General features: G+C 38.6%; 1 protein-coding gene across 1 annotated transcript; it reads right to left on the reverse strand.

Annotated features, from left to right (window-relative positions):
• Nucleotides 1–5,489: 5,489 nt before the first annotated feature.
• On the reverse strand, nucleotides 5,490–90,152 carry Rspo3 (R-spondin 3). The gene is made up of 5 exons (XM_038339659.2): nucleotides 89,556–90,152; nucleotides 59,212–59,403; nucleotides 57,434–57,580; nucleotides 52,519–52,716; nucleotides 5,490–6,719 (listed from the first exon to the last, which is right to left on the reverse strand). Exons 1-5 carry the CDS (start codon nucleotides 89,650–89,652, stop codon nucleotides 6,526–6,528), a joined length of 828 nt encoding a protein of 275 aa, XP_038195587.1. The 5' UTR covers nucleotides 89,653–90,152; the 3' UTR covers nucleotides 5,490–6,525.
• Between the last annotated feature and the right edge of the window lie 54,027 nt (nucleotides 90,153–144,179).

Below are 144,179 nucleotides of genomic sequence, written 5' to 3' on the forward strand. Positions count from 1 at the left end.
GAAGCAAATTGTCAAGGCCTTCAAGAATGCTTGTGCGCAAATGTTCTGTTCAAACGATCACGAATCTGATGACATAAATGTGGACTATCTAGACATCCTAGACAAACATGCTCTAAAAAGATTTCTTCCTTTCTATAAATAACCCCATTTTAGATTCTATTAGCTGTTCTGTATACACAACTCGAAAGTGTTTTCTTAAGCCTTTTGTGTGTACACAACAGGCCATTCTCTCAGCATTCCACAGTCAGCAAGTGCAGCTGTTTGTTGCTTTTGTGCTGCAATTCGCTCTCCTCTCTCCTCAGTGTCAAACACCAGCGTTAAAAAGAAACTGGTAACCAAGAGCACAGAGTTCATAGCTGGAAACTGACTCACTTCCCTAAAGTGACCCTACTTGTCTATGTCTCCTCTAGGATCATATGGTACACTCATTGATGCTTTGGATAAGCCTGAAATACGTTCTGGTGGAGCCTTTGCAATCTTTCTTCTTTAGAGATTGTAAGGTACTGAGGTCAGATAGTGGGCAGCTTGGGGCAAAGCAGGTCTAGGAAGTACTGCATCTGGTAGTACTCACTGACTCACAAATGACTCCGGTTCAAGATGCAAGATTTAGTCGAGTTTATTTTATTATTTTTGGGTGTTGCAGTATTTGCAGTTGCTCTTCTCGTGACACTCTTAACGCAGCTCCAATGCCAGTAGCTTCAGAAAACAAACCAGAGGGATTGGCTGCATTCCCAAAGGGCCACTCACCTCTGGCATTAGCGCTTCCCCAACCTCCTTTTAAGGAAGAATCTGAATAATTTCCTCCAAGAATAAAACCCCCAGTGTGGCAACAGGGTGAGGGATGGAGAGAGAAAACAGTCAGTTCAACAGTGGAAGGTAAAGGCTTTCCAGATACAGGCCAGTTCTCCAGCTACACAAATCAAAGTTTATTCTGAGTCTTTGGTGTTTTTTTGGAGGTAGGGGGCACACAGCAATGAGGGTGGACCTGAGAGGAATGGGAGTCTACTGTGACCAGGGTGCATTGTGTGAAATCCCCAAATAATCGATAAAGTATAATGTTGAAAGAAAACAATACAAAACAAAACAAAAATGTTTACTCTCTTTTAATTTATTTTTTGATTGATTTAGTGTGTGTGTGTGTGTGTGTGTGTGTGTGTGTGTGTGCGCGCACATATGTGTGTTGGGGGTAGAAATGCCATCAAGCACACATAGAAGTCATAGAACAACTTTCAAGAGTCCGTCCTGTCCTTCCATTATGTGGGCTCAGGGGCACAAACTTGGGTTGTCAGGCTTGGGGCTAAACACCTTTATCTGCCAAGCCGTCTTGCTTTCTCTAATTCTGAATAATTTTCTTTGCCTCTAACTACAGATACTGAAGCTGTTTTACATACCAAATTATTTTTTGTCATGTAATTTGTCTGCTGAAATGCTTGCACTGTTGATTTCCTAGAAAACAGGTTGTTTGTACTACTTGAGGGTCTTTTATCCCTTTATCTTAAAGGTCTGGAATAAAAGTCATTGCTGGGATGGAGCTCCTCTTTCACTCCTTTCTGTCTTCCCTTTATTTCTCTCACCCACCCTCATTCCTTTTTTAGATACATGCGATGGACAAGAAAGGATGTGCAAGCATTAGAACACATGTTCTCAGTGTCTCTGAAAGACAGCGAGGTGGCCTTTAAGTTGCTATTCCAAGAGTGCAGATCCATTTCTGCATTTCTACATTATCTGCTGGGAACTAAGGGAAAGATGACAGTGCTGATCAGAACTGTAGGAACAAATAGAGGACAACTGAATTGCGATCTGCTCCAGAGGCATAAAGGGCTAAAAAGCTGGAGCCTTCCCAAGGATTCAGATGTGCCAGTCGCTTTTGGCTGGTCTTTGTCTTTCTCCAGTGGTGCATGATGTCCATCCCGCCTTCTTCGCTTTCTTGCCTCATGCTGCACTCATTTATGGCCCCACCACACGGGAAACCATATATGTTGGGTACCTTTTCAGGGGTGAGTCTTATCCTGGGCCATTCCCCTAATAGAACTTCTCAGTCTTCTTCATGAGGTAGATTCTTAGATCATGACATATGACCGTCAATCTTGGAACTAAAGATTAAATGATTTTAAAGCTGTAATGAAGGAAAATTGGAGTTGAGCAGAGATGAGAATGCCTTCTGGCCTTACTGGATACTGGTCATATGATTTTTGAATAGTTCTCTGTGCCTTGAGTCTCTTGTTTGTGAAACATGAACACATCTAACTTCTTTAGAGGGATTTGGCATGATTGTATAATACATCTTACTGAGAACATTATTGGCTACTGTAAAGGAGACCCAGCTGTTTCTTTCTCTTTTTCTAAAATTCAAAACAAAACAACAACAAAAACATTGGAATATAACAGTAGTCTGAGATGAGTTATCATTGATTAAAATGGGAAATTTTTCTGTGTGACTACTGAAGGCTCAAGGATTAATGAGAAGTTTTTTAATCACCCCCTTTGAAGTTCATGGCATATCCCAGGAGAAGGGTGGACAGAATATAAGAGCTGAAGAAAAGGGAGGAGTTGTAAAGCACCAACTTCTGGGAAGACTGGAACTCACCGCAGCTGTGATTATTTGCAGGAATCTGCATGAGCTTGGGTTCCTCAGCAGCTTGTCACTGCGGAAGGAGAGACCATGGAGTCCCACCTTTATCTTTAGGCTTACAACCTTTCAAGCGGCAGAATGGGACATTTTTCTTTAATGGTGTAGCTATTGGCAAGGGTTCCTGTGTACCTGTAAGCAAACCCTCACCCACGCTGCTGTAAGTAAGCTTAAAATTCAGTGGCCCACAAAACAAAACAAAGCAAACCAGAAGTGGACCTACTTATGAAGAGGAATGGTTTAGTGAAGTAGGAGGTGGACAACAGCAGGTAATGGAGGGCAAATATGATCAAAATACATTATGCATACAAGTGAGAATGTATGGGCATGCAGTGAAACCCATTATGATACACAGCTAATATATGCTAGGAAAATTAAAATAGGAACTCTCAATTGATCTGACCAACAACTTTAATCAGCCTTTTTGTGGAAGATGAATTCCACATATACTCCCATAGCATGTGAGAAGTTATACCCCATAAAGAGTTTGCCTGAGAACAAGTTCTTTCCCCATTAATTTGCCTAAAGATAGTTGCAATACTACTGAGAATGAATTTAGCCAGTCATTTTGCCACTGAAATACAATTTCAGGAGAGATGGAGTGTCTCTACTTATGCTTACGTATCAAATGTGCACATTTTTAAGAATAATCATTTCTTGCTTTAAAGATTGAAGGCAAATTGTAAATTTGTATTCATTCTTGAGTTACTACTGCTCAGTTGCCACCACTCTTGTATTTACATTTATTTCTTGAAATCATTACACATGTATACTTGCTGGAATTCCATGTATTAATCAAGCAATAGAATTGATTTTCCTTTTTGACTTGTAGACACTAGTTTTGTGTGTGTGTGTCTGTGTGAAATATTCTTGTCTACATAATAGTTGTTGTTCTATTGATTCATGAGTATTTTTATTCTTATTGTGTTCTTGCCAGAAAGAATAGAGACTGGGAAAGGCTGCGCAGCTGGTCCAGGCTTACACAAGTATAACCCAGTTGACTGCAGAATTCAGGCCTTAACATTGGCCACCTATATGCAGATAAGTCACACACTCTCCACTTTCTTTCCCCTTCATTTTGTGAGGCCCAGCCTCTGTTCTTGGCAGTAGCTGCTTTATACACTTTTTCTTTCCCCCATTATTCATTTTAATAACACTAGCATTAGCCAGGTATATTTCAGTAACACCAGAGCAGTAAAGTCTACTCCATATTTCCACTTCTGTGAAAGGCAGAGTAAGGATCCTTTCCAAAGGACATTCTCACTAGTGAGGACTCACTAGGTGCATCCCCATGATGTAGAAGAAACACTAAATGTTCCCTGGCCTGGATCTCCCTCTCTCGTTGCAATAAAACATGGAGACCCCAACTGTCATACCAATGGCAACAGACCTAGGATTATAACTGAAATCTTCGGGTGATAGGACAGTTATAAAGCCAAACTTTGGGGTTGTATAGATAGACTTTGTAAATCAGAGCAAGTGTATGAACTAGGTACTGACAGATTTATGATGTTCTACTTTTTGAATTCTATGTTTATATCAAGAATTTCCTGGATGTTTGTTACTATCAACATGGCCTTTTAAGGTGAGTGCAAGAGGTTTTCCATAATTCAGTGGCTCAAGGAGCACTGCTTATTTGACTATTATATGATTTCTTATATCAGAGAAGATTGAAATTTTAATACAAGTCACCATATAGCTTTACGTGTATTCTATCCAATCTATGATTAACATCAGTTGTAATTTGTTTTCTCTTGTACTTTTAAGTACATCAGATATATAAATGCTTTGTGGTATAGAAGATCATAAGGAAATACATGATGATAATTTTCCCCTGTTTGCTCTGTATTTGATGTATTGTATCCTTTTTCCTAGACCTTATGAAGTGTTGTTGGAAGAGTGAAGATACTGAGAGGGAGAAAGATATGTAAGATTACTGAGTGTGACTCACACTCAATTAGATAACGCTGAGGTTTGATACATCCAAAAGTCCTTAACCTGGGACATAGTTCCACTTAACATAATTCTGTAGCATGGGGTTTGATTCCCTTGGGTAACAATGAGTGTTATACGAAGATTGAATGAGATCTCCCCTAAATAAAGGGCATAGATCCAGTTGATTGCCATGCAAATGGGAAAAGAAACACCAGAATAAGAAACAGTGACGAACTATTTAAAACTTTTATATCTTAATAGAGGAAAAGAGAGGTGGAAAACCACTTAAATCAAGCATCCCACATGAGCAGTAGAGTTGGTGAAGAAAGGGTGTCCAGAGACAGACAGGCAGGAGGCAGAGGCATTGCAGGTTCTTCAGACGTGACCTTGAGAGAGCCGGAAGCACGGTGCACAGGAGCATCCGCACACCCTCCTGTTGCTGCAGAAGGCTAAAGTGGGTCATGAGAGTCTACGCTGCATACTCAGAGATCCCTCCTCCCGTTCAAGATTGGCTGGGTCCTCTGGGAAACATGGCTGAGGCCTTCTGCTAGGGTGACTCCAGTTCCCAAAAGAGATCCACAGACTGAGAAAATATGGAGAAGAAAAGCTAATTGTTAAAGATGCAGGAGGAATCAATACACAAGGTGCTCATCTCTAAGAAATGAAAGAGAAGGGGCAGTGAGATCATTTAGGTAGGGTCATGTGTCAATACATTTTTTATTAAAGTAAGAAAATTAATAAATATCTTCTAGCATATCATAAGTAAGTTTCCATTGGCTCAGGTAATGGTATATTGAAGGGGGGAGCACTGAAAATCTCATCTTCTAAATTATTTCAGACACAGGTCACCCATAGAGTGGATTTCACCTTCCTAATTCTTGCGTCTCTAACTAACTCTTACCCAATAAAACAAAGTGAACGAAGCTTTAAAAACTATTAACAAATATATTTATTGTGGTGGCTTTCTCCCCTACTAGATACACCTTGTTAGAAAGTAGTATCCCTTTAGTTCCAGATGGACCCTTAAGCAGGTAATAAAATCATTTTTCCTTCATTAAGAAAGAAAACACAACGCTTTCGCAAACATGTCACATTCTCCTCACTCTAGTTTTGTTCTCTATAAAGTCAGATTTTTCTTCTAATAAGTATGCTTTTGCTTTTGGAAGAAAGTTACAGGTACATGTTTACAGACTTATATAAACCGAGGTGTAGCAGGCGATCAACCACACAGTGCTGCCATAGATTGGAGACCTGTTCCAGGTGAGCACAACCCTTCACAGTACTGAAAAGCAAAGACGGTCTCCAGCGCTGTCATTTCTTCCACAGCTTGTCTCACTCCAATCCCACACAGTACATTTAATTCACTTATGTACGCTCAGTTCCTTGCAGAAGTACAGGATGAGGGCAATAGAAGTCATCTTTAAAATACTTGCTTCTTTGATGATAGACTCTAGGATTCCAAATACCAGGCCTTAGTTCTGAGCATGCACTAGATCTCCTGGACAAATCCACCCTGTGCTTGGAGCCATGTTTCTCTCCCCTGACCTTTGCTTGGAGGGACACTGCCTCTTTGAAGTTGCAGAATTATCTTTTGTTTCTTAAAGACAATACTTGAAGAATAATTTTTTTTTATAGGGAAAAGATGTTTCTTCTCTGGGTGTCCTCATTACATTGAGGATAGCTTATAGCTTATTGATAATTATGTACAAATTTTCTCATCTTTTAAAAATACACAGAAGCACAAAAGATAACCATCTAAAAGTATCCCTTCTTTTGAACGTTTGGCTCTTTGCTTTTAACTATGCTTGTATGAAGAATATAGCAACTATTCGGAATGTTGTTTAGACAGAGCGGTAACTGGTGTATTGTCCGTTTGTGGCCCTAATGGCTGGAACACCTGTCCTGGGTATCTGGTTGAGATAGCAGCATCATGAGTCTACACAAGAACCTCACAGGACCCTCTAGTGTACAGTGCTGACTGATACCGATTTCTGTTGTTTCTCTTGGGCTTTTCTTGTCTTCTGCTGCTGTCTCTCTTTGCTTTCCCGTTGCTCTGGGGTCTCTCTGCTGGTCTCCAAACCTTTGCTGTCAGAGCTTGTATCTTTCCTTTCCTCTTTACTGAGTTTTTTCCGTTTTCTCTCTCTTCCTTTTTTACCTGAAATAAAAGGACATTCATTCAATACATTTTATTCAATTATATTCTCTTTGGTTATTCTAACTTATTAAAAATAGAAGTTTTTTCTCAAGTTGCATATTATACTCAGAAATAACAAATATATACTCTTTAAACCTTTCTCTCACATCCTTTTGTCAAACCAATGGAATTTTTATGCCTAATAGAATAAAGGGATGTATTTTACATGATAGTCACTTATGTATACTAAAATGGGAAACACATACATTTTTAACCATCTGAAAACTCTATTAATTTGTACATTTATCTGGTTTATATTTATGGCACTCTTTTATATTCAAATTTACAAATAACAGTTACATATTTCCAAACTGTGGTGACATCTGCATGTTACCTAATAGAAGGGAATTAATTTGTATAACAAATATGGAAATAATATTCCATAATGTATAGCAATACCCAAGGTAATTATGCTTTTTATTTTAGTACAAACTGGAATTACTTTGCATCGCAGTTTGTGTGCATGGTGTTGAATACAATTTATCAATACTGTTATGGTGTAAATTACAGGGACAGGTTTTAATTGTTTTTAATCAATCAAGCAGATATTTCTCTGATGTATGCTGAATTCTGTGGAAGGTCTTGACCTTGAACTGGGCTTGTAGTATAGATTTAGATCAGACTAATATATGAGGTAGTTTCTCAAGGGAAATCAAGACACTGTAAAGGCTGATGTAGGTAGGCATTTTGTTCTACATGGAGCCACCAGCATGAACATTAAATTTTATTAAGTTGTATTAGATAACCAAGAAAATTTTTGGTGAGTATTTTACCAAGACACCAAATTGGACACTTCCCCCCCCTATTTTCTTAAGAATAGGGAACTAACTTTTGTCAGATAAATTTTTTTACATAAAATTTATAAATTTTAAGGAACACGTGTGTACCAGTAAGAATTTACTTATACCCAAATAAATTTATAATAAATGAAAACTTGGAGCCCAACCAGTCTTCAAAGTGAGACAAATCTTGAATGTTTATCCCATACCCAGATCCACACAAACTTAAAATCAGTCTGCCTACAATGCAGCAGTCTGCCTACAATGCGGCATTATGGATGTAAGAATTTTGGAAAAATTATTTGTGTGAGAGAACCAAAATATTTTCATGTCCGGAAACAGGCTGCAAATATTGAATTCCGTGGTTTGGCTCCTTTTTTCTCATGTTTTGGTTACAGAATCCAAGGGAGTGGTGTTATTAATACTTCATATGTATACTAGGTCACTCCAGTTTTTTGTATTAATAATTTTATGCCATGAATAGCTTTGTCATGAGACTATATTTACAAAACCTTCAATCACTTCATGAAAACTTGCCTTGTTGAGTTTAGCAAAATACATGTCCAATTTTTGAATGCTGGCAGAATCGTTAATAAAAATGAGAGTTCAGAGAAGGGTAAAGTAAGTATCAAATTATTTGAGGCACATAGAGTGGGACAAAACAGTCAACTATCATTTCGAAGTGGAACTACTGATTCACTGATTTGCCAATTTCAGTTTTCTTTTCACTTTGAGGTTTATTGTGGTATTTGGAAGACCTCTACAGATAGATCCCAGGTCTTTTTGTTAGTTTTCACGTCCGCACTACATATTTGCAGAGCTGATTTAACTGAGGTAAGTAAACAACAAGAGCAAAACTTGAATAGCAAATCTGCCTTCCTGACTAGGTGGCATAATTTAAACTCCACAAAGTGTCAAAGGTTGATAGGACTCTAGTTTGCATACTCTGAAGTTTCTCCTCAAAAGACTCTTGCAAGGATTGAATGACATACTATTTCTAGATTGAGTGGCACCTCAAGGGTGTTAGAGATCAATTATTAAATAGAAAAGTCAACAAAAAATTATTTCCATGTTCTACAGGAGTTAATGACTTCCAACAAAATGTTACTTTTATGAAAATTACCCAGAAGTTACGTGTTTGACATTCTCTTGATGATGATCCAACATATGACAGCTGTGATCCCAGCCACAATGTTTTAGAAACATAAGAAATATATTGTTTCTTCCTCGGTCATGGCTTGATTTATATGTTTCCCCCCCCATTTGTAACAACACATTCAACTTCCAAAACATTTCTGCTTATTAGCAAACTTATAGATTATTTCTTATGATAGCCAGAAGCATATTTGCAAAAGTCTTGAAGTTCAGTATTATGGCTTTATAATCCAAGAAATAGATATTTACTCTGGGTAGGGTGTGGAAAGGGAGGCTCTGCTACAGCCATAGGAAACTACCACATTGTACATGGTGGCTGCTTAATAGAAGGTTATTGCAAGAGAGAAAAATGGCATTATTTTTTTCCTTCACAGGCCATGTGTTAGTTGTTGGAAATATTCACAATTTTTCTGCATTAATAATATATTTTACTCTTGTCCAAGAAATAAAATACAAATGCCTAGAGTAGCTGCAGTCCATTAAAAATCACGTGCAATTTGGGATAATTTTGTAAGGTTTTCATTAAAGGGCCTTCTCTTTCTATTGTAGTGACTTGCTGAGTTTTCACTGATGTGGTTAATAGTTATTTTGTGACTCTTTTGCAATTTTGCAAACTAAGCATTCCAGTTAAAACAATCTGGTGTGTGTGTGTGTGTGTGTGTGTGTGTGTGTGTGTTGCCCTTTGCTGAATATACATGTGTATGATACTCATGTGAAGTGGTCTAATGATTGAAAGAACATTCATTTCTCCACTGCGTTTTAGGTATAAGGAGGAGGTTTGATAGAAACCAAAGAGATATTGGTATTACAAGTTGAGTACAATCTTAGCCTGCTAGGATTTGAATGTTCTCCCTTTAGAACTCATGGTAAAATTTAATTGCCAGGTAATCACAGTTTTAAAGGGCCCTTCAAAGGGTGACTGCATTGTGATAACTCTACCCTCATAAATAAATTAGTAATGCTATCATGACAATAGGTCATTTCAGGATTAGATTACTGATAACAAGAATGAGTTTGGTCCCGGTTCCTCTCTCTGCCTCACACAAACCTACCAACCTTTCTACCATTTACCATGTAGTCACAGAGTCCTCATAAGACACCGGAACAGCAATCTTAGACTTCTGACCTCCAGATCCATGTGATAGGTAAGCGTCTTTTGTTTATTACATAACCTGTGAGAGACTTTTAGGAAAACAGAAACTAGAGCAAGATGGTCCTTGTAGAGAGACACTTGCTGTGAAGTTTTAGAATACCATCCTTAGGGCCAGAACTCCCTGCTCAGCTAAGTCTAATGCAAGTAGTTGCATAATCTTTTGCAAGTTTCTGATAAGCCTTGGGATTAACTGATACTTCCGGTAAAAATAAACCTTTCTCTTTGCTAAACTTTTCAAGGCTAAATAAGACGCTTGCAGAGCACTTACCAGGGTACCTGACATGTTAGTCATGCATAAAACAACAGCTAATGTTGTGATTATAGAGCATGGACATGTTGCAAGTTTTCACACCACGCCAAAGATATGTCTTTGCCTGAGCTTAAGCATGAGATGGTTACATGGCTATACTGATGTGGAGGCAACCACAGACCTCGAAGGAAACTCACAGAAAGCCCAGGTCTCAGGTAATAGAGACTTAATGTGATTCTTTAGATGATGTTTAAGAAAGCCTAAAAGAATTTGTTTTAGACAAGAGTTTGTGACGCTGATGAAGGAGGAGGGCAAGGTAGGCAGTGAACAATATGCCAACACATGACAGTGTGCAAGGACACGGTGACCTAGGCCACTGAAAGTACACCTCCTTGGTTTGGTCAGAGTCTATATATAGAAAGTTACTGAGATGCACTGGATTCAATTGCCATGTTCAGAATTTGTCCCGAAGCATCAGTGGTACTGAAAACTCTTCTAAGGGCTACTGCCAGAATCCTAGAACACAGTGGAACTTTGAGGTTTGGGTGATAAGGTAAAAAAAAAAAAAAACCTGCATGTTTTAATATGTGACATTTCATTTTCCAGAAACTTGTGGAAACATAATGAAACTCATAAAGGGAGTGCAGATTTTATTTATACAGTCTTACAGTTTTGTGCTGTTAATTTAGTTTTTGACAGTTTCACACACATATACAAAACATATTTTAGACATATTCATCTCCTGATGCCCTCCCTTAAGAAACTAACTTTGCAAAAGAACAACTAAAATCTCCATGCAGAAAATAAAGCCACACATGATATAAGGACTTAATACAAATTATTACTACATATGTGAGTAGATAATAGATAGTATTGAGATTGTGAAACTATTCTTTACTGATGAAAATACATAGTCCTTCCCATAAGCTCTGTCTAGAACCTTCTATAGACAAGGTTCCAATCATAGATGACTTTTTAAAATGTAAGTTTCTACACACTGTGGCTGGAGACTATGACTCAATAGTTTGTTGAAGACAAACCACGTACTTGTATTAGCAACTTTAGTTTCACTTGATCTTTTCCTTTTCCTTTCTTTTATATTCTTTCATTTTTCTTTTTGTATTTTCTTTTATTCACAAAGATTTTACCTGAAATAGAATTACATCTCGTCCCCACTCCCTTTGCTCCCTCTAGCCCCTCACAGCTACCACACGTCAAATTCATTCCATGTCCTTCTGCCATTCTCAAATTGACAGCATCTTTTTCTTTATCAATGTTACATACATTATATATATGCATATAAAATTATGTGTGTGCACAAATACATATAAATACAACTTCCTGAGCCTATCTTGATAACTGATGACCTAAGAACTGTATTTGTAGAGAAATAGAGTACTCTATTTCCTTAAGTACATACAATCAAAATTTAGCTCAAATCACATGGTTACTAATGACTTACTTTACATAATGAGTGCAAATTTGGCTTTAACTTACTACTAATCCTAGTAATTTGTAAGGATAGCTTTAAAATTAGGTACGTTTAGAATAGGAACTGAGGTGGGAAATAAAGATTATTTGCAAATACTCTTTTAAAAACATGTAGAAGTACAACCATGACAAAAATAATAAACTAACTGAGGGCAGAAAATATCTCGAATTATTTTCCTTTTGTACATTCTATATTATACATTTTATATTAGACATTATATTTTCATGTGGAAACATAAACCTTAGGGAACATTCAATTCTTTTAAAACACAATGGGAAAATAATTGAGAGGTATTTTTTTCTAGAATCATGAGTGACAATTACTTAGATTATAAATGCCATCCATGTGGGTTTTTTTTTTGTTGTTGTTGTTGTTGTTTTTTCTTTTTTGTCCACTGAAATGTTTAAGGGGTTCATTTGTGAAGTTCTCAAAACTGACAGTAGGGGGAGCTAAGGAACTTTAAGTAGTTCCTTGTCTTAAAAACTAAACGAAAATATTTAACAAAAATCTAAGTGTACTCCCATTCTAGACTGAGAAATAAACACCAGCAATTCCATGATCCAACCAACTAGTGAACTATGCCTCCAAAGAGATCAAATTTACCATTAGGACTTTAGTTATAAAATGAGATTCAATCCGAAGCCCATGGTTTTATATATTAAACGGAATTCATCTGATTTGTGAACCTAAATTTAGGCATGCTTTTATGTACAAAGGATAAAAATTACAAGTTTTGTTAGTTTTACTTAATAAATCAGTGGAGAATAGTTCCACGGGAGGGGGCTGCTACAGAGCAAGTATTTTTATGCAGCAATTATGATCTGTTGTGTAGATACATACTGAAAAGGCCTTTGACCTGTGGGCTGTATAAACACAGGACAGTTTGACCCAGTGGTGAAGAACACAGCTGAAAGCCATCAAGGCCAAATGTCCTTCTCAGCTATATTATTACCCAGTAGAGCTGACTTGAGAAACATATTCAAACCTTTTGCCCCTTTTTTCTTGTTTTTTTTTTTTTTTCGAAAATAGACACACTTGTTGCCTCTGCTGTACTTTTAAGAAATAAAGTAAAAACAATCACAGAGGAGACATCTTTTATAGACAATCAGGCAGACATTTGATTTCTTCAACTTTAAATTTAAAGCTACCCAAGTTATGTGTTCGGTCGGTTCATAGACAAATCAGTCCTGTTGCTTTTCAACTTGACTTCTAGGGCCCTTTTGATTTATTCGCCAGAGAAAGTTAATTTGACACATTATTACGTACTCTACTGCGCACTGTTATTTACGGATATTCTCCTGAAGCCACTTTTGCAGTGACAGCTCAGGTCACTGGGTTCTGTTAAGACTTAGACTCTGTTTTGCTCACAACTGGAAAGGCAAATTTCAGGAGGTGCTGTCCGTCCACATCGTTTTCTTTTCAGAGTACAGAAAGAAGAAAGCGCTAAAGGTAAGACACTACATGCACATTTTAGAGGTGAAAAGCAGATACTCTCAAGCTTCCTAATGCCATCCCTGAGGTCCTTGTCCTCTGTGACTTGTCCCTTCTTGCTCCCTCACCCACTTGGCTGGCCTCACACTTCTCTTCCTGCTCATCCCTGTATACCCTGCCCCCGCAGCGCCATATCTTCTGATCCCATATACTTGTTCACCAAGAACGAGAACTCGATTTCTAGACTCCCTTGCCTTACCTCAGACTCATGTTTAATTCTCTGGCCACAGGACCTCTTCCGGGCGTCTTTCTAAGCTTTCCCTAGGCTTTGCTAGTTTACTTAAATTACTTCCATAGGTGCCCTCAGCTCCCAGAGAAGATTCCTGCTGCAATCAAGATGCAGAGGCTTGAAGCAGGTCTGGGGGTGCAAACCCGTAATGCCGCTTAACTCAGAAGGCTGAGGAAGGAGAATCTCAAGTTTAAGATCAGCCTGGGCAACTTAGGAGCTCCGGTGCTCTGCAAGAAAAATGCTCTTAACAGACTGAGTGTCTCTCCAAAATCTTTAAGAAAGTCTTTTAAAAGTTTTGCCCCTCTTTTCTCTTGCTTAGTCTCATTATTCACTGAAGAATCAGAATCTGAAATTTGAATTTCGGTTCATGTGATGACAAAGTTTTCTATGACCCTAAACACAGGACTGACTCAATTCCACTTCAAGAACTGCTGCTGGCTTGAATCCCAGCTTTCACTCCTTGCCTGCATATGCCCTAAAGCAACTCTTCCTGGCCCTGAGTATTACCAGGCAGCATGTCTTCTTGTTACAAATTCTCAGGATTAAACAAATTGAAAGTGAAAACTGGAGAAAGTACCCAAAGATGTCTTACAAGCAGAACTGTTTAGAATATTCAAAATGTACTCATTTTAAAAGCAAACTGAATCTTACTGTTCATACGGTGGTGGCGCACGCCTTTAATCCCAGCACTCGGGAGGCAGAGGCAGGCGGATCTCTGTGAGTTTGAGACCAGCCTGGTCCACAAGAGCTAGCTCCAGGACAGGCTCTAAAGTTGCAGAGAAACCCTGACTCGAAAAACCAAAAAAACAAAACAAAACAAAACAAACAAACAAAAAAAACCGAATAGGACATGGCACGTCATATTAGATATCTTAAATTTAATAGTATTTGTTTCTATGAGTTTTTTTTTTCCTTGAACCAACTACCATTTGGCTAAATATTGAGTTAAAGCTAGAAATTTCAGTATTTTAAGTGTAAGAACTATTAACTTTGAAATACCTTCCACCATATTAGATCAGATAATAAACTCTTGGACAGTGAATCCAACACATTAATTTACATGTTGAAATGTTCTTAACTGGCGCATGTTTACATAGCACATTTTGAATTGGATGTTGAGTTTTAAACAGTTTTATTGACTGGATGAGCATATAAATTAATTCTGATATCAAAATTGTGTTTAAATTCATTCTAATTTAGTTCATTAAATTTTATAAATTCATTTCTTCAGTCATAAAACTCATGGCTACCTTATAAAATGCACATTATAGTTCCCTCAAAATATTCTGCATAGAATATTTTGGTTGCTCTATGTACCAGTATATAAACTTTTATATACTGTTTATAAACTAAAATAAAGGTACTCCAAGGTATTTGGAGAGGCTTTTACTGCTTAAGAATGTGTTTTGATCAAGTATGCTTTTAATCCCTCCCTTTCGTTGCTCCTCCTATTTATTCTTTTTTTAAAAGCCTGTTTAGTCCACTTAGTGCTTCCAGTGATGAGCATGGGTGTAGGTCATCTGTTGGAGCATTGACAGCCTCTCAAGGGCCGAATTCCTGAAAAAAGAAAAAAAAAACAGAAAGCCTGGTTCTCCTGGTCCCAGAGGCCATCAATTGCTAATGGCTCCCCAGTTAAGGGGGGGGGGGGATTTTGTGACTTCTTCCTGCCTCTGTGGTGGGATTTCGCCCAACTTGTTCTTATGCACTCATGTCTTACACGTACGGTCACAATCACTGTGAGTCATGTGTGCCACTGTCCTCTTAGACCCAGGAAACACTGTGATATAGATGTCCATTTTAGGACTGAGTACTCTGTGGGATCTCTTATTCTCTGTGCCTTGACCAGTGGTATTAATTATCTCTGTGTCAATTGCCATCTGCCTCAAAAGGAAGCTTCTCTGACGAGGGCTGAGAGTATAGCAATAAGCCATCAGGAGTTGATTTAATGCTATCCTCGTTTAACAGAACAATAGTAATAAGTTCTCCCCTAGGACCCAGGACCCACCTAACCATAAGTTGTTGGCTTTTTTTGTGGTGTCAAACATCAGTTCCATCTTGTTAGAGAGGCTGTAAACTCAGTCAAAAACTTGTTGATTAAACTCAAAACATTCATGTTCATGCCACTCTTGCCCTCGTGGGCGATGACTGAAATTAATATTCAAAGACCAGAAAAATTGTACTTGGCAATGTTGCTATGTCTTACTAAAAAATTTCGATCTGGACCTAATCATCTCAAAACATTAACGAATAGCTCCTAAATGAATTGATGTGCTCATGTATTTTATATGTGTGTGTGTGTGTGTGTGTGTGTGTGTGTGTGTATGTGCATGCACACAATGCATGTGAACAGGTGAGAGAAGGACATCATGTGTTCTGTCATATGACTCTCCACCTTACTGCCCTTGCCAGGGTCTCCCATGAACCTAGAGTTAGACTGACAGCCAGCAAGTCCTAGAAATCCCTGTCTCTGCCCATAGTAGCTCTGGGACTAAAGGTGGGTATAAGGCCACACCCAACTTTTTATGGGAGTGGTAGGGATTTAAAATGAGGTTTTCATGATTACGCATCAAGTATTCTTAACAACTACGACTTCTCCCCAAACCATCATCTTTTTATTAATTTTTAAATATATTCATTCTATACAGTCTCCTTCCTCACTATCCACCCCACTCTGTGTCCTTGCTCATTTAGAATATAGCTGGAGAATATCTGTAAATCTATGTAATGTTTACATCAAATATACTTGCCCTCAGTAGAGGGGAAGGATAGGTGACAGGGCACCAGTGGGTAGAAAACCCCATGGAAACTCCAGTCTCTTATATAAAATGATGTAGAATTTACATGTAACTTATACAATCTTCTTGGATACTTCAAATCATCTCGACACTATTGATCATATCTAATACAATATCCTGACATGTAACTAAGCTGCTACGCTTACTTGATTAAACAATAATGACAAGAATAAAAGTCCACACATCCGATGCACTTTGATCAGAAGTTAGTTGAATTCTCAAAGGCACAAGTGTGGTTTGGAAAGATGATGTAATTTTTTTCAAATAACTTCAGCAAGTTTTCTTAGTAATTTAAACATTAAAAACAATGAAAAGACTCTTCTCTCATGCAGATTCTAAATTTGAAGCCCATAAGTCATATCAACTGTAAGTTTTCCTGTAAAAGTGTTGTAATCAGTATAATTATCACTCAGAACATCTATCAAGCCATCCCGTTAAGTTTGAAAAAATTCCTCCTATAGTTCCTGACTATACTTAGTCCCTTTAAAAAAAGTTTTCATACATTTCCTCATGAACTAGATGGCCTAATATTTTTGTGCCATCTTAAAATTATTAGGAAGGTTGATAATCGTGTCTGTAGGGTAAATTGCTCTGAAAGCTTCCATTTTCAAATGAAGCTTTCTTTGTGAATCTCCATTTTCTTGCTCCAAATCTTTCCGAGTTTAGTCATGTTTTCCCAACTCCAGCGGAGGGACTAAATGCGAGACAAATACCTGATGGGCAGACAGGTAAAGAGGTGGGGGGCACAGACAAGCCATAAAGATGGCATCCTTCTGACTTCTACACCAGGACAAAAGACTCCATATGTTTCCTACCTTTCTGTGGGCTGCTTTCTGGCTAATTAGGAAATCTGAGAAGAGATAGACCATGGACATTTGTGGTGAGCCAGTCAACCCACTCTTCACTTTCTAAGCTGACCAATCCCAACAAGAGGAGGGACACTCAGCCCATCAAACCCGCTTACTTCCCCAGCCCTCCAGGGGAAAAGGGGATTTCAGTAACTAAAGTTTCTCTCCATTTTGAAAAGAGCCTTCTTGCTGTATGTTTTCCCCACTGTGCACACTTCTTCACATTTGATAAAATTTGTTAAAAGTTATTGCCTGCTGTGTCTGAAAATTTCTTGCTTCTCAATTCTTTAATTGGTGGAGTAAATGAACCTGATTAAGACACCTAGTTTGCAACACATAAAAAGTGGTTATATTTTTTGCCTTACCTAATTCATTTGTAAGGAAATGGGAACCCATCATTTTGTCAATATTTTTTGCATGTGTATATGTAATATGTGTGTTTGCATGTTCACATGTGTGGGTACATTAATTTGTGTGTGTATACATGTGGGCTGCCTAAAGGCTTTCTCTATTTATTTCATTTAGTTGAGGCAGGGTCTCTAGCCCTGGGGTTACAGCCAACTGTTGTTCCTGTCTGGCCTATAGTGGAGCTCTGGGGATCTGAACTTTGGTCCTCATGCACACATGGCAAGTGTTTTATCCAGTGATCCATTCTCCCAATCCTGGGTCAGTATTTGCCTCTAAGTACTGATGCTTTGATATAAGGTAGTATAATCATAGTGTTTTTGTAGAGTTCTGAATAAAAACGCATTTGATTCCCCCCCCCCCCCCCCCCCCCCCCCCGCTTTTTCTTCAGCTATACACATGGGCACACAGCAGATTCTTCCATGTGGGAAAGAGATGTTCTCACATCTCTTCGTGGCAACTATGAAGCTGAACCTTTTGCAGTTACTGTTTGAAAAGGGATTCTCTAAGCCAAGAGCATTGTCTTCATCTTTGATGAAATATAGCTTTGTAATGAGCAGGAAAGGCCTTTGTTTCCAAAGGCTGAACAGAAAGCTACTTGGGAAATTTACTCCAGCTGAGTAAACTGAAGAACTGAAAGAATTCCAAAGAAGGAATATTCTCTCGGCATTATCATTAGGTTTTCATTTGGATAAATTTCTACTTGCTCCAAGAGTTTGTCTCCGAATTTTGTTCCTCTGAGACAGAGAAGAAAGTGTTGATAGCCATGTTTGACTCCGCTCCACTTCCTCCCCTATCCAAGCTGTCTGCCCCAGCAGATTGACAGGACTGGATGCCTCACCCTTGCTGACAGGCTTGCATGATTTATTATATGAGAAATCATGATATTATTCTCCCCTCTCGCATCCTCTTATGTACTTGATCGCTTTGCTATCTAATTCTACCCTAGCCTGTTTTGTCTTTGCTTTGAAGTTTTTACTATCCTATGGGGGTGAGGGGAGCAGCTCTATTATAGAGTCCTTTAACAGGGGAAAAAGAACAGCTCCTAAGTGTGCACTTAGTGACATTTTTGCTAAACGCACTTAATATTTCCAGCTATGTATTGACTATATAAAGATTATTTTAAAATTAACCTTGAGTTTTTTACTCTGATTCACTGTTTTCTTTACCCTTTGTCTTCGATACATGCCATTTCCAACTCTTTCTGTAACTAGTCTGAAGAACAAACAGGAGCCGAGGTGGTAATGCAGTAGTAGGGGGCATGTTTGACAAACACAATGTCCTGAGTTCATTTCCTAACACCATGAAAACATAAAAGCAAAAATGCCCATAGAAACTTCACACAGTATTCTAGTTTCATTCTTATTGCTGTGATAAAACACCTTATCAAAAAAGTAACTTAGACGAGAAGGGTTTATTTGGCTCATAACTCCAGGGGATCACAGGATAAGAAGACTGAGGTAGTTGGTCAGATCCTATCCACAGCCGCAAACAGAAATAGCAGCACACATGCTCACTTGCTTGTTCTCTGGTGTTCAGCTTGGTGTCTGGTTTCCTAGATAGTTCTGATACTCTACTCCCCACTCGCCCTGCCCCTATGCCATCTAGCTGAGGGACTAGAACTAAAAACAGTGGACTGTGTCTTACCACATTACTGTAAGTCTTAAGAAAATTCTCCACAGACATGCCATGGGCCAGCCCAAATGTAGACAATCCCTCATTGAGTCTCCTTCCCATTCTGGGTGTGTAGATGACAACAAAAACTAATCACCCCCAGCACTCGGGAGGCAGAGGCAGGCGGATCTCTGAGTTCGAGGCCAGCCTGGTCTACAAGAGATAGTTCCAGGACAGGCTCTAGAAGCTACAGGGAAACCCTGTCTCGAAAAACAAAAAACAAAAAACAACAACAAAAAACTAATCACCATGCTCAACATTTACTATATTATATTAACTTTCTGATTAGTTGGTTTTAATGTAATGTAATGTGTAAATAAGAAGCAAAGGACAGAGTTCACCTATACCAAAAAGTGTGAATTGTTGTACAAATTGTCTCTCCCATTCTGTGTAGCAGGGCAAGCTGCAGAATGCTGTTCACATGCAATGTCCTAACCAGCAAGACGATTTTTGATTCTCTTTCAATAGTGGTTGCATAGTGACTTAATTTCTTTAAAATATTTTAGCTGTTAGATGCTCAATGATTTAGACACATTAGTAAGATTTTACTGTACCTTAGTTACAGCTTTTCCGTATCCTTTGTCTATCACTGTGGTGCTGTGTGCTTGGGTGGAAGAGTAGGCACATGTGCATCAAATGTGCTTGGTTGTTTGTGTGTGTATATATATGCATATATTTATTTATAGGTCCTTTCCAACCGCAGAGGGAATAGCTCAATTTTTTTTGATGGATTTAAAAATATAAATGCCAAGACAGCTGGCTTTTCATTTTAATCTTTGATAATTCTAAATGGAAATGTTTCCTTTGAAAGGCTGTTTCAAAAATTCAAATCTTCAGGAGATTTCTCTTTTACTCTATCTTTTCTTTTTTCTTTCCTTTCTTTTCCCCAAATAGAGTTTCTAGCCTGGCCAGATTTCTGACTTCCTATATAACTATGACAGTGACTATCTGATCTTCCTGCCTCTACATCCAGAGCTGGGATTATCAGTATATGCTTCCATACTCAGGCTATGGAGTACATGCTAGGCAAGCACTCTATCAGCTAGACTGCATCCCAGATTTTAACTTTTTATTAACAACCGTATGATCTAGATACTGAATTAACATATAGCTTGCCTTGTTTTTTTCTTCATAAAACACAGTTGGAAAAAAAATATGGTTTTGTAATAAACACCCAATTAAAAGAAAATAAATCAAAGAATTGCTTTCATTTGGGGAGAAAACTTTTCTGTATGCTTTCTCTTGCAATATTGACCCTGTCAATACAAACATAATTTTTCTGCTATTACTTTGTTCCTAGTGTGTTTTCTTCAATTAGTTTATCTGCTATGTATAAGGAAATTCATAGTTAATTATGTCTGTAGTTTTTTGCAACTTTTCTAAGTGATATTGAATTTCATTTCTATTTTTATAATGTGAGAATAATATGAGAAGACTAATTGTGATGAACTTACTCTCTAGAAATTTTATTTTAATTTTGATTCATCAGTATTCTATCATAATATAAAATGGATAGTGCAGATTATATGGGGCAAGGTTGAGGTGGGGATAGTGTTGTAAGATTTCTAGGAGTGGATTTCTGACCTATTTGCATGATTTTCTACATAAAGAGAAGCATGCAAAATATGTATTCCTGTTTTCTTTATGAGCATTAATTCATTGCTCTAAAACCAGGTGGCAGTTATACTTTTCTTTCTGTCAAGAGTCATACAATAGCTACTCAATAAATTTAAATAAATTCAATGATGGTGCGGGAGAATTGTCTGTATTCTGTCAATCATGTTTTAAATAAATGCTGATTGGCCAGGCAGGAGGTAAAGGTGGGAAAACCAGACAGGAAGTAGAAATGATGTAATGAGAACAGGAGAATTCTGGGAAGGAGGAAGTTGATTCCTCCCACTCCTGTCCAGACCACCGAAGCAGCAGGATGTGATCTGCACCACTGAAAAAATGTACTGAGCCACATGGCTAACATAGATCAAAAATATGGGTTAATTAAGATGTGAGATTTAGCCAATGAGAGGTTAGAGCTAATGGGCCAATCAGCTTTATAACTTTAGTGACCAATGTGTGATTTTCTTTGGGGCTAAACAGTTGTGGGGTATTGGGCGGGACAGAAAACCCCAACAAACAAGCAGGCCTGGCCCCCTTCATGATACACAATGAAAAACATAATCTTGTTTTTCTTAATTTCATGACCATCATGCAATGAAGGAGACGTGAGAAGAACAGACATTGAGATACCTTAACTAATGAATTCTTTTGCTTTTGAAACTCTGTGTTCCCAGACAAATTGTCTCAATGATCCCTATTTATTACTAGGGTGTTCTCAGCCAGTTACCTTTTCTCTTTTAATACTGGATTCAGGCTGCTACGGCCCACTTAGAGTCATCATGGCCCCAGGAAAATCATTCCAGCTTGTCACACACACTCTAGTTGGTTCTTTGTGGGACCAAGCCAATGACTGAAAGACTATGAATAACCAAGGAATCCCAGGCAAGAAAAGACTCTAGGAAATCAAATTTCCAGAGAGGTGAGAAGGGATTATATTCTCTCTTATTCTAAAAATTTGAATTCTGAAGGATTCTTAGAGACTCAAGAGCTCTAATGAGTTTCCATGAAGTTGGGCATGTCGGCTATAGTTCATGTCCCACCTCCAAGCTTGACAACAAAAAAAAAAATTCTGAGATTGGTGAAAAAGAGAATGTGGAGCAACAGAAAAGAGGAAAGAAAGGGAGTTTTGACTGTGAACAGTTAAAAGACTCTAAAACAACTTTCTCTTTCTTAAATTATCTTTTACAGCCGGCATACATGACGCCTTGGTGGAGTTGGGAATGCAGTCTTATTTTAAAGTCATGAAATATGATCCTGGCTCATCTTGCCTCAATCTTGGGGCTTTTATCCCCTTTTGAAGTGGTACTACATAGTTTCAGAAGCCTGAGTTGCCCTTGAGTTTTGAATGACTGTGGCTTTTGTTGTAAGCCATTGATTTTTGCTTTCTCTGAGATGCCATCCAAATGAAGGACTGTTGGGTAGTGTGATGAAACTTCTACTTAAGAGTGTGTAACAAAGGAAGCAGGCAGCATGAATAGAGAAAGCCTGGAGCCAACAAGCGATCTTCTACTCCAAATGTATTTTACTGTACTTGTTGAGAATTTAGAATTAGCCTTCTCTATACACTTTCCAAGGTACATTTCAAAGGTTATTTTTCATGAAGTCCTAGGGGATCATTCTCTAGCACGTGAGGAAACATTCAACAGGAAGAGTTCCTATGAACTTTGAAGTCATGATGATCAGAGACTGAATTTCTGCCAAGCCATTTAGTCAGTGTCTATCTTTGAGGGATGATAAGTAAACTCTCAAGACTTCATTCACTAAAATATGTGCTTTACAAAAGAGTATGACATAAAATGTAAAAACTGTGAACTAGGTATCCAGAGATGTGCCCTTTGTGGTTGGCTATATCATTTATCAGCCATGTGACTATAAGTAAGGCACTTTTGTATTTTCTTTGTTGATTTTGTAAAATACAATTTATAAAGAACAAAAATCAATTACTATTTGAAATCAGTGTGAAGAACAAGTACTATGCAAATACTAGAATGTAGAAAAATACTAAATTAAAAATATCTCGACTAATACTTAATTATAATGATTCTAAGAAACCACAAATGAGCAGACATTTGTGTAGGTCAAGTCACTTTAGGGAGTTGATTAGTCTTGATCTGACTATAGTAAAAATCTCAGCAGCACTTAATTCATTCAAAGTTTTGGATCTAATTCTTAACCTTTTCAAGTCTACATGCCTTAGCAAAGTTATGAAAGTGTTTACCACCTGCACGTCTCTTAAATGTGTCACTCATTCGTCATCTACAGAGAAGTGTCTACTAACTCTAACGTCTTTTCTTAAATTAAAAAAATATCTAATTTACTATTATGATGTGTGTATTTGCAAATGTGCACACTTGCTATGGTATGTGTGTGTGTGGAGTCCGAGAACCACTCTCCTGGTCCAGTTCTCTCCTTTCACCATGAGCTCCTGGGATCCAGCCCAGATCATCAGGCTTATGCATCCAATGCTTTCAAGTATCGAGTCACGTCACCCACCTGCTAGAGTGCTTCTTTGTGAAAATGTGAAAACCTGTTTCAGGGTGTGTGTGAGTGTGTGTGTGTGCACGCGCATGTACACACGTGTGCACATGCAGGTGATTCCATGTACCTTCTACATTGCTGTTAGACTGTCTCCTTATAGCACAGATGGCCTGTCTCTTATTTTTGCTGGTACCTTGATTTTATATGTTGCCAGTGTTGTTCACCTTGTTTCCACAAGGTACAGAAGACCCTTCGTAGCCAACTGTAGCTTGTTTTCTCTCTTCATTTTTGCTTTTGTTGACTACCATCCTTTTCTCTAATTTGCCATTACTTCATCCATTTTTTTTTATCTCCCTATCACTTCGTTATCTGGATTTTGCACTATAATAAGTGCCCATAAGTGGGAAGTTCCTTTGCCTTTTCACAGAAGGAAAAAGTCTCCCTGACCTTCTGGCTTCTTGACAGCTTATCCCTTCAATCTCAGAGAACACTCATCTGCTCTGCTTTTGTTCCTTTATAACCAAATAGTTGGTTATAAAAGAAATAGAAAGTTTAAGGACATCTAAATCAGCCTAGTATATATTTGTACCTTTTTACTGCTATTTTTATTTCTAGTCTCTAGCACAGTCCCAGAAATAGAAGTTAATACATGCCTGACACACAGCAGTTACAAGTAGTCTGTGAAAATTAAATGAAAAAGTATCAGCAGATGAAATGGTCAACACCAGAATCATGGGCAGTAAAATGGATGGTGACATCACTAGCTGGATTAATAGTTGTTCTTAAATAACACAGTTTGATAATAATTCTATTCATAGACAGATTTCCTTGTAGTTCAGGTCATTTCATGGTCTTTCCTGCTTTATTTTCCTTTGCCATCTTCTTTGCACCACTTATGGTATAGGAGAGTTTGATACTGATCATAGCATAACGTTACCCAGTAGATAATATTAAGGCATGGATGTTTTGATCATTGCAACTGGGAAAATGAGTATACAAGAGTTACCTAGAGTTCCATCACACCCACCTTCCAGCTAGACTTTTGACGAGCATGAACAGCCTAATCACGTTTGAGTTAGTTAGGGATAGCAGATTTAGTTACATTTTTTCCAAACAATGTTTGTGGGAAGTATTAGCATTTTGGAAGGAAAAAGAGGTAGTAAAAAACAAACAAACAAGAACAGAAAACCTGGAGAGACTTAGCTGAATTTGTCAACAGTAATTATGGAGGAAATCACCATCATGGCTTTCCTTCATTAAAATGAGTATTGTCAGTTCACATCTGTTCTTGACTAGTAGGCCACTCATCCCAGCATCACTAAGAAAGTATTTTGCAAATTAGACTCCTCCACATTGAAAAGAGTCATGAACTGATTTTGTGAAACAACCCTATAATAAGCAGATAAATAACCCCCTAAAGAGAAGGACATAGGCACATCCTAATCCTGGGAGCCTATGAATATGTTCATTGAAATGCCAAAAGCATTTCAATTCAGATGAAATTAAGGTTGCTCACTGTCTGAGCTGGAGATGAGAATACCCAGGACTATTCTGACCTATCCACTTAATTATATAAGTCTTTGAAAGATAAGACCAGGCAAAGGAGGGGGCCAAGAGATACAACATGAAAAGATTCAACTCAAAATTTGTGCATGTGAAGATGGAGAGGGAGGCAAGGGCCCCAGGCCAAAAACTGAAAGTTACCTAAAAAGCTAAAAGAAACTAGGTTCTTCCAATATCTCCATAAAGGAATACCATCTTGTTTTTTACTTTAGCCTAATAAAACCCTTCTGATCTATGTTAACTATACCATGATAAATTTTTCTTGCTTAAGTCAATCATTCTTGATAATTTCTGGTTGCATTGTAAAATGAATACAATATCAGCCTTGTAATAGTTTTCTAGTATATATATATATATATATATATATATATATATATATATATATATATGTAAGAGTTTTAAAGACTACCACCCCAGTATTCAGTGCTGGAGGTTACATGCAATGAACACTTCTTGTTTATGAACAGCATATAGCTTGTCTGTACAATGTTGGAACAAGAGAGCTTCAATTTTCTCCTTGAAAACTTTGATACAACAAATGTAGCAAAAAATTAATTTATCCATGACCAAATGCAAAATAATAGAAGAAACTGAATATCAGAAAGAAATATTTTCCCAATTCTATTTCAAGTTCATACTTTTACTCTGAATCCAACTTTCACAAGTAGCAAAAATTTCTTTTTCCTAAAAGTTATCCTATTAAATATTTGTTAAATTATGAACAAGGCTTAACACACTTGGTGGTTCAGTACTGTAGGTTTTCCATGCGAGCGTATATGTTTTTGTGTCAATTTCCGCAGAAAAAGATTCCTATTAAGCAAAAATTCATCTGGACTGTATCATTTACAAGATCAAGACACATGAAAGAATCTGAAAGAGGGAGAATCCCTAAGGTTGAAATTTTGTGCTTTCTGCCATCACCTATGCCATGAGTTTACAGAGCTTTGGGGAGTTTTCCTCCATGTTTCTGTTGTTCTCAACATTTTCAGAGGCTTTTTTCTCAGTTAGTGAAGGGTTCTGAACTAACCAGAAATCAGTACAGGAGGTTGTGTTCCATCAGAACTACATGTTTAGTCTACCTCCATATAAACAATCGAGAAAAGTCACAAGTGAGAAGACATGTAACCAGAGATATGTGTATGCAGCGCAGAGGTTTCTATTTGTCAGAATTGCTTGTGGTTCTTGCCTTAATGGCTGAGCCAACTCTCCAGCCCAGGAATGCAAATGCTTGATGAAAATCTTTGTAGAGGAACCTAAAACTATTTTGTCTAAAAGTTGTTTTTATTAATATTTGCATATTAATATTCTTTGTTAATAAAGAAAGTTTATTTAGTGATTCAAAAATTATAGAATTTAGCTGGGCAGTGGTGGTGCACAACTTTAATCCCAGCATTCAGGGAGGCAGAGACTGGTAAATCTCTTATGAGTTCGAGGCCAACCTGGACTACAGAGTGAGTTACATGACAGTCAAAGTCACATGGAGAAACATTGTCTCGAAAAACAAAAACAAAAACAAAAACAAACAAACAAAAACCTCAAGGTAAATTTGATGTATGACATGTATAGCTCTGTATTTTCCCATAAAATACAACATCTAATAAACCATTAAGAATCTCTCCTAGAAGATGTAACAGTTAACATTCTTGTATTCTAATTTATGATATCATTCCTTTAAAGGACTTCCAGTCCAAGACCTGCAGCTAAGTGTATACTTTTTAACATCTAGGAGATACTGGATTCATTTCTTAATTTCTGAAATACATATGAACCAGAGCAAGACTCTACCTCACAGATTATGTATGGATAGCAATTGATAAAAACTGTTTTACTGTTCCTATCTTGAAAAACACCACAATCCCAATAACTATCACGAAACCTCAAGTCTACTATTTGGCTCTGACTGAATTCCTTCTCTGGAGAGCACTGACAATTGAATTTTTGAGGAAAAATAAATATATATGTTAAAAAAGTTTGGCTTCTTATGGGTTTTCTGTCCCCTTGTCTTTTATCTCTTTTACTCAGGTTTTACAAAGAGATAAAGTAAACAAATCCTGAAGATTGATCATTTTTAAACTTCAATTCTTTTCCCATTATTTTAATTTTTACACTTCTCTGACTATTCACTCCTATGGTTTGTGACCTATTGTATTCATTTATTGTGACTATTTGATACCATGCAGAGTAAGTTCTTGTGATCAGTCCTTATTAGTGGCGTGGAATACCTGGGGCCGATTTCAAATCTATTTCAGATTACATCTGTATCATGCTGTGTTTCTGATGGAGCTTAACCTACCGTGTTGTCTCACGGTGACCAATAGTTCTCACGTGACCAATAGGACTCTTCTCTATAGAATTGCCGTTCGCTAGCATTTGGTATGAACTGGTCCCTCAAAAGACTGGGACTTCACATTGGTGACACTGAAGCAGATTTTTAGTGTTATTGGCTCGTTCTCAAGAATTGGGCAACATGTTATAGTTTTTGATGATTTGTTGCTTACTTGTTATTCTTTGAAATTCCCAAGGAATGAGCAAAATACCCAAGTGGGAACACTGATGTCAGCAACAGACTCGGCAGTCACTTTCATGGGACATCAGCCTTGGCACATCACATGGAAACCCCAGAGGCAGGCTGTTTTTGGGTCAGAGTTCTTAGTGAGAAGTTGTGCTACCACTAAGAAAGAACCAACTATGGGAGAGTTCTTGGCTTAAAATGGTAAGGCTTATTACTCTTAGTATGGTGGGTAGAAGAACAGGTAGTGCTCATTAGGATAAAACTGACCGCTGCAGAGTATCTTTGGGGCCAAGCAGAGACAGACAACCTGCAGCCATCGGGAATGTCATGTCAACATTTCCCTCAATATTTATAGTGGGTGTCACCTGATATAAATGTAAAGGAACTTTGACCTCTAATAAAATTAAATAGATACAGAGACTCTAGAGCCTATTTTTTTCCTCTTAAATCATACCTTGAGCTTTAACGTGTTCACAATTATCCTAAATTCATCCTAAACTCCTTTCTGGTGACACCTAGAAGAAGAAGAAGCATGTTTTCTTTCTAGAAGCTAAAAATTCATTGAGCTCTTTTAAGTGCAATTCTTTTGTATTTGTTTGATCACATTAAAATGGTAATAAAAATAGCCAAGTTAAACATGTGGAATGTTCGGATCCCCAAATCCAATAAGTAATATTTTAGGTTTATTCAGAAAATAAAAGTAACTAGCTCTTTGATACTGGAGTCCAGCCCCTCTTGTTACAGGCTCACACTCTGGCTTCCCTTTCTGCTTAGTCATTGCCTGAACTCCCACTCTATGATTAATTGTGTGACCCCGGGAGATGAATGGTCCTTTACTTAATTTTAGCCAACACAATCTGGACAACCTCAGGTTGGTTTGGTGCGGCTCCCCGTGGGTGGTTTTCATTTGTTTTAAGAACATGAAAGTATCTCATAAATCTATATTTATTATACTGGTGAACACTATACAGTAATTAAACATGAAATGCAGAAGACAATGTTGAGGTAAAAGTGGGGTCACTCTTTTTTGTTAGTTTCAGGAATGCAAAAACACTCCGGAATTTGATTTCATCCGTGAGTATGGATATCCTTGACATAACAGAGTATTATCCTTTCAGAAAAGAGCTTTCTGGGTACTTAAAATAAACGAAAGCAAACCAGAAAGTTCTAAATGACAAATGTAGAACGTTTATTAGAAAATAGGACTAATCTTATGAGGAATTTGGCTAACATTTTTCTTATTCAATATGATGTGTTTCTGTTTAAACGTAGTAGAAATTTGTTAAAGATTACTATTACCAGCCTCATGTCTTCCCCACTGTGATTGCTGATGCCTTCTAACTATGAGCCTAAGATTGCCTTCCTTAAGCGGCTTTTACGAGAACTTTGTCATTGTCAAGAGAAAAGGAATAAACATGCTAAAACCCCATACTAATTAAACCCCAAGTCCCCAAAATAAATAACGACATTGTGCCTTGATCTTCTTTAAAGATCTATTTTCAGGTTATGAAACACACTGGACAGAGCCCTGGAGTCCAAGAGTCCAGAAGTCCAGGTGAAGAGAGGGGGGTGGGATTATATGAGCAAGGGGGATGGAGGTGTCAAGAAACCCCTTAGAGACAGCTGACTGCAGGAGCTTGTGGGAGCTTGTGGGAGCTCACAGACTTTAGCAACTGGGGATTATGCATGGGACCAATCTAAGCCCTCTGCATGTGGTGACAGTTGTTTAGCTTGGTCTGTTTGTGGGGCTTCTAGCAGTGGGACCAGGATCTGTCCCAGGTGAGCTAGTTGACTTTTTGGAACCTATTCCCTATGGTGGGATGCCTTGCTCAGCTTTGATATGGGAGCCGAGGAAGGGGGGGAGAAGCTCGGTCCTGCCTCAACTTGATTTATCAGGCTTTGTTGACTCCCCATGGGAGGTTTTACCTTTCTGAGGAGCAGATGAGGTAGAAAGGAGGTGGGGAGAGGTAAAAGGAGGAGAGGAGGAAGGGGAAACTGCTTGGCATGTAAAATGAATAAAAATTTTAAATAAAAAATAAGAAAATGAACAAGACAACGCAGATGGGCAAACCAAAGGTAAAGCAGACATAGTGTGTGAATTTTGTGTCCTGATACTTTGTTAAAAGTGTCTGTTATCTATAAAAGTTTTCTTAATGGTTCCAGTGAGGTCAATGGGAAATGCTGTCTTTTTCAAACTGGAAATGCCAATGAAATAAAATCTAGTGGAGAGGCAGTTTCTGCATGTGTTCATGACTCTGTTATTCTAAAAATAACCTAACCTGCATTTCTTTTGCTCTCTTCGCACCTTCAACCTTCTCATGATAGCATAGTTGCTATTCAAAGACTAACTGCTGCTATTCATAGACTAACTGATGTGCTCATAAAAACACACAGGCAGAATTCCATGAGGCCAGACTTAAATTTGCAAATACCTCATTGTGTTTCAAGTAGTTTATAAGACTTTATAGACAACTGGTAGAGTTTTGATGAAATCTTAATTCTGAAAGATCTGTATATACTTTATGGGCAATACATCCATTTTCAATTAAAAAATTTAAGATTATAATATAATTAATTACATCTGTTCTGGCTAGTTTTATGTCAACTTGATACAAGCTAGAGACATATTAAGGTAGAATTCTCAGTTGAGATCAGGCTGTAGGCAAACATAGAGTATATTGTTAGTTAGTGATTGATGGCGAAGGGTCCAGTACATTGTGGGTAGGGATACCCCTGGCTGGTGGTCCTGGGTTCTATTAGAAGGCAGGATGAATAAGCCATGGAGAGCCAGTACCCTGCCAAGGCCTCTGCATCCGGTCCTGTCTCCCAATTCCTTCCCTGTTTGAGCCCCTGTCCTGACTTCCTTCCATGATGAACTGTGACATGGAAGCATAAGCTGAATAAACTGTTTCCTCATAGCAACAGTATCTAAGTAACAGTATCTATAGTAACTAAGACAATGCCATTTTCCCCATTACCTTTTCCCCCTCTAACCTTTAAATGTACCCCCTTGCTACCTTTTAAATTCATGGCTTCATTTGTTGTTGTTACATAGTATACACAACCTCCTTAGTTTACAAAATTTTACTTGTGTGTATATGTTTCCAACAATGACCTTTGGATAATAAGTAACTAGTTGGTATGCTCTTCTCTGGGAAAGATCAAGGAAAGTTCTCTTTGCAACAGATGGAGACCATTACAGAAAACCACAACTGATAAAAGCCGAGTTGCATCCATGTGTTTTGACTAATTTGAAATTAAACCTATTTTATGAGCTCAAGTTCAGGTCTAAAGCATATTTAAAAGCTTCGTTAGTATTTTATGCCTTCACTGATGAAAGGAACAGTAATTAGGCATGCCATTTGAAATGGGATAGTTCTTGATAACTTGAGGTAAATTCTGGAAACAGGTACCATATAATACAAGTAGAGAAAGCAATATTTTTACAAGTAATTCACTTAATGCCCACCATTTGCACCTGCAAACAAACATCCTGTAAAGTGATCATGATAGAGCATTATCCTTGCTCCGTTCCTTGCCAGTTTTTCTTGTTTCCAGTGTTGAGACACAATATCCGAGGGGAAAATCTGCACCATCCGCACATGCCTTCAGCAGATGTCTACAGCAACAAGAGCAGCATGTGATTTTTTTCACATCATCATTTGCTTCAGAGAACAACCCCAAAAGCCACACTGCATCTGTTCACTCGCACATGCACATGGTGTTCTTTCTTGGAGCTCTACCCACTTGCAGCTTGTTCCACGCTAGAGGCCTCCTGGAATGGCTACTCTGCTCTGTGTGTCCAGCACATCCACTGTGCAGCCCATCTATACTTTACAAATTGAGCAGAAAATCCAATCTCTTGGAACATCTTCTTCGGCCAGTTTTCTTTTATGTCTTCAGTATCACTTAATAGTATTTGGATAGGGCATGACTATTCATAACCTTTGACAAAACTAAGTGAAGTTTCTTATTAAGATTCACAGTTAAACATAGCTCTGTGAAAAGTGCACAAGGCACGTAGTGCCTGAAGTTTGCTGACTCCACTGACAGTGGTTTTGTTTAGAAAGCCTGATACTGTGAACATAGCTATTTATAGCATTTCAATATGCTGTTAACAGTTTTCAAAACCCATGTGTTTTAAACACCACGTGATAATACAAAAGGGATGTCATTGGGCAGTTAAGTCTGAGTTTGCTCCTTGAACAGTGGAGTAATTATAAGCAAAAGAATAAAGCAAATTTGAAATGATTTCAATTGTATCAACAGCATTAACAAGGATATCAAGAAAATAATGAATGATGCTAACTCTTATGGGTAGCAGTGTAAATAGAGATGGGGAAACAAACAAAATACACCTTCATCCTGAACACGTGGCAAGTGTTGAAGCACAAAGGATGAAGTTTATTGTCTTAAAGGTTCTAACCCAACTGTTATGTGATAATTGTAGTATTGTAGTAGTTTGATGGTGTAGAAGTTCCTTCTGTTTGTGTGTTGCTTTCATTGGTTAATGAATAAAGAAACTGACTTGGCCTAGTTGATAGGGCAGAACTTAGGTAGGCGGGGAAGACAAAACTGAATGTTGGGAGGAAGAGAGTCCGAGTGGGAGAACCGCCATGCAGTCTGCAGAGTCAGACATGCTGAATCTTTCCTGGTAAGCCATTGACTGCCACACACGATACACAGATCAATAGAAATGGGTTAAACTGAGAGGTAAGAGTTAGCAAATAAGAAGTTAGAGCTAATGGGCCAAGCAGTGTTTTAATTAATACAATTTCTGTGTGGCTATTTCAGGGCTAAGCTAACTGGGCAGCCATGACGAACAAGCAGCCTCCCTGCAACAGTTTGATACATACTTATTTCTGTCTAAAATAGTTGAAATATCACTGGAACTGGGGTCAGGACTTTACTTTAGTACCACACCAGTTAACTATTTAATATTCAGTCAACTACTTGCCCAATATCTTAATTTCTTCATCTTTAAGATAGATTTGTTAATAAAAATAACTACATGACTAGGATACTACATAAGATGATTACATAAAACTGTCAAACACTCATGGAATAGTATTATTATTCAATCACAGTCTAATCGGGAGGAATATGTGTTAATGAATTAAATATAGGGAATGGAGCCAATTGAATAAGGACATAAACTAAACTAAGCACATTATTTTGTTATTTTCCTCTCTGAGTTGTTTTGTTGTTTGTTTGTTTGTTTGTTCATTTTTCAAGACAGGGTTTTTATGTGTAGGTTTGGAGCCTATCCTGGAACTTGCTTTATAGATCAGACTGGCCTTGAACTCACAGAAATCCACCTGCCTCTGCCTCCTGAGTGCTGGTATTAAAGGCATACACCACCATTGCCCAACATTGTCTGTTTTTTTGTAAGATATTTTTGAGTCTTCATGTAATTCCCCTGGAAAATTCTTACATTTTGCCAGAAGTAACTGGCGGATGTGATGGAGGAGTGTCTATGTGTTACTTTCATTATTAATAAAGAAAACTGCCTTGGCCCTTTAAGAGAACAGAAAATTAGGTAGGCGGAGTAGACAGAACAGAATGCTGGGAAGCAGGAGTTGGGGAGACGCTTCAGGCATTCGCCATAGTGAGTCTCCATGCTTCTCCTCTCCGAGATGGACGCAGGTTAAGATCTCTCCTGGTAAGCCACACCTCGTGGTGCTACCCAGATTACTAAATATGGGTTAAAGCAAGATATGAGAATTAGCCAATAAGAGGCTGAAACTATGGGCCAGGCAGTGTTTTAAAAGAATACAGTTTCCGTGTAATTATTTCGGGTGTAAAGCTAGCCGGAGGCTGGGTGGCAGGACGCAGCCCCGCCGCTTCACACTACACGGATGCATTTATGTTTTAGGTATCTCACTGTGCTCCCAGAATTATACAGCCATTTAACTTAATTACCATGACTTAACTCTTTAGTATCTAGAAGTGAGTAAGTGGAGAAACTTTGGTCAGCGGTCTTATTATTTAGTAGAACTCTACAGAACTCTATAAATTTAAACCAACTTAGCATTTGGATCCTCATTTTTATTTTTTATGATCTCAAAACCCATACATGTTAAAACAATTTGGTTTTTATTGTGTTTATATATTTGTGTAAATAAGTATCTGTGGTTTATAAGTCTACTTTCCTGAGAAAGACAGACTTATAAAACTGGCCTTTAAGACTAAAGAAGTAGGGTTTCATATCAATCCATTGTTTAATATGATAAAAATATATTGTATGTTTCTGAGAATTTGGATTACATATAAGGAGTTTGTTTCTTTTGATATTTTAGCACTTACTTTTAAATCCTTTGACATCAAACTATCTTTTTGAAAACTCAGTATTGCATACACACTATTCAGTTAGGCAATAAACATCTGTCATCTGCCATTTATTAATATTAATTATAACTGGTCAGTGGCTTGTGGAATCCAAGTTCAGCAGCTGAAAGTTTTCTAAATTTGACCTCCTTAGAGTTTATATAAAAGTGTTCAGAATAGTTCTCCTGAGGTCCCAGCCAGTATTAAGGCCAGTTTGCAATCTAATGTTTTACATTATGTATTTAGCAATCAACAAAGAAGGAACAAATGACAAAAAACCCCGAAGAAAACATTAGGCCAGGGATTAATAGCACAATATTCTCAGAATATGAAGCTGTATGCTAAAATATTACCTCAAGGTAATGTCATGCTTTCAATAAATCTGCTAGGCTCTGTCACAAATTTTATCCCAATGTGCCCTAGTTTTACTACTTTACCATCATGGCTTGGAAAGCCACTTTATGTATTTTTTTTCTCATTTTTTTATTAAAGATTTCCATCTCTTCCCTTCCCTCCCCTCGCTTCCACCCATACCCCCACTCCCTCCCTCTCCAGGTCAAAGAGCCATCAGGGTTCCCTTCACTATGTTAAGTCCAAGGTCCTCCCAACTCCCCCTAAGTCCAGGAAGGTGAGCAACCATACTGACAAGGCTCACAGTGAGCCCGTCCATGCTGAAGAGTCCAAGCCCATCGCCATTGTCCTTGGTTTCTCAGTCCTCCTCCACCGTCAGCCACATTCAGAGAGTCTGGTTTGGTCGCCTGTTCCATCAGTCCCATTCCAACTGGACTTGGTGGTCTCGCATTAGTTCTGTCCCACCGTCTCAGTGGGTGAATGCACCCCTCACGGTCCTGACTTCCTTGTTCATGTGAAGTGGAGGATGGGGGATGGGGGATTGGGAGAGAAAAGTGTGAAGTGGAGGATGGGGGAGAGCTTGGGGGAATAGGATAGTTGGGATATAGGAAGGGTGGATATGGGAACAAGGAATTATATATCTTAATTAAGGGAGCCATTCTAGGGTTGGCAGAGACTTGACTCTAGAGGGGTTCCCAGGTATCCAGGAAGATGCCCCCAGCTAGTTCCTTGGGCAGCTGAGGAGAGGGAGCCATAAATGTCCAGATCCTATTGCCATATCACCATATCATCATGAATATCTTGCATATCACCATAGAACCTTCACCTGGCATTGGATGGAGAAAATGACAGAGCCCCACTTTATATATTTTTTAATTGAGAAAAATTATACATTATTATCCTAGTCATCCAAGCATGCAGTTCCGTGGCAGTAAGATCATTCACATCTTGAAGTCATCACAAACATCAGTTCTAAGGATGCTTCAGAATTGAATTCTCTTTCTCACTCATGTCATTTTCCTGCTTCAACGTCCCTAGTGTCTGCCTAATTTCCATCTCTGTGATTTTGCTACTCACTCCTGGTACCTCATATAAACAAAGTCAATGGATATTTGTGTCATTGCGCCTGGCTGATTTCATTTAGCATAGCATCCATGATGTAGCATGCTTTAGAATTTCCTTTCTTTTTCAGACAATGATGTACCATCCTAAGCGTATGCTACATTTTGTTTCCAGTCTTCCAGCCATGCTCACAAATTGCTTACAACTTTTGGCTATTGTATGTAATACTTTAATGAACATGTCTTCTTGAGATTTGGCTTTCAATTTTTTTTTATTATACACTCAGAATTGGAATTTCTGGGTCATATGGTCATTTCAGTTTGGGTTTTTGTGGAACTGCCATACAGGCTCCATCATCTCGCATTCCTATGGGCACTGTATACAAGTTCCAATTTCTCTCTTTTTCTTATTAACCACATTTTCTACTGCCAATCTATTTTATGTACTGGGCTCTGCATAGAATTTCAACAGGGCAAAGTGTTTTGTTACTAAAAATCAGTTTGAAAAGCTACAGTTCTGAACACAAGACCCTAGTTCACTCCCTAGCATCTCCAAAACCACCACCACCACCACCACCAACAACAACAACAAAAAAACAGAATATTGCCTTCATAATGCAATCATCTCATAGTGAAATCATTTGCAAATAGTCAAGGAGACAATTACCAGTAGCACCCGAGTGGTTGATATACCTGGTGTCATTAAGACATAGACTGCCCATTGAGTCAACCTTTTTGTATTTCTTTTTTCCCATCTTTTTTGTTTTGCCTTTTCAACTATCTTTCCAACTCTCTTAACCTAATCTTTACCTAACACTTATTCCACTTCCCTCTAACCTGTGAATACTAGGCTAGAAGAACATATTTCCTTGAGGGGAGACTGGTTTAGCAGGGAAAGGTAGTTCAAGTAGTGGTGTAGAAACAGGAACGAAGGTACATGTATTAGAAGAACAAACTATACTTAGTAAACATGAACAATGACTTTGTGTCTATTAAAATCACTAGTTTTTTTAAAGGGCTGACAAGAGTCACAAGAGAGCTCAATGGTAAAGGCTCTTGCTGTCAAGAGTTATTTTTGACTTTAATTCTGACTTTTCATAAATTTCTACTACCATGTAAGAGGAGGATGCCTAGAATTAGAAAGGGCTAAGAAATATCTGAGGGACATATAACCAGCTATATATCCATTAGGTGTACATATGTAAATAAACATGTATACACATATATGTAGCCTCATTTACATGAATAAACATAACTATGCTAGTGTGCTTAATACTGTCTAGCTCACAATTGTTATTCAATAAATATTTGCTGATATTATTTATGTTGTCTGTTAGTTAATAAAGTACCATTGTAGAAATAAATGTAGCTATTTAAAATATATGCAAAACCACTGTACTGGAATAAATAAGAGGAATGCTTCCTATATACATGATTTAGTCATTATTTCTACTCTACAAAGAGTTCTCACACCTGCTATGTTTTACTCAATAGAAACAATAAGAAAATGTATAAATTTTAAAAATGCATCTATGAAACCATAAGTAGCTAAAATATTAGTAATCATATATATATATTATATTATATATAATATATATAATATTATATTATATATATATAAATAGTTATATATATATAATATAATATTATATATTATATATATAAAACGTAGTAGTTGTAAAATATACCATGATTATTAGCTGTATTAACAGTTGGCAAATGTTAATTGTAAAGCAATAGGACACCATATGTTAATCTTCCAGGTTGGCAAGAGATTAAAGGATTAGAAGAAACATTAAATTCTGGTTACTAACTACTAAAACATTTTTCAAAAATGGTTCTTCAGAACATAGCAATAATTTTATTTTCTGAATATTTCTTTTATTTATGATACTATAATATAAACAGACCATTTCCTTCTTCCCTTTCCTGCCTTCAAACCCTCCCATGCACCCATGCACCTATTCTTGCTCTCTTTCAACTCCATGGCCTTTGTACTTTAATTTTTGTTACATATATATTGATATTTACAAAAATCAATATCTTTGGCTTTATTCAGCCAATGTTTGATACATATTGCATGATTATTATAGTCAGACACAAGTATAAATTTTATACATGCTGCCAACTCTTTATTTAACACTCTAAGTATTACTGTTAGTATTGTCTAACAGATGAAGAAAAGAAGGTCTACAAAGTTGACATAATTTGCTTAAATGCCATAGAGCTAGTTAAATGTACATTTGAAATTTAAAACTGGTGTATCATCTTTTCAACCCCTGAGTGAAACTGACTCTATTACTAAAGTCAAAAGAATGATCTGGAAGAATGATAAAACAACATCATGTAACTTTTCTCAGGGGATGGAACTACACTGAAGGGGATGGATATTACTGCTTTTAAATTTATATAATCTTCAAAATTTTTGTACTTTTGCAACAGCACATGTATACTTATTGGCAATAAAGTGCTTTCACAAAAATTAAACAATGAAGCAAATAACACTGATGACAAACTTGTGGTTGAACTGAGACAGATCTGATTGCAAATGTCTCCTGCAAATATTTCTGTATTTTTTACTAAGATGGCAGTGGAGAAACAAAACATCATCTTTACAAGATTCTGACTATAAGAATAAACTGTGAATTTAAAGTTGAGGAAGACTTTTATGTGGATATTAACTGTTAAGTCAATGATAACCAAGTTACAATTCATAGAACCACAGCGATTAGGTATATAGTAAGAGGCTGGGGGTAAAGATAGCTCTCCCTCAGAAAGGGAAAAATATAGATAGGTATGAATGGATGGGACTAGAATGTAGATCAAATCAAGAGGGAAAGAGAAAGAGGGATGAGGGAAGAAATTTGGAGTGAGATAGTTAAAATTAAAGACATTTTGAATGGTAGTATGAAAACCTAATACAGTAGAAACTTCCTAAAATGTATACATATATAAATGCAGTCTAAATGAAATCACCAAGCCAGGCAGTGGTGTCACATGCCTTTAATCATATCCCTCAGGAGACAGACACACGCAGATCTCTGTGAGTTTGAGGCCAGCCTGGTTTACACAATAAGTTCCAGGACAGTCAGAACTACACAGAGAAATCCTGTTTTGAAAACCAACACCAATCCCCCCCCCAAAAGCCAGATAATGGGGGATACAGAACCCCAAATAGATATTTCTTGTCACCAAATGAAGCTTCCAGTACCCAGTACTGGGACTGAGTTCCATCTAATAGAGTTGTTGGCCAAAGATGCCCCAGGAGAACCCCCCAAAAACTCAGGCTGATGACAAAGCCCCATTGCTGAAAACAACAACTACGTAACTCATTGATCATGGAGAAGTCAAGTTGGCTCTTCTATAGAGCTTTCACCACTGCCAGTGGCTTTGGTACAGGAAGGTACTCCGCAGGCTACCAAAGAAGTGTAAACACCAACCCAGCCACAAACCATTTGATCTACAATGGTGTCCTCCCTGCAAGATTTGCTAGGACAATGTTGGCACAAAATTTGTGGAGTAACCAACAAATACCTGATTTGATGTCATGTATTCTCCATGACATTGAAACCATACCAGACACTGCTTGGATGACCTGAGACTAGATAGCCTAAGGACTTCGGGCAAAATCAGATACTCTTGTGCTACTAGGCAAATGTGAATCTACTATGGATTTTTTCATGAAATATTTTGACAAACTATACTGTAATTGCTAGGAAAACAAACTAAAGCAGAAGCCCTATAGCATGTGGTATAAATCAGGGAATTGTTAGGCTGTGTATTTAATACTTATAATGCATATTCATTATTCTGAGAGATAGTTCACTATTGTATTGTGTATTTCATAAATATTGTTATCTACTAAGCATGCTAATTACATTATAGAAAACTAGATTATTTATGTTTATTCAGGTAATGTTTTTGTTCATTTACATAGCAATAAAATGACGCCTAATTACATTCTACTATATTCATAAATCAATCCTTGCTTAGACATCATCAAAAAACCTTCTTCCTGCAGCAGATGAGAACAAATACAGAGACCCAAAGGCAGACAAAGTGAGAGAGAGAGAGCTTGAAACACTCAGTTCTAAATAGGATGCCAGGATCATGTCCCACCCCTCATGATGAGGCAATTCTATAGAAGAGGAGGATGAAAGAGAATAAGAGGGGATAGAGAACACCAAGGAAGCAAGGCCTAATAAATAAACAGCACTGACACACAAAGGGAGTCATGGAGTTAATACAGCATGCACAGGGACGTGGACAGGTCTGCCCCATTTGGGGTCCTAGGACTGAAAGGAGAAGTGGACACGTGGCCTCATCCCTAACTCAGAAGGAATCTCTAATTTACATCCACTTACACATGAAAATTTGGTTTTCTCTGAGGAAGTTTCACTGGGAAGCAAACTACTTTGAGGAAGCCAAGCAGTAGATGGTCAACAGAAAATGAACTCAGTGGCATCCTTGCAGGTTCTTGTCTAATGCAACGTCAGGACATTTTTTATTTTATTTTACCTTATGTTTTAATTTTATAATTTTATTTATTTATTTTCCTCTATTTTTACACTACAGGTCTTTTGCATATATAATATGAATTCCAGGTTAGTATATTTTTAGGGGGGATTCCTGAGTGTGCAAATGAGTGGGTCTATGTGTCTATATTTTTTTCTTGCCTTTTCCTGGGGTCTTTTCCTTCTCTTGGCTTATTTTGTCTGAGTCCAATTCATCTGGTTTTGTTATAGTGTTTTATTTTTATTATAGTATATTATAATAGATTATATAATATAACAGAAGTTTGTTTGCTTTCTGATGACAGAAAGGGAGTGGATTCCGATTGGAGGGAATATGGGTGAGGAACTGAGAGGATCAGAGGAAGGAAAACTCTAATCAGGATATGGTATGTTAGAAAAAAAATCTATTTTTAATAAGAAGAAAAAAAATAAAATCGAGGCAGCTGAATGTAGTCATGCACACTTTGCAACCCAACTTGTGGGAGAAAAGGAGGAACAGACTGACTTCAAGATCATGCTGACATTGAAATGGGTCACAAACGTGGTAAGGGCTTGTCAGTATATTTGTAGATATTAATTAATTAAGAAAGTATGCATTGCGAGGAAAATAAAATGAGAGAAGCATTTTTAAAGGCTACCACAGGTTGAAAGTGATTGAAAAAGGAGAAAAAAGATAAAGGGTAAATAAAATACTCCCCAGACTGCTGAGATGTCTCAGGCTACAGTGCTTCCAATGGCAAGCCGGACAACCTCAGACCCCTAGAGCTTAGTGGAAGTGAGAAGTGACTGTGGGCCTCTGGAAATCACATGTGTACTCCCGTGCACACACTACACTCACAATATACTCACTAAACAAACATTCTAAATATATGTAAACTCCCTTCTCTTACACATTGCAAAAGAACTTAAGGAACTAGGCAAATGGGAGTCTACTATGTCTTTATTCATGAAATATTTTGACAAACTAAATTGTAATTTCTAGGAAAAGAAACTAAAGCATAAGCCCTGTAGCATGTGATATAAATCAGAGAACTGTTAGGCTGTGTATTTGACACTTAAAATGTATATTCATTATTCTGAGAGATAGCTCACCATTGTATTGTTTATTTTATAAAAATCGTTATCTACTAAGCATACTAATTACATTATAAAAAAACTAGATTATTATTTATGTTCATTTGGGTAATACTTGTGTTCATGGGTTGTAAATAGTTAGACAAAGGTTCCTAATTTTAATTGTGTACATTTTCTTTATAATTGTTTCTCATTACATTTTACTTATTTATTTATTTATTTTACTTATTTATTTATTTATTTTACTTATTTATTTACTTATTTAGTGTGAATGTGTGTATGTGTGTGTGTGTGTGTGTGAATGTATGTGTATGTGTGTGTGTGTGTGTGTGTGGTGTGTGTCTGTAGAGGTCAAAGGAGAGACTATAGGGGTTGGCTCTTTCCCTCTACTGTGTGGATCCTTCAATCCAGCGCAGATTGTCAAGTTTGGTGGCAAAAGCTTTGACCCCATCGCTGGCCTATATCCACACTTCCTGTATGCTACCTTATTCTGAAATTAACAATATGTGTCAAGTGTGAGTTTAGGATTTTATTTTCTTGCCTGAATTTAGATACTAAGCCAAGGTGAAAAATAAATGTCCTTCCAAATATCGTATTGCATGTGACGTAAAAGTTAAGCGACAAATCCGTGTATGCGTCCATCCTGACCCATGAAGTGTTATCGCTCTCTGTTGAGCAACCCTTCTGTTTATCTGATTATTTGGAAAAAAATAAAACAGAAAAAAAACCCCAGGCTCCTCTCTCAGAAACAATAAATAAACAAAACAACTCTTCATAGGACATATTTTTCTGCTATATTGAGCTGGCCTCACAGAGGCTAGAGTTATGACCCAGTGGTGTATATGTCATATAAACACAAGAGTTCAGTAATTAGGTCTGAGTTAATCTTACAGTTCCAGTGGCATGGTGAATAATTAAGCAAAAGGTCATTAACCACACTGGTGTGTCTCACAGGAACCCGGAGCAGCTAGAAATGGAAACGAATATGCTTTGACTGGAGTTCGTAAATCAGTCCCAGAAACCATTCAAGGAGTAGTGGGATCAGTTAAAGTCAGTTTAATCCCATAAGGATGTTTTTAAAACCCTAAAACTGTAAGAATTGGTTAAATGAAAATGTTAACATTAAGCTGGACTTGCACATCTGGTCTGAATTGAAGAAAAAAAAAAAGACTTGCTTAAACTTCATCACTTAAATTGCTTTTTCACAAATAGTGGCTGGAAGGTATCTTGTGAAAGAGTATGTTTCCGTATTTGCATATGCATTATTGAACTGAGTCATTTAAATGCACATCTTTATTTGTCACTCAGTCCAGCATTTACAATGAACCACTTGTACCCAGTTTTAATTGGTCACCATCCTACAAGTAAGACCAATCAAAATATTGTAAGTGCCCATTGCAGTGATTGGTTCAAGGAGTGGACATGTGATTCAAGCTGACCAACTAGATTCCTGCATGCAATAGGACATGTGGGTAGGAAAAAAATGGTAACTGTCCTTTTAAATTGAGACTTCAACATACAGACTGGTGCTACTTGGAGCCAGATTTCTTCTCAATTCCTGAAAGACTCACAGCAGTGGATAGCACACTAATAAACAGGGAAAGGAAGGGAGAGATACGTTGAAAAGGTGAAAAGTGAGAAAAAAGATGTCTTAATGGCCTTGGGCATTTACAAAATCCTATGCTTAAAACCTATTATTTTCTTTTGCTTAAGATGATTTCAAATCTTTCATTTTCAACTCAAAGGTCCTGATGAATACTGGTAGATAATTGTCAATCCTGGCAACCAGTTCATATAGGTAATAAATAATTTTTAGATATGCTGTAATCAGAAAGAAAAATTATTGAAAAATATTTTCAATTTACATCAGAAGGAATAAGGATAATTTTGAAAAAAAAAGTGTTGAAGGGAATTGAATTGAAAAATGAAAGTACTTGAGGAAGCAAAATGTGTTTCATAGAATTTCCTTTCACATCCAATTGCCATGTTAACACAGAAGCTTACTGGTGCAGGACGCTGTGCTGGGAACTCCAAGCTTGGATTTGTTTAAGTAAAATAAACACCTTGCTCTGAGAGCTTGCTTTAAGACTCACACAGGACTAAATCCCTAAGCTTGAGTGAGACATTCTCATTTGTAATGCCCCAAGTATACAGTTTTTAAATCCAGAAACTCTGATATTTACATAACCTAGTTTCCACAGCTATGGTTTGGCATCAGACAAAGCATCTTAATTAGATAGTAAACAGACAATTTTTAATGTAACCAAGAGAGCATTTCTGTCCAATGATGCCCCAGAGATCAACTGCAACCCAGTTGAATCTGCCCCTTCACACCTCTTGGGAGACCTAAGAAGGTGTGCAGTCCATCATTCTGTCACACACACACACACACACACACACACACACACACACACACACACACACACACACACTTTGTCTCTAAAGCTTCTGAGAAGTTGCTGCAGTAAATAGAGAGAAAGAAAATGATCTCTGAGAAGAATAATCCTTTTGTGTCTACAAATGTGGGGTTGTGCCTCCTATGCCAAAGGGGCTTCAGCAACTTAAAAGAGTGGAGCCAGACAGGACCATGAAAGAAGGAAGTGTCTTCTTGGTTGAGAAATGTTTACTTTGTAATTAGCAAAGGACCAGCCCAGCCCTCATGCTACACTTTTGCAAACTACATTTGGGGGTCCAGAATTTGAATTTATGCTGATGCTCGTTCTTGGAGTCTTTCTCTCTAGGGAACCCTATTAATTGGCAGGAATCTCAGTTGGCTAGAGCAGGCTATGAATGAAGCCAAAGGTCTTAGGGTCATTTCTCCAAAGACCCTATTAACTCAAGCTCTGTCCTGCAGACACAAGCTGTACCTTTAACCCTACTCAGCCACTTGAAAACACACATTAGTTCATCACCATGGGCGTCACAGCAAAATGCATATATTTGCCTCGAGACTAAAGCAAAGCATAGGCAGGTCTATTTTAATTTTGCCAGCATAAACGAATGCCTTTGTAAATGGTTAGATAACTTTAATGAAAACTGCAGCTACTAATGTTCTTATGAAAATGACAACTCTCAATACAGGTTTTCACTCCAAAAGAGCTGAACAGGGTGGTCACAGCTGTATGGAACATTATGCGCCATATTAATGCCTACAATATGAAAATCATGGTAAAAGGGGAGAGTTTTTTTTTTTTTAATTTCTCACTGCTGCAATCACCACACTTTAGAACAAAGTGGTACTCAAGTAAATATTTACCTAGTATATGAGTATATCTTGACCTGGCTCTAAAAGTTATTTATATTATGATTTTATGTATGGGTGTTTTGCCTGCATGTGAGAGCATACCACATATGTGCCTGGTGTCTTCATAGGTCAGAAGACAGCATCAGATCTTTTTGGGACTGGAGGTATGGGTATTTGTGATTTGCCATGTGGGTTCTGGGAAACAAACCTGGATCCTCTGAAAGAGCAACCAGTGTTCTTAATGGCTGAGCCATCTCTCCAGACCTTTGTCCTGCATTTTAAGTGTTTCTTCTTAGTCTTCTTGTGTTGGTTAACTCTGACTGCCCATTTCACATAGTCTAGAATCACTGTGGAAATTAACCTCTGCGCATATCTACCAGAAAGTGTCTCAGTTATGCTGGCTAATGTAAGAAGAGCCACGCGAGTGTGGGTGGCACCATTGCATGAACTGGGGTCCTGGACTGAATACAAAGGAGAAAGGGAGTTAGCTGGATACTAGTATCCATCTCATTCTCTGCTTCTGAAGTAACCAGTTGCCTCAAGCTTCTTTTGCCAGGGCTTTTGGGGTGATGGACTAAGACCTCAAAAGAAACCCTTCTTCTGTAAAGTGTTTGTTGTTGTTGTTGATTTGTTTTATTTTGTTTTGTTTTGTTGGTGGCAGGTATTTTGTGGCATCAGTGGGAAGACTAAGTAATACACTTCACACTACGCATAAGGCACAGTAGGAATCATAAGCCGCACATCTATACTACGTATGAGAAAGGTAGAGACAGCATCACAGTAAGAAACTGGTAAAGACTAAGTGACCCCATTCATTGAACTGAGAACAAACAACAACAAAGATATCTGGGTGGCAGAAATACCCCTCCCCTCCTGCCAGTGCTTACAAGGCACCTTGCAAAGTAACGTCACAATTGCGCGAGGCAGCAGGTGCAACTTATTTCTCACCTTGTGAGTCAGGAATGTCCTTCTGACTAGCACAGGATAACAGATGGTTGTTGGAATAAAAGCGTGCCAGTTCTAAGTATATCCTCAAAAAAAAAAAAAAAACTTCTTCACTTTTCTCCCTTGGACCTGGTGGACCTTTCCTGACATTGAACATAGCCCAGTTTTTTCAGCGTTCAGCCACAAAGCCACATGAAGGAGCCTAGCTAAGACCAGAATTGGGGGATGGATGTCTGTTTAAACTGTCCAGATACTGATTTTTAGATGGTGGGTTCTTGTTTTAAGGTTGTTTGAGTTTACTTGTTACGTTGTGTAAATCTATTAAAACTGCTCTCAAAGATAGTATCTAAAGGAAGGTAAAACTAATCTTTGATTAAGGGCTGAAGAATGCTATTTGTAGTAAGTTGATACTCTCTTGTGTAACAAAACTGTGCTATTTTAAACACATTAAAGACAGAGTTAAAGAGATGTGCCAGTTGATTATGTTCCTGCCACCTGAGCATCAGGCATGAGTTCAGATCCCAGGAGCCTTGTAAAAGGCACAACAGCATGAGTTGTAACATCAGGCCTGGGTTGGGTGGGAGAGACAGAGCCCAGTAGCTCATTGCTAAGCCACTCTTGCCAATCACTGAGCTCCAGGTCGAATGAGAAGCCTTGCCTAAAGAAGCATGAGATCCATCAAGAACACCCAGCATCAACCTCTGGCCTCCCCTCCCGAACACACACACACACACACACACACACACACACACACACACACACACACGAGGAAGGGAGGGGAAGAAAGAGAGACTAATAGAGACAGAGAGAGATTAAAAGATAGAAGTTTTAGATATTTAAATTTGTCATTCCCCCAAAAAGTAACAAAAAGGCATTTGCAAGAAACATTTGGGTAGATTATAGTTAGAATAGCAATGGCAAAGTCTCTGCCAACACAGAAGTCAATACAAATATTTCTGTAACCTTAGAGAGGACAAGTCCATATGAATAATATTAACACAAGTATTAATGCCATAAAACTATCCACCAAGAACAAGATTAATAATATCCCCTCTTAGGGAGCTAACAAAATACAAGTGATATAAAGTTGGTTTTAATTATAAAGAGGCATTAACAACTACGAGTTGAGATAAGCAAAGTAATATAAACCAAAGAACATGAGCCAGGAAATAAAGATCATCCTATTTTCTGTAGAACCTTTCTTTTGGCATTAAGAAGCTTGAGAATGCTGCAAATAGTGGTTCACAATTTTGATTCCAGCACTTGGGGGGCAGAGCAGACCTCTGTGAGTCTGAGGCCATCCTAGCCTACATAGTGAGTTCCAAAACAGCAAGGGCTATTTAGAGAGCCCCTGTCTCAAAAATCAGGAAGAGGAAGAGGAAGAAGAAGAAAAGTTGTTTGTGAGCATGAGTAGAAGCGTAAAGTGTGTAAAAGGCAAGAAATCTAGTAACTGTCATGCACTCTTTTCTATTTTCATTCAGATGTTGGCTGTGTCCTTCCACTTCCTTATGGTATCACTTATACAAATAAAAGATCTTGGATTAGTTTCAGACCCATAAATGTGGGCAGCACAGAACTCCCAGAAAGATTTGGATATTAAAGGTCAAGTTAAAAGTTGTTTTCTGGCTTTCTTTAGAAAAGTGGAGTATAAATATTGTAACTAATTCTTACTTGATAACTGTTTTGTTATATGTAATTTTACTATGTTAAAGTGAAAGCCTTTTTGTTTAAACAGAAAAAGGGGAAATGATGGAGGTGGGACTTCTATCAATCTGTTGATTTCATTGGTTAATTAATAAAGAAAACTGCTTGGCCTAATATGTTAGAACATAGGTGGGTGGAATAGACAGAACAGGAAGAAGGAAGTGAGGTAGATGGCTCAGTCAGATGCCGTGCCTCTCCTCAGGGAGAGAGATGCGATGAAGCCAGCCACCAGGTCAGACGTGCTGAATCTTTCCTGGTAAGACACCATTCGTGGTGTTACAAAGATAATTAGATATGGGTTAGTCAAGATGTGAGTAAGGCACTCCTCGCGGTCCTGGCTTTTACCCATTGAGACGGTGGGACAGATCTAACGGGAGACCACCAAGTCCAGTTGGAATGGGACTGATGGAACAGGGGACCAAACCGGACTCTCTGAATGTGGCTGACGGTGGAGGAGGACTGAGAAACCAAGGACAATGGCAATGAACATGAACTCTACAGCATGGACGGGCTCACTGTGAGCCTTGTCAGTTTGGTTGCTTACCTTCCTGGACTTAGGGGGAGCTGGGAGGACCTTGGACTTAACATAGTGAAGGGAACCCTGATGGCTCTTTGTCTTTGGAGAGGGGTGGAGTGGGGGTATGGGTGGAAGGGAGGGGAGGGAAGGGGGAGAAGGAGGGGAGGAGATGGAAATCTTGAATAAAAAAAATGAGAAAAAAAAAGATGTGAGTAAGGGGCTGAAAATAATGGGCCAGGCAGTGTTTAAAAGAAAAAAAAAGTGGAGTAATTATTGTTAAAAACAATCTATGCTATATTTGTGCATAACTATAAGAGTATAAAATTCTTAACACATAAAGATTATTATTAAAATACAAGTGTTTATATATTATTTGAATATTACACCTTGAATATATATGAAAATATCATAATAAATTTCATGAATATGTATAAATACATCTCAATAAAAAGACTGCTGAATTTAATTCTGTCTAATATATAATATGGCAAAACAAGAGTTACCAATAGTTATTATAACTAAATTTGGTAAAAAGGAAGCTAAATACCCACTGAGCACTGGCAGGCACTAATGACATATAGTGAAATAATTGGGTTGTCCCTTTAAGAAAAAAGAAATGCCTTTATATTTAGGAATTACTTCTCTGTAAGTGATGTCTATATAACACTGGAATAATTTTTAAAAAATTAAATTCATGTGTGTGTGTTTACTGGTGTTTCTGTGTGGTTGTACATGTGCATGTGTATGTATGTGTGTGTTGCTATATGTTTGCAGGTGCTCTCCGAGGCCAAAGGATAGTGTTAGGTCCTTTGCAACTAGAGTTGTAGGAAGTTCTGAACAGTCTGGTGTGGGTGCTGACAACCAACTTTAATTGATACTCTTATCAGTGCAAGACATGTTATTAATCACTACTCTATCTCTCCAGATCCTCAAGTATTTTTATTAGAATTCAAATTTCTATATTTTTTGTAAAAATTGATTAGTTCCTTTACTCCCACAGGTTGAGTATATCCCTTTGAAGCAACTATTTTCTTCTTTCTACCATGTGTTGATATCCAGGGGCAAGAGGTCCTCCCCAGCATCTGAACAAGCAGTCCATTTGTATAGGACTGGCTACATACAAGAGAAGTAACAAAAAGGCTATGGACATACATTGCAGTGTTTTATCTACATAATATTAGCAAGTAATAGTGTGACATCAGAAATAAGATAACTCCTCTGTCTTCAGGCTCTTTGAAGAGGTCAGTCTACTCACAGCAATAGCCAAAGAACAAAAAGATCTCATCCTCAAATGAATGTCTCCTGTTAGCCAGCCTTCTGAGATATGAAAATGGGGAGCAGGTACAATCTTAGTTCCTAACAATAAGAAATGAATCTATTTGTCCATAATAACAAGGTATTATATTTACTTTCTGAAAAATCATTCTGGAAATCTTGGTTGTTTTGAAATATAATTTAATATAAATCTTTCCTATAAGTAACTCATCTATAAGACAACAGAATAGTTACAAATGTACAAATGTTTAAAAAGCTAGAAAGCTGAGTGTGGTAATTCATACCACACCTTTAATCCCAACACTCAAGAGGCAGAGACTGGAAGATCTCTGGGGGCATGGAGTCCAGTCTAGCATGGTGTACATATCAAGTTCCAGGCCAGTGAGACCCTGCATCTTAAACAAACAAACAAACAAACAAACAAACAAACAAACAAAAAAACAAAGCAAGCAAGCAACAAAACCCAAAACCAGTAGGGCAAAGAAGTTGACCACCCAAAACTTTACAACCTATCTCCATTTTTGTTAAATTTTATGAAAAGTGATCTTGCTATGATTGTCAAAGTAGAATTCATAATAAACATAATATTTGTTTATAATGTTAGTGATAGAGTAATACCCATTTAGAAGTTAATATGTAACATATCTTCTATTATGTAGTTTACATTAAATGGTTTTCTAAAAGTCTAAGAAGATACATAGGCCATCTACAGTTCATTCAGCTAAGATGATAGTATAGCAGTTCTATGCTAGTTTCTTCCATGGAGGGCCTCTGGATATTTTGTTCTCTCTATTTAGTCATTTCCTTTCTGTTTCTCAGATGGTGTGGGTGCTCATTCATCTTTAGAGAAGAAGATAGACCCTTGCTGTAGTTTGTCCATGTCTTTTCTCTTTTGTCTATCCCACGATCACATGACACCTCTGATTAGTGAAAATCCTTTTCAAAAATTAAACAAATTTTTTTCTTCATCATTTCTTAACTTCCCTAAACATAAATTGATGGAATGTACAAGTGAATAAGAAACACATCAACTCTCCTCCCAGTGCATGCATGTGCATGCGTGTGCGTGCATGAGTGCACATGCACACACATACACATGCACACACACTCACACACTGCTCTACATTTAATGTGGTCAAACATACATGCTGCTTCACTTCCCCTGAGAAGGTTACACTAAACATGTCAGAAAGCAAAAAGTTTTGGATGGAAAATCACTAAAAGCACACAATCTCTTTGTTTACTATTTCAATATATATTTTTAATACCCACATGCTACTAGTCTATATTATTTCTTTTATAACCTTTTAGAACAAATTTTATATGTCTTAACATTTCTAATATGTAAAGTTGATAAACATTCAAGACAGAAACACATTCTGATAGTAATAGCTTTGTAAGAGTACTTTATGAATAATTCAAAACTGATTTAAAAAGAAGAGTATGCCAGATAAAGGAAGATAATTCCAAATTGTAAACAAATAGTATACTTTGTTATAATTAGGAATTTGGAATACAAAAGCATACATTGACGTCTTGAGCCTCATTTCCCATAGTTATTAAAAGTGTAAGAAAAACAAGTCTTTTCAAAACACAATCCATTCTGTATCTTGAAACTATTTCCTTCTATTTACCTTTTTTGAGTGCTCCTTTGGAAACCATTACTGGATCTTATCATTCTTCCCTGGAGCATCTGCCTTTGGTAATTAGAACACAGCAGAAAAGAAACCCTGAAAACAAGTTCTGCACCTGTTCCAAATAAGAGTGACCTGCCTCTGTCCAGTGTTTCCCTCTCAGGCAGATAGCAGATGCAGGCTTCAAATCAAGATTTGTGGGTGCATTTTATAACAAAGACCTGGTCTTTTGCCTCACTCGTCTTTCAGGTCTTTCAGTGCTGAAGGTATACAATTAAAAACCCTCTTCCTTTTTCTCTGCATCTCTAATCTTAAATCAGAGCAATTAAGCAGTAGATAGATAGGCTAGAAGGATGATCTTGTTCTTATCATTTCACAGTACTTATCTTTTAAACTGCCTGGAGGTTTCTTAAGTTTAGCCTCTCCAGAGATAAAAAAGATCAGCTTTTCCAGAAACCTTAGGTCACCTGTCTTCTAGGTAACTTTGCCTGCTGGAATCCTTCCTTTCTAACTGCTTATGCCCCCTATCACTTATAATTTAAAATGTTTCATGGTATACCATCCATAAATCATAAATGTGGATGCAAGCTTAGTGAGGGCTTGGGTAAGACTCCCATGCCTTATATAGCTGATGGTGAGCTTGTAGATGTAGGTCACAGCTACTTGCTTTCTGGGTTTCTTTCTATAGATGTAAAATATTAGATAAGCAGACATTAAAAGAAGTTAAGGGATGTGCTAAGTAGGTGATGAATTGAGAGTGTGGCTTTATTCCTTCCTTGCATTTTCAACCCACTTAAAAAAATGCAACCAGCACATTGAAATACAAACGAAGAGAAAGAAAAAAGAGAAATGAGACTGGAAATGTCATGACAGGGGATCCACAAGTCCTGTTAGTCTGTGCATTTATCAAACTCGAAAAAGAATGAAACATTTTTGCTGTTCTAATTGTATACAGTTCTGTTTTTCAATGTAGTGTTTCTGTATCCCGAAGAACAAAGATCAGATCAAACTTGAAGTGATCTCTTAAGTTACAGGCTGCCACTCAAACATCTTTATGGCATAACTTCTCTTTTGTTGCTAGCTTCAAGGAGTGACACTTATGATATCAGTGTTTATGGCAGGTGCAAGAAAAAGTATATTAGAAGAATATATACTCAATAGAAAAGAAAAGATAACATAAACTTAATTTTTATGGGATAAGCTTTAGGTCATTTATATTTTTAAAGAAAATGTACAAAATACTGATTGCTACTGTAGATTTTATAGAAAAAATATGATTAAAGGGCACATGTAGCTCATTAAATTTCACGACCATTCAGTAAACAGAATTAACTGTGTGACAATGGATGAAGACCGACAGAATGCGCTCAAGCAGCTGACTTCCAAAGCCAGGTTTAAAAATCCAGGATGTTTTTAATTAATTGGTAACAAAAACTAAAAAGACCCATTTCACTAGCCAAATTTCATTCCTGAAACTAAATTTTAATCAAAACCTCTTATGAATTTAAAAAAGTTTGATGTTCTCTTTAGTTTAACACATATCTTCAAAAATCTTAGTACTGTAAGCATTTATTACAATGGTAATAGAAGTCTCCAAACACTTTCAATTGCTTTTCCTAGTACGACAAAAAATGTTTTGCAAAGTTCAGGTGACCCAAATTATTTTTTTCTCTAAACAATGTCCATGTTTGTTTTGCCCTCCTTTGTATTCCCAAGAAATTCCTTTCCTAAAGGATATTGTGATCATTTATTTAAACATCTCAGCTTCCCACTGGACTCTGAGTTTAAATTCAGAGTACTCTTAGAGAGGATCCTATTAAACTGTGAATTTCTTGGGATTAGCATAATATAAGGCCACAAACATAAGAGCTTAATAAACTCATGTTGACTGAAATAAACTAAGTAAGTTCAGCCGCAGAGGGATCCAGCTCCTGTCAATTAGCTAAATGAGAGGGTCATTTGCAGGCTCACCAGAAAATTATCTATAATTACTTAAAGATATACAATGTATTTCTAGGCAGTCATATTGAGGGTGTGATTGAGCAATATGGGAAAATGATCATTTAAAAACCAGGAACTGCTGTCTGTCTTTCTAAATGAAGTTTATTTTCATTCATGCCCTATAGTCAAGGTAAATTTCTCCTTGTTACAAGATTTTGACAAATTCTGACAGATCATATTGATCTCATAGGTTCTGCAACCTTATCTGAAGTATATAAAAGCAACTTGAGACCATGTTCCCAATGGTCTTGGTCAAATATGAGACTTACGATCATTGGCAACAATTTAATTTATAGGCAATTGTGAAGGGAATGTGTTGGTAGGGGTATCCCTTTGTGCTGGTCTTGTACCAGGAGATGTTCACCTTGTGTTTATGAAACTCCCCAAAAGTTCCTAGGCACTAACAAGACATATCACAGGGAAAAAAATCAAACCCTAATGCTTTAACAGGAATCTCCTGAAATGAGGTACCTTTATCATACTCTAAAGTTCTGAGATCAGGTTCCATACTAAAAATCATATCACTTATGTGACCTGTAACTTGGAGCCATAATGTTCTTTTTCTACACATTAGCGCTTCAGATATGAGGAATAGAGCCAGTATGTTATATAAAGATGAAATATGGATCAAGGTGTGAGGGCTCAGAGAAGCACATTTTGTTAGTGTGTCCTTACCCCGCTCTCCCTTTGAGCACTTCTTTCTCTGTACTATACACGTCCTTGTCTCGCTGGTTGGGGGACACAGGTTGCCCTTGGCTGAAGGATGCTGTAGAATTTCTCGGACCCGTGTTTCAGTGCCTCTTTTGAAGCCACATGTTTTTCCTTTCTTCATGCATGGACTCCAAGGGCCCCACTCACTGGCCTCACAGTGCACTGAAACCAAAGAAAAACAGTGTCAGCTGGCTCGCAGGCACAGGCAAAATTATCAGTGAAACAAACAAGGAAGTGAAAAAAAAAACAACAAACAAACAAACAAACAAAATGGCATATATCCTCTATACATCCACACATCTAAGTTTCTAGGAAAAATTCTGCATTATCAAAAGTTGGGCAAGATAACATAAATAAGGGGGCAGAGGTAGGGTGTTTCTAGTACACATGTTGGGTCAGTTCATTCTTACACTGAATTGGCTCTCTGCAATGGACCTAGTTAACCCAGGCACTAATATGACTACTCACGATTAATGCTTTGTAAATTTCATAGCACTGCTATAATTTTGGGGTGATAATAGAGCCTGAAGAATATTGTGATTCTTGACTAGCGAATTAAACATTAGCAGATTTCAGAATTATCTGGAAGGCACTGTTGACAGAAGTTTCTCTCCCGGCCAGTCCCACAGCCGTTCAGTCCCAAAGAAACACACAGAGGGTTACATTAATTATAAACGGGTTGGCCTATTAGCACAGGCTCCTTATTAACTCTTATATTTTACATTAGCCCATAATTCTTGTCTCTGTTAGCCATGTGGCTTGGTACCTTTTATTAGTGAGGCATCCTCATCTTGTTTTCTCTTTGTCTGGGTGACGACTGTAGACTAAGCCTTTCCTTTTCCCAGATTCTCCTATTCTGGTCACCCCACATATACTTCCTGCATGGCTACTGGCCAGTTAGCATTTTATTAAGCCAATACAAGTGACCATTGTCCCACAGCAAGGCACAGTAAAGCACAGGATGCTAGAACTTTCCCTAAATCTTATGATGGAGTTTTTGTTTGTTTTGGTTTTTCAAGACAGGATTTCTCTCTGTAACAACTCTTTCTGTCCTGGAACTTGCTGTGTAGATCAGGCCTTGAACTCACAGATATTCACTAGCCTCTGCCTCCTTAGTGCTGAGATAAAAGGCTTGCGCCACCAATGCCAAGCACTGTTGAAGATTTAGGGTGAAGCAAATGTGCCCTCTTAACAATGTAAGAGATGCTATGTGCAGACAGAAATGCTGTTTGATTTGAGAACATCTGTGCTAGATAGAGAATGACAAGTAGAAAAGGAATCTAGGTCTTTGTCCAATACTCAGTGCCCTTCCGATTCCCCATTCTGCTGAATACCTAAGTATTATTTACGACTCAGTGAATGGGCAGCAGCATCTGTCACTTCACTGAACTTCTGGTAAGGGACTGCTGATAACTTGCATCTGGACTGAATGTCCTTATGTGGTTCTTAAAGTGCAGGATGTGCCCCACTGAAGCTCATGTGGAAATTGTTTCCTTTGTGCGAATGTAGTTTCTCTGCTTTTCATTAATAGCTTTTCTAGCAGTAGTAGACATTTGTACTTTTAATGAAAAGGAACACTCCCAAAGTGCTTTCTTCCTTCCTTTCTTCCTTTTTCCTTCCTTTCTTCCTTGCTTCCTTCCTTTCTTCTTCCTTTTTCCCTCCCCCTTTCTTCCCTCCCTCCTTCCTTCCTTCCAGCAGAGTCTATATGCAGCTGTATCTAGCCTCAGACCTATGCTCCCATGCCTCTTCCTCCTGATTATCAAAATCTATGTGTGTGCTACCCTGGCTGGACTGAAAACGCTGTTCCTGTTTTTATACCAAGAAGCCTCCTAACTTACAACAACGGATATGGCTTCCAACTGTAAACCTTTGAAGTAGCACAAACTTGTCTTCGCAAGAATAAGTTTTCCAGTAACCTTTCCCATTGTCTCCTGACTTAATGGGCTATTTTTCAAGAATGCTATCTCTGATGACAATCTTAAAAACAATAACCTAAGTGTTCTAAAAGTCTAAAGTTAAATTTCTAGATATAAGTAAATTTTTTTGTTAAAATTTTATTTTAAATCTAGAGATCTAAAATGCTCTTTGTTTTTAATAGGTATTTTAGTCACTTGTAGGTATCTGAATTCAGCAAAGAACCATGTAAAAGTGAATTGCTTTCTATAAACTTCAATGAATATTATTGACCCATCTTCAAAATAAACTTTATATTCATTTATACCTTTGGGAATCTGATCAGAGAAGAAAGCAGTTACAGTATTTGATAATATAATCTTCTGCCAATTATGAAAAATTCCCTCTAGCATCCTCTTCCTAAATTAATCATCAAAGAGTATTACAGATTAGAAGTCTCCAAGAAAGCAAAGGGAAGAAGAAATGTTAGTCTGTAAGTAAGCATTGTATGTGTGCTTAGCACTAGAATTAAGAGGACGAATTAGAAAAACATCATTTAATATAGAAGCCAGAATACTTCAAGTCTTTCATGACAAAGATGAAAAGGCAAATACATAATTTGACTTTATAAAAATGGATTTTAGAAATTACTGCATAGGTAAATACTCATCTAAAATCAGAATTTGAAGTAATCAGAAGATGAATGTTTATAAAGGGAAATTTCTGATGTAAATCTTAGATAATTCCATTGGAGGAGGAAATATGACTGAAGAGATTAGATAGTAAAAATCTTTAGATTAGATTGTTAAAATTGTATGAAGGGAAGAGATCTTTCTCCTTCAGAAATACTTTAGAAAAGCCAATCATGCTCCAAATAATGTTTTATAAATTTTAATTTATAAATTTTATAAAAATGGAAACTTTAGATAAATGATAGACAAACATAAAAATGTGATTTATGTCCAATTAAGCTTAGATGAGCAGTGTGGAATTGGGACATATTGTTGTTAAAAGATGCTTAAGAATGGGCCAGGTGGTGGCCCATGCCTTTAATCTCCACACTCCAGAGGTAGAGGCAGGTGAATCTCTGTTAGTTTGAGGCCAGCCTGGTCCACAAGGGCTAGTTCCAGGACAGGCCCCAAAGCTACAGAGAAGCCCTGTCTTGAAAAAACAAAACAAAACAACAACAAAAAACCCCAAAACAACAACAACAAAAAAACAAACACAAACAAACAAACAAACAAAAAACCCTTAAGAATGACCTTCCAATAGGAAGCAGCCAACATTTCAGCTCTTTGGATCCTAACCTTCCATACTTGTTTCAGGGACAACTTTGATAATCTGTGTACTAAAGCACACTATCATTTTCTCTGATAGTCCTGGGGTAAGCCTATGCATGCATGCTGTGCCCAAGGACCCAATACCAAATGACAGAAGTCTTCCCTTAAGGAACAGGCTACAAGAGCCAGTCCTGAGCAGAAACAGCTGGTCTGAAATTCAACAGTGTCCTGGGTCACTAAGTCAATAAATGACCATTTGGCTGCTAGTGCCTATTTTAAAATATGTAATCCATCACCTAAAATTTATGGTAAGAAAGAAAGTTGGTAATGCTAAAGATATAAAGCCAATTTTCTTTGAAAGCTAATCCCACAGTGCCAGCTGTTACACCCTCTCTCTGATAGGAAAGCGTTAATGAACATTTAGCTTTTAAAAACTGAACCCTGCACCTTCAACAACTAACAAAACTTAAATACCTGTCCTTTGTTCTGGGTAAAGAAAGCCCACAAGCTTCCAGTAACTCGTCCCAGTAACTCATCTGCTCTTGAATATTTTATTGAGTGTTTCCTGTGTTTTTCCACTGCTTGGAACTTACTACCTCTAATTATCAACCTTCAGGGTGAGTAGGCCAGAAGAGATCTCATGGACCTTTTACCCTTTGTAAGTTGTTTTTCTGTGTTTTTCTTGACTAGAGAAAGAACTCGAACATCAAGGCACACAGACTGATTTAGGATTGCTGTTTTCCAGGGCTCATAAGGTTAACTTTGAAATATCATACGCTGGTTTTCTTTTGACAAAAAGAGTGTACAGAAATAAAAGTTGTGGTTGTCCTGAAGTGGTTAAGCCACCAACTTGTAATTATTTCTCCAACACTTTAGATTCTAACAGAAGCGTCCTGTGGGGAGCCTGGAGGCATCCTGGAGACTATCTATCACACACTGAATCAGGAGGCTCTGTGTACACATGCCAGCGTTGGGTCAGCATCAAAGGTTCCTGCAGCCACTGCCCAAGGGACTTGGGAGTTTTCATTTGCTGTTTTCTCATTCAGTTTCGCATCTGTTCCACAAGTGTGCATCCAACTCATAGCTCTAGTAGCTGTGGAGCACTTAAAAGAGAGAAAACCTAGCCTGACAGTGTGCTGTTATTTAGACAGACAACTTGCGTGAGGGACCTCCACTTCAGAAAACCAGGCCTGCCATTAATCACACTCAGGATTGTCTCACTCTGTCAGTTTGAGTGAGTCTAAAATTCTCTCCCCGCTTCTCTCTTTGTTCTTAATACCTGTAAAAGATGACCACTACAGCATTAATGACTATTTTCAAGAGAAATCAACTTTGATTATAGGTTGTTATTAAATATAGGGATTTTGTAAAACTCTTGGTAGAAAGTGGAAATTAGTTGAGTTCCCCTCTCTCCCTGGCCCTTCTTTCTTGTCTCTCTGAAATGTAACAAATCTTTGACGGTTAGAAGAGTAATAAGTAGTCCTTAAGAAATATCAGAGCATTCTTAAACTGCTCATGACACAGGCTGAATATGGCTCTGTGAACATAGATTTAGGGCAGCATCTTTGCTTACAAAGATGGACAGGGTATTAGAGATAGCCTCTTAAGTGATTGTGTAATAGGGCTTTGAGAAGGATTTTCATAGAGACTGCCATTCTCGTCTGAAGTGTGTCTCGTCCATTCTAAATCTTAGAAGCCTTCCTCACCAATACTGACGCATTCCATAGTATGGTTGTTGGCTTCTAGCCCTTCTGGGCAGCTGTCAAGGCACTTTCCAAGGTGTAAGTAAAATCCACTTTTACACTTTGTGCAGAAATTTTTGTTGAAACAGGTATCACAGTCAGCTTTGCATTCTGAAAGAGAAACACAGAAAAAGAATTGTGACTCTGCTATCTTCTCCAAACTATTACTAGAAACCCCTGCATCTAAGTTCGGGATCAATATTATTTTACCAGATTTGAATTGAGGACTCTTCCAAAGTCATTTAGTTGATAAACATCAGTTACTGCTTCCAAAATCGTGGTACAGATTGTCTCATGAAAATACCTTGATAATATACGCTGGGCACCCTATTTCCAGCCTCTAAAATAATAGTTCTTCTAAAATCTGCAACATTCTGATCACTGACATCATGGTACAAAGTGTTATATATTTTTGATGATCAGATTATGGATGTTCAGACAGTTCTATACAAGTATTCCCAAATCCAAACATCTACTAAATCAAATCTGGTTACAGACAGTTTACATAAGAGGTACTCCACATGGTCAAATAGCTCTTTGCGTGAAATGATAGTAATAATTTGTTACAATTTGAATTAAATACACAGAGATGTTGTATTCACTGTTCTCAAGCGTTATTTGTTCATTCAAGCAGTATGCAACTGTCTATTGTATGTCGAAAGTTGGTTGCTGGCAGTTCATGGGAGTAACACCCACTATTCACAGCAAGCATTATTAATTGTCTTTTATGTGATGATTACGATAATCCAAGGCTATTATGAGTATTTTGCATTATTGTTACCTAAACTTCAGCATAAACCAACATAGTAGTCACTATAATAACTGTCATTTACAGCCAAGATGACCAAGGCTCAGGTCTAGCCTAGAACCACAGAAGCAGGCTACAGAAATCAGGATCCAGAGTGGTAAGTGTTCTGGGAAGACAACAATTGCAATAGCAATGGATAGATGTGGGAAAAACAGGTGACTGACAAATACAAGAGACCTATTCTTCTGGATGAGAGGAACATGAAACATGGCACTTAGTGACACCTTTAGAATCTTGAATAAGGGAACAAAGCAGCCTCCAAAGTGCCAAAGGAGCCAATGAAGAACAAAAATTGCCAAGGCAGTTCTTGATCTGAGATCTTAGCAGGGCTACAGTAAGGCTTGTGCAACACACGAGGGAGTTACAGGTGGTGGCTTGGGAGGACGTGAATGGTGACACGTGATGTTCCCTGGTTTGCAGCATTCATGGTCACTTGATTTCTATTGCTGAGACCGGACTTTTGGGGGTCAAGATGATTGTGCTCATAGACTTATTTCCAGATAACAAAATAGTGTTTTCATTGCTGTACTGGGTATGTATGGAAGCCAAAATAGCTGAACTAATTCTTCCACTCACTGACTACTTGGATTTTATAATGGTAACGGGAACTCAGTTGGTCTGATACCTGTTGTAATTTTCTATTACAACATTTTATTTTATTGTGTAATATTTTATTGTGAGTGATAATCATGCCCTTGACTTTAGGTTTTGTACACAAACAGACAGCAAACAAAAAACAAAAACAAAACTTAGTGGAATTTATTAAATTAGTAGTGAAAAAATTCTGCCCTGAGGGCTAAGTCTATGTATGTGTTACCCTAAATATTAAGCAAATATTACTTGCTTTTGAATATTTTAGGTTTATTAAAAGCTATTTTAATCAGGAGAAATCCCCATGGATAAGATAAAAATATAAAGTGATACGGGTACTTACTTGTACACTTATTTATATCTGGATATCGAGTTCCGTAATATCCACTTGGACATGAAGAGAGACACACTCCTATCTGCTTCATGCCAATTCTTTCCAGAACAAAAAATAGTCTGGGCTTACATGACAAACATCCATTGTAATCTGAACACGTCGCACAGCCTCCTTGGCAGCCTTGGCTGACGTTAGGATGCACTGGAGAGACAAAATAGGAAAACAGAAAGAGAAGTTAGACCATGGAAATAAAATCAAATGGCATGTCGGTCTGTGAACATGTTACTTTGATTAGTTTTTAATTTGGTGATAGTGGGTGAATGAGATAAGATGTCCCCTACCTTTTGTTTTAACCTGGAATTTTCCCTAACAATATACATTATTTTTAATTTTGAATCTTATGTAATCATGCATTTGTAAGTTCATAATATATTCATTTCAAATGATTCATCAAAAAAGCCTCAGTAAAATATACTTACTGAATTAGCATCCAAGAAAATGGAAAATGGGGGACTGGTCATTTTTTCTGTGTGTGTGTGTGTGTGTGTGTGTGTGTGTGTGTGTGTGTGTTGTTTTTGCTGGTTTTCACATTGAAATGGATAAAATTGATTTGTTTCATGTGTGTCACAGATGATAAGCACACGTCTCTGATTTCTCAGCAGGTGTAATAACATGCACTTTAAGTAAGGACATTAGGTCTGGGACATCTATTTTCAACTCTGGCCTAAGAGCCCAGTTTACGTTTTGATCCAACTCAAACTGATTCAGAACCTGCATTAGCATCTTGTCACTGCCCAATGATTTTCTGAAAATTTCTTCTCACTATTCAAATTGAAATAATGTAAAAAAAAATATTTAAATAGAGCATTTAAATTTTATTAGTAAGTCTGTATAGATCAAATGCCAGTGCCTATCACAATTAATGTGTACTCTGTTGTCCTTTGGGAGAGACCTTAGAGTTTTTGTGACTCCAGTTAAATCTGCTCATTCAAGTAAAAGGCGTATTTACTGAGGATGGACTAGTTTAATGGAAGGATCACTGCCAACGCACTTTCCCAGATTTTTAACAGTCATATATGATCACTGGCAATCACAAACAAACATAAAGAAGTATTTGAGTCATCATTTACTTGAGCTTCTCTCATTTAACATGCCTGTAGACATTCATTCTGTGTCACCTGATAGGACTAAATAAGAGCGTGTCTCATGTAGTGTTCATGCTTATCATTTTTCCAAATGGATTTTCTATTCACATACAATGCTAATCCTTTATAGGCCTTTCTAGATGCCAGGAGGAAAACGATGTTCCTTTGATAAGCAGAAGTCGACACGCAGGTATCTTAGCGTATTTCTGACTTCTTTTATTGATAGAGGAAAGTATAAACATCAATAGACATGGCCATGATTAATCTGTCTTCATAGTGCTGTAAGATTATTAAACTCTATTGCAGAAACAATGCCCTCCAGTCTTATGGTGCCCCACCAGGAAGTGAAGTGGAAGGGGGACTGGGTTTTGGGCAATAAACTTCAAAGGTCCCCCGTTAATAATCTTTCTCTACCAGCTAGGCCCCACCTAAAGGCTCCACCCCCTCCCCAGATATTATCACTTACAAGCTGGGCAACAAGTCTTCAAAACATGAGCCTGTGAGGAATATTTCAGATTTCAAGCAAGGGAAGGCATGAGGTTCAATAGACCTTGACATCATTAGTCTGTCTTCTCAGTCATATTTGGTTATTAACTTCTTCATTGCAAAAACTAAGTCCTCCAGACATAGTTAGAAACGGGACCCAAAAAAACCAAAGAACCTTCCCATTGGGGTATATGGGCTAGCTACACAGAGGTCATTCGGTTGACAAGCTTCTCCCGGCCTGCAGGAAACCATCCCCGAATCAGCCACAGGAACCACAAGCAGCTTATTCTCATTCCAAGACGTTTCATAAATAAACTGAGGAAACGTGTGGGGGAAGGGAAGACTGCTTTTCCTGTGCATGTTCTTCTGTGGGGTGGAGCGGTTCTATAAAGTGAATGAGGAGGTTTTGCCTTTATGGGACCTGAGGGACTGGTATGGGAAACTCCTTTCCAAGGACCAGGGACATTTCTCATGCCAAGCACTCAGCACTGGGGACTTGGAGAAAACGAGAACCTATTTTTTAAGGAGGGATACACCCTCAACACAAAAGGTGCAGGAGAGCCCCGAGTGTTCAGAAGCAATCAGAATCGAAGCAGAAGCGAGAGGTGTAAGTACAACCTGGAAAGATTTTTTTCCACAAAAGCCTGTCTGTGGAAAAGTAGATTATAACTTGAAAAAAAAATTGCTTCCAGTTCAGTCAGGCAGTGATTCCGGGTTCAATGAGGATGGATCCAACTGGTCCCCACGGTTATATCGATACCTCTGAAATGCAGTTTCTTAAAGAAAATGTGATTTTGAAATGATGTACCCTCAAGCTTTTATGAATGATGAAACAGCTTTAAATAGATCAGTTATTAATATTAATGTGGTTTACAATTTCAGGGCCTCAAACACTAACATTCCTTGAGATGTTTCATTTAAATAACTGGGTTTGGATGTTCATAAACTGCTGAGAAACAGCCCTGAGTGGATCTAACGACTGGTAACCATTTCCTGTGACATCGGAAGACATGCCAGGACCTTGCTCAATTCCCTGCTATTCTAAAACTTTTCCCAGTAAAATGATGCAAGTCAATATTGTGATATAACAAATCTTTCTGTATTTTTCACTCAGAAAGAAAGTTTTTGAAAATTCGAGGGAGGTTCAGTTGTTCCAGCTTGTGGTGAGGATTTGCTTGTTTGTAGTCAGAGGGTGCATGATATGGCCAGTGGTGTTTGAGCAAAAAATGACAAAAAATATTTTTTCCTTTGGGAAAGTTTATATGGTGGCTATGGGAAATGACAGAAGTTAAGACTTTGAAGTTCAGATTCTGGGATCCTGTTTTTATGGGTGAACACTGTAGTGAGTGCTTTCATGAATGCTGTATAAGGATCACTGAAATTATAGTCAGTATTACACAACTAGATACGAATTTCCCAAACTTCATCTTAAGACAAGAGCTTTTTACTTTTTATATGGAAACCGCAGGAAACTTTGGATTGCCTGTAAGAGCTCTTTCAGCTGTAAAATCCTGTGATTGTATGACAAAAAAAAAATAGAATTTTAGTTTGTCCTGCTTCTTTCTTTTGGGCCTATTCTATTGACTTTACTTTTACTGATACATTACTATATTTATCAAACTTTTTTTTCTGTGTTGTTATATATGAACTTTGAAGGTAGGGGAGTGGAGATGTAAGGGATGCTTTGCTTTGTAGAAATTTCCACTTTGTCTTAGAAAATAAGTGGAGTTTACCAGCACACATGCATGTTGATGGCATGCTAAAGCGGAAAACACCATCATTGGTCCAATTGGAAAGAGGTAGGTATGAGTTTGATGCGAGGGCCTGAAAGTTTCAGATAAGGGAAGAATAAGGACTCTCAGGAAGACTGGGAGCATTAGGGTGTGTTTCTATTATGGAATCCATTGTGGAACATGGAGTGACAATCATTCTGTTTCTATCTCGTGAGTGTGTGATATGATTTATACTGAAACAGTTTTTCCCTAACACCTTGGCAGACCTAGAGATCATAAGGTGCTTAATGTGGTGTTCTATGTAAAAGGCTGAAGGTAATTTCCAATAACCTAAGGCAGAGCGATATGGTAAGGACTGGATGAGCGTTCTAACAGCACCAAGGTGATGTAGTCAGGCAACCAACAGAAGTCACCTGGGTAAGAAAGTAGTTTGAGAAGTTGGGTTTTTGAGTTCTTGAGAGAGAAGGTGCTACTTGGGATGAGAAAGTCTGCAGGTGGAGAATTAGAACACTTTGGGGGAGCGGAAAGGGGACTCTAATCATAATATCATGCCATAATATGGCATGATCAAACATGAACAGAACTTTCTTTGGAGTGTTTGTTGGGGATGTACATGGGAATCTCTGGTGGCAGCTATGTAAGGTGTTGAGAAAGCCCAGATGGATTAAAGAAAAAGTAAACATAGCACAAAATAAAAAATGCTTTTTAAAAGAAAAGGGATGAATAATGAGCAAATTTCAATGGTACCTTGTTTCTTTCTACAACTTCATATTTAAGAGCATATGTCCCATAAAATAGCACATTTTAATGTGGCAACTGTTCTGTGACCTGTGAAAGTTGAAGCTACCAGGAAGATTCACTTTTGAAACTCAAAGCTAGGTCTCAGCAACATTGAAAATTACTAAACAAGCTGGGCGGTGGTGGAGCACGCCTTTAATCCCAGCACTTGGGAGGCAGAGGCAGGTGGATCTCTGTGAGTTCGAGACCAGCCTGGTCTACAAGAGCTAGCTCCAGGACAGGCTCTAAAGCTGCAGAGAAACCCTGTCTCGAAAAACCAAAAAAAAAAAAAAAAAAAAAAAAGAAAAGAAAATTACTAAACAAATCACAGCTGCAATTGAGATCAAAATATACATCTTTGGTGTCTGACAGCTTCCTTTCAATATTGGTAAATGTTAATGTAAAGGGGACAGATATGAATGAGAAAATGGGTAAAATTCACAGGAATTCAGAAGGCTTCCAATAATCTAGCTGCTAAGCTTTAAGTTGTGACTTGTACTGCTCATAATACATCAAGCCAATTGATCAAGAACTCCATGCAACAACTCACAGCAAGCTTCATGGGCCTCCCTTTCTTTACTCCATTTCTAAAGTGTAAATGCCATCTATTTAAATTGCTATGTGAAAGAAATAAATTGTCATGTGTTGCAGATTATTAGCCCTCATCCTCATTTACTTGTAGCTGGAAAATGTTCAGATATGCAAAATTAATAAACTTTAGGTCCTTACGACAAGCTTGATTGAATTCAATATAAGTGTTGATTACATACGAGTGATTTTGTGATTTTATAATTTATTTAATTAAAATGTTATATATTCATAAATTTGACAAATGTCCTTTTAAGTAAAAAATAAAGAAGCTAGCAAAACAAAAACACTCACCCAGACCCTCCCAGGGGCCTTGAGAGAAAGAAGAGAGAGAAGAGACCTCTCATTCCCCATGGTTCAGACCTGCCCCTCTTACACTGATCTTGAGATAAGAAGTTCATTTGATTTGACAATTTCTTGATAGACTTTTTGGTAGGTCACAGCTTCTCTACAGAGTAACTATTTATTGCATTAATTTTTATTAACAAGAATAATTGAAAGGATGCATCCAGTAATGGTGTTTATAAAAACAAGTGTTAAATTGATGAATACTTAACAGAAAGTTAAACAACAAATTTTTTCTAGATGTCCTTTTCTTCAGTAATCCATTTTCCTAGAGAAAATGTGACTGTGTTTCGTTTTTGTTTTGTTATCTTGACTAAGTTAGGAAATGTACAAAGCAGACTTGATTGCAGAAGCATTGTTTCTGTGTATTATTATAGTGAGATACTATGGTAACTGAAACTTTAGGGATATTCATGGTTCTTTGATTGCCTATCAAGACCATTTTAAAGAAAGATCAAATGTTAAAAATTAAAGCTACTTACTAGTTTCTTACAAATTTTGGGTAACTACCCCAAGAAAATATTGAGGTTTTTTTCCTAATTTATAAGTTGATGCTTAAATCTGAACATGGCTGGGCCTCCCTAGCCTTTTAAACAGTTTGGAAGAGTTAGGGATAGATATCAAAGTAGGCACAAAAGCTTATTTGAACATGTACAATTATTTAATTGGATACAACGCTTTTTTTTCTATTTTCATGTGTACATGTGGGGGTGGGTGGGATATAGAGTACTGAGGCTGATCTTGGGAATTGCTGTCAATCACTCAACTTATTCAAGGACATAGGATCTCTCATTCAAATCTGGAATTCCCAAATATGTTTAGTCTCACTGGCAAGCTGGCTTTAGGAACCCCTTGTCTATGCAGTCAGAGGGTCTAAGTCAGTGGTTCTCAACCTTCCCAATGCTGCGACCCTTTAACACAGTTTCTCGTGTTGTGGTCACCACAACCATAAAATTATTTTCATTGCTACTTCATAACTGTAATTTTGCAACTGTTATGAATTGTAACATAAATATCTGTGTTTTCCGGTGGTCTTAGGCAACCCCTGTGAAAGGGTTGTTTGACCCTCCCCTGACACACAAAGGTCGTGACCCATGGGTTGAGAACCACTGCTCTAATTACAGGTAGGGGCAATATCCACTCAGCATTTTTATGGACTCTGGGGATCTGAACTCTGGTCCTCATGCTTTCTGGAAAGCTCTCAACCACAAGATCATCTTTCCAACCCCAACACTATTTTAGATCCCCACACTGTGATAACTGCATAAAAAGTTGCTTATTCACAGTCCCACGGTGCTATTATTATTTAATGATAATCTATTGAAACAGCTATATTTATGGATGTAGACATAAGAAACATTGCTATCTTTAAATGCTATTTACCTATTGGATATAATGTTTAATATTAGTATATTAAATGATTTAGAATTCAACTGTTATTTAAATATATAAGCATACAGATGTGGTCATGTATATGTGTACACACACGTGTGTGTATATATATGTATATATATATATATGCAAATATACCATATACACATGCTGCCATGCACATACACATCTACACATACTTCACTTGGTGTTTCACCTGTGCATAAGCAAGGCACTGATTTTTGTTTCCTCCAGGGGAATCTCACTGGGGAAGCAAACGACTTTTAAGGGTAGGCTGCATGCCCAGAAGTAGACAAGTAGATGGTCAACAGAAAATTAACTCAATGGCATATTTTGAGGTTTCTTGTCTTATAATGTCAAGTCAAAGCTTTAAAAAGTATACACATATATATATATATATATATATATGTATGTATGTATACATATATGTATGTATATATATTCTCTCTCTCTCTCTCTCTCTCTCTCTCTCTCTCTCTCTCTCTCTCTCTTTACTCTATAGGTCTTTTGTGTATAGATCATGGCTTCCCGTATAGTGTTTTTATGAGATTTCTGAATGTGTAAATGATTGGTCTCTGAATCTATATTTGTTTCTTGTGTCTTTTCTTGGGACCTTTTCCATCTATTTGTTTTGTCCTATTATGATGTATTAGATTTTGTTTTATCTTATTTTTTATTATCTCTTAGAAGCCTGTTTGCTTTGTAATGACAGACAGAAAGTGAATAGCTATGGTTGGGAGTGAAGTGGGGAGGAAGTGAGAGGAGTACAGGGAAGGGAAGCCATAATCAGGATATATTATATAAGGAAAAAGTCAATGTTCAATAAAAGAAAAACATTTTTTAAAAAGAATAAAATTACTGAACCATATCAAACTAAAAAAAATAATTGTTAGAATGACCAAGTCTGCCATATCTTTTATCCCAGCTTATCCCTTTTAACTGGAAAACTGAGTCTCTACCTGAGTTCACACAATTCTCAACAGGTACAGTAAAAACTACATTCATATTTGCTGAGTCTTGGACAGTTAGTGATCGACCATTATTAAAATGCAAGGAAGCACACTATTTTTCATAGGAATAATTGCTCTGGGAACTTGGTAAACCTTTTATTCCTAAATAATAATTTCCTATAATAAGTCTAACAGTTTTATACTTTAAATATTTTAAAACAAATTCCCAGTTACCTAAGCTGAGGTTAACATTAAATAGTGAATAGCTACTTTTTTCACTAAAATCAAGTCAACTCAAAATTCTAAGAAAATTGTAGTAGCGGTATAATTCCTGAAATTCACCATATGTGGAACACTTGGTAGTCAGATGTAAGCTTGGTTAGCAAGGGCAACATTTATCTTAACCAGTCTACGAGGTCAGGATGAATCAAATATGAAAATGGGTTCATTGCGCATGAATGTAACATAGAAGCTATAAATTAAGGTTTTCAGTACAAAATATATTTAGGAACTCACTGTGTTATTCAGTATAGAGACTACATGGGTGAAGGCAATGTCCAATTCTTGATGTCATGTTGTTAACCAGTTGATAAAAACATAAATGCAGAGTTGGATAAATATAGATTAAATTAGATCTCAGGCATGTACAGCACAGACTGACTCAGAGATCCTACTATAAGCACAGTGGTGAGGTGGGGAATTTTGACATTATTCTTTGTTTGAGGCCTGGATGATGAGGAGAAGCCCCAGAAGCCATCCTTGTGCATCTGAGAAACAGTTTAGTCAAGGACCAACAGTGCAAAGGCCTTCCAGCAGTAAGGAAGAACTAACCATGAGGAGCAGCACGAAGGGAACCTGTGAAGCTCCAGCACTGTGAGTGACAGGGGAGGAGGCTAGAGCAGGGCAGAATCCAACCCCAGAAGCCCTACTTAAATGAAGTCCACAGGTCAAGTTAGTGTCTGTGGACTCTGTACTTTGTAAATGTTAGAAGGAAAGGAGAGAACATATTTGGTCTGATAGTTCTATTCACTTTAAGTTTTCTTAATATTACAGACTGCGAAAAGAGCAGGTATTCTATATTTTACAAACAAATGTGTTCACTTATTGATTTTTATATTAGAGTAAATGTTCTAAATAGGCACATACTTGGGAATTTGCACTCAGATTCCAGAACTCCAAGAGCCCGTGTATCCATCTCTAGGTTCCTCCATGTGAGAACATTCCATTTCCCCTCTGGTCCTGCCTATCTCCCACTGGCAGTAACTTTAGTTTGCATGGAGGTTTTAAATTGTCATTCCCCTTTTAATGGAGTATATTTGTGTATTTGGGTAAGCAAAGAGAAAAGGGAAAGTTATAAAGCATAAGAGAATAAAATCTTTTTAATCATTACAGCCTAACATATAGTCTTTGCTTACATTTTTCTAAATCTATTAATGCAAAAGAAATCAATGAATGCAAAAACTGACACTGTGGCTTTCAATCTAATGAGACTTACATAAGAGTCTCCACATTATGTTACTTTATTTATTAAAAGAATAATAATTCATGGATAGATTTCAAAATTGAATTGAATAATAGGAAAAATCATATTACTTTCCTGTGATGACCTAGTCTGGTCTACTGGTTCAGTCTGTTCCTGAGAGTGTATCAAGGTGTCTGAAGGATCAAGAGCAAAGGATCTTGACCTTAACCACAAATAGAAACGCCATCATAAAGCGAGCACATTCTGCTCTGGGTTAACATGTAAGGTACTGAGTCAGCATCCCCAGCTGGTTCTAAGGGAAGGGAAACTTCCCTTTCTCCAAGTGGCCATGTTCCCAAGTGGAGGTGAACAGAGGACAAGAGGGGTTGGGGAGGGCTGAGGATCCAGATTCTGCAGAGAGCCAGGACTGTTGATGAGTTTGTGGGTGGTAAATAACAGCGTTTTTCAGGAGACAGGTCCAACAGTGTTCATCCAACAGTGGGAATCATTATGTGCTCTGGCCAGGCTAACAGAACCATCCCCCCTTTTCTTAATGGGAGAAATAATTAGTTAACATAAACAGAAAATGTGATAGTTTAATGGTACTGACTTTGCATGGGTGTGAAGCCATAACTACCAACTCACATTCTTGAACGAAACAAACTTCAGTCTGTGCAAAAAAACAAACTCTACTTTGTTATATTATGAATAAACTTGGATCTTTGTGGCACATAGCATGCTAAAGTAGCATATCTGATGGCTGAAGCCTTAGCATAAGCAAACAGCAGGCGAAGATTTGTGGTGTTTTAATAGGCACAAGAAGATGTGCAAATAGTAGGCGTACCATTAAAAAAAAATACCTGGCTTTATGAGTCGCATTTAAAGCTTAGAGCAGAGAAAAATAAGTAGCTCTTTCTCTTAGATTAATGAAATCGCTGATGACACATAGAATAAAGATGCACCTTATTAAGTGAGATGTTTTTGGGAACTTTGATGCACTCCCCCTGCATTGGTGCCTCATTTGGATATGAGCCCTGCACACTTCCCAGAGGAGGCCAAACAGTGGTGAGTGTGGGTTCTCAGTTTGCAGTCTGCTTTGGAATTCCAGTTTTATTTTTCTAGCTAAGTTACTAACATTTATCTCTTAATCCAAGTATTTATTTGAAAATTAAGTTATTAAACACTTTCACCCTGTTAGCTAGCAAACATACAAAGATGAATAACACAAATTACCTGTGTCAAGAGATTGGAATCTGATTATTTATTTTGGCAAGATTTGCCTATCCCTTTCAAATCGAGGGTTGTTTATCTGCAGTACAGGATCATCAACTTGATAATTTCTGAGAAGTATTTGCAAAGACATTGTATACAGTACCTAACATTCATTAAAATCCTAACACTCATTAAAAATCCATTAAGTACCATTACCTTCTAGCTCCTATTTCCGGAAGACCCACACCATCCCCATTATTCCTTGTTAGTATTTTGACCTTCATAGATATTCCCAATGAAGCACAAGTATATGAAAATTCAAAGATAAGATCCTCAAATGATAGAAAAATATAATGCTTGTCTTTCAGGATCAGGGCTCAGAATTAATGCTTCTAGCTTCATCTATTTACCTGTTAATCTCTTAATTTTACTTTTTTAACAGCTGAATAGTATTCCATTGTGTAAATATGCCATAATTTCATTATTTATTCATCAATTGATGGACATTTAGGCTGTTTCCATTTTCTAGCTATTGCAAATAGAACAGTGATGGATAAACAGGCATCTCTAGTGTAGGATAGAGTAGGATATCTCTATTCTAGATAGAATAGGCATCTCTAGTGTAGGATAGAGTAGGATATCTCTATTGAATAGGCATCTCTAGTGTAGGATAGAGTAGGATATCTCTATTCTAGATAGAATAGGCATCTCTAGTGTAGGATAGAGTAGGATATCTCTATTCTAGATAGAACAGGTATCTCTAGTGTAGAATAGAGTAGGATATCTCTATTCTAGATAGAATAGGCATCTCTAGTGTAAGATAGAGTTCTTTGGATATATGCCCAAGTGTTGTGTAGATGCATCATCTGGCAAATCTGTTTTCAAATTATTAATGACCTTACATACTGATTTTGATAGTGGCTACATCAGCTTGCATACCCACAGAAGAAAATAAGTATTCCCCTTTCCCTCTTCTTGAAGCCAGTCTTTGTTTTCATTCAAGGGGTAAGAAAAAGGATATAACAGTTTAAAGGGTATTAATGAAACAGGAAGGGAGAAATTGGAATTGGGGTAGGACAGCAGGATATAGGCAGGAAACAAAAGGGAGTGGGAGAGACAAGTAACAATAAGATCTTTTTTTAAAAAGTCACATAGAAACCTACCTACTGCTATAGAAGCTTACATATTCACACACACACACACACACACACACACACACACACAAAGAGTTAAATTGGAGTCACTCTAACAGGATGGCAATGCCCTATGAGATATCACAAGTTGACAAAAGAAAACAACAACAACAACAACCAGTGCCAGAAGTGAGTTGTGCCTCTTTTGGAATTGTTAGCCAGTGAGGTGTCATATTGCTAATGCTATTGATTACCCTCCAGAACCTTAAAGTAAAACCATATTGCTAAAGACACCATCTTCTTGAGTCACAGAACATAATAATCAAGCTGATAGTCACTTGGAAGCTTGATCCTTACAGGGTAATTTTCAAAGTGCTGGAAGGTACTATACATGCTACTAGAAGATAAATTAATCGTCAGTCTTACCACGGCGTGATTCTTCTGAGCTACAGTAATGACTGGTTTGGGAAGACATGTCCACCGATGAAACAGTGTCATGAACATCATGGGAGTAAGCAACACTTTCTGGGTGAATTTAACTTCTGCTCTACAAGATAAAAGACCTACCCAACAATATTGTCAGGCAAAGAACTTGGGACTAATTAGATCATAGACTTGAGGGGAGAACTTAATATTTTTATTCTGCTAAATGGACATAGTGTTAAGCTAATTCCTAATAACTGACAATCATGACTGTAAATTAATGCATCTTTCATTAGAGAAGCTTCTATTTGCACTATAGAGTGATTAGCATAGAAACCCACAGCTGTCCAAGGTATTGATACGCACAGAATATTGTATACATAATAAATAAATAAAAAAAAAGAAAATGGGACTTCTCCATCATATACCCTTCTACTAAGGATCACTGTGGATGAGAGGCAGGAAGAGTTTAAGAGCAGAGGTGGTGGATGAATACAAGGAAACAGTGTCCTCTAGAACCAGAAAGACAGTGGCCCGTATTAACTCACAGTAGTTACAGCAGCATGCCGAAGCCCCAAGCAAGAGCAGAATAGCAGAATGGGTATGAGAGGTGGCACAAAGTCCTTCCCCTAGCTGAAGAGCCATGACAGCTGCTGGAAGATGGAGTGGGAGTTTTCTCGAAGAATGGAGCCCTGGTAAGGTCAAGACAGCACAAATTGAAGTGTGAGGGGAAAAGGGGGACACCAAGCTTGGTGAATAGGGAGAGAGTAAAGGATCTGGGAGGTGTGGAAAGGGGCAACTATGAATAAAACACATTTGCTAAAATTCTCACAGAACTAATAAAAGAAAAAAGAAAATCCTAATTATAGCTAGTATAGGGTGTGCTAGTGAATACTTTTAATCTTAGTACTTGGAAGGCAGAGGCAGGTAGGAGTCTGTGAGTTTGAACCCAGCATGGTATACACACCATATCCAGGTCATCTTGGCTATGCAGTAAGACCCTATCTTAAAAGAGCAATACATATATTGAAGACAATTTACTGTATTGCACAGTTGTCTCTCTCTGCATGTATTTGAGATAGCTGGTAGATTTATCCAATAACAAAGGATGGAAAAAGGGCATATTCTGATGAATCTTTGTAATTTAAGATATTTAGCAACATAGGAGGCAGAAATTCACCAAGAGTCAATGTGAGAAGCTGTTGTAAGTGTCAGAGACACAGACTTATTATGCATTCCAGACAAAAATGCCCATGGGCCTGACAACTCACCAAAGAAAGGACTTTAAACAGACTGAGACAGAGAAAATGAATTATAAAAACATTAACAGTGAGGCTATAGAGATATCTCAGTGGTTAAAAGCAGGTTCTGCTCTTTCCATGGATCTGAGTTGTCAACAGTCATGTCAGGCCACTTCAAACATCTTATAACTCCAGTTCCAAGAGGATGTGCAACCTTCTTCTGGTCTTCAAGCACACCTGTACTCCTGTGCACATGCAAACACACACACAGGCATAGTCTGTACTTCTGTTTCCATGGCATTGGGGATGTGTTTAAAATTCAAATGATTGGGTTCTATTTCTAAAGATTTTGATTTGTGAATGGAGATGGTAGACTTAAGGATCTACATTTGTAAGAAACATTTCAGGTGACTCTGACACAAATGGCATAATTGTCACATTTTTTGAGTGTGACATCTTTGCCATATGAAGAGTTTCAACTATTGCCCAAAGCGGTCTCCCAGGGGCTGATAGATAACTCTGTGATAAAACAAGTACTCTCATTCAAGCAGTGTGTGACGGTTTAGGAAATTCATGTTTTTACATAGGAAAGAACACACATACATAAACTAGAAGCTTTTTGCAAGAGAAATACCAGGCATAAGGGATTACTGGTAGTTGAGGTGCTTACATGCCATGGTCAGCAGTTAGGAGGAGAAGAACCCAGACTGATAGATGGACAGGGAAAGTGAGAACATTTACTAGGCGCATATGAAGAAAGAAGACTCATGAGAATGCTGTTCCGGTGGAACTTAATAGGACTATGGAAATCTTGCTCATCTTCATAACTTTTCAGATGAGAGCATCAAGCTCTGTATAGCTAATTAATTTCCAACTTATAGGATCATGAATTTCTAAATCAATAAATGTCCTGATACTTATGAATTATGAACATTTATATGAAATATTTTTATATAAATACTTATTTTAAGTATCTTTCTGTATAGAACCCAGGTACTTCTACCACAGAAAACAATCTATTCTTCTTTTTCCTTTAGGTGGTTTGTTAAATAAGGGTTGGTGTTCTTGCCTAGTTATTGCTTTCATCTTATGATAAGAATTCAATTGAACAGGACCTTAAAGATCTGCCAATGAAAATCTTGTCAGCCAGTCAAAATCTCACATGTAACAAATATTTACCTTGATATTTTTAGGATTGTAATACAAGACAGAAAATGCCTTTCGTCTAAAACTTGGACTAAGATAGGATAGCTAACACAGTACTTTCTCTGAATTTGCCAAATACAAATGGACTGAATATTGTAAATGTAATTCTTACCTGATAATTGTTCTTATTGTAACAGTTTTTCTGGGTTGGTGCTAAAACCTTTCCTTTTTGTTTAGAAAAAAGGGGAAATGTTGTAGAATAATCTTTTTGTACAGGTATGGTTTTTTCCACAACATCTTCTGATTGGTTTAATAAAGTGCTGAATGGCCAATAGCTAGGCAGGAAGAGGTTAGGTGGCACTTCCAGGCAGAGAGAGAGGAAGATGAGATGAATCTATGCAGGGGAGAGACTCCAGAGGAAATGTAGAGGAGAGGCAAAAAGCCATGAGGCAAAACATAGATTCATATAAGAGGCTTAATTTAAGCTAGTAAGACAAGCTTAAGCTATAGGCTGAGCTTTCATAAGAAGGTCTCCACGCCATTGTGTGTGTGTGTGTGTGTGTGTGTGTGTGTGTGAGAGAGAGAGAGAGAGAGAGAGAGAAAGAGAGAGAGAGAGAGAGAGAGAGAGAGAGAGAGAGAGAGAGAGAGAGAGAGAGAGAGAGAGCTGGTGGTACAGAGAGAATCTCAATACCTACATGCTGTTGATGCCAAAGTCAAAGAAATTATAAAAATATTAGCTATTTCAGTGGAAATATATGGGGATTTAATCAGTATAGGAAAACTCTTAGACTTTTATTGGGGGAAAAAGAAAATATCCTTTCATATTATTTTTTCTTTTTTGCTGCTTACTTGGGATTGTAATAAAATATTATGCATAGGATATCTCTGAACTTTGTTAGATGACTATCTAAACATTATCTGCCCATTTAAAATGGATATTAAAAAAAACTGGTAATGATGAAACAGTTTCTCCATACGATGCAACCCAATAAAAGAAGTCACTTTTAGTAATTGCACAGTGATGCTTTACCAGTTTGAGACCCGCTAGAGGCTTCTTCATCCCCAAGAATAGAATGAGAACATTCTAGAAGGGAAACTGATAACTTAATGAGAAGTTTGGTAATTTGGCAAGAATGGTTTGCTACCAAATGGTGTTTCATTTGTAAGTGATAGACTGTTGGGACTCTGTGAGTGGCCTGTCCTTCAGTAAGGAAATGAAGAGCATGTGAAATAATTCTTTAATTTACAAACAGGTAGCTCTCTTTGAAAAGAAAAATTTGTGGAAAAAATGGCACCATTTACTCCCTGAAGTCAGAAATTCCTGAGCTCCCTTCATCTCCACCTCCAATCACCCTTCCCCACAGACTGTATTTCTGTAATGAATAGAGTTTATGTCTTTCATTTCCCACCAGTACTACTGATGCTGATTAGCAACCAGAATAACCACTGAGAAACACCAGCTCTGATCTCATTGAGCTGCTATAAAACAGTTTAATGTCCTTTTCTACTTCCCTGTAACCCTGTCAATTATTCTGGTTTATTTCTTTTATCAGACTGACCTATTGTCTAATTAAATAATAATATTTCCATCTCCATTGCACAGGGATGTCCTCTTTTAACCTTCCCTGTCCCCTGGGTATCCTCTTTAATAGGCTTAATGAAAAGCAGAGTGTCATAGTGAAGACTGTTACATTAGCCTTTGGATCTATCATTTCTGTATTATTTTGACATATCCCTTTAATGTTTTTCATTCTGGTTCTTATTTATGTTATTGTTATCGATGTATCATCCACTTGTTGCAAAATAGCACATGTAAAAAGTGGCTGATAGTTGCCTTTCTTTATTTAAAACCATTCAGGAGTTAATTATAACTTAGAAAAAAAAAAGATCTGAATCAAATTATTTTCAGGTCTTTGAATTTTAGGAATGAACCTTTTCAAAGTTATCAACTGATGTTAGAAAAATAATCAATGGACTTACAGAGAAATCCAAACAACATGTTGACAAACATCTGCCAAGCTGGCGCTTTAGGTCAGTCTGGTTGCAAGTTCCATGTAGTGATCAAGGGATTGGTTACCATAAAAGGTTTGAGAAATTCCTTGGATAGATGAACAAAAATGCACTATTTTTAAACATAAAATATTTCAGTGTTTGTTTGGTAGAAGTAATTCCAGTTAATGAAGTAGTGTGAGAGTTCAGCTATAGAAATTAATAAATGCACCCAAAATGGAAATTTGCTCAGCTAAACTATGCCACTCCATTCCAAGCTTTACCTAACAATGCCAGCTACGTTTACAGTACACATGGCGCACTTCCCGTGATTGTCACAAAGGTCACACTAAGTGATGACTCCTATTCATTGGCCATAAATTTTAAGACAAGAAAATGCTGGGAGGCCTAATAAATTCCAGTGTTTCAGGCTGCGTTTCCTTCCATCTTTGTGCTTCATTTCCACAATACTGGTCTCCAGATAAATATTTGGATGTGGCTTGGACTCACTCATTGCAAATAATTCAATTTCTATTTCTATTCAAACATATCTTTAAAAAAGAGTATGTCACAACTTATAAATATATCTAAGCATTCTATCTTTAGCAATAGTCTATGTTTATCTGTCTGTCTATCGATCTATCTATTTATGATAATTTAACTAGGGCAAAGCTGAGTTTCATTTTTACCCTGTATTTAACTCCAGTAAACTGGTTTCTGCTTATTTTGTAAAACATACTCTAAAAGGTATAAGAAAAACTTATACTTTTAAATTTAAGCCCTAATTCCACATCCATGAAGCTCTGACAGGTAACTCTATATGGTTAGAATATGTGGCAAGAAGGCAAGAAAGGCTCATTGATGTCACAATTGAAGGAACTTAAGGTCAGTAACCTGTTCTCTGGAAAATGAGGAGTAGTAGAGCTGCTTTGCCGTGGCCACAAAGCAATCACAGACTAAATGATTTGGGAGACTATACCACTGTCTATCAATTATCAGTCAAACTTCTTTGCCTTCTACCTCCGAGTCGTTTCTCACTGTAGTCAACATCCAAAAATACACAAGTTTTGAGAAGGTCAAAAGTTACAATTCTTTTACAATGAAGTGCAATGAATTTTCCATTTGTATCCCATAGTTCCCTGCTTATTATTTCCCTTGTCACGTCATTATATATAACCAAGATTCAAATGTAAAACATTTTGAAATTTAGTGAGTACTGTAGTTTTGACATCAAGACACAGGGATCAAATCTCATTGTAGATGTTGAGACATAGTTCTTAGGCTGACCTTGAGTCCACAGAAATCACTTGCTGTAGTTTCCCGAGATTTTTGGGGTCGCATGTGCACCTTCACATCTAAGTTCTATTATCATTTTTCATTGAAAAAAACATTAACTTATTTTGAATACCTTACTTTATAAAGAACAAAGTAACAGACTAACACGAGATCTTAGATTGTTAATTGTCAGTGGTTAAAATGAACTCAAAAGGACAGATTTTTTATATCTTAGTGTCATCATCAAAGGACAGAGAAACAAGTTTTCTGAGGTCTGTGCTTGTTATCCAGCCGACACCATGAGATCACCGATACTGTAGCACTAATCTGAACTTCAGCCCGTGATCTTCTTTATACATCAAATGCCTAGCTGTGTCACCCTTAACCTACTTATCTTTCTGCATCCACGAGTCTACAATGTCAACGGAGGACTTAAAACAATTTTTCAAAAAAATGTGTCTGTACTAAGGCTGCCTACCTTTTTCTTTATTATTTTCCCTTAAAAATATGCTATAGCAGCTATCTATCAGGACTAAGTGTTGTAAGTCCTCAAAAGATGATTTACATGTGCTGGAGATGTGTATAAGTTGTATCGACTCCTCTGCTGTATTGATTATATAAGAGAGGTGAGAACCGGAGGGCTTGACTCAGTCACCAATTCACTCTGGATGCTGAGGGAGGCAAGCCTGCATGGACTCGTTATCTGAGAATTTTGTGTGGCCGGGAAACACAGACCGAGGACACTGGTGAGCTTACTCCTTGAGGTTGAGGTTGCCACTCTATTCTCACAAGTGATATTGGATATAAGCATTAGAGTTCAGCCCACATCCCCTTTAATACTAATTCTTGAGTAATAAGAGAGAAACCAGAGCTTATGTCAGAGCAGATCTCACACATGTTGCTTCACTCTGGCGAGCATATGGGAAAACAGCAAGGGGCTATTTAAGTGATGAAGAGATATGTTATTGCTTCTTACCTTTTTGATCAATTTAAATTCATCTTTTATATTTTCAGCTTAAATTAATTCATTTTTCTCTACATTATTTAAACATAAGCCTTCTAGAAATAAATGATAGGCAATAGTTTGCAGTTCAAATTACATACAGCACATTGTAATTCCTGGCTTGGTTACTTTTCCTTTGGTCTTTACAGAGGGTGTCAGCCTCTATGCATCAGATGAAATAAGGTCTGCTCTTGCAAACATCAATAAAAACCTATCATTTCAAAACAGTTACTTATACTTTATTTAATCTCCAATGGAAAGGATTTCTCTAAATATTTACACCAGAACAGTTGTCAGAATGAATCGTGAAAAATTGCTGGCATACTCCCAGAAGGAGAGGGCTGGTAGCTGGGGAGAAAGGGGATTTCTGGTCATATAATTTTAAGCAGCCCTAGAATTTTAGGGAGCTTCCTGCTAGAATCTGAAGAGCTTATATTAACAAAAGGTACTTCAGCATGAAAAGAAAGTCAAGTAAGATATTTGAAAAACCACTTTAGTTTATTGCTCTTGTAAAAATGACTTCACCGCTGGTTCCAGGTTTAAAGAAGAGAAAACACATAGTTTTCAGAGACTGGATAAATTGTCCACAAATAGAAACGTGTACAAGAAGTGTGTTGAGGCATCGAAATCATTCTGAGCTGTGATTTGAAAGGCAGTTTCTAGGTGGAATAAGCAGGAAAGCTTCATACATTGGGAGAGAACTACCATTCACTGAGATAATATAAATGCAGCATGCTTGTGTTGAATTACATTGCTTCTCCCCAATAGCCCATAAATTAAGTAGTTTGTCTAAAAACTATTTCATACAAATTTGCAGAATTATAAACATTTCCTTTAGATCACAAACAGTATATTAAAGTCATTGGCAAATAGTTTCCAGTGGGTCCCTGGACTCTGAAGATGGCTGTGGTAGTAGGAATCACTCAACGTACTTCTGCAGCTCAACTGGAAAAGAAAAACTGGATTTTTCTATCATTAGACTTCTGACAAATTCCCAAGAAATGCAATGAATTCTATGGCTCTCCTAAGCTGCTCACAATGAGAAGCAGCTCATTCCATCTCATTACCTATATGTGGTCAGAACACATCTACCAGATATCTGGAGATTGCCAGTTGCTAACACAATCTGACCAGCAAATGAATTCATCTGATTATTTAAAATAGTGGTATTTGTTTCCATATGTTTACACAAAGATCTAGTAGCCTAAGATGAAAGGAATAAAGGAATATACTGAATTCTTTCTAGATTAGAAGGAATTTAAGGATAGTGAGCCCTGGGATCTTTATTGTTTTGTTCAATTAAAGATCCATCCCACGAGGCAATAGGACACCCCTAGTATTCCAGACGATGGCAATGGCTTTGAAGCAAACTTTCCCCTGGGTTATTGTGTACAGATCCCTCTGTGCTTGTTGTATGGAAAGATTTAACAGTCTTTTTGTTTCTTATACTGGAACTTTCAAATGATAGCTCCACTTCTTTGTTGATAATTTCTATTTATCTGTCACCAGGCTTCTGAAAGGGGTTAGTTTAATTAAGTACAAGGAATCCTAAATTTGCCCTCGGCCTTTTTCTAACTGCAGATTTTAGCACTCCTGTGCTGCCATCATCAAGCATTACCATCTTCTTATCATTGAAAGTCCTTTCACTAATATTATGTCTAAATTGACCTGGGGATGTTTACGGGGATTTTTTTTTCTCTTTCCTTTCTTTCCCCTTCAGATAATTCTTGTACAAAGACTGAATTCCTGGGGCTCTTTTTATCTGCTCAGGAAGGGAGGAGGCAGACTAGCCATAATGACAGCAGGCCTTCTCTGTGTGGGTTTTGCACTCTTGCAGACAGACAGGTGGTTTATGAGGATTGTGACGTGCACTGTGTCACCGCCAGCGGCGGTGCTAGTGGCATATTTCCATCTCGTGCATGCTCAGGGTGAATAACCTATTGAGAAGAAAGTTGGTGGGAAAGCATTGTTTTGGGTAGTTTCCTGCTTGCTGTAGCTCATGATTGCTCCCAATCCTTAGGGACAAGTAACTAGGTCTGAGCACGGAGCAATGTCTCAAGCATGCTATGATGACCCTCCTCCCGAGGAGCCTGGCTTTCTTCAGTCTAATTACTTCTGGCAATTGTGGTTATTGGGATTTGGCCTAGTGACTCATTGCAACCCAAATTTTCCCAAAGAGCCCCCTTAACAAGCACAATGAGCTCTGACAGGAAGCCCAGACTTCCACCTCGTTTTTACATGGAGTTTTCCCTAATTTATGGCAAGGTTTGAAAATTCTGTATGGACTTAAAAAGAATAATAAACAAGAGTTAGTGGAGACAACTGCTCAGAGAAAAACAGGTTAGGAGAAAAATGAAAGCATTTCTGAATTAATGATCTGCTCCAAACTTAATCCATTTGATAGAGTTGAGTCTCCCCCCCCCCCATGCTATTTATAGTAGTCTTACTGATCACCAGTAGTCAAGCTAAACTAGTCAGGAATTGCAAAGCCTATAAAAGAAAGGAATGTTTACTTCTTGTTAGGCAGTTGCCTCCCCATTAAGGTTTTCCTGACAACAAGGAGGATACTCAGGCACATCACCAATCATCTGGTAAGACATTAAACACAAACAAACAAACAAAACAAACAAACAAAACCCCAGCTGTCCATTATTGAGTAGTTTTGGAAATAAGTTTGAGCGTGGCTTGCACCCCATTTTACTTTACGGTTGCACTGTTTCCCCCCTCGCCAACCACAGCAGTGCAGTCCCCTTCTCCTGGGAGCTACCTTGCTGGGATCCAGCACACTCTCATGCCCATGCCTTCCTGTGTGCACTTTGCTCTCTTCCTAGAATGAAGTGATTGATTCTCTTTGAGATAGCCCTGCTTGCTCAACTCAGTGCCTTGCGTTTATCAATTTCCTATTGAGAAATCATGCACTGAGAGGGCTTTCTGCTGTTCAGATGATACATATCTCCTCCCTTATCACCCTTCACACAGGTTTATTTTGTCTGTCTAACCCTCATAAAACTGGCATTGTTTTCAACAGTTGCTCAGCTCTAATGGATGGTCTTGAATTAAGGGTCTGAAAATATAGCACTCTCAGCTCTGTCTTAGTATCCCCAGGACAAGTTTTAAAACTGAGACTACCTAGGCCCTGTCTCCAGAGATTGTGCCATTTGGGCTAGTTGTTTTTATTTTTAAAGCTCTCCAGGTGATTCTAATATGAACTCAGCATCAGCAATCCCTGTATGAAGGCCCATAAAGCAAAAATTCAGAATGGAGGTTATTATTAATGGTCTTGGTAAAAGAAATATAAACATCATAAAGACAGCTTTCTGGATAACCAAAAAAAAAAAAAAAAAAAAAAAAAAACTGGCTAGGGAAACGCCAATTGTGATTGTAAATTCTATCCAAGGGTTTTGACATGTAACTACAGAATTACAGTTTTGCTCACATCTTTATGCCTAAGTAAATCTTGTCTTGGATATGCAAGACATACTTGGGAAGAAGGATTTTATAATACGTCAAATAAATCGTGTGATTTTATTGCTTGTGGTATAAAAACGATCGGCAACTAGAAACTGCCTATAGGGGAGATTGAGGAGGGAGGATAAAGGAGAGTTGTAAGCTGGAGAATACAAGGAGTGAGAAAGAGCGAGTAAGGAGGAAAGGAGGAGAAAGACTGAGGTGGAGTTTGAGAACGGAATGACTCACGGACCGAGCTCAAGAGTGAAAAGAAGGTGAATCTTGAAAGGCTGGACTTTGAAGCTAAACTTGAACGGCCATCTAGGGACTGAGTATCATCTCTGTAATAACAGAACAAACAATAAGTAATAATAAACAGATAAAATGAAACTCCACATTGCTTCTAGGATGGGTGGGCTGAATGGGGTCTTTTGGGGAACATGCCACGTAAGGTGTTTTTGCTGAGAGGCAAGAAGATATTTAGGGAATTTATTGTTACTATAATATTCTCTTAAAAGACAAATGCAAATGTTAAAGTAAAAAACACAGAATGCTACCATGGCCCTGAGAGCTGTGAAGCTCTACTTTCGTATGAGGCATTTAACATGCTTGGACACCATTCTCTCGCCTCTGTTGAAATGGCACTTGTTCTGTGTATATGGCAGCCTTTGTCAAGTAGACTATACTCATACCTGTAAGGTTCCATTGTAGCTGTTAAATGCAGCAATCCTTCTCTTACTTGACTGAATATATGTCAGGGAGGTGGTATTCTAAAATAAGTAGCTCTTAGATTCTGATACTTTGCAATGTGTGGTCGTGGTTTTTATACTATGTAGTAATAAAATGCAGGCCGTTTCACCACTCATTTTGAGGAATGTACTTTCTATTGGGATATAATTACAAATATGCTTCTGAGCATATTTCTAGAAACAGTTTTGGGGAGGGAACATAGAGCCTCCTTTACTGCACATTAATTTTATAAAGGTGTTCAAACGCAAGATGAATCTAACTCATACTTCTGCCAAGTCCTTAAAATACTGGGGAAAATATACTCCCTTTGCTATGAAGCCTCAAAATGAATAGATGGAGCCAATAACAAACCTTGGACCTGACTATTATGATAGCTGGTTAAAGACGGATCGGGGATGTTACACAATGTCGATGAAGTAACTGCACGCCTTCCAATTTCATCCTCTCCTGCGATGAGCACAACTTCCATTGAGAAATCTACTTGAAAGAGGCAGAGCCATCGATAGATGCTACGTCCAGGTACAGTGGTTCAAAACCATCCAACACCTCGCAGGAATGTATCTTCCGTTACTGGAAAGTTTTTCAAGTCTCCTTATGATCAGTGGCAAAATAACATGTTCCGTAGGTAGTAGAAATTCTAAGCCTAATCGTCAACTACACAATTTGGCAATTGAGGACTATCATTCATGATACCAGCAACCATTCTCTTACATAACAGAAAGTACTATAACCAAGAAATTCTTGTTGAGAATAACACATTTAACATGAACCAAGTGATGTAATGTAATCACGCTGACACTGCATGAATAAAAACTTTTCATAAGTAAAGGAAAAGGAAAGCATCCCTGTTTTTTATTTTGTATGTCCAGCTATCCTTCCTTCCTTCCTTCCTTCCTTCCTTCCTTCCTTCCTTCCTTTCTTCCTTCCTTCCTTCCCTCCCTTCTTCCTTCCTTCCCTTCCTCCCTCCCCCCTCTCTTTTCTATTAGTGACACTAATGTCCTTCACTGCAGCTCTTGTTGGTCTCTGAAATTGGAGCTCAAGTCCTGAGTGTCCTCCAAGCTCCTCAAACTAAAGATAGTTCAAAAGTAAAACACATTTCTTACCAAACCTACTTGTCCCATTCTTGTCTTTGCTTGTGTCTATTATTTTTCTGTTTACCAACATCTGAATCCTCATGCTCCTAAATTGATGCCAAATATGGTCTTGCTTCCTTTTCTTCTTTGTACTCAATTAAGTGCCAAGGGCTATTGATTTCATTAACATGAGTCATCTGCATTATTCTCCATCTTAATCACGCAGTGTCATAGTGTAGGCCTTTTTAATGTGGATTATTAGATGTGACTTTTTCTTACCTCCACAGGGCACGTCTAAATGCTGCTGTGACAGGCAACCTCTGTAACATTCCTCCACTTGGCACTCTGAACGCACTCCAGAAATTGTAAGTCTAAGGACAAGATGAACCTGCCTGGGTGTTCCTATTTAAGCCTTGGCTTTGTTTTCAGACAATACCTGAAGGATGCAGAATGTCATATGTGACCCACTCTCCAGCTTGAGCAATCACTTGGTTAATCTCTATAGCACATCCTCTGGGTTAAATTTACTTATTACAAATGAATGACTTTATTTGTTTGCTTTTTTAAAATCTAATAAACCCAGTTGAGTAAGATGAGTAATTTGGAAGAACTATTTAGTTCCCTGCTCATGAATTTTGTTTCACGAAAAAAGATTAATAGTTGTTAAGATTATTGGATGGTGTAGACCTAAGTATTTTTTTAAAAAAATGACTCAACCCTCTTATCTTGTCACAGAGAAAATAATGTCTAATATGGCAACAAGGGTTTGTGTGGGTCATGTAAATACTAGTGACCATGCTGGATCATGAATCAAGATCTTTAGCTCTCTTTCCACTCTTCCTAATTCCCATTGGGGATTTTCTTTTTTTCAGGTCTCAATCTCTATCACAAACTTATGAAACTTGTTTGTTACCAAAACATTAAAGGTCAGATACAACACTATATAAAACAGTGCCTAGAAGAGTTAGGCAATATTTTGCATAAAATACAGACAGTTACAATTATGCATGCATATGATTGAACATGCTCTTTGGTACCACTGAGCTTTTTTAATTATTATTTTCCAGAGAACTTTAGTGGTAGTAAATTGTTAGCTACATCACTTGCAGACCTTACAATTAAGGCAGAGATGACCTTAGAAGATAAGAGGGACTGTCAGTGGATGTTTTGTGAATTAGCACTGTTCACGTATGAAATGATTTCAAATATTTTATTTAAGTGTTGCATTGTTGAAAATTTTCAGATGGAAAAAATGGAAATCTTAACATTCAGTGACACTCAGACATTTAGCATTCTTGACAAACTATAACTCCATTGTTTTTAGCACTTCTTAATAAATATTAAAATTAGATTGCTAGTAATGCTTCTGAATTAAAAGATGTGATTGGGCACATTAAACAAATAAAAAATTTCCAGTATCTTTCACAAATTCCTATATATACTTTATGTATATTATTAGCTTATTTGCAAAATATTTCAAATCGACTAGTGACTCAACAGATGGTAACTTCCACGATGACGTGTTCATTGCAATCTTTTAAAAATTGCAGCAATTTGTCTATATTTTCCCACAAAATCAAAAGCAAGACAGAATCCACCAAGTTATGAGTCAAGATATTTCAAATTATTGCTTTGGAAATAACACCAGTGTACAGTATATTATAAGAAGAAGGGACCACCCTGGCTAAGTCAAACACAGTTCCAACACATGATCATGACTGCCTCTTGCTGTATTCTCAGAACTTATAGATGTTTTCCTAATTGCAACCAAAGTTGATTCTTACATTTCATAAAACAAAATATCCACTCTGGTGGCATTTCAGGAATTCACTGAAAGTTGAGAATGGTATTTATTTTTTTGAGTGGGAATAGGTGTATGAATCATGGAAATGCTCAAGTTGAGTGCTTTAAAAGAAGATAAAGAGAAAAAAGTATTAAGTTAGAATATCAGTAATAATTGTATTTTTTTAAACTTCATTTTTGAATTTCAGAGTAGTATTTTAATATTACTTTATGTAAGGTTCTGAAATGCTTTCTCATGAAGGATTAAAAACACTACACATATTTAAAAAGATTAGACATTGAACTGGAAAATATTTTAGACGTTTAGTAGCAACGTAGAGATCCCTACCCAGATTCAAATAATCTAAAAGGATCAAATGTCTAATAAAGTCATTTTGTAGTAATATACCAAGGGTTTTCCTATAACAACTTGAAAATCAAATTTTACTGCATGTTGTAATTTCAATTCATTGCTTTCTGGAGACCTAATTTGTAGAACATTAAAAACCATGGAACTCTTTAATGGAGAAATGGCTCAGTAAAGCCTATCTACTTACAAGCTTAACTACTGCTCACAGTGCATGTTCAAAGGAATATTGAAATATTTGTGGTACACCCTTTTCACTTGCTCTTCCATCCTCAATGCTTAGAGTGACATGGGCTAAAATGACAGTATTTCAAAATACCATTTTCCAGGTCCTTAGGACAATCTTTCTACTGAAGCAATAAACATGGATTTAAAATAGAGTAGCAACGAGGTATTTTGGGAAACAATCTTTCTAGTTCAAAGATGGTTCCCTTAGAACTGAGAAAGGTAAATGCATTTTGTTTCTATTTTTGTGTAGCCACCACTTCCCAGGAAATTGAATTTATCGTTGATTTCCATTCATACCATATGATATGCCTTAGATGCACTTTCTTCAACAGATTTTGCTCATATCTCTGTCAAGCTATGTTTCCCCAAACTGAGGCATACAGGTGAAGAATGTAGTCCAGTGAGGAAAAACGTATTGCTCCCAACCTCCAAATGAAACACTCAAATTAACATCTTAAAATATCAGTGTGTTCTTCTTTCATCTGTTAACTTGTCTTCCAGGACCAGCAGTAAAACCACCAAGAGTGCATCAGAACCTTACACCATAAGTCAGCATTTGCTACACTGTCATAAGCGGTGATCAATGTATTCCGCTAAGTATATTATCAGTGTAATTATTTTTGTTGAATTCTTGCTTCTTTTTGGTATTTCTCTAAAGATTGTAGTGGCTGTGTTTTAATTGTTAGACATATAATGAATTTCTAAAACATGCATGGTGTATAGTGTGGAACACTAAGATGAAATAATAGATGCTTATATCTGAAGACCATGGTCCCTGATGGCCTGTCTCTGGGGCAGTATCATCCTATAGAGCCCTTTGGATAATCAACTCAATGTTGAGCAACTTTGGTGTGCAATATTTGACATTTGTCCACGTTGTAGCAATACTTGTCAAGATTATGCTATTTGAGCAGGATAGCTTAGTCTCTAAACATATTGGGAAAATGACAATCTGGAGATGATAGAGTTAATTGTTTTAGTAGTCTGATATCCTCTCTATGTCAGGGCCAGAGCATAGCATAAATTATAAAGGGCAGAGAGATTCGTGGGAGAAGACAAACTTCATTCACTGACTCTCCGGCAGGCTTCTTGGGTTTTGATTCTTAAACTCATTCTCTACAGAAGCAAGATCAATGTCAGCCAAATGACAGTTCTTGTGAAATGTGATGTATTAGGAAGGAATTGCGATTGTTATGATAAGATGATGCTTAGAGTTTATTAATATGCAAACCAAAATTAGAAGGTTGATTTTTTTTTATTAAACTTCAAAGCAAAATAATTGCAAGGCTGGAAATGAGATTAAAGATGGAGTTTAGGTTTTGTAAATTCACATCCAGGATCCAAATCTGGGACTTGCTGCTAAAAAAAAACTCTTGCTAGATGGTAACTTCTTTTGAGTAAAGACTTTACATTTTATCCTGAATAGATTTATTTTGTCATCGCTTAACACCATATATCAATCAAAATCAGTACAATTTTTGTTGTGTTTATTCGCCGTAATTACATAGATATTTAAAAGTACAAGATGTCTGTTTTAAAGCACTATGTTTTTTTAAAGAGAAGATAGTAATGCGTAATAATTAGCATCATTGTGCTTGTTTTTTTTTTTTTGCCAAGTAGAGCTCAGTAGAATACTGATTATTGTACAGAAACAGAGGAATATTTGCATAAGTTTGTTGGCTATTTCTGACAACAAATCATGGTTGTTAAATGTGAACATGATTAACTCTGCAGTGACACTCCTTGCTAGTAAAGGCCTTTGGTACTGAAACATTCAAGAGACCACTTAAAAAACTTTAGGAAATATTTTTAACCTTAATTTTCCACTTCCGTCATTAGTGATGTTTCTAAAAGCTTAAGAAAATGAAGTTATTTATACAAAGCAAAAGCAATACTCTTAACTGCTCACTTTAGTTGCCCTAGTGTGGAAAAATAGGGATGTCTGATCAGTTTTAAAATAATTTGACCACTGCTTTATTATTCATTATAAAATTCCCCAATTACTCTTAAGGACATTTTTATTCAGATATTTCAAAAAAACGTGATCCAGGTTCATTTATGAATGTGTGACGTTAATTTCGAGTTTCTGGACATTGAACAAGGACATTTAACCCTCTGATCCATGCTCCGAAAAAAAGTCATGCTGAACCAGCCAAATCTTTCTTCTGTCTACTTAGACGACGCAAGGGGTCGCCCCTCTACCAGGATTGCAGGAGCGACCAAGCTGCAAACGCAGACTCAAGTGCCGCCTCAGCAGCAGGGATGCCTGCAGGAACTCTTTCCCGGACTCACTCCCGTAGAATCACTGGAATTTCAGCTCCATTCCACCGATTCTTTTCTCATCCCCTCAACACAACCAGAGGGCGCCTTTGACTTGCCTTGGGAAGATCCAGGCAGAGAGAAAAAAAAAAAAAACTCTAGACTTCACACATCACCCATCTGGTCCCAGCCCAGATGTGCGCACCCAGAGTTTCCCCAGCTCTGGTCCTCACTGGGGGGAATGAGAACGAACGCACAGCAAACTTTCTTTGCTTTCTTTTGTTTCCTCCAGAAACAGCAGTGACCCAGCCAGAAACCCAGGTACCAGTCACACTAACGCACAGTGGGGATTCTGCCCCACTGGGGCAAGTACGGAGCTCCCAAGGGTGGGTGGCTGTCACTACCAGGTTGGAGTGGCCTGTAAGCGATGTAGGGCAAGAAGCTGTGTTTCTCCTGAATTCTGTTTCCCCACTGGCCCTGAAACTCAGTGCTCAGTGGACCTAGCTTGCCTGGGTGGGTAGGAGGACCTCTGAGCCCCTGGCTGCTGCTTCCATGAGGCAGCAGAAGGGCCTGAGTGATAGACTGGGTGGGAGGGTTGCACAGAATACAAACCACTCAGAGGCCAAGAATAATAAATCGGATGCCCTGACATGTTTAGTTTAGGCCCTCCTGCGCAGAGACGCGATCCGAGAGGCAGTGGAGCCAACTCGGACTCCAAGTCTCTGGCGCTCCCACCCAGCCACGATTTTTAAAGGCAATTTTCAGGTGAATCAAACTTTGTCTGGCCTGGGCTTTGCGGTACAAAGGGAGCTTTCAGGGGACCCTCACGTCCAGGGCCAGGGCAGAGACAACAGTGGCGAGAGGTGATTAGTAAATTTTCACTCCACACAAGTGTTGTTGTGTCCAGAGAGTTGCAAGCGTTCCTGCCTCAAGGGTTTTGCGGGCTGGACACTCACTCGGGAGAGATCTCATCGGGAGACCAGACAAGGTCGTGGGCTGACTAGCCAACTAGCCGGAATAGGAATAGCTTTACTGAGTGATGTCAGTTAGTTCCCCTTACTAGCTAGTTCTGGGCTCCTGTGCCCTCTGGGAAGCCAGGGTCGTCCTTAACTCAGCGAAGGGACTCTTCTCGCGGGCACCCACAGCAGAGCTGCGCGCCGGGCCACCCGGAAACAAATAGGGGAGCCATCCTCGCATATCTGCCCGAATCTCTGAAAGGTGCCCCTTTGCCTCAGACCAACTTTGGTGGAGGCTTCCCGGCATCTCCATCTCATTCCAGAGAGAGCACCCTACACAGCTGCTACAGAACACTCTTCTAAGTAGTTGGGTAAAGAGCAGTAAGGAGATGGGCTCAGGGGGAACCCCGTTCTCTGTGTGTCTGTCTCAGGGGACCCACTTGAAAGAGTCTGAGACGACCAAATCGCTCACGTGGGACAGGCAAGGCAAGAAGGTAACTGGAGTTCCAAACCTCCGGAGTTCCTCTCCATTCAGACTCCAGAGCGTGGGACATGGGGCAACTCCGCAGGCTGTCGTAGAAGCCCCAGCGCCCCCGCACCACTCTACTCCACTCGTGAGCACGTCGTGGAGAGGGGTAGTGCAGGCGCTAGCTCACTGCCTCCCCCCAAAACCCGCCCCAGGATGCTTGCCTTGACTACCAGAGAGCAGCCCAGGGGTGTGGGGGGGCAGCCAAAGCTCCCCTGAGCTAGGCAGCAACTCGCGGTGTGCTGGTGTTTGCTTTGGGGCCAGTATCAAGCCAACCGAAGGCAGGACGGGGCGACCCAGCTGCCTAGGGCTCTAGGCCTCCTTTGGAGTCTCCAAAGAAAAGCACACATCCCGAGAGAGAATCTAAGCAAGAAACGGAACATTTCCAGATCCCGAATTACAAGGGGGCGGGAGCCAAGCTAGCGCCGGGTGCACAGACCCCAGCTCTGGCTAGAGGAGAGCCCGTGCCCGAACTGTTATCTCCTATGAGAGGCGTAGGATGGAGGCTGGAAGGACTATTTCCTCTGGCAGCTGACTCTGGACAGGCAAGGAGACAGGTGAATGCGGTGGAAGGGAGGAAACGCTCAACACAAACCAAAACAACAACAACACAATAATCAAAAGAAAATAAAAACTATAAACCAAAAAGCAAACCCTGCACTTACTTCTTCGCTGGCGCCGTCCCCGGGAGGCGTTTTGGCTGCCGATGTATTCCATAAAGTTCAAAATGATAAAAAACCAAGAAATCAGTCGCAAGTGCATAGTAACCCAGTAATGTTTCTCTTCTTTCTCTCCTTTTTTCTTTTGACTGTTAGTTATATTAAATGTTTTTTTTTTAATATGTACGAAGGTTTTAGGCGTGGTCTATATGGAGCGCTGAAGAACCAGAGCAGCGGGACTTCTCCACTGAGATCCAACAGGCGTGCTGTGATGGCAAGCGAAACGGGGAGGGTGGGCAGGGAAACCAACAATTGCATTCTCAAATTGTCCGAACACAGCCGGCTGCTCTGAGGTGGCTGTCATCGCCGCGAGCGAAGGTTGCAGGAGCCTCCCGGCTGGCTGGCGGCAGGTTAGCCTTGGCTGCGCAGTGGCGGCGGCCGCGGGCGGGATCCCGGCGAGCAGTGACCCCTGGGGCTCAGAGACTGTGGCGGCTGCGGCAGTGGTTGGGACCCCGGGAGCGCAGGGGAGCGGACGCCGTGGGTACCGCGGCCATGGCCAAGGGGCGCTGGAGAGACCCAAGCTGCTTCTGGCGTTCCCGAGCAGGAGCCGCTCCAGTGTTGGGCAGGGCTGGAAGCACCCCATTCGGGAGGAGGGGGAGGGAGGGGGAGAGAGGGATGGCTGCGGGGGGCGGGGGGAGCTCGGGGGGCGGGGAAGGAAACTGCAACAACCCCGAGCGACCTCAATAACTTTCAATTTCAAGAGGGAAAGAGGGAGCTGGAAAAGTACAGGCGTTGAGATTTGGCAGAGGGACGGGAAGAGGCGCCTAAGGGGTCCCGGGTCTGTGCTGGAGCATCTCTGGACACCACAAGGACTGCTGGAGAAGGGGAGCGGGGTTGGGGGAGGCCCTCGGAGGGATAATTCGGACCGGGTGAGGTGGGCGCACTGAGGCTGGGTGCGCTGAGGTTTCTGATCTAGCTGTCCCAAGAACCCCAGGCCCCAAAGCTTCTGTTGTCCTTGGCCTCTGGCAGGGTGCTCAACGTCTTAGACACCCAGTCCCTTGGCTTTCCAAAGACCCCTCCTCACTCCAGCAACGGGTCCTGAGCAACCCGCCTCTCCTCTCTTCCACCGGGGTCGCTTTTTTCCTGGGTTTTCTGGTCACAGATTCCTCTCAAGCTCTCCTTAGCCTGTCTCGGTTTCTCTCTGCTGCTGTCTCCTTCAATGCCCCCCCCCCCCCCCCCAAGTAGCTGTGATCAGGTGCTGGGCAGGTGATCCCAAAGGGTGATTAGATGGGCTTATCCTTCATCTTGAAGGTGATTTATCTGATCTCAAGAGGAGGACCCAGAGGTGTGTGCTTTGGGGACCTTCTGGACGGAAAAGCTATTGTGCTGAGGCTTTCTTCCAAATCCAGCCTTTGCTGTGGCTCTGGTAGATTCCTCCTCCCCTCAGGCACTTCCCCCTGTATCCAGCTCGCCTGTTAGGCGCTCTCTCTTGTCTCCTAATGTTCTTGAGAGGATCTGTTGTACATTTTGGCTTCTCATCTGGGAGCCTGGGAATACTATGTGGAAAGACTGTCCCCATTTGGGGGGGAGTTCAAAAGGTCCATTTCTTGCTTCTGTTTCCAGCGTAAGTCGGGTGGGGGTGGAGGACTCATGGCAGTAGCAGGAAAAAAACCAGGTTCTCAGGCCAACACAGCACTGGGGAGAAGACAGGGCCCTGAGGTGCTATCCACTGTTGTAGTCCTACGTGTTCCCCAGTAGCACAAACGCATACACTCTTCTGTCCTTCCTGGCATATATTGTTGAGGTTACAAACCTCAAGGCATTTTTAATGTAAACCTGCCCTGAGAGTACTTAATAGTATTCCGAAGGCTTCTGCAGTGCAAAGCTTTATGCAAGGCTGGATGGCAAGCAGACCACTTTGAAAACAAAGTGAGATGTGCAGGGTTGCCTTCATTTATCTGCCCACAAGTTAGAGGAGAAGCAAAGGTCATATCCCCCACCTGTCCCATTTTGTAATCTTTCAAAACACACCAGGTAACAGATCTCTGGAATCTTTTTACCTGTACGTTTCTTATATGCCCCAAAATTGGGACTGAAGAGACAAAACGGCCTGGATACAAAAGTCAGGGAGCTTCAAACAGGCATTCTTTGCAAAGTTTTAAAATACAGCATCTGGGAGGCTGGCTTTTTCCTGCTAAGTCTTTATTAAATGTCTCTTGTTTTGCCTACTTGTATTGGAAATATGAAAGCAGGCATAATATCCTGCAAGTTTGATATATGAGAAAAGCAGTAATCCTGTCAAGAGTATGATTTTTTTTAAAACTTGTTTTTAAGAATTCCCATTTACCACACAGTTCCTTTTTCTGCGGTAAAACCTTTTTTCCTGAGCATTCCACAAATAGTAGGAGTTGCATGAGATACACACACACACACACACACACACACACACACACACACACACACACACGCATACATTGCGGGGGGCAGGCACTCTGCATCAATTGTATAACATCTACCGGTAAATAACAGTTTATCACTCTGAACTGGAGAGTCACAGATGCCCACTCAATTCCAATAATGATTATCTGGTACAGAAGCCACTGTATTCCTCTGTGTCTGTCCCCATCAGCTTTTGTTCTTTCTTGCTTAATACCCCAGATTCAGAATATCTGCACCATAAAATGTGGAGGATTTAGAGCTATGGGAGGCTCCCTTTGAAGAGGACTCCAGAGGACTGCCTTTCTAATCCAGGATACTTGAGCAGGACGAGATGAGATCGCAAAAGGCATATAAAAAAAGCAATTTGGTGAAAGTTCAGGGAACTTGGCATGCAGAAAGACACTCACTTCTCACTTCTACCTTGCAGACATATGTTCCTTAGGATGAGAACAGGAATGGCAGTTGTAAGTAAATAAACAAACCCAGTGAACTAAGGTTCTTGAGCCATCCCAGAAAAGAAGTGTTAGACTCAGTGGGCAGGAAAAGCTTGTCAAGAAACAAGCACTATTCAGAGGAAACATAAGGAAAACATTAAAATAAATGGGGGAGAGCATTCTTTCTTTCTTGACACTCGACTTTAGAATAACTTATGTTTTTTTTTTTTTTTCTTTTCGGTTCCATGTTACCTTAGTATTAAATGTGTGTTTACTTGCCTGACTGAGTCTTACATTCCCTCAGCTGTTCCAGAAGCTTACAGAAGGCATGCCATGGACTATTTTGTGCAATAAAGTACCCATTTTTCCAATTCAGTAAAGAAAACAATGCTCGTAGAAATTGGCAGTACCTCCCAGAGCTCCAGACTAAAGCAAATTAAAAGCCACGGGTGCAGCACAGAGTTTGAAATTTTCTTCTGATTTTACCATGTGTCAGATCAAACTGGGATTAAGAGTTGGAGACTCAGGGCAAGAGAATAGCATAGGTTTGGATAAACACGGGGAGATGTAATTTCTCATCTTTCCTCACTGCGTCCTCCGACCAGGCAATGACAACAGTAACAAGTTATTTTTATCTGCTGCAGCAGTGGCACTTGAGGGAACAAAAATGATTGTAGTATTGTTGAAACCCATACAGCAAGTATGTGGAAGGGAGCTTGCCCCAGAAGAGAGAACAAACCTAAGAGTCTGGAGTGGGGGACAGCTCATAGAGATTGAGAGATGTTTGCCAAAGTGGAAGTGACATCAGTCATTAAAGCGCTGAACCAGTATGCAGATTTGGGAAAATGCTCCACTCTATTCACCCAGACTGGATTGCCTGTGAGTGATCAAATCCAACAGGATACCCCTGGCAAGGTCTGTGTTACTAATGTGGCCAGAAGTGATCCTGGAACATGGAGCCAAAGAGGTTATATAAAAGCCATTGGAATTAGTAGATGGAATCTACCCACTATTTTAGACAGAGATGGAATTATTAGATCAATTTAAGAAGCGATTCAATGGACTGTCACATTAAGAAAATGGAAAAGAAGACATGGAGTAGATAGTGAGCTAGTCTATCAACCTTAGGAATGTTGCTCCCCCTAGATGAAGTCAGGGAACGTTTGTAAAATTGTGTTTGAGCACTGTCCTGCATGTTTTTATTTTAAAAACTAATTTCTCTCATGACATCATTTAACTGAGTACTTAGCAGTATTCACTGCAAAGAATGTAACACCCCAGAAAATGCTGCTTGATTAAGCATTTTACTGTCAGGAAACTGTGGGTAATAATAAGAAAGCACAGGTTTTAGTAATCTGTACCATTGTGGGGCCTGGCTCTGCATTTTTCATTGCGTTTATGTGTTTCTTTCATTTGAAGAATGAAGAAAATTCAATCAATGATTTGCTAAAGACTCTGAATGCAGCGAAAGTAATGACATACCTTCAAAACATAGAGACAGCTGTAATTCCAAATGTGGAAGCTATTTCTAGCTGTATGACATCATAGTTAGCCTTACGGAGTTGTGTTTAATTGAATGGGTCCAGATTTAGAAATCTGCTTTCGAATGGATCCCTTGCTGGAAATGTCCAGCCATTTACAGAATCCTAAATGACTCTGGTCTAGCAAAGCAAATCCAGGACTAGTTTAATCTGTCTCAGTTAGATTTGTGATCTCATGCAAGTATACATCTTAAACCCTAATTTCTGGGCATTCTCGTAGGGGAAGTGGGGAAAGTGATTCCTACATCTCATGGAGACACTGATCCATTTCAGTTTGAGTTTTGCGAATCCTACAGGAGGGAAAACATGGGCTCTATTGAGCAGGGTGTTTTTTTTTGTTTTTTTTTGTTTTTTTTTTTTTCTAATCTCATGTCACTTTTTCTTTTCAGCTAAAAGAAAAAGCTTCAATTTTCCCCATTTGTGTCTCTTTTTTTCATAAGGATGTATAGCTGTGCTTCCCTTTGTTCCTGGAGACTCTTCACAAGGTTCACAAGAAGCCCCCGGTGACAGTGCTCACACCTTTAGGCTGACAAATTGCTGCGAAACATGAAAGTTTCCGTGGCATCTGGAAGACTATAGGAGAAGGGATGTTAATGAAAACAACTGCCCATTGCCACTGGCTTATTCCACCTCAAAACAGATCTCCAAGCTCGGTAGTTTCCAGGATGAGGACATTTGGGAAAAAAACAATAACAAAACAAAACAAAACAAAACCAAAGTCACATGTGGCCAATCTTATGTAGAAAGTCCCGTTAATATTTGACACTACCTCTAGATCTGATTTTGTTAGCAACCTCCGTCCCCGAGGAAGTTGGCCATGTTGGATGAGGTCAGCCAGAGCTCCTTCTCACTGTTTCCAGTTCAGTCGGTGCATGGAGCAAAGATTATTTCTGTCCTCTCCTGCTCTGACACCCTTCTGGAAGCAGGTGGATCCCACGGGCTGGGGCATGCATCTTTGAGGGGCAGCACCTTTCCCATAACTCCAGCTAGTTCTCAAGCTGTAGAAATAACTTCTGACTATTCTAATCTCTGGGTAATTTACCATTTTCCATTGATTTCCTTTTGTTTTGTTAATGCTATTTATAAAATCTGATTTAACAGTAACATTTTCTGGAGATTTCTCCTGAGATCCTTAAGTGTCACAAACTTGTCAAAGCCGGGACTTGAAACTAGGTTGTCTGATTAAAAGCACTGGCACCCATACCATGTTATCCTGCCTCTCCAGAGAAACACATGCATATTAAAACTGAGTTAGTGGGCATGGTGGCACACCACAGCACAGCCTGAGAGAAGCTGGGTAGATCTCTATGATTTGAGGGCTAGCCTAAATTTGAGTTTCTGGATTAGGGCAGGTGGAAGGGAAATCCTTTACGGTAACAAGTGGTCAAGCGACAGATACCAGAGCAATGTCATGGGTTTCAATCGGTGTGAATTTACAGAATCACAACGGCAATAGCAAAGCAAAGTTCATGTTCAAAATTACAGCCAGGCAATGGGAAAACAATGGGACAAACAGGAAAAGAAAGAGCAAAGCAGCAGGAAACAGCCGCAGCAAAAGTGAAAGCTGACTCTGGTTTCCAGGCATGTTTTCACTAAGACACTTTTTATTTATTTTTTTCCTGCTAGGCTAACAATATCTCCATAAGTGACTAAGGGTCGTTTATGTAAAAGGACTGACAGCTGTCAATCAAACAGCTACTCATCTCACACCTAGTTGTTGGGGTCTCCTGTAAGTGACTCCATTTATTCCCGGAAGTAGAGCCTCTGAAGTGCCATCTTTTAGGCAAGAGTGTGGAAGGGCTGACATTATGAGGCTTCTGTGTCCTCCGACCAAAAGCAATGTCAGAGTTTATGATGAGTTCAGCAGCACACAGAGGACATGAAAGTGTGTTGCTCAGCAAAGTTTAGGAAGCCTATTCTTAGAGTGGGGAGCTACCTTAAGCAGAACACCAGCTGCTCCGCCTACACTTATCCTCACTGTATCCATTTGTTGCTGTCATATATGTCATGTATGTACGTAGCTACTTGGTTCAAACTAGTTATTTTTCTTATGTTTTTTCTACATTGTTTAAACATATGGTAGTTACCATCTAAGACCTAGTGACACACAACAGAAAAGAATAGGACCCCTGTGCTAATTGAAGTGGCCCTCACTGAGGGAGGCAGACAGAAAATGATTAAGCTTTCTAGGTGATAAGTGCTAGGTGATAAGAGTGTGCTCTGGGAAGAAAAAAAAAAAAGTCGCCTGGCAACTTCTACGGATTGATGCATTGTTTGGCGTAATGGATTGATGAAACCTACTGTAGATAAGGACCTGTTCCTTCCTCTGCTCTAGATGATTCCGAGGTGGAGAGAAAGCACTTTCCCCCCCCCTTGTTTTCTGGCGGTCAGTGGCTGCGGTTGGCTGCCTGCTCGCTAGGGAGGCAGCCACACTCCACTGGTGCCATCCGCCCTTCCTCCAGCGATTTCACTGTGTTGTGTTGACTGTTGTGGAGGACTGTTAATGCTGACGCCTGGTGCTGGGGTCTACGTAGGTTAATGATTTGACCAGTTTTACTGTAGCTGTGGGCAGGGTCCTACCACGGTGAGGAAAATGACATTTCATCCCTCATATTGGCTATTAGAAGTGTTTGAGGAATTTTAGATGGTCATTGCAACCAAATGGACGTTGGCCTTCCCGACCTAACTGCTCCTGTTTGTGTTTTCCACTCCTCTACACGACTTCTCTTGTTACTCATGACGTGGTCTCCCCAGACAGAGATTTGTATATCCGTTATCAAAAGTCTGGCCGCCGAGCTTCATCCACTTGGTTTCCAGCCTTGTTCATGTCAGACGTTCCGGACTTTGCAGTTCCACTCCTTGCTCTTGTTAGTGGTAAGGACTGGCTAGTCCTTCCAGTCCTTCTTTCTTCTATATGACCCTTTCTCTTGAGGAGCTCATTCTGATTTCTCCATTGGCCTGTGAGAAGTATCCATTATGGAGATCAAAGTTGCTTGTTTTGTTGGATGATGCTACTTCAGTTAGTCCACCCACCACCACCCCCTACTTGCTGGGTACCATTCTGTGCTTATCAGAGAACTGACTCACTAGTATTTAGCAAGAAGAGAGGAAGTAAAAGCTTTCTTCCCAGGGAGGCTTGTGTCAGTCATACATTGCTGAACAACAAACTATACCCATGAAGAGTGACCTAAAATGCCAGCTATTCATGGTTTCCCACAGCCTTGTGGGTGAATTAGCCACCCACCGACCTCCCATGGGTTTGTCATGTGCAGCATCAGCTTACAAGTCACTGGAAAAGGGAACAGGGCAGGCCTCTTCTACCAGATATTTCTTCATTCTCAGAGTAAAGTGCTCTTTTGGTTCTGTACTGGGAGGAGGGAAGTTGCAGAGGATGTCCTCTAATGTCTCTTCTATTGTATTTTGGTTTTGGCTTAAGCAAGCTATGGGACCAGTCTAAATTCTAAGATTCACTCAGTAGACCCGGACATTTGATAGGCTGAACTGCAAAAAAAAAAAACAACAACAAAAAACAAACAAACAAACAAAAAACTCTTTAATACAGAGCTATTGAACATACTATTCTCCATTTAAGGTCAAGTTTTCAAATATTTTTGACCAATCATAAAATTTGGCATTGAGCAAACAGAAAGTTTATTACACACCACTTATAGAGTACTTCATAGTCTAGATTAGGTCTTACTTGGTTGACTTTCTGGTTCTAGTCCTTGAAGACCTTAGGATTACAGTTAATACAGAGTCTGTGTTTTAGTATTCCAAGTAGAAGAAACTATAGTTTGAAACTCAGATAGAAACACCTTGGAACAGTCTCAACGTTGGGTAAGGTTGTAAGGTTTCCCCTGCAGAATTTTAGCATGTGATTTCCTTTCTCTCTGGTTTTCTTGAGAGCTGGGTAGGTAAATGTGACAGCCAAAGCCCCTGGTGGAAAGGATCCTGTATAAATACCTTGCCAGACAGGCTTCCTTTTGTTTACTAAGAGTCAATGTCAAAACTTAACACCGGCACTGCATAGTTAACTGAGGATATATTCTTTAACATTGAGACCTTAGTCAAACAAAGAAGGATCACTTTTCTCTACAACTAGATTATCTTGAGGGTTTAAGAAAGGAGACAAGGGAAAAGCAATGGTTTTACTCACTCAGTACTTCTTGGTACTTTGACTTACTTGTTACTTTGGATGAATGTCGGGTGAAGGTCCATTACTGTGGTGTTAATATTTCAATGCTTGTATTGTTCACTGTTTTAAAGGCAGTGGTACTTGGTGGAAGGGAACCTAAAAATGAGGTACACTAATGTGTCAAGTAATAGCCAATATTTTATTTAGAGCATCAGACAATTTATACCCTGATGGTTAAGAAAACATCATCTGAGTGTGTATATATATAATCACAGGACAAGTTGCACATAGCAAAAATGTTTTACATACAGATGTATAAATAAAGAGTAATAGCCAGTTGCATTGAGCAGTCTGAAGTAATCTCACCCAAAACCATTACAGCTGGGAGGTACATGAAAGCACCCTTTCAAGAAAATCTGTTTTTGAATAAACTGAAATCACCCAGACTGTGTTCTTGGTTTTCTTGGAGATTTCCCCATAAGTACTCAGAATTCCTCTTATACAACTTTGTTCTTGGACCATGTTTCAACATTGTATAATATGTTTTTTTTCAAATTTAAAAAGGATACATATTTTTATGCTTTGAATATGATTTACTATTCAAAACTCATGTATATGCCCACTTAGTACCCATTGTAGTAATTCTGAAAGATGGTGGAACTTCAAGAGATAATTAGGTTTTGGGGGATCAAGCAATTGAAAAATGTAATGTAGGTCTCCTAAGATTGGGGTCAATAACTGTGAGAAATAGACATTGCAACGGTGGCAATCTCCTCTTGGTGTGTCTAAGACATGAATTGTTTCTGTTCATGCCTGGTTCCCCTTTTGGCTTTTCTGCCACAATCTGTTTCACAACACCAGTGACCTTACCATAGGCTGACAAGATGGCAGGAGTAGCTCCACAAATATTTTTTTTCTTTCTTGAGAAAGACCTTTCAGCATTTCTTAGTTACCTGTAGTTCTTTGGTTCTTTGTCTAGGGTGCAGACTCATGAGCTTTTCCCTCCATGTTAGCATGCCTACTGTTATTGCCCTGTCTAGGTCTTGTTTGAGCATCCATGTTGATGAGACATTACAGGTGCAGCTCTTCTGCTATTCCTAGGAGATGGAATCTCACAGCAAACTTCTGGTTCCTCTGGATCTCTCAATTTTCTACTCTTTTTTTTCCCAATGATCCCTGAAGCTTAGGGGCAGGAACTGTGCCATAGACACACCAGTTTTGGCTGGGCATCACATTGTTTCCTGTTCTCTGGATTCTGATCAGTTCAGATTGTCTGCAGTGGTTTCTGGCTTGGGAAAGGATCGAGGGAGGAAAGGAAAAGAGAAGACAATGTAATTATATTTTAATTTAAAAAACACCCAAAGCGTTTTCTCTTTAAAATTTCTCAGTCTCAAGTATTTTGCTATAGAAAATAGGTTAAGACACATAGTTCTTAGCCTTTCCCACTTGTGTATTGACATACACACACTTCCAAATAATATTCATAAAGTTGGGTTCTTTTGGGGGGAGGCAATTAAGTCATGAGAATGCTACCTTTACAACTTGAGTTGGTGCCTTACAGAAAGTCTAGGCAGCTTCTTTGTCCCTTTAACTATGTGAGGACTGAGCCAGAAAGTGCCATCTTGTCATCCTCATCTTGGAAGCTGAGAGAACACCATTAGCACAAGCGAACCATGCGAACTCCTTGATTTTGGACATTCCATCCTATTGCAAATCCTTGGTTCTTAACCCAGAAAATAATAACTATTCAAAATGCAGAGAGTAAGTAACAATAGAAGACTCAGCACAAATAGGACACAGCTATCATTGTCCTTTACCAGTATAGTTCAGGAACCTTGGGAACAGGAGGTAGCAAGAATAAGGCACTGAGGATAGATAGGGTGGATGGGGGTAAAGTAGTGTCTTCTTGACAAAACAGGGCCACTACACTCATAAAGTACAGCATCTGTGGCTGCCTAAAGAAGACCTACACAAAATCCAGGCAGTGAGTATTCTAGAACAGAAGAAGTGAGAGCTCAAGAGCCCTCACTCCTAGCTAAGGAGCTATTGAGCAGTTGATGAGGGAGAGTCGATTTCCTCTAAGGATGTGTCCTCTTAGAAACTTAACCATGCTCCTGTGGATGGCTTAAAACTCATGAGTGTGTAGACAGCACAACAAACTCTGTGGGTTATCAAAAATTAGCCAAAGTTGAGAGATAGTCTATGTAGAATGTGAATATGGGAGGAATTACATGCTATGGAATAATCTTTATACACTGGGAATAGGTATTACTCTCATTTGTTAATAAAGAGCTGTCTGGCCTACACCTGGGCAGGAAGAGATTGGGCAGAAGAACCAGACTAGGAGAACACTGGGTAGAAGAAGGTGGGAGTCTCAGGAGTTTCGAGATAAACATGCTGTACTGAGATAAGGTACCAAGCCATGTGGTAAAATGTAGATATAAATATGGGTTAATGAAAGTTGTAAAAAAAATAGTAACAAGCCTATGCTATTGACAGAGCATTTATAATTAATAATATGTCTCTGTGTGGCTATTTGAAGGGGGCTGGTAGGACAGTGCCAACCAGTGGGTCCTGATGAAAAATTCCACCTACATCTACTGGGAGAAAATGTTAGCGAATAGGATTTTTGAAAAATCACTGTATGAATTTTCAAAGAATTAAAAAGTATAATAAAAATAGATTAACCATCCTGAAGTATTTGGTTATAGACGAAAGAACAGACACATCATATACTTATATGCAGGTCCTGACTAGCTTCTAATAAATAAGTCCTTGAGGATTTTTCTCCCAAATAATTATAATTTACATTTTTTCTTTCCTTCTGTGTGAGGGGATGTATGTTTGTATTTCATTACTAAAATCATTTGTAGTTATCATATATGTCATTTGAAAAGCAAGTAGTCCTATGAAACTTATGGGCAAGTGCATCATTAATATAGCATGTCCTCTGTAAAGATCCTTGACTTGGTGTGGAAGGAGGGAGCCTAACTTATGTTGAGCATTATCAGATGTATTTGAGAAATATGTCTAAACTAAGTTTTTCTAAATATGCAATTTCACTGAAAAACACAGGGCAGGGAGGATTCAGGAATTAAAAGATATCATTGTTAGAGGAGAGAAGGAGAGAATGATTTGAGGTTTGGAGGGAGAGAGCAGAATGTAGAAACAAAGAAGACAGATCCAAGTCACTTGACATTTGATCCTTTGTGTTACTTTCCTCAGGAGTCAGGAATTGCTGTTTCCATGAGGAACTTGGAATCAGAGGTCAGAAGACGCTCTGATACTTATCCTGTGCTCTTGGGGAATGATAGATTTTTTCCAGCCAAAGGGTTATGGAGGCCAGATACATCTTATTTACATATACAAATGTAGAAGAAGTGGCATAGCCCCCTTCCCCCCACCCCCCGTTACACTGGCCTGAGAGCATTATTGGACTCCACAGAGCCTGGAGCACAATGCTGCTTCTGGAACACTGTCTTCTGGACCATAGAGTTCACATTTTCTGCCACTTCCTTAGGCCTTGGGCATAAATTGGGAAGAAATGAGAACAAAACTGACATTAGTTCCTTAAAGAAACACATATTAAGAGCAAGGATTGAATCTACTACATTCTATCTTTAGTGTTTCTGTGGTCATGGCAACACACAGGAAGCTGTCATCAGATGGAGTCCCAGACTGGGCAAAGCATGGGTGAGAAACATAGTTATGTGTTCATTGAACTGCTGATATTTCCATCGTTAGATCCAGAATCCCTCATTCAGAACATCCTGCACATATAAGTCAAGATATGTGCAGAATGTCAGTAAATAACACTTTAAAAATATGGAAATAGCAATTTAAAGAATAAATTCCCATTGGCAAATGGGGAAGAATGACTGAAAGGTAGAGCCGTTGAGTTCTTTGAAATAAAATAGAGCCGCTGTTGCAAAATTGTCAGGTATTAAAAAGTTGAATGATCTATTTTCTTTTATGTCTAGCTTGCTTTTTGTTTTGCTATTGCTTTTATTGGTTGCTATTTTTGCTATGTTTTGAGATTGCATCTCCTATAGCCAAGGCTAGCCATGAACTTTCCTGTAGCCAAGGCTAGCCATGAACTGATTCTCCTGTCTCATTTTTGCCATTACTAAGCTCTGAGAGTATCGATTTGTGCTACCACAGCTAGCCTGTCTATCATTAAATAATTATTTTAAGTCGTCTTGTGGTTTCCATCACTATGGCGAAATACTGGAAAGAGGCTAACTCTTTATAAAGACCAGAGGTTTATACAGCTCACAGCATCAGCTTGACACATGGCTGGAACATGCAAAAGGGAGAGTCCTGCCCTGAGAGCGAATCAAGGACTAGGTTTGGTCTTCTAACAACTTTCTGTTACTATTTATGAAGCACCAAGGCCCCAGGATGCCTACTATAATCACCGCCAGAGACAGCTCCCAGTGAGCTAAAGATCTCCCAACAGTTCTCACCTCTTAAAGCCTGGGTGATCCCCAGGAGCAAAACACGTGACGAGGTGAGTTCAGATGCAAGTGCTTCAGAGAACACACAGAGTCCTGGAGAGAGGAATGAATATAGCCTGATAGGCATTTCAGTCTGGTTGTACACCCTTTACCTTCGGATCAGTGGTTTTCAATCTGTAGGTCACAGCCCTTTGAGGGATGAAGAACCCTTCCCCAAGGGTCACCTAAGACTATTGGAAAACACAGATATTTACATTCTAATCATAATAGTAGCAAAACACAGTTATGAAGTAGCAATGAAAATAATTTTATAGTTGGGGTCATCACCACATGAGGAACTGTATTAAAGGGTTGCAGCATCAGGAAGGTTGAGATCCACTGCTCAGAATGCTATGTTATTGATATAAACTCTCAGGATCCCATATTACCACGTCAACAGGGGCTTTCTCATATTTTATATGGGGGCACTGTGCAGGACTCCTGTTAACTTGTAGTAAGTGGAGGATAAAGAAAACAAGCTTGGAGTCTGAGCCAAGAGGCCAGAGTGCCCGGCGATTTAATGGGCTTGTGGTGAGAGAAGCTTGCTTCTCCTGTAGAATGTTTCCAAAAGAAAATGAAGTTAATTTCCTTGACTGGCAGATCGTGCCAACATAAGACTCCTCTGGAGAATTGAAATTTCCAAATGAACCAGGTGTAGTGAGTCAGCACTGGGAAGTCTATGAGTTTGAGGTCAGCCTGGTCTATACAGCAAGTTCAGGAGAGTTAGCGTTGCGGAGTGAGACTGTCTAGAACTGAAAGTATTGGAGGAGACACTAGCCATCTAACTCTGTCATCTTATTTTTAACATGTGCCCTGATCCCTGAAAGATTGTGGATTCTCTTGACACGCTCCTGGCAAGGTTAAGTCTCTTTGCAGCTAGAATGCTCCTATCACACTGGGCTTCTGAACGCTGTTCAATCAGCCATTCCCGTGTGCCATCGCTTCTCTTGCTTTAGAAGTTTCCATCCTTGTCCTGCATCTCTGGTGTCTGAAGAGCTCCCTCCTCAAGCAACTCATCTGTCTGCTCCCATTGCTCTGCCCTCTCTATGCTACAGGGCTATTCTGACATTGCCCCTGGTTCCCACTGTCCTTCCAAACTGAGATCTCTTCACACACTTTAAAACAGTTAGGACTTCGTCAGTTTTTGTGGTCCAACACTTGAATTCTAGTTCTCTTTAGTAACTTCTTTCTTTCTTTCTTTCTTTCTTCTTTCTTTTTCTTTCTTCTTTCTTTCTTTCTTTCTTTTCTTTCTTTCTTTCTTTCTTTCTTTCTTTTCTTTCTTTTTCTTTTTTAACTGCCTTTCATACCCTCTTGATTTGTAAAGCCTCTGATCAGGTGACTTCTGGATATAATTGAGAGAAGACAGTATTTTTGCATGCAGCTCAGTGACTAAAGGCTGTATTTGTTTTTATAACTAAGAAAATCCATATGAATTTGTTTCACAAACAGGCTCTGTTTTTATTCTTCAGCTGAACTTAATAAAAAAATAGCCTACTCGAAAAAATTAGGCATTGTGTTTATGTATATTTATTTTTGCATTGCTAAATTATTCATTTTTAAATTACTGTGATGAATAAAACCCACTTGTATTTTTGCTTCTTTACTCCGTCCACCAGTGAGCAAGCTGAGGCTTAGTAAGGAGAGAGTAAGCACACAAATATAATAGTGAGAAAGACACCAAAGACAGAAAAGAACACAGGTTTATAACTTCCTGATGAAGAAGGCTTTAGAAGTGCATTAATGAATACATTATTCTGTATCAATTTTTTTAAGACTGAAAAAGGGTTCTATTTAACTATAGAACAAGTGAGCAGAATTAAGTCAGGGTCATTATAAATTGGCCATCTTGGAGCCTTGAATAGTAAATTAATTTCTGAACCAAATGAAGTCTAAATCTGATGGCAGTTTTGGCAAAAGGGCAGTTCAGGTACTGAATATTACTTTCAAGAGAAGACTTGCATAACAGTTATTCCTTTCTCCTCCAAAATCAACTTAGGAGCCACTCTCTGTACAGGACGCTTGAGAAAGTTCCTCAGTTTCTGAGAGCACATTCTCCAGGCCTTGAGTGAGGACCCATGGCAAGTCATTGTAATTATACTCATTTACCTGCTTTGGAGGTTTGGCGGGTTATCTTCTACTTTCTCCTCCGTACTGTGCATCTCATTCATCTTCCAGAGTCTCTACAACTTACTTCTAAGTGTGTGTGTGTGTTGTGTGATGTGTGTGTGTTGTGTGTGTGTAGAAGGCATGAAGGGTTGAAGGAGACATTGCCTTCCATTGTGGCTCAATTCTCAAGCTCTGTGTTTAATAAGTTTTAGAGTGGTCCAAAGATCAGCAGGACCAATAACAACTGAAAACTTTTAGAGCCATGGACTCTCAGGCTCTACCTTGTTCTGCTAACTTTAACCAGTTATTTCATTTTTTTCCCCAGGGTTTGTATGAGATTTAAAATGAAAGAACCTGTGTCCTGACACATCACCCCCCAAAGAACACAGAAAAACACCGAGAATGAATTAGATTCAACATGGTTAAATCAGAGCTGGTGAATGGTGACAGGTTGTCTGTTATGATTCACACAATGACTCAGGAGATCCCATTGTGCCCCAGGGTGAGGACTCCCTGCTCTACTCAGGCTCCAATGAACCTAAAGACAAGAGACACTTAACCCCCTTGTTAAATGAAAAAGGAAAATTCAGATTCCATGTTGCTGCAACCACTGAACCCGTAGTCTGAATTTTCACGCAAGCTCTAGCATGCGTCTCAGGTTGTTTCAATCTGCTGCTCTTGAAAGGGGGCATCTTGGCTTTGTCCTCACTCGCCTTCATCAGGTGACAAAGGTAAAGAGGACAACATGAAAAGTAGAGAATGTGAGATACAATACAGATTCTGAAATCTGATAGGCAGCTGCAACTGAGGAGGTGGGGCTCCAATCAGCTAAGCCATTAGCTCATTATCAAGAACCCCTGAGACACCCAGGGAAGCTAAGAATTCCAGGGGCTCGCCTTGTTTGGAAAAGAGCTTGCTTTGGTATAGTCTTAATAGAATAATTAGCTAAGTCTTATGACTCAATATGAAGGGAGAGCGAACCATTCTTCAGACCATGGATGCGATCCTTTAAGTGTGTTTCATTTTTATGTGATTGTCAGAACCAAGGACTAGTCACTCCAAGAGCATACAGATCTTTACACATACACAAAAGCAACACATTTCTGGGGAGTTTAATTACTGTGTTTGTTCGATAGATCTGCCCTTGCCACAGAAGACCCAGTTAGTGTGTATGGATCAGTCTGGGTAAAACCTTTTGCCACTCAAGAATTTGTTCAAAACCAAACACTGATGAACAGAAATATTTCTATGATTATTGTAGAGCGGGGGGGAGCAGCACGCATCTCAAGCAAAATCTCCATATAAAAGTATGCTCGACACCTGGCAGGTGTTACAGATGACACTAAAGAGTAGAACAGCTTGAAAGGTTTATTTATTGATTTATTTTTCTGTGGGGAGGAGCCCAGGGCTTGCATGTGTAACCAGTACACAGCAACAGAGAGCACAGATGAGTGTGAAATGAACAGGCCGTGGGAAGGGACTGATGAGAGGGGTTGTCGAGGGCTCCAACTGCCTATGGATAGCCTCGGAGGCTCTCCTCCAAACCCACGTCTGTGGGAAACATGGGGCTCTCTACTATTTGCCCTCCTGTTCTCAGGTGTAGCTTTGATGGTTATTTAACTCCGGGTCTTACAGGAAAGAAATGGTAATCCTGGCTTCCCCTGGTGCCTAAACTTAAAGGAGCTCCCAGTTTCAATGAGTGAGCTTATCTGGCTTCACTATCTCGAGAAGCTACAAGACCTTAAGATAATTTGCCTTTGTAAGAAGCAGACCAAACTGACATTTGTCTGATAACTCCTGTTAGGCTTCCCCTTCTAGCAAGGGCTTGTGATTCCCAACAAAGGCAGCCGAGTTGCAAAACAGAGGGACTTGGCTACAGTTAGTAATTAAGAGGTTGCTAAAAGTGCCAGAGCAGAGGCTCCCAGACTCAGTGTGGTGACTCAAAGGGCTAAGAAGCACCAGGCTTTCAAAACAAGTGTCAGTTTAAATAAACAGAGAGTCAAGTGAGTCCACTCTGTGGAATGGGAGATGGTCCACTGTTATCAGGAACATCACAAGACTGTGTAATACAATATTAGAAAGATTAGTCACCGCATTTTGCAAGTTGTGAGAAACTGGATTTTTTTCTCCCTCCGGTCTTTCGAAAGGTTGTTTGTAGGGTTATCTGTCGTCAGCATTCAGGGGAGTTAACATGCATTTCTAATTCCACCTGTGTTTCAATAAATAACCAGTTTTGCTACAGTTTCCACTAGCATGACTTTGCTTTTATTCTCTTAATGTATATTAATCAATCAAGTTAAGTATTAATATTAGTAGACAAGTCAAAATACTTATCAACCAATAGCCGAGAAAGAAACCCAAAGACTAACTCCAGCATCCTTTGCTGGAAAAACATCACTGAGGAAGAATGATATAAGATGTCATTTTTGCCAAAAATGAATGTGTGGGGTTTTTTTTTTTTTTTTGAAAGAGCAGAAAATTCTTGAATAAATTCAGATGACTGGTATTAGTCACACTAGATTTGTTACGGTTTCTACTCTCGTGTTATTTACAAATTTCTTTATGTAATGTGAATTTTGTGGTTGTCTGCACTTGTCTGTAATTGTAATAATAAGTGTATTATTGTAATGTTAATAAGTTTCCTCAAAATGCTTCACTATATATACATACTACATACATAAAAGTAAGATTATTTACAGTACATACATACTTATTAATAGTCTTTCTACTGTGATGGGAAAGCAAAAATAATTTGATAAAGTGGACTAGCTTTGGAGTCCTATGAGAGATTAAAAAACTTACTTCTGTTCTAAATGATGTGGTACATCTGCTTCAGGGCACTAAAATTTTCATGTTCGACAAATATACTGAGATTGTAACATGCAAAGTAAATGAAGAACTCTTTGAGATGCATTCCAGTACTAAAAGATTTAAGGAATTAAGCAAGTCCCTGTTTTATTCCTTAACAATAGGACCATATACGCATACTTGCCGTAAAGAAACACTTGGTATCTATTCACTTACAAGCAAATATGTGTGCTTCCAGATACAAGAAGCTGGAATCTCATAGAATTGGGTTAGTGCATTTCAGATTGGGAGAAATAAATCCTCCTTGATGATAGGTTTATCTTATTTGAGAGAATTTATTAAATATCAGCTGTAACAGAAACTAGCAGTCTCATGCTAAAGCTATTATTGTGAATTTGGAATTTTGAGACTTTAAATCACACAGTCATTAATGATCTGACTCTAGAGATCTCTGGTGCTGGCACCAGTACGTGAATGAGACAAGGATTTAAATCACTTGAGTGCTATCCATTAAGAAGGCCTGAGTTACTTTGCCTTGCTTCTCTTGAAGTTGTTTTTATTTTGGAGGAAGGTTCATTTTAGCACACGAACTTTCACTTTCACATCTGTATTGAAGAATTATTTTCCTGAAGAAGTCTTTTCCTTCAGCATACTCTAGAGGGAGTCAAATCTAAGAAAGTAATGTTTGAGGCATTTCTAGTACTGTTGGCTCTTTTCATAAATTCCTTTCCTTGATGACAATCTGCGTTGACTCTCTCAGTTAATAAAGACCGAAGCCAGACTTGTGCAGAATCTGGATTTGATGAGGCCAAGGGAGAGGCATATTTCTGTGTGGTATCAATTACCATCTCACAGAGAATGTTCACTGTCCCTCGTCTCAGATTGCTGGGATCATCTTGTGGACCAGCATAGACTTTGGCCTGAATGGCCAAAGAGTGATGAGCAGGTGGCAGATGAAGAGAGCACACACAGGAGAGGGACAACCTCAGTCCTCCTAAACTGGAATAACGAATTCAGAAAACTATTAACCTTGGTTGAAATTCAAGTCTTCAGTTTTGATAAATGGAAATTTGAATTAGGTCTCTTGCCTAAATTTTATGACATAATTTCTAGAGAAGGTTTCAATATTTATTCTTTTTATTGCATTATGAATTACTTTTGGTATGCCATCATCAGCTTCTATGCACAGCTGTGGAAATCATGGGTAGCCCTCAAGGCTCTGCTCAGAGATGTTATTCCCGATGGAACATAAATCTTATCCTTCCTCCATGCTCCAGAAATCATTTCTGCTTCCTTAAGGTTCACCTGAAGTTGCTATGATTTTCCTCTCGTCATTACCACACCCTGTCTGGATCACAGCTGGTTTTGTAGATGTCTTACATTCCAGCAAAATGTTCCAGCTCCATGAGGATAGGGCCAAAGTGATCTGAACTTTACACTGGTCATGCTATACAACATGAATTGGGCATAAAAGATACTGAACAAAGATTTATTGAGAAACAGAAAAGAAACTGCTTCCAACATAACCTTGATTTTTCAAAATGTATTTAATTATGAATGAAGTTTATTTTAGTGAGTTCATGAACTGCAGTTCCTAAGCTTCAGTGAAATCATTATGAAGATATTATTTTAGGAAATTTCCTCTTTAGAAATTGAGGCAAAAAAATTACTTGGTTTTTTTTTTTTTTCAAGTTTGTTCTTTAAGAGCTAACATAGTTTAAATGTTCTGTGTAGTTCATCAGCTGATGTCTACTCTGAGCTGATTTGAGTCAATGATTTTGGTGACTACCATAGGACATACATTAGCCAGTCTCCTGCACCCCTTAGAGATAAGGGGTAACCAACAATTTTCTTAGCTAATGCCATCTTACTTCCATATTACAAACTGACTAAGTTCGCAACAAGGGGTCTATAGTTAGCTGAAGAGCTATTGGTAAGTAATGGCTTCTGGGGGAGTGGGGTCGTTTTTTTTAGCTCATGTCTTTTGGTAGATTGCCCATGCTCTGTGGGAGGATAGTTCCACACCTATGCACACTCAGGCAGCACTAACTGAAATCAGTGGGTTATAAAACAAAGAACAGTGTCAGGCAGCACTAACTGAAATCAGTGGGTTATAAAACGAACAGTGTAGAAATAGAAGAAAAAGAAGACATGAAGGTATAAGGGGGAAGAATTGTTTGGATCTCGGTAGAATGGGAAGGGATATTTTGGTTAGATATGATCAAGATACCTTGTATACATGTATGATATTATCAAAAAATAAATAAAAAATCTAAAAATATTTGCCTTTTAACTTTTTTACCAACTCAAAGTATCCATTTTAGTATTTAGTATTTAGTATTTGCATTCCTTTGTGCAGAATCAATTTTGTTCTTATACTTTGGGAACCCTTCACTTGGTGACTTCCATAGTTGAATCCCTGACAATAAATGTCAAATTTAACATTGACCCTTTCATTAGGGAATCTTGTCATCTTAATATCCTTTGTAGTACCATATCATGGACACTTGTGATTTCACCAGTGGGTGAGTAGGTAAAGCATCCTAGTTAGGGTTTCTATTGATGTGATAAAGAACATGATCAAAAGCAACCTGGGAAGTAAAGGGTTTATTTCTGTTTTACTAATCTTAGTTTACACTCCATCACAGAGGGAAGTTAGGACAGAAACTCAAGGCAGGATCCTGGAGACAGGAACTGAAGTAGAGGGCACTGAGACGTGATGCTTCTGATCTTCTCCTAGCTTGTTAAGTTTCCTTTGTTACACACTCTGGACCCACCTGCCCAGGGATGGTACCCTCAGAGCTGGTTAGGCTCTTCCCATCCATCAGGAAAAATCCTTGCAGGCTTTTATACTGAATATTCTTTTTTTTTTTTTTTTTTTTTTTTTTTGGTTTTTCGAGACAGGGTTTCTCTGTAGCTTTTTTTTTTAGAGCCTGTCCTGGAACTAGCTCTTGTAGACCAGGCTGGCCTCGAACTCACAGAGATCCGCCTGCCTCTGCCTCCTGAGTGCTGGGATTAAAGGCGTGCGCCACCACCGCCCAGCTATACTGAATATTCCTATAGGGGATTCTTTCTCAGCTGAGATCCCTTCTTCCTAGAAGTGCCTAGATTTGTGTTAAGCTGACCACAACCAACACAAAGAAACTTTCCTGCCAGCTTCCATTCTTTCTTGCCTTTGGAGATAGTCTTGTAATGTCTTATCTAACATAACCCTAGTCATGTATTTAAATTGCTTATCCCCTGTTTCTCTTAAACTACATAATCACTGGTGGAAGAAGACTTATTCCCTTCTAAAGATGTATCTAAAAATGTAGAGTTGTCATATTTAATTATTAATACTGATTTAATATTAAAGGACAGGTAGAAATATGGGATAGAAAGGGATAGAGGTCACTTGCTCGGAGGAGCTTAGTTAGGAGACTGGGTTGTCATTCTTGTCCATTCCTTGGACATACAAAGTTACATTCAAGGCTACCTTTATCTCCCTTCACCACCTCTCTTGATCACCCAGTCTCTTCCTCTCTGGCATTCTGTTGAACTGAGTGGTGTGCAGTAATAGCATCTCCCAGAGGTTTTGTGGGGATTAGAAGGCCCTGTTAATTTTTCAGTCTTTGCTGTAGAACGAAGGGGTTTTGACATAAAATCAAATAATTGATGTGACAGAAAACAACATACTTTGCATGTTACATTATGTAGTTACTATGGAAAGAAGGTAATGTGTGTGTGGAGGCTGTTCATTCCTGACTGCTCAGACCACTAAACAATCACAAAGAAACTCTATTATTTAAATCACTGCTTGTTCTATCCCTTAAGCATATTACTAGATAGCTCTTATATCTTTGGTTAACCAATTTATATTATTTTATATTTTACCATGAGGCTCGCAGCCTACTGGCAAATTTCTGGCTGGCATCTCGCTTCTTTCTCTTCTGGTGGCTCCATGGCTTCTTTCTGACTCTGCCTTCTTTCTCCCAGCATTCAGTTGAGTTTCCCCCACCTAGCTCTATTCTGCCTAGTGCAGGCCCAAAGCAGCTTCTTTATTAACCAAAGATAATAAAACATATTCACATCATACAGAGGGGAATTGTAGTGATAAGGCGAGCAGGCCTGCTTTTCATCCCGCCCGGCTCCCGCATGGCTAGCTTTACACCTGAAATAACAACACACAAATTGTATTCTTTTAAACACTGCTTGGCCCATTAGTTTCTAGCCTCTTACTGGCTAACTCTTACATCTTGCTTAGCCCATTTCTAATAATCTATATGATGGAGGATTCCCACTGGCTAATAAAGAAACTGCCTGGCCCATTTGATTGGCCAGCCCTTAGGTGGGCAGAATAGACAGAGCAGGAAGAAGGAAGTGAGGTAGATGGCTCAGTCAGATGCCACGCCTCTCCTAAGTTAGATGGACTGCCATGCCTCTGCTCAGGGAGAGAGATGCGATGAAGCCAGCCACCAGGTCCAACGTGCTGAATCTTTCCTGGTAAGACACCATTTGTGGTGTTACACAGATTATTCGATATGGGTTAGTCAAGATGTGAGTAAGAGGCTGAAACTAATGGGCCAGGCAGTGTTTAAAAGAATACAGTTTCTGTGTAATTATTTTGGGTAAAGCTAGCTGGGTGGCGGGACACAGCCCTGCCACTCCTTCTACATCTATACATATACATATAACAAAATTGACCTTAAATTTATATCAATAGAGTAAAATTTATATCAATATAAATTATTCATATCTATATCATACCCCCTTTAAATGTAAAAGGACATTTATAAACAATATCTGGGAATATGGACATAGTTATTTCTCTCCAAACTGCTTCCTGCTGAATGGGGGCGCTGTTAATCAGATCTTTCATGGTGTAACTGGTGTGCCAGGTTCATCTCAGTCAGCAGTTGAGTGAAGTAATTATTTGAGGGTGTTCACAGCAACCTTTCCGGAGGGCATGGTCTATCATACCATATTGGGATAGAAGCAATCCATAGGGTCTCATCCTCTGTGTAAACAGAAGAAGAATCTCTTTTCCAAAGTATCATATCTTTAGATCCAAATTCTGAAGTCAAGGTATTTTCAAAATATCTATGTTGGATTAGTTCAGCAGCATTTATAAACAAATATTCTTGTTTAGCAGCTGTGCTCCTTCATCAGCATCCAAACAATTCAAGAGCTCATAATAGCATAGAGTATCAAGATTCTCTGTGTATTTTCCATCTTTGTGCGGCTTTATTTTAACCTCTATTTCATTTATTTTTACTTTATTTTTTTTTGAGGACAGGTTCTCTGTATATCTTTGTCCTGGAATAACTCTGTTGACCAGGCTGTCCTTGAACTCACAGAGATCAGTCTGCCTCTGCCTCCCAGTACTGGGATTAAAGATATGTGCGACAACACTTGAACTCACATAATCTGTGTCTGTCTCTGCCTTCCAGGCATGGGACTTAAGGTGTGTACCACCACACCCAACTTCTCTCTCTTTTTTTTTTTTACTTTTAAGAACTTAACCTTACCCTGCATTATTTTTCACCACACTGTAAAACCATTTAGACCTTTTCTTTGACTTTGAATCTTTTACTGCTATATCTCTCTTTTGTGACCCCACATGAGTCTTTAATTTACTAAACAATATCGGTAGGTAGACTAAAGCAGTGACTTTGGTGGCTGGATCCAGCCCATTCCTTAGCTTTCCAGCCTCATGGCAGAGGTACTACTGTAGCCATTTTTATTGCCACAACCTCTATGGCATTTCAATGATACTTGCCAGCAAGCAAACTGCAGCATCTGCTCACAGACACAGTCAGTCGGACCACCTGCCTGAAAGAGTCAGAGTTTGTTTTGGCAGGATGGCCAGAAAGTCGGCATTTTAAAATGGTACAGCTTAATTTCTGCTACAGCTGAAAACCGAAAAGCATGCATTCAGCTTTTCATCAACATCATTTAAGTGTTCGTGGCAGGACCTCTTTAAGAGCTACAAGGTTTTACAGCTAAAGCTGAGTTTACAGGAAGCCTCTCTTAAATGAGAGCACTCGCTTGCCTCTAGCAAGCAGAGCAACATCCGAGAATTGCTGCTAATTTACTCTATTCTTATTGCTTTTACTCTATTCTTTCCCAAGCTTCTTAGGCTTTTTGTGGATTCAGTATCTACGTCTGGCACCATCTGTAGTGATGAGGCGAGCAGGCCTGCTTTTCATCCCGCCCAGCTCCTGCATGGCTAGCTTTACACCTGAAATAAAAACACACAACTGTATTCTTTAAACACCGCTTGGCCCATAGTTTCTAGCCTCTTACTGGCTAACTTTCACATCTGCTTAGCCCATTCTAATAATCTATACATATACATATAACAAAATTGACCTTAAATTTATATCAATAGAGTAATTATATATCCCAATGTAAATTATTCATATTTATATCAGGGAATCCCATATCACCCTCCGCTTTTCTGTTAAATAAAAAGGAAGGTTTTGACTTTAACATAGTAAAATTACATCTAACAAAACAGTTATCAAGCAAGAATTATAGTTCTGATACTTATATCTAATTTATCTTTTATCATAACTAAGAAAATTATAATTATAACTACTCTTCAACTCCATCAAACACCGTAGAAGGATATAATATTACCTATGTTAACAGGAAGTACATTGTAAGCAACTTCCAAAAACTCTAGAAATGACAGAGGTATCTCAATGCCTGAACAGTCACCCAAAGTTGTTCTGTAATGTTGGAGCATCCATCTTCAGCCTACAGGCCTATAGTATCTGGCAGACTTTTCCATGAAGCAGGAAATTTCAAAGACAGTTCCACCTATACTGGCAGTTTGGTTAATCACTTTTCTTCTGTGTCCTGAAGAATGTCTGGCATTCTTTTTCATGAAGCAGAAAACCCCAAGGACCATCTCACTTTTAAGCAAGTTCAGCAGTCATTTTTCTGTGGATTCTGCATGTCCACTTCATACAACATAACATCAAGCAGTTCGGGCAAGAGCAATTTCTTGCCCAAATGGCTAGCAAACTCCATAAGGAACCTATTTGATGCCCATCATCCTCTTGAAGCTATTGGTGCTTCCAGGAGCAGATGATTCTCATTGTCACAAAAGTCTAAGTTCTTAGTACATTTTAAATGCCATATTCTGTAGTCTGAGCAATCTGAAGAATATATATTCATCTGAAATACATCTCTATACATCTAGAAAACCTATGTAGCATGACTACAAGTTTGAATATTAAAGATGACTATATATTAACCTGTATTTTTAACTATATATTACATGTTTAATGAGCTGCACAAACACAATACCTTAATTGAGAGCAATTTTGTCATATACATATGATACCTTAATTTGTATCAATAAACAAGATCCAAATCAATGCTTATCTCTATAGCATACCTCTTTTAAATGTAAACAAATATTTATAAACAATTATTTAGGAGATTTGGGCATAGTTTCCTCCAAACTGTTTCCTGCTTTTTGTTAGGTAAGATAATTTTGGGGGTGTTTATGGTGACCTTTTTTGGGGGGTCTTAGTCCATCAAACCACATTAGTCTGGAAGGAATTCACAGGTTGTCATCTTCTATTGAAACAAAAGAAGAACCTCTTTTTCAAAGCAAAACATGCTTAGACCCAAATTTTGAAGATAAGATGCCTTTAAAGTATATATATTATCTTAGTATATAAAGTATATATGTTTATCTTAGCAGCCCCCAGAATCAAATGTCTCTCTGCAGTCAAAAAATTCAAAGAAAACACAATAGTTTACATAACACAGGCTCTCTGTGTATATTCCAACTTTACGTGGTTTATTCTTACTCTATTACTTTTTCTCCAAGTTAACATTGTCTCTTTAAAGGCTTTGTTCTACTTTAAAAAAAAACATTTACTTCTTTTTATAACTCTCTATACTCTTTTTCTTCTCTCCCCCAAGCCTATGTATATTTATCCAGTACTGTGACCCATTTAGAGGTCTTTTTTTTTTTTTTTATCTGATTCTGTCTTTATTTCATATCTGTAATCCTTTTCTGACTGGGACTGCTTCTTAAAATGCAAAGCAACATGGTTAGGACTAAGGCTTGCTTTGCCTTTCAGCTCTGCCTAATCTAAGATAGTGGAGGTCCATTCACTGCCTGTGAGACTGCCAGGTGGGGATCATACTCATCACTTCAACTCTGGCAACCAATTAGCCCATGCTGCTACCAAGTAACTTGCAGCACACTGCCTCAATAAAGCACACAAACCTCAATAAAGTGCTCAGCCTCCTGAAAGAGACAGAGTTCATGATGGCAGCACTGCCCAGGAAGCTGCCATTTTGAGAACCTCATGGTTGTCTTTTTTTCCTGCTTCTGCTGAATCAGGAAGACCTGTCTTAAAGGAATCATGCCTCTGCTTGCCTCTAGCAAACAGTGCCCACTCAAGAAAATGCTGTTACCCAAAATTATCCTTAACTCTGTTCTTATGTTTCTAGAATTTCTTTTTAAGCTTTCTCAGGTTTTATGTGGATAGAGTAGACCACATTGGTGCCAAATTGTTGGGGGAGGCTGTTTGTTCATTTCTGGCTGCCCAGACCACAAAATAATCACACAGAACCTATATTATTTAAATCACTGCTTGGTCCATCACTTAAGCGTATTGCTAGTTAGCTCTTATGTCTTTGGTTAACCCATTTCTACAAATAATGTTTGGAAAACTGGCATAATTTGTGACTTCATAGCCTATGTTTCTGTACCACCATTGAAATCCCTTCCACAGTGTGAGTTGTGCCTATAAATGACAGAGACATTGAAGGTGACATAACCTGAGAAGTCTTTAGTGGTTCTTTCCAGTGAATCTGTATTTGGATGAATACTGAACACTGAGCATGAAGCCTATCTTTTGCAGTATCTGTCTGGATGAGATTGTTGAATTAACTTTGCCTGAGGAGACCGGGGCAAGCATCTCCCTGTTTTCCTTAGGTAGGAAGCCATTGACATACTATATTTGTCAGTTTTCTGCTGGTGTCACAAAACAGCCATGGCCTGAAGCTTCTCATTGCAGAAGTTCATTTGGGCTCATGTTTCTAGAGAGATAATAGTCCATCATGGCAGAAAAGTGTGACAGTAAACAGTGGGCATGGGTGTTGGAGCAGGAAGCCAAGAGCACACATTTCAAAGGAAAGCATGGAGGAGAGAGAGAAGAGGGAGTAAGGGAGAGAGAGAGAGAGAGAGAGAGAGAGAGAGAGAGAGAGAGAGAGAGAGAGAGCAATTAGAAGCAGTGGCATGAGGTAATGAACTCCCAAAGCCTATCTCCCGTAATATGCTTCCTCCAACAAGGTTACTCCTCCTCAGCTCCCCCAAACTGTGTCACCAAATGTACAAATTTCAGAGCCTATGGGGGACAGTTCTCATTCAAGTCACTACCTAGGCCAGTATAAGAATTCTACCAAAGCCCAACTTGGTAAATGAAGGAGTTTATTGTATTTCCAGAAGCATGGGGGAATAGATACTTGAAGGAACACGAGTGACCCTAAAACAATTGCATTGACACAAAGTCCCACATCTTCATGAATGAGGACTATGTGAATGCTGAATCATGGAGTTTCATAGTTAAAAGTCTACTTCTTGTGTTCACAGTATGTCCTGAGATTATTGTGACTGGTACGGAAAGGATACAGTATGGTTGGAATCCCTGGCAAGGGTCTGGTGAACCTGGTCACGAGCCCCTTCTACCAGGAATTGTCAATATCTCTATTATTATTAGCACAGACCATAGTTTATTTGTTGCCATGGTGTGAGAACCAGGCCATCTCTACACTAAGATGGTTGATTGGGTGATCATATTATCTACATACTACAACAGAATGATTAACATAACCCAGAAGGAATAGGAGATGAGAGTTGGGTCTTTAGTTTGTTTCTTATCCCACTCCCAACTGCTGCAAGGTGCAGGCATTCCACATGGTCTGCCACATGTGCCCAGTTGTTGTCATGTGAAGCTATGTCAGTTCTCTTTGATGCGTGTTGCTTCTGCTGTTTTGGTGGTTTCCTGTTTTCTTACTCTTGCGGCATTGGGCATCTTCATTTTCTTCCTAACCTGCCTCTTCCCACTAAAATAAAGCATTGGGTTTCAAGCTGTGTTTTTTCACACTTGTTACCTACCAGACTTTGGTTTGGACCGGCAATGATTTATTATTTTGAAATAACTATCATGTATTTTTTTAAGTGTAGAATTTAACAAAAATCTCTTCTCTGTCTATCCCCCCCCCAGATTTCTAATATATTATCTTTTTATATTTAGGACAAACCAATAATAATCTATCTGTGATTTTTTTTTTTTTTTTTTTTTTTTTGGTTTTTTCGAGACAGGGTTTCTCTGCAGCTTTAGAGCCTGTCCTGGAACTAGCTCTTGTAGACCAGGCTGGTCTCGAACTCACAGAGATCCGCCTGCCTCTGCCTCCTGAGTGCTGGGATTAAAGGCGTGTGCCACCACCGCCCGGCTCTATCTGTGATTTTATGTAAGGTTTTACTACTTAGAATTATTTGGTATGAATTTCCCTAAAATTCAATATATTCATAAAACTGTAGATTGGACAGTGCTCAATGCTTATTCTCAGTCTTAAAAACATTGTGTTCCACACTGAACAATCCCAAGATGACTCTTTAAGTATGTTCTAGCCCATTGTTTTAATTCATTCCTTTGTTAAAACACACATACATATTTCTAATTTTTGCTACAAAAAACCTTTTTATAAATAGTGTTCTGTGCCCCTGTTTCAATGTTGATCTGGGACCCATAAAATATTGTTCTGAGACCAAGAGAAATCACAAGGAAGATCACTGGAGATGAATAATATGTATGTCTGTTTCACATCTTTCATCATCTCTACAAAGTTTTATTATCATCAGCTTCACTTATACTCACAGGGGTCACCTAAAACCACGGAGAAAAACAGATATTTACATTACTACTCATAACAGTAGCATTAGTGCAGTCATGAAGCAGCAATGAAAATAAACTTATGGTTGGGGGGTCATCACAACATACGGAACTGTGTTAAAGAGTTGCAGCACTGGAGAATTGAGAATTATTGTTATAGATGATGTAGAATGAGAAGACTTATCTGAAACTTTCACCCTTAGATGCATGTGTTATAAACAGTTCTCTAGCATTTCTAAAATACATAGTGAAATTGAGGGGGAAACATAATAATTCATGTTAAAGATCTTAACCATAAGTAGAGAAATCTTAAACACTGATTAGAGAGTGAAGAAGACAAGGTAATCAAAAGATATTTTCTTTGTAGGTCTGATAACAATAGCTATACATTATGTGATGCCAGTGTAACAGTGAATGACAGAGCCGGGCGGTGGTGGCGCACGCCTTTAATCCCAGCACTCGGGAGGCAGAGGCAGGCAGATCTCTGTGAGTTCGAGGCCAGCCTGGTCTACAAGAGCTAGTTCCAGGACAGGCTCTAAAAAAGCTGCAGAGAAACCCTGTCTCGAAAAAACAAAAAAAAAAAAAAAAAAAAAAAAAAAAAAAAAGAGTGAATGACAGAAGATGCCTACAAGGACTGATGGAGTCTAGCTTGAACTACTGATTCAACAACAGTGAAAGGGAGGAGTGCTTACCCAGCAGGGAATGAAATTTCCAGTTTTCTGTTTTTGAGAAATTAGACACGGAGTCTGGAGGCTGTACATTTGGAAATATTCAGGAGGTAGTATAACTCTAGTCCTGAGCTGAGAAGATAGATGGAACTAGAGATGTAGACTTGAGAATTTTAGGAGTACAGGGTAGCACCAGCGAGAATAGTCATGCTGCACGTGAAGGAATCGTCGTCAATGAAAGGTGAGACTATAGGTAGAAACAGCAATGAACCAGTGAAGAAGTGTTTGCTGACTTTCCTAGAATGTAACACAGCAAGTGGAGGAAATAGCACTTTCAAGGAAGATTGCTGATAATGCAATTCAAGATCACTGCTGTGAAGTAGTTAACAAGAAGGCCACTGCTGTGCCCATGACAGAAGGAAAGAACACTTGCCCATGTCAAGTTGTGAGGATCCAGAATGGTTAATATAAGCAAACTACAGAGGGACAGTGACAGGAAACACACGAGCTCTCAGAGATGAGGAGCTATGCCCTTGTGCAGACAACAATATAAAGGATTTCCTTCTCATTCCTCAGGTTGAAATGTAAAGTGTATATATTTTCTTGAAACAAGTTTAAAATTTCTCTCAGGAGGGTACCGCAAAGGCCAAGATTGACAGTTTGTGTAACCGTGATTAAAATGCTGGACTGCAGAAGCTGAGCTGGATGCGTAAAATGCAAATTTCATCAGGTCTCACAGCAACACGTGTGAAGTAATTAACATTCTAACCGCAAGTTTCAGTAAGATGCAGAGGCATTAACTTGACTGAAAACTTGTGACTGAATGTAAATAAGAGAAGGTGAGAGTGGCAACATGTGATTGGAAATGAGATGGCTTCTATTTATTTTTCAATTTCTCATTTGCCTCCCACCTTGAAGTGTTCCATATATTAAATGTAAGTCAGATATAAATAAGACCAATGTGACTTTCTTGTCTGAAATAAAGAATACTATATCGAGAGTTTGCTATTCTACTTTTCCTATATGACGGCCTACATAATCAGCTTATCTATGCCTCAGTTTCTCCATGTGATAAATTATACCATGTGCAACAAAGATAATGTGAGGATGAACCCCCAGAAGAAATAAATCAGAGGGAGGACGTTGCTTCAATCACCTGTATTAGCATTCTGTTCTGGTCATGACCTTGAAACTTTTTTGAATCCGCTTTAGTGAAAATGCCTCTTATGAGTTTACAGTGACATTGGCTAGCACAACCCACACACAGGCAGAGATGAGTGATCAGGTCGAGAAGAAGTGAGGTTGATAAGACTGGTGCTCTGTGGTTATAGGAAACGACAGTTGTCGTCATTAATTGGTTGTTTCTTTTCATTGAGTGAGGGTCTTACTATGTTGCCATGAATGGTCCAGAACTCACTATGTAGACCAGGACTGCCCTGGAACTCACAGAGATCCTCCTGTCTCTGCTTCCTGAGTGTGGGATTAAGGGATTATGTCACCATGCCTGGACTGTTATTAATTTTTTGTTCAGATTAGCTTTCATATTTCGGGTAGCTTCTACTTTCATCAAATGCCTGAAATGAACTAATCTTAGTCACTTGCAATCTGGCTTCACATCCAACTGTGGAAGTCAATATCAAGCATATAAGCCCTACATCTATATACAAGTAATACTTAGAAAATATCTTATCCTGATAGGTCAAAATTGCTAAAAATATGGTATGTTTAAACCAACTAGTAACATAAAACATTTTTGGTAGAGAGGCAGTTTGTGTTTGCCGCTGTTGATGGTCTGTTTCCAGAGATGACTACCCACATGAAATTCCCTTAGTGGCAGAGGTCTTGCGCTCTCTCTGTCTTTGAAGTCTAGTACTTAACTTACTGCTCTAAGTATAGATGATTGATCAATGGTATTTCTGAAATATTCAGAAGAATGGAAAAAAGCATGCCCTAAAAGGGAAATTACAATTTGAAATGTTATTAACTACAGGACAAAAATTCCATTGATAGAAATAAGATCCTTGCTGACCTAGAATCCTATTTTGAATGTGTGACGCATACCTTAATTAATCATGAGTTCCACTGTGTGGCCATGGACATAAACGTCTTCTTTTCTTTCCTTTCTCCCCGCCCCCCCCCCCTTCTTTTTGTAACATTGAATCAAGTAAGCACACACGGCTTGGCGGGGCTGGTTGGAGTGGCCCCGAATGATGACTGGTTAGCATTGATTGATTGTCTTGGTGAGAATGCCATTTCCCTTCATCTCTGAAAACTTAGCGTTCATAGTGTTCCCTTGACCAGTGTTTTCTCAGTAATTCCTATGCTTTTGAGTAGGAGGGCTTGCTAGACCACAAACTTCCAAACTCAATTTTTGTGTATCCTGATGATAAATCTCAAATTCTGGACTGAATGTAAACATCTGTGTGCTCTGTTTAAACTGAAGATTACTAAATGTTGGCAAAGATTTGACGAGAAAAATAAGATGGTTTATTTGTATCATAGAGCTGCTTAGAAGATTTAAGAGCTCTAGCAGAGAAATCCATACTTGATATATATTAGCATGTCTGTCTTGTCACTTCTGGCCCTGTACTTCTACCTCTTCCGTCAAAGGACTTCTCTGGAATGTATTAACTTCTTTTACTCTGTCTGATATTTACCTTGTCTCTTCTCTACGGTTGCATGGTTTGATTCCTCATCATCTCCATCTGCGTCCACCTTGACTCTATATTCTGGTATGATGCATGTGTATACTATAATGCTGGCAGCATTTTAACAAGACCCTAAGCAATCCCTACAAGAAGTAATATATAGACATGGTTCACATTTCCCTTTACTTATAATAATAAGTTTGTAGTTCTGCTTACTCTGGCAAATGTAGTAAGTGCTATCAAGCGATGACAATATAATTCAATTCTAGATGATTGCCATTTGTAACCTGCAGTTGAACTATGTAATCTGAGTATGTTAATAAAACCACGAATATGAGCCGGAATCAACGGAACGATTCATAGGGTTTCTAAAGCCAAGTTCTACTACTTAAGGAAATCTGACTTAGGATGGAGGGTAATGCCCTCAGTGTGTCTGTAGGTAAGGATGGGTTTATTTTTAGTATGTTATGCATCAACTTTTGAAAGTGAATTTTAGAAAGCCACAAATTATATTGTCTAAATTATAGTTGGCAAGCATCTCATGAAGAGCATGCCCACAGCATATACTTGGAAGAACATAAAACAATGAACTACTAAAAAAGTGTGTGTGTGTGTGTGTGTGTGTGTGTGTGTGCATGTGCGCGCATGCGCGCCTGACCACATATTTTGAATGTCCATTTAGGTTCTCCCAGGTCTATGATAAATCCAATATAAATCCCCTGTATTCATGGGAATAAACAGAAATGAATTTGTTAGATTGCTCTTTCACAAACTATTTTTAACTTTTTAAAATCTCAGCTGAGATTTTGCTCTACCTGGAAGCTAACAGGTTCGCTTGCCAGTCTCATGGCTGCTGGCAGAAGACAAGTCTCCTATTGCAGACACAAAGGAACTTATCATTAGCAGATGTACTTTTCTATGTGGACTTTCCATGACTCAGTTCTCCAAGGCAGTGTGAATAAGATAGGTCATGCCTGCATACCCAGTGACATGTTAAAGGTATGGGTTCTGGGGCTTGGGAGCCTGAGTCTTTTATCCTGGCAGTAACACGTTTTGCTTTGTCTTCTGAAGATAGCCATTATTTTCAGGAAATTGATCAGTGTACAGACTGCCTCTGCTTTCCACTGTTCTTTGCTGTGAAAATATCCTTAAGGCATACACTGACTGCCGGTTATGGTGGTATAAATACATAATCCAAACACTTTGGAGGCTAAAACATAAGGATCATAAGTCTGAGGCTAGCCTGGACTATATAGTAAGTTCAAGACCAGAAGAGAATATATGGTAAAAGACACACTCTCAAAAACCCAATCAAACAAATAAATCTTATCAAATCAAAAGCGAAGCAGAACAATCCCCCTAAACCCACCACCACCGAAGACCACAAAGTCTGGAAAGATTTCAGACAGCGTCTTTACCCACATGTGAGGAGGTAAAGCAATGAATAGTTATCTTCCACTGCTATTGCTCTCCTCTGTAGCACTCTGGCTTCTGCTGAACTTTCCTATGAGGTGGTTTGTTTGTCTCAGTGAAGGACTTAGAGCCCCTCACGGTGGAGAAATCATGCAGCAGGAGCATGAAGCAGCTGTTCACGTGGCATCAGCAGTCAGGAAGTAGAAGAGATAAGTGCCGGTGCTCAGTTTGCTTTCTCTTCTTCGTTCAGCCCAGTGCAATAGTCCACGAACATTTCCCACTTTACACTCCGGGTGGCTCTTTCCACCCCTAATCTAAAAAAAAAAAAAAAAAAAAAAAAAAAAATCCCTTATAGACAATTTCTAGAGGCTTGTCTTCTCGGTTAATTCTAAATTCAGATAGACTGCTATCTCTGTCAAATGCTTATAACTGGTATTAAGAAATTAAAAAAACCTGATTCAAGAATGAACTTTCAGTATTTTCTAATTAAATGATACAAATGTCCCTGACATAGCTGAGACCAAGCCAATGTGATACTGTTGAACATGACATTGAGAAGTGGTATGTTTGATGGATTATTGTCAACAAGAGTGATGTGGCTCAGCATACCACTGAGTACATGAACATAATACCAGGCTGAAATGTCACCTAGAAATCCCCCTGCTCAAGTCACGCTTTGCTTAGGCTGTTTACGTGGCCTGAGGTCACTGCAGGCTTTAACAGAGCAATGATGATAAGGTTGTTTCACAGGGGTTCAGGACATTTTAAAGCCGTTTGAATGTTTCTTTCAGTGAGTCTAGTTAATGTTCATACTTAATAAACTGTGGCAGTTAATATCCAGGCAAACATTCCTTTAACGGACTTTCCACACCCTTCAGAGAACTCAGAATGGTTCTAAGAGCCTTGCTTCATTTGGCTCATAGCTACTCCAGCACACTATCCTGAGCAATTAACAGCATGCCACTGCAGGACTCTGATGTCTGGCCGGTTCCCTATCGACTCCCTTTCCTGACCTTTTGCCTCCTTTCCTGTCTTCACCTTTGTCTCTTCCATCCAATAGGATTCCCGTGCTTGCAGCTGGCGATTCCTGTGATTAGGACTCATTCCTGATCCCACTTTGCACCTGCTGTTTCCTGCTCTGCAAGAAATCATCTGATCTCTGCAAGCTCCCGGGGCTCTCTGCTAACTGGTCCATTAGGTTGAAGTTCCCATTGTTTTTTATTAACTTTATGAAAAGAAGTCAAACTCTACCCAAATCATGAATATCTTCTATGAGATTTCTGACTAAAGGTCACTATGTTTTCATCTTTTCTAGCTGTCCAGATACCAAACACTAATTCCTAATATACACACATTTGTAAGTATACTCTAAAAACTATCTAAGAAACACCCAGACCTTTAATTTTGAAATATGTTGTTTGTCAGGTTAATATATGGATAACAGTCAATGAATACTGTATTATTTTTTATGAGATATTTTTTATGTTTAGTACTATGTTATGTAAATAAAATTTGGATTATATATGAAGGTGTGTGATAAATACCGTTTTTCCTGAAAAAAACTGATATTTTATAAGAGAAAACCATACATATTTGAAAATATATGACCTTAAAATAATGAATACAATTACATGTTTGTAATATTTATGGGAAAAATATAGTTCAAGGACTGATAAGAAAATCAGTGTTAGCCAGACATGGCAGTGCAGAGAGAGGTAGGTGTATCTTTGTAAGTTAAAGGCCAGTCTGGTCTACAAAGTGAGTTCTAGGAACCATGAGTATGTATAGTCTTCTTTAAAAAAAAATAAATAAAACAAACAAAAAAACAAATCAACAGCAAAAAAAAGAAAAAAGTCAATGTTTAAAATCTTTCAATATATATATACATAATTATAGTCTTTTTCTAAAAATTTATTCTATTATTATTTTATATTCAGTTATTTAAAATCTACAGTCATATATTTTTTCTTGCAAGTTGTGTGGATTACAGAAAATTAAAGAAAACACTGAAATCTCCACTTTCTTTTATTATTAAGTCACCTGGCTTAGAATATGTTACAGTAAAACATGGTCCAAGTGTACAGACTAGATTCTTTGACTTTAGTCAGGAAAACAGGGTGTATGTGCTATAGTTGGAATACAACTTTAATGTACAGCAGCAGGAGAATGCTTGTGGGTTGTGTAGAAATCAGAAGTTGTTTAATGTCAGAACGCATTAAATCCTTAGAGAGTAAAGTACAAAACTATGCTCTGGTGGGGCAAAAAAGCGTATGATTAGTTTCATACAACTGGTTAACAATAGTAGCGATAACTTCAGATCACCCTTCCCCCGTATCTAATTTAACACTCTCCACCCTCTATAACTGATGCTCTTACTTTAGCTTGAGAGTGAAAATAAATTATAATCACAGATTTAAAAAAAAAAAAAAGGAAAGGCAAGGCTCCTTAGGAAAAGACAAGACAATACCCTGAGGGATGTGGAGTTAATTCATACTGAATTGTCTGAGGAAACTGAATCTCTAAGCATTGTGTAGGTCATCAGGCTAAAAGTGAGGCACGGATTTTTGAAAACTCAGAGCATTTTATGACCAACAGCATCAGAAATTACACAAATCAGATAAAGATAATCAAATCTCATACCACCAGTGCACAAGTGGATTGCCCCAGGGATCCGGAGCCTCCTTCTCTTCTCCCTCCCTCTCCCTCATGAAGTAATTTCTTGGCCCTTAGACCTGTTTTCGGGATGATTGAAAGTGTTTCTGCCAGAGGCCCATCCCATTTGGCACAAGGGAGGAAACAAAGCCCCCAACATCTCCAGGGCTTTCTACAGGGACTCCCACTGTTTCTTCCTTTCCTGACCGTGGATCACGACAGACTGTGCTCAGAAGTCTTGCTAACAGGTTCAAAAGGACTATCATTGCTTGCTCTCTCCGTCAGATTTCTCTTTGTACTAGGAAGCTTACATCCAGGTCTTGATGGATGCTTCGAGGCTCTCTCCTCACAGGTGTCTAGTCAGTCGCCTCTGGCTGGCGGTCAGCGACCTATCTCCTGGAAAACCGGGACTGCTGCTCTCTGTAGGCTACTGGCTTGTTTCACAGAAAGCTGGATCACTTTAGGCCTTCGAAAAGTTCCCTCTGCAACTCATTCCTACTCGAGTGTGATCTGCAAATAAAAAATCACTTTGTGAAAAATCTTGTAAGGAATACATATGTAAGAATCAAGCTCGGGAGAGTATGCTTTTCTGTAGAAGGAAGACTTACATATGCACTTAGCATCCGAATCTGGAGTTTGAGTGCAAACTTGGTTCAGTGTTTACCAGCCTGTTTTCATCCAGTGTCATCTCTCCTTTGGTGACGTCACCTATATCCTGGTCTGTGTGTGTCAATATGTAAGTGAGGGCCTTTCTGACCTGCTGCGCTCCATACTGCTGTGCAAATGGGAGTTTAGTTTTGCTACTCAAATAACGAGGGGAAACTAAAGAACACTGGCTTCACACACAACAGACTGGAGCAAAGAAAATATCAGTTTCAGTTTGCCTCTGAACGATTCCGGATTCAGTTGTCCTAGCTTTGTACCACTGCCCTGTGGTGAAGATTTATAACTTTTCATTTTCAAGACTTACTCATCCTAATGGCCCATGTTAAGGGCAGTTTTGTGCATAGTATACGTATGGTGGTTGTTTACTGAGTTTCTGGTGTCAAAAAGAATCTCCATGAGGAAGAGATTTTTTTTATGCCATACGCTTGTTCACTGTTATTAAGATCAGTGTGTAGAATATGTCAATCTCGAGTGAGAGAGTTTTGAGTTATGATGAATGGAAACCTGAGTCTCATACTGCCTCTGAAGAGTTTTTAATAACAAGACTGATAATAGTGATGGTCTGAAAAATAATGGGCACATTAATTACCCTGGGTCAGACACTAATAGAGTGTTTCGTATGCATCATTGTGTTAAATGTTCTCAACAACTCTGTGTTCGAATTATCCCCATTTTTACAAATGGATAACAGGATTAGTCTTGGAAGAAATCTTTGAAGAATCGGGATTGTCAGTCTCATTCCCAAGCAAATGTATTTCCTGTGTTCACTGTTGCCTGACACTTCTGTTTGTTTTGATTATTTTATCTGTAAAGCAAAAGTGTGACATAGATTCCGACAAAGGGCTCTTTCAAGCCCGCTTTCTTGTAGATTCAGTTCATTATTGTGTTGTTGCAGAATACAGAACTCCTAAGACTTCTCTTTGTAGGTTCAGGCTGCTAGAGTAGAAGAGTATGTCATCTTCTGAGAATTCCTCAACACATACCTAGCAATTGCTTTCTGGAACATTTCTTACTTAATGTTTATCCTTTGATAATTCCATTCTTGGGGAATATACAGTTATTCCAAAAGACTACTTTTTTCAAAATTAATAAAATATGTTTGCTAAGTTAAATGTGCTCCTTTAAAGTGTGGGTGATTGGAAGTTAGAGAGATAGCCTCAGCTGTAAGAGCAGATACCGCTGTTGCAAAGGATCTCAGTTCAAGTCCCAGAGCCTATGTCAGGTGTCTCACAAATGCCTGTAACTCCAACTCCAGGGGATCTAACGTCTTTTCTGTACTCATGTGCACATGTCCACACACAGACACACATATACACATGATTAAAATAAAAAGTAAAAAAGTAAATCAGTCTAAGGTGTAGAAAACAGTGTTCACGACCTCAGAAATCAGAGGAAAGTAGGAAAGAGCAGGTATTTTTAGCAATAGCATAGTGAGCCCTTTAAAATGCCTTGCTTGCTTCCCCAGCAATGAAAGAGGAAAATGAGGGGCCTGGGAGACGGTTCAGTGATTAAGAGCACTTGTTTTTGTGAAGGACTCGGGTTTAGTTCCCAGCGTCTACATGGTGGTTAACAATCATCCATAACTCCAGTTCCAGAGGATCTGAGGCCCTCTTTGAAACTCTGCATGTATTAGGCAGCAAAAACAGATACACTTTTAAAAATGAGAAAAGTAGGTTGGCCAGTGAAATAATCACATTCTGGACATGAGCGTAATGACAGGGTTGAGTGACAACTTAGTGTATTGCTGTTCTGTAGCTTGATTTTACAGACAAGGAAAAAAAAACATTCTAAAAAAGTTTGCCAGGGAGAGATCATAGACATTTTAGATCTGCCCACATATACCATTATTGCACTAAATGCTAGCTATTTTCTTTTGAAAAACTTATTGTCATAACTTTGGAGGCGCTTTTCTAACATGAAATGAGTCCAGGCTGATTATTCCTTATTCATAGTACTCAAGATGAAAATGGTTTTAAACTCAGAATGTTTTGATTTTGTGTTTTTGTTTTTGAGACAGGGTTCTCTGTGTAGTCCTAGCTGTCCAAACAACTTGATATATAGACCAGGGTGGCCTTAAACTCATAGAGATCTCCATGCCTTTGTCTCCCAAGTGTGGAGATTAAAGGAGACTGCTTGTTCATTTCCTGGCTTCTCAGACTCGAATAATCACACAGAAACTCTATTACTTACAGCACTGTTTGGTCAGTGACTCAGGTATATTTCTAACTAGCTCTTACATGTTGCATTAACCCATTTCTACTAAGTTATGTTTTGCCATGAGGTTCCTGATTTGCTACCTTTTGCTTCTTGAGCCAGTAGTAAATAGCATCTGCCTCCTTTGGCAGCTACATGGTATCTCCTTAACTCCGCCTACTTTCTCTCTATATCCCTGTTGGGATTTCCTGCCTGGATTTATTCTGCTAAGTCATTGCCCCAAACAATTTTATTCATCAACCAATAAAAGCAACACATACACAGAAGGACATCCTACATCATCAATACACCTCACAGAGAATATTTTTTGAAAATTGGAATATTCTTTGTATGCATGATGGTGTATTTTGGAAACTGGGGCCTGAGTCCCACTGGTCTTACTAAAACACTCAAAGTCTCCCCACCTCCACACTCATCAGTGGTCTCTGTGTCCACTGGAGGTTCTGATGCACTGTAAACAGGACTGCAAGAACAGTTCCTGTCTGAGGTTCTTGTTCCCATGATCTTTTTCCTCAGCATGGCACTGTAAAACTCTGCAAGCATTTTGTTCTGGGAGGGAAGGAAAGAACTAAGGAATGTTTATATCCCCAAACAATAAATGCAATAGCAAACCCCATTGACCCTGTTCTTGCTTTTGGGGCTTCTTAATTCTCCATTTTCTAATTCACTGTCTGCGTTTGAAAACACAGGAAATAATGACATTACCTTTTGTGATTGTCACACCTTTAAAGACTCAGTGAAATTCTTCTCCTTGTTAATTGTTGGCATTTATTTTAAAGACTCTATTACCAAAATAGTTTAGGAGGCAGGGGAGTTTTGCTTACTGTTTTCCTTCAACTATAGAAGAGGTCTTTTGGTTATCTCTGATATGCAAACATAGCCAAGGCTCTGCTTTCTCTTATGAATCCATCAGTCACTTGACTTGCCCCTTGTAACTCTTCTCTTATTACTTCAGTATTTCTGAGAGCCAAAGCTGACCTTCATTTTTCTAAGTATCTCCAGGCCAATGAAGCCAATGCTGCTCTTCTGCCAGTTCTGTTTCCTACTCCTTGCTTTCCACTCTTGCTATGGTTTGGATGTACTTTTGTCTTCCTGGGTGTTCTGTAATAGAACCCTGGTCCTCAATGTGGTGAGCTGAAAACGTCTGGACGTGTAACTTGATGGAAAGGGATGAGGTCTTTGGAAGCCCCGCTTTCAGAAGAGAATAAAGGTGATGGTGTACACAGAGTTAATTTTCCTAAAAGTGGGCTGTTATAAACAGAGCAAGAGGAAGCCGTTTCTTGACCCTCTGGCTACTGCCTCATCATGGTATTCTCCTTCATGCAGCTGTTCCTGTCATGATAGTACCTACCCAGTTGAGAAACAGTGAGGAGGGCCCTCCCCAGAAGATGAATCACTTGGCTTCTCTGGTCTCAAACTTGCAGCCTCAAAAGGTGTGAACTAAATAAACATTTTCAAATAAAATACCTTGCTTCAGGTATTCTATCATTAATTAAAAATGAACTAGCACAACTTTTAAAATGTGTCAAGTAACTTTATTGTCCCCTTTGTCATTACTATTTGTGCAAACAGCAATATGATATTTTGGGCGTTGCCTTGGAGTGTCTGACTTCAGCAATGTTGGCTATTCAGTCAGCTTAATCCTGTTCTCCTCCATCTTTCAGTCCTGCCCTCCTTTCTAGCATCCTAGGCGATGCTCAGTGCAATTTGTTCTCAAGGCATTCACAAAATGGGACAGGTATTTGCATCATAAGCAATGTTCAGTGCAGTTTGCTGTGAAGTCATTCATAAAATGGGACAGGTATTTGCTCTCTGAACTACACATGGTCTTTAGATTCAGCTGCTGTGTGTTAGAAAACCAGTGTGCTTCTCTTTGCCTTCTGTTCAGAGGTAAAAGCTTAAAGTGCCTTTTCACTGCCCACTAAAATAATGGACAACATCTTTTTGAGATTGAAGACAAAAGCATTTGCCTCATATAGACTGCCTATCTCATTGGTTCTCAACCTTCTTAATGCTGTGACCTCTTCAGACAATTCCTCAGACAGTGCTAACCCCCAACCATAAAATTATTTTGCTGCTGTTTTATGACTCTAATTTTGTTACTATTATGAATTGTAATGTCAATACCTAATATAAAAGATATCTGATATGTCACTCTCAGAAGGGTCGTGACCTATAGGTTGAGAACCACTAGTTTACCTTAATCTCACATGACCCCCACTAAGGGTTCACACAAGTTAATTTGTGCTTTTTCCTGTGGCAGTCCTCTTTCCATATGCTGGGCTCACAAGGGCCTTGGGACCTTAACACATATCATTTGTTCTTAGAAAAAGCACCTGGAGGTCATTCAGGACTCTATTTCTAATGTAGTTCTGAAGGCATTAGTTCGTGTGTGTGTGTGTGTGTGTGTGTGTGAGAGAGAGAGAGAGAGAGAGAGAGAGAGAGAGAGAGAGAGAGAGAGAGAGAGGAGAGAGGACACTGCATTTTCCCACTTCTCATGTGAGATTAACTGGTTTACAAAAATCACATGACTCTCAATGACTCCAAAATGTGCAGAAATGAAAAATGACATTTGTCAGTTCAGAACACTTATTTTGAATACTCTCATGTCTTGTTACATTTCTATACTGGTCAAGGCTGATTAAGTTCTTAAGGTTTCTTATGGTTACAAAAAGCTCATAGAAAAATCTCATATGTATGAAATACATCCGTTCAATACTTAAAGCAGTTTGGTTTATGAATATTATTGTCACTTATATTTGACAGGGAATCAAAGGCTTAGAGTGGCACGGTTACAGGGAGCTTAGAACTCATAAATTACTTTCTATAAACATATATTAAAATATGTGTTACTATTATTTTAACATACATGTATGTAGTATGTATAAGTGTATGTAGGGGAGGTTATGCATGTAAAAGCAGTTGCTGTAGTGGTCAGAGATGTCAGATCCTCTGAAAGGAGAATTACAGGCGTTATGAACTGCCTGACATGGTTGATGAGAACCGAGCTTGGTTCTTTTCAAGAGCAGTCCTCATTCCTAACCATTGAGCCATCTCTCCAACTCTCTTATAATAATACTTTGGCACGTGAGCTATTTTTATTGAATGAGTGAATCTTTTTCTCTCTGGTCAGGTCAAAGTTTTTTTTTTATTTCTAACACTTTCAGAGCAAAGATTCACTTTGGTCTTTATTATTATTACTTGGATAAAACACCCAGATGTTGAAGAAGGCCTATTTCCTAAGACAACTTTTGTTTTCTCCCCAGTGATTCATCAACAGAATGAACAGAAGGTAAAGTAGATTGCCTTAACAGTGAGTGCCTAGGGGTCCTGTCTCTTGTTTGATGCCTTTTAATTTTAAGATGGGAAACATTACTAGATGTTTTGATGTCTCATCAGTTCTCAGTTATTAAATATTTTCTGAGAACAAGGTGTGGTTTCTTGGTTTTCTCTGAAAGATGGAAGAGACTTGGATCAGCCAAGCAAAGTATTATTCCACTGTCATTAACCCCAAGGTTGACAAACAAACTCCAACTGGCCATCTCTTGTGACCTTAAGTGAGCTTTCTTTAGCTGTCATGCTTCTTTTACATTGTGAAGTTATCTCTTCTTGGCTTGAGCCCACTCAGATGACACAATTGTGCATGACAAGCCAAGAACAAACAATACCAAATCCTTACTAGTAGGTTCTAGACTTTCTGTAGTCAACAATCTCAAGAAAAATGCAGGATTAAAAATTCTTTTTCATATAGCATAATTCAATTATATATACTCTATAAATTTTAAATATATTAGATCCTGATTAAATTCGATATTTTAAATATTTCCCTATAATTATCAGTGACTCTTGCCTTGCCCAGTACTACTATCTGAAAAACACTTCCTAAATACTTACTCAAGGAGAATATCCAGTTTAACTTTGGATATCTCATTGTAGATGGAATGTCTACAGTAAAGACCACATCTACTGGTAAGAAATGGAAGGAATTCTTAGCCACATGTCTTCCAGAACAGTTTCTACCATTGTTTTATGTATGATTGTATATTATTTAAGTATTTTTTTTTAGCTTTCCAAGATTCCAATTAGTATATCTGGAATGAGAATAGAGCGCTCTCTCTCCCATTGTCCCTCTCTCTATATATATCATCCCTCTCAGATGATATCTATGATTTGTTCAGATTTTATAAAACTGCTGCCACTTTTACTCAGCTGTTGTTTCCAGAGTTGTGTCCCACTTACTTAGGAATGTGCCGATCTTAATGTGTTCTGCCCAGACTCTGGAAAGACAGAACATAATTCCTTGTTCTGATGAAGTTGTTTGAACATCAAACTGTGTGCTAGGCATTCAGAATTTAAAACAACTACTGCCCCTAAATTGTTGCCCTAATCCCATATTTTTTACTGGACTCAGTTTTGGGATTAAGAACTTCTGCATTGTTAACAAACATGACGAAGTTGTAACACTTCAATTTAACAGGTGTTATCAAGCATCTGTATAAGAAAGGGGCTATATTCTACTCATCAAATTATGTTACAATGGGTAAGTGCAGATTAACAACAATAAACATTTCTATGTGGCAAGCATACAAAAGGTTATGATTTAATTAAGAATAAATACTGATTAAAAATTATAAGACATTGAGGAAATAGAGTTCACATGGAAGTAGCCATTCCTCATGGTCACCGCCAACCAGCCACCAGATGTGTGAACTGGAATGAATGCAGACTCATTGCTGCACAAGATGTCAAAAGTAAATTGTTCTGTTCTAAATAAGACAATTACATCACCTCATACAAGGACCAAAGAACACTGAAAACAGGGAGTGAAAAAAGTATGTAAAAACCACAAGAAAGGATGCTAAAGGGCTGGAGATGTCATTCTTTAAGCTGGACATAATGATTTCATGAACTCAGAACTAGTTACCTGCATTGGACCATTTGAGACTGGCTCTGTTAGTCATGGAACTGAGAGAGGCTTATGGAGTCTGTCATAGTTAGGTTTTTATTGCTGTGAAGAGACATCGTGGCCTTGGCAACTCTTATAAAGGCAAACATTTAATTGGAGTGTCTTACAGTTCAGAGGTTCAGTCCATTATCATCATGGTGGGAGACAGTGGCATGCAGGTGGACATGGTACTGGAGAAGAAGCTGAGAAATCTGCACCTTTGATCTAAAGGCAACAGGAATTGAACTGAGATACTGGGCATGGCTTGAGCACATACATATGAGACCTCAAAGCCCACCCTCACAGTGACAACTTCCTTCAACAAGGCCAAACTTACTCCAATAAAGCCACACCTCCTAATAGTATCACTCCCTATGAGCTTATGGGGGCCAATTATATTCAAACAAGGTCCGACTACTTACTGCTAAAGTGTTGAGTGTTTGTAGCATCTAGAAGAAAAGGAAGTATTGTTTTTAGTTGTGCATCAGTTGGAGAGTCTACCAGGCTCAAGATGATAACTCTAACCCATGGAACCACAGAGGGCCCTTGTTAAATGCTGTGGGTTACAAGACAAAATGAATAGACATGAATATGAGAATGAGATTTATAGAGAACGGTGGGAGAAAAGAGCAATGGGGAGATGAGAGAAGTTGGGGGAAAGGAGGAGTAGAAGAGGTACGGTTAAAGATAAAGTAGGTAGATGAGAGAGTGGGGCTAAGGGGTTAGTAGGCGATGTGGAAAGATGAGGGCCAGAGTGCTCAGGATGCATTATATATATGTGTGTGTGTGCAATATTCTCAAAAAACAGATTTAATCAATAAAAAAGAAAAAATTGCATAAAAAGATTTTGGCACAGAATGCGTGTTGAGTTAAGGCTAGTGGTATATAATAGACAAAAAAGAAATTCATAAAACTATTTTTTTAAATATTTATTTATTATGTATACAATATTCTGTCTGTGTGTATGCCTGCACGCCAGAAGAGGGCAACAGACCCCATTACAGATGGTTGTGAGCCACCATGTGGTTGCTGGGAATTGAACTCAGGACCTTTGGAAGAGCAGGCAATGCTCTTAACCACTGAGCCATCTCTCCAACCCCCTCATAAAGCTATTTTTGAGCCTGAAAAACATGGGTCATATTTAAGAAACACTGTAGAGTTCAGCTTGTCAGAGTGTGGGGGCAGAAAAAGGACTCGGATGGGTGCAGAACCACCATAGTCCGGGACTCTTCAGCTAATAGAATATGGAAGGACTGACAGAGAAGGAATGACTTAGAGGATAATCAATACCAAAATAAGACAGAAACGTCGCAAGCCAGAGGCTGGTAGCAGGAAAATAACAGTAGCGACACTCTGACTTTTAGATGGAGGAGTCAGAAGCAGCAGTGCAGGACAGAGAGAATATTTATATCAACTCTAAGGTAAAAAAATCCTTTCACTGATGGACTAGCAAAGTATTAATCTGAAGGGAAATATAACCTAGTTATTGTCCTCCATATTTTTTCCGAAAAGAGTAAGTCTCCTAAACATGGCATGAAAAGATACAATAAGACCAGGCCCAAACCCTCATATAAATGCTGAATGAAGCAACCCAGTAGGAGAAAAGTATCCCAAAAAGCAGACAAGAGTCAGAGGCACCTGCTACACACGGGCACGCACGCACGCGCACACACACAGACACACACACACACACACACACACACACACACACACACACACACACTGTCACTGTTAGGAGGCCCACAAAACACCAGGCTAACAAACATCATAGATATGCAGAGGGCCTAGATCAGACCCATGCAGGCAGCCCCTGTGAGACCTATTTAGTTGATTCTGTGGGCTGTCTTCTCCTAGTGTCCTTGAGCCCTCTGGCTCTTACAACCCCCTCCCCACTTCCAAGAGATTTTAATGGGAGGTTGGAAAAAGAGAAGGGCAGGAAAATGGCAGTCAGGATGTATTAAAAACAAACAAACAAACAAACTAGTTACTGTTATTTGATGGGCAGAATAAACATTCTAAATACACCATCTCAGTGAGAAAGACTGGGCTGTGGTGGCACTTAGACAACGTTCTCATGAGTAGTCAGAAATGCAGGCATTTCTACTCATTGGTCTGTTTGTTGATTCATCCCTGGCAAAGGAAAACATTTAACAAGCACCTTCTCTGCGGAGCAGACACACAAGACTCAGTGGGAGATGATGTCAGATGCGAGTGAGAAGAGGGATGGCTGCCAAGGCTTCTGAGGTGTTCAGCTTGGGTGAATGGTGGAATCCTTTAACCAAGACAAAAATAGCAGTTAAAGAGTAGCGGGGCAATTGTGTTTGTTTGACAAATTAGAGAGTTCTGTTGTAAACCTCTGAAGATTAAGGAAATTACAGACTATACAAACAAACTGTCTGGTAGGCACTTGTGGAAGTTTGTTCAGAGCTCAGAGAAAGATTAGGAGGTGAGGGTTTCTGTGCCAGAAACCCTGGAACAATTTTCTCTCAAATCCTTGCTGTCCCTGGTCTTCTTTTTATGTTTAACTCAGCATACATGGTAATTCCTCACTGACATTTTCTTCTACCTTATTCTCTCTGTTCATGCCTTGGTTTTTTTTAAATTTTCTTTCTCTTTTTTTGACATGTATTTTTATCTGTGTGTATGTGTACTCACACACACGTGTTTGCATGTCTGTGTAGAAGCCAGACATCGAATTTGGTTGTCTTGTCTTCCTCGATTGCTGTCTTACTGTCATCTCCTGTCATAGATTTGACTAGACTACCAGGTCAGCAAGCTGCAGAGATCCTTCTCTCTGCCATCCTGCATTGGGATTATAGGCATGTACGTCCACAGTGGACTTTAGAATGTGGTGCTGGAGATCTGAATGTAGGCTCTTACGCTTGTGCCACAAACGTTTACATCTAGAAGTGACCTCCTAACCCTTCTATTATCATTTGATTTTTGTTTATGTGTTTCTTTATTTGTTTGGTGTATTTACATATATAGAATATGGTTATAGTCTTTGTAACTATAAGTTAAAGCATAGTAATGACCTTGATTGTGTTGCTTTAAATAAATAACATAAATTCTGGGAACATAATGATCAACAGATCTATAGGCATTTAATGGATGAAATACATATTTGAGAGGTTATAGTACCTTACTGACAAGCAAGCCTGGAATAATAATAAAATTCTTCAATGTAACAAAGAGGAGGACAAATGAAGTAATATGGGGACATTCCAACACAATAGTTAGAAAAGAAACTGCTAAGGAGTATTCCAGAGAATGGGAAGGCAGAAAGTGTTTCAATATTCATTTGCATGTGTCTGAACACACACACATACCACACACACATATATATGATAGATAACATATAGATATGTATAATTATATTAAGTATAATATATTCATATACATATATACAATTACAATGTATTTAATATATTTCCCTTATATAGTCTTAATTTTTGATCTTTATGCGTTATTTTTGTCATCTTTATATTCAATTTTGTGTATGAACTATGGATATTGAGCACATGTCACATAAACATTAAACATTTTCCTTTATATCTGGAAACCACCATTTAATTGTTTTGAAGTAGCTGTCTTGTTCTTAATATATCAATGTTCAATGTGTGTGTGTTAAGTTTTTTGTGGGGGCTGGGAGGGAGAGTGCATATGTGTTCTTTTAGGATAAAGGGGCGTTTGAGTCAATGAAACTGTTTCATGTGTTCTATGTAGGTCTACATAAGAGAACGCAGAAAATACAGACAGCAAAGGCCCTAAGTGGCCTGATTAGAAGATCTAAATGTCGCCAGGAATGACCCACAGAGTGAATAATTTGTTTCCCTAGGAACATATGGAATCCACTGACTTCAGGAAATATTTTCAGAGTGCACACATATTTCTTCAAGACATTAACATCCCAGGGGAGGAGGAGGGATAGAAACATGACAGGGAGTAATTTAAAGTGGCAGGCACTGCAACGTTCTTTTCCTGCATTGGAAACCTGATATTTGATACAAATGTAGATGATTTTCTTATGATTGCTATAAAGTTGATACTGCTCTTTCTGAAATTGTCTAAGATTTATTTTTTCCTCCTCCTTTGTGAAACTTTGCTGTTTTTGAAAGGCTTGGGCTGTGGGTACAGAGAAATCAAAACATTGCGCATTATTTCATATCATGCAACCACAAAAAGAAAAAAAAAAAACAAAAAACGCAAGCGCTGGGGCTCTGATCCACAGAGGAGTATTGCCTATTAGTTACGGTATGGTTCAGTGGGAAAATGGAGACCAAAATTAAATTATGTTTCACTAGACTGTAACACAATCAAACCTTGATTTTTGTGCACTGGTTATGTTATTTCCCCTTTTAATTTTAATCTTTTCAGCATCTCTGGAAAGATTATAACACCTCAGGAGACTTATATGCTAGACTTTGATGAAGACGGTACAGGTTCAAAGTCTATTTTGCCCCAATAAGAGATGTGCCTTTTTTGAAAGTTACTAAAAGGCTTTGAACGTCAATTTCTTCACCCAGAAAAGAGAACCATTGCTACCTATCCTATAAAAAAAATGAGAATTCAATCACATAGCAACCCGAGTAAATAGACTTTTCCTTTCTTTGACCTCAGTAGTTTTTAAAAGTACAAAGTATTGTCGTGTACCTCCAGTATTCTCTATAAACTCATGGGTAAATTATCCACAGGGATATTGCAAATATCTTTGTAAAGGGATAGTTAATAAATTTCAAAGTGACTTATATGTATACAGTCTTCTAATGAGAATTATTAGTGTTATCCTATAGAAAGATGGTTCCTCTGCTTAAAATCATAGACTTCATTTGAGGACATAGAATTTTATGACAATGGTCCTTTTCACAAGAAACATATTTTATCATGCAGTCTCCTTTTATTTATGTATGCATGCATTACATTACTTGTAAACACCCTATGTCTGTCTGTCTACCTATCTATCCTTTATCTATCTATCTTGTATACATGCCTGCACACGTTAGACAACAATTTCCTAAAATTACACTTGTATTTCTTTATGTGGGGTACCTTAGTTTTTTATCTCCTTGTTTGCATCGTTCTGTCACTTATAAATTTTTGTTATGATCTTACAATTTGATTTAAAGATTCATTACTTAATGAATAAATCTACAAATAAAGCTATTTCATAGTCATATTTTTCTTTACTTCAGATATCAAATATCTGTATCATGACAGTTTTCTGATTAAGTTATCTCAAATAGCATTTATGTAAGCTTCAAATTTATAAGATTTATGTTGATCATCTTATAAAAATTGCATCAACTCATTTAAACTAGTCAAGGGATTAATTTTCATGTTCCAAATTTAGGCAAGTCTTGACTCACTTTTTTGATTATTTCTCATACTACTTATAAGAAAATGTTTTGGCTTCTTGGCTACTTTAGTGTTATTAGAGTTTTTTTGTCTGAAAAATGTCCAATCTAAGCTGCTTGCATGTACGGGAGTATGGTGCCATCCTCTAGAGCATGAACAATCACAAAGAAGTTGCCCCTCCTCCCTTGAGCTATAGCAACTGTCGTAGCTATCCAGCTAGGAACCTTTTCTTATGACCTTCCCTAGTCAATGATGGAATGTGATGAGCTTTTATGTATGGGGGTCTTCTGCAGGTAATCACACCTGCTTTGAGTTCAGGTGTGTAACATCTATGTCAGGTCTGGAAGACAGCATCTCTCAACACTCCTCTTAACTTTCTGGCTCTTAAATCTCTTCCTGCCATCTTCCATGATGATCCCTGAGCCTTGAGGGGGTTGATAAAGATTTCCCATTAATGATCGAACACTTAGCAGTTACTTATTCTATGCGTTTTGACCAATTATGTGTCTGGTCTTTATACATCAACTATAAAAATAAAGTTTCTCTGACCTACGCTGTGGCTATAAACTTGTTGAGATGGTAACTTGATATAGATATGACTACTTGTGAATATAACCATAGTAGTTTCCCTCTAAGGCCTATGACCTTCTCAGCTATAGGCTTTTGTCCAAATTTATAGCACCAGGTATGAATGTCCCACTCCCCGCCCCATTGAGCAGGTTTCAGAGCCAATCAGAAAGTGGTTGGTCACCCCATAACAGTCAGCTCTTATATAATCAGTTGGCACACCTTGTCTGGCAGGTTGGCATTATAGTCTGCAGAGTCCAGGGATGCATAAGACCACTCAGGTGTTTTTCCCCCTGCAGCTTTCACAGCACCTTCCAATGCTATAAACTAGCCAGCTTCACCAGTTAGTTCAACCCATTACTCGATGTTCTAAAACCAAAGTGCGTGGTGACTTCAGCAAATGTAATACTAGAAAAAGACTTAAACGTGAATATTGAATCCCGTAGCTCACATATTAAAAGACATGAAAGTGTGCCATCACACTTTCAAAGTTAGGCAAGAAAATGAAGCTTTCAGTCACTGATGAGCGAGCAGTCAAATGAACAGAACCTAATGCAAAGTTCAGTGAGCTGTCACTCTGTTGAATGTAGCAACAATCAGTATTGTTGCATAAATATAATAAGTAACCTAGCAATAAAGTTATAAAATAGCAAAATGTATTGAATTGTTTTAAAAAGAAAAGAAAGCAATAAAAGTACTAATGATTAACACTTTCCCATCAAGCGCTACTGAAGATTCTGCGTTAGTCGAGGAGAGCACATTTTCAGACAGACTCAATGTATCACAGGAACGTCCATCAACCCTGTCTTTCACCACTTGATTTAAATCGCTGCTATTTACAATGCTGAGTTTTCAGATTCTGTCATTGCCCTTATATTCTTCTTTGTAGAAGATTCAAAATGTCCCTCCCCTACCTAGTTGAGGAGCTTTTGACAGTTGGTGACTAGGGAAGGGATAATCATTATATCTTTGGGATTGTAGCCACTGCTGCAATTCTTTGGGATTCATGCTTCCAGTGGGTGGCCTCACACTCATGCATATACAAGCAGTATTAATTGCATGCAAAGGGATATGTTTATTTTAAAGTGAATGGCCTCAAGTTGGGAGAAGGATGTTTGGGGTGGTCCCTAGAGGGAGTTGGAGGGGAAAGTGGGGATTGGATATGATCCAGTTATATATTTTATTGTATATGTATATATATATGAAATTCTTTTTCTTTTTGTTAATTTATTTTACATCTCAACCACAGTTTCCCCTCTCTCTTCTCCTCCCATTCCCTTTTCCCTTCCTACCTCACTCCGGCACAGGCCTCCCATGGGTGCCTGCAAAGCATGGAATATCAAGTTCAGGTAGGACTCAGGCTGGGCAAGGCAACCCAGTATGAGGAATAGGTTCCTGAAAGCCCACAAAAAGCATGAGGGACAGGCCTTGCTTCCACCAGAAGTCCCACAAGTGGATTAAGCTACACAACTGTCACAAACATACAGAGGGCTTAGGTCAGTCCCATGCAGGCTCCCTAGCTGTTGGTCTAGAAATTCTCAAAAAATAATTATATGTAGACACACACATATACACACACCCCTATATCTGTTTTTTTTTTTTTTTTTTTTTTTTTCGAGACAGAGTTTCTCTGTGGCTTTGGAGCCTGTCCTGGAACTAGCTCTTGTAGACCAGGTTGGTCTCGAACTCACAGAGATCCATCTGCCTCTGCCTCCCGAGTGCTGGGATTAAAGGCGTGCGCCACCACCGCCCGGCCACACCCCTATATCTGTATCATTATCTTTACCTTTATCCTTTTCTTTCTCCTACCTAAATTTTCAGAAACATTTACTAGATTAGATTCATACAACCCATGTTGTTCAATTGGTATAGTGCTTGCTTGACGCACACAAAACCATAGATTTGTTCTCTAACACCCACAAACCGGGCATAGTAACTAAGATCTTAGCATTCAAGAGGTGGAGGCAGGAAGATTATAAGTTTATTCATTGGTCCTCCTTGACTCATAATTACTTAAAGCCAGTTTGGGATACCTAAGACGCATGTCAGATAAAAAGGAACATTCACTGGATCAAAATTTCTTTCTTTATTACATTGTGCTGCATAGCCTGCAGCATTCTACGAAATGAAATGTTTTTTCTCGTGATTTACAATTGAATCATCTCTAGTTACACTGAAGCCAAAGGTAATTCTCCTTGTTTAAGAATTTGATTTAAAGGTACTTCATATTAAAGAATGCAATCATCATGCTTATTTTCCTTCCTTTTTTATTTTTACTGCCTGCCTCACTCCCTGGTGGGGTGACAACTGCATATGACTCATTATTTTCCACATTGATCCCTTTTACAGATTGTTTAAATTTGCTAATGTAATCCATTTCGACTTGAATACCATTGTACATCCTCCAATAGAGTGTTTTCCCCAAATCAATACTTTGTTTTTATTATCTAATAGTATTTTCAAATTTATATGACTCTGTCATTGTTCTCAGGCTCTGTCATGTCATCTTCATCCTTGGGAGTGAGATGTGACTTGCTTTTAATGCTTGTGTATTTAGAAAGATGCTTGAAGTGAATGAGTATGAGTCACAAGCACAAAGAATTGACTGTTGTAGGAAAAAAAGTGTAATTCCAGGAAACAAAGTTCTCTCAAAGTAACAAAACTCTCCAAAAGTTTTCTGTCTATTCCTTTTGTAATGTTAGCAAAGGCAAATATTTATTTTTGGGGCTGTAAAATAAGAGAATCAGGTAGAGTCTGAAAGACCAAATACAAGCACCTCAGAAGAGGACCCTGTAGTAGGAGGCTGCTTGTTTATTCCTGGCTGCTCTGCTCCAAAATAACCACATAGAAACTGTATTGATTAAATTACTGCTTGTCAAATCACTTAAGTGTATTGCTAGCTAGCTTTTACATCTAGAATTAACCCTTTCCCATTATTTTATATTTTACCACAATGTTCGTGGCCAGGTTCCAGGCTCACATCTTTCTTCTCTGGTGGCTCCATGGCTTCTCTCTGACCTAGCCTATACTCTCTATCTTTTTGACCTGGCTACACTCTGTTAAACCATTGGTTGAAAGCAGCTTTTTTAAATTAATTAACTAATAAAAGCAACACATATACAGAAGAACTTCCCACACCAAAGCCCTGGTCATAGATATTAACAGTTGAGTCACTAAATATTTGTTTTAAGTTTCTTCTTTCACCTGTAGAGTATAAGACCTTGACATTTAAAAAACATACGACACCATACAATATAACTTCCATTATAAAACACATACGATACCATATAATATAATTTCCATTAATTTTTAGCATATGCAGCACAAAAGTGCTGGTTAGCCCTGAATATTTCTTTCCTTTTGTCATTTTCAAAGTTTATTTAGACTTAATCACGAAATAAATGTTTGTTTCCCAACTCAATACAATGTTTTAAAACAAGAGTTCCAGGTCAACATGACCATTCTGAAATTGCTGGCGTTACATCCACTAGGACCTGGGCAGCCAATTACTGGTTGTTGTGGACCTGGTACAAGTACATACTACAAGGATCATGAGGAGACTACTAAACCATGGCAGAGCAACACAGGAAAGAAATACAAACGACTACTGACGTTCTCATACATCTTTAGAGTTTGGTCCATAAAGGGATTCCCAGTCTGAAAATCAACCAACTCAATGTAACCTTACTTTGGTTTAAGTTATAACTATCATTTGAGAAAGTGACTTTGCTTTCATCCAAACGTATGAGAACCATTAACTTCTTTGAGTGTGGACAACAAACAAAGACATTCCTTTAGTCTGAGCTGTTACGGAGACATAAAATCTTTATGAGTAATGTGTCAAGTGCCCAACACAGTGAACAAATTACTGCTATTATTAAGTACTATATTTAGACAATATTCAATGGAATCTGAATGAGAAGTGTTTATGATATTGTCTTAAATTACAAATGTTAGTTCTTTCATCAGAGAGGGGCAAAAATTGCAAAACAAAAGTAAGAGTTATTCTCTAAGAGAATAAAAACATGCCAGGCAGAAGCTGGCCTAATAACTCAGTTTAGGCATTGCATTCATTCTTACTGTATTAGCTCCAAACGTGAAAGTCAGGTATGTGCCGGTTGGTGGTGCATGCCTTTAATCTCAGCATTCAGGAGGCAGAGATAGACAGAGCTCTGTGAGTTCAAGGCCACTCTGGTCTATAAGAGCTATTTCCAAAACAGCTGGGGCTGTTACATGGAGAAACCCTGCTTCAACGCCCCCCCCACCGCCAAAAAATGTATCATAAGTCCATTTGATATGCATTGCCCTATAAGTTGGTACAAATGCCCACTTTGCAAAAATAGAACACACACCTCAGCTTTAAATTAAAACATCTCAGCTTTAAATTAAATATGCAAGGTATTTTCTATTTTTACAATAAAACATTATGAGACACATTTAAAACGATTTCTTTAAGGGTTATTAATAAAAGCATGCTTTGACAAGCTTTTTTATGAGGTTTTGGTGTAAGTAGACTACTGAGCATTTTCTAGTTCTTCAAAGAATCTAGGTCTAATTTTTAAAGCATTTAATCTTTTTATTTCCTTATATAGATAAGTTTCCCAGATATGTATTTGTGAGTACATACTGCAATAGA

This window comes from Arvicola amphibius, chromosome 8 (genome assembly GCF_903992535.2).
Source record: "Arvicola amphibius chromosome 8, mArvAmp1.2, whole genome shotgun sequence".
Classification (NCBI taxonomy): Eukaryota; Metazoa; Chordata; class Mammalia; order Rodentia; family Cricetidae; genus Arvicola; species Arvicola amphibius.

Coding starts and splice junctions, on each gene's coding strand:
- Rspo3 (XM_038339659.2), bottom strand. CDS start 89,652: ATGCACTTGCGACTGATTTCTTGGTTTTTTATCATTTTGAACTTTATG. Junction 57,581..59,211: donor AGATATAAATAAGTGTACAA/GTAAGTACCCGT, acceptor TTTCTCTTTCAG/AATGCAAAGCTGACTGTGAT. Junction 52,717..57,433: donor TATGGAATGCGTCAGTATTG/GTGAGGAAGGCT, acceptor CTTTGGTTTCAG/TGCACTGTGAGGCCAGTGAG.